Consider the following 143,794-nt stretch of genomic DNA (forward strand, 5'->3'; position numbering starts at 1 on the left):
GGCTAGCCAAAGTTGCTAATTCGACAGAAGAAATGGACATTCTAAAACCAAACAACGATTTATTCTGGACCTAGGACTCCTTGCACAACATTCTGATGGAAGATCAGCAAAAGTAAGAGAATATTTATGATGTTATTTCGTATTTTTGTGTAATATGTTGGCTCCAACACGGCGGAGAATAGGTGAGCGCTGTCTCACAATAATGCATGCTGTATGTTGTAGTAAAGTTATTTTAAAAAAATCTAACACAGCAGTTGCATTAAGAACCAGTGTATCTTTCATTTGCCATACAACAAGTATTTTTATGTAAAGTTTATGATGAGTTCTTTGGTTAGATTAGGTGACTGTCCAAAATATCTCCGGACATTTTGGTGAATTGCTGCTACGTATTCACAATGTATAACCACGATTTGCAGCTCTAAATATGCACATTTTCGAACAAAACATAAATGTATTGTATAACATGATGTTATAAGACTGTCATCTGGTGAAGTTGTACAAAGGTTAGTGATTAATTTTATCTCTATTGCTGGTTGTTGTGAAAGCTATGTTGGCGGTGAATAAATGGCTTTGTGTGTTTGGCTATTGTGGTAAGCTAATATAATTCTATATTGTGTTTTCGCTGTAAAACACTTAAAAAATCGGAAATATTGTCTGGATTCACAAGATGTTTATCTTTCATTTGCTGTACACCATGTATTTTTCATAAATGTTTTATGATGAGTATTTATGTATTTCACGTTGCTCTCTGTAATTATTCTGGCTGCTTTGGTGCTATTTGTGATGGTGGCTGCAATGTAAAACTACGATTTATACCTCAAATATGCACATTTTCGAACAAAACATAAATGTATTGTATAACATGATGTTATAAGACTGTCATCTGATGAAGTTGTTCAAGGTTAGTGATTAATTTTATCTCTATTTCTGGGTTTTGTGAAAACTACCTATGCGGTGGAAACATGGTGAAAACATGGCGTTGTGTGTTTGGCTATTGTGGTTAGCTAATATAAATACATATTGTGTTTTCGCTGTATAACATTTTAAAAATCGTAAATGATGGCTGGATTCACAAGATGTTTATCTTTCATTTGCTGTATTGGACTTGTGATTTCATGAAATTATATTATATGATATCCCTGTCCCGTTAGGCTAGGCTATGCTAGTCAGCTTTTTTTTATGAGGATGCTCCCGGATCTGGGATGGGTAGCCCTGAAAGGTTTTAAGCATACACAGACGGACCGAAATATACGATAAACAATCACTCACAAAAACCATGTGGGGAACAGAGGGTTAAATAATGAACAAGTGATTGTGGGATTGACAACAGGTGTGTTTAACAAAGACAAAACAAATGGAAAATGAAAAGTGGATCGGCAGTAGCTAGAAAGCCGGTGACGTTGACCGCCGAACGCCGCCTGAACAAGGAGAGGGACCGACTTCGGCGGAAGTCGTGACAGTACCCTCCCTTGACGCGTGGCTCCAGCAGCGAGCCGACACCGACCTCGGGGAAGACCCGGAGGACGAGGCGCAGGGCGATCCGGATGGAGACGGTGGAAATCCCGCAGCAACGAAGGGTCCAGAACATCCTCCACCGGCACCCAGCATCTCTCCTCCGGACCGTACCCCTCCCACTCCACGAGGTACTGAAGGCCCCTCGCCCGACGCCTCGAGTCCAGGATAGCTCGAATAGCATACGCCGGGGCCCCCTCCGCCCCGGCGTAGTATGGGCGGATGGGGCCCCGGCCTCAGCTTCCTGGAGTGGACCAGCCACCACTGGCCTGAGGAGAGATACATGGAACGAGGGGTTAATACGATAATCTGGGGGAAGCTATAACCTGTAACATACCTCGTTCAGTCTCCTCAGGACTTTAAATGGCCCCACAAACCGCGGACCCAGCTTCCGGCAGGGCATGCGGAGGGGCAGGTTTCGGGTTTCGGCCCGTTGTAGGTGCACATGGGCGGCGTCCCAGGTCTCCTCCGAGCGCTTGAACCATTCGTCCATCGCAGGAGCTTTGATCTGGCTCTAATGGCACGGTGCCAGAACCGGCTGATACCCCAGTACGCACGGGAAAGGAGAGAGGTTAGTGGAGGAGTGGCGGAGTGAGTTTTGGGCCATCTCTGCCCAGGGGATGAACGCCGCCCACTCTCGCGGCCGGTCCTGGCAATATGACCGCAGAAACCTACCCACATCCTGGTTGACTCTCTCCACCTGCCCGTTACTCTCGGGGTGAAAACCTGAGGTGAGGCTGACCGAGACCCCCAGACGTTCCATGAACGCTCTCCAGACCCTGGACGTGAACTGGGGACCTCAATCAGAGACTATGTCCTCAGGCACCCTGTAGTGCCGGAAGACATGAGTGAACAGGGCCTCCGCAGTCTGTAGGGAGACCGGGCAAAGGGAGGAGACGGCAGGACTTAGAAAACCGATCCACAACGACCAGGATCGTGGTGTTGCCCTGTGAGGGAGGAAGATCCGTCAGGAAGTCCACCGACAGGTGCGACCACGGCCGTTGTGGAACAGGTAGGGGTTGTAATTTCCCTCTGGGCAGGTGCCTGGGAGCCTTGCACTGGGTGCACACCGAATAGGAGGAAACATAAACCCTCACGTCCTTGGCCAAGGTGGGCCACCAGTACTTCCCACTAAGGCAACGCACCGTCCGCCCGATCCTAGGATGACCAGAGGAGGGTGACGTATGGGCCCAATAGATCAAACGGTCGCAGATCTAATTAAGGACTATTAACGGTCGGCTATGAAAAGCCAACTGACATTTACTCCTGAGGTGCTGACTTGCTGCACCCTCGACAACTACTGTGATTATTATTATTTGACCATGCTGGTCATTTATGAACATTTGAACATCTTGGCCATGTTCTGTTATAATCTCCACCCGGCACAGCCAGAAGAGGACTGGCCACCCCTTATAGCCTGTTTCCTCTCTAGGTTTCTTCCTAGGTTTTTCTAGGGAGTTTTTCCTAGCCACCGTGCTTCTACACCTGCATTGCTTGCTGTTTGGGGTTTTAGGCTGGGTTTCTGTACAGCACTTTGAGATATCAGCTGATGTACGAAGGGCTATATAAATACATTTGATTTGAATGGCATGGCAAGAAAATGGCCTTGCCGAAATCCTCCTTTTTTATCCGGTGTCCTGTGTGAATTTAAGTATGCTCCCTCTAATTCTCTCTATCTCTCTCTCTTTTTATCTCTCTCTTTCTCTCTTTCTCCCAGAGGACCTGAGGCTAGGACCATGCCTCAGGACTACCTGGCCTGATGACTCCTTGCTGTCCCCAGTCCACCTGGTCGTGCTGCTGCTCCAGTTTCAGCTGTTCTGCCAGCGGCTATGAAACCCTGACCTGTTAACCGGACGTGCTACCTTGTCCCGGACCTGCTGTTTTCGACTCTCTCTCTACCACACCTGCTCTCTCCAACTCTGAATGATCGGCTATGAAAAGCCAACTGACATTTACTCCTGAGGTGCTGACCTGTTGCACACTCTACAACAACTGTGATTATTATTATTTGACCCTGCTGGTCATCTATGAACATTTGAACATCTTGGCCATGTACTGTTATAATCTCCACCCAGCACAGCCAGAAGAGGACTGGCCAGCACTCAGAGCCTGGTTCCTCTCTAGGTTTCTTCCTAGGTTCCGGCCTTTCTAGGGAGTTTTTCTTAGCCACCGTGCTTCTACATCTGCATTGCTTGCTGTTTGGGGTTTTAGGCTGGGTTTCTATACAGCACTTTGTGACATCGGCTGATGTAAAAAAAGGGCTTGATTGATTGATTTATTATCATGTCACCAGAATAAAACCCTCGAAATGTATTGGAAATGAGCATCAAGCTCATCACTTTGCACTTTCACCACCCTGTGAAGTTCATAATTTATTTCATCCGTAGCCTAATAAACTGCATGATTGCCTGACGAGTCGTATTGGGAACATCACACATTCATGACGTCAGATTTACTTTGATATGATTATTATATCAGTATATGCTCACAAAAGTGTTTCCACCAACATTTCTTTAATAATTAATCTTACCAACACAAAAATATCCCACCATGTCTAATCTACTTTGTTTTGTCGACGTTTGAAAAGTTTACTGAAACATTTTCTGCTTCCATCAGGACATTACATGTACTTTACTTGCAAAAAAAGGTTGAATGGAAACCTGGTTAGTAAGACAGAAGCGTATACTAAACTAAATTAAAATAATTATTTTAACAAAAATGTGCAGAAAGTGTGGTTTCAAATTTTTTTTAAATCAAAATAGTGTGCTACCACCGGCATTCGACCCCATATCTTCACTTCCCTAAATGTTTCATACTTCCCTATCCTACCTGATAAACTACCAGTCAGATGAAAATACAGTACCTGTAAAAAATCCTAACTATATTTGTAAGTATGGCATCCAGTAGAGGTCGGTGTTTGAAAGGAGCTTGCAATCAAAGAAAGCACCAGAACCACGACAACATTTGTGGGATCTCGCATTTCTCAACACATGGTTTGAAAAATCCTGTGATCAAATGAAACTGACTTCATTGTGGTGATGGGCATTCCGTCTCTTTTCAGTGACTCGTTTGACTCAGCTCACCAAAAAGAGACGGCTCTTTTGGCTCCAAAACGGCTCTTTAAAAAAATTGGTTTTGTATTGCGATAGTTTGACTATGATTGATGTTAAAACAATTCTAATTAAATTATTGAATGAAATCATACTCTACCTTAACCACAATGTATTTAAAAATGCATTGGTTTGTTATGAAAAAGAATACTATTAAACATTGGCATTTAAAGTATAACTTTTTAATGTATATAATCAAAGTGCATATAAATCTAACCATTTAAAACGAATACATTCTGAACAACATAATAATAGAATATTGCACCATATCAAAGAAAAATAAATAACAATGTGCAAAACTGCAGCATCCCACAAATTGAAATAAATGTAAAAAACAAGGATCCTATTACACATTTGCATTTAAAGTATAACTTTTTAATGTATATAAACAAAGTGCATATAAATGTAACAATTCAAATCGAATACAATCTGAACAACATAATAATAGAATATTGCACCATAAAGAAAAATAAATAACAATGTGGAAAATTGCAGCATCCCACTTAAAACATTAAACTGGTCCCTCTTTTCTCTCCTTTATTGCCATGTTATAACCAGCAGCACACAGCAATGCTGACCATATTTTGCTTTTATGAGAGATTTGCATTCAGAAATGCAAGCTGCCTCACTTTCGAGGGGCTGATGCGGTTTCTTCTCTCAGTAATTATTTGTCCCGTTTTCAAGAAGACCCTCTCAAAGGGAACGGATGTGGCCACTATGCAGAGTCTCCCTGTCATGACTTTAGTAAGCCGTGGGTAGACAGAGGCCTTGTTCTTCCACCAACTCAGAGGATCTGCAGATCTTTGGGCTCCTCCAAATAGGATCGGACCTCCATTATGGCATCTGCTGAGGGATTCCTTCGTGCTGCATCCCCAGTTGCTCTCTCGTCAAACAGCATCCAAACAGCAGACGTTTGTGGCACTACTGCTGGTGCTTCTGCTCCATCTGTTCCCTCTTCTTCCTGTTGCCCTGGTGCCTGAGCCAGCTGACTGCTGGGGCTGTCCCTCCCTGCTGCTGAGGTTATTCTTTGAAGAGTCTCATCAATGGCTCTGGCATCACTGAAGGCTAACTTCTTAAACATGGGGTCAAGTGCAGCGGTTTCTGATAGCACGTGATTATATTCCATTCTGTGGAACATTCTGTCCATTGATGATCATATGGTGTCCATCAACTCTGTCACATGTCCTGTGGTTACATTTGCTTCTCTCTGGCGGCCTGCTGTGATTCGCTGCAGACACTTACACATTTTTGAGGCTGTCACAGAGCTGAAAAGCGAAAACAGTAACTTATTAGTTCAGGTTCATGTTTTGTCTACTGATACTACATTCTCATCTACTGCTCATATACATATTGTCACGGCTCCTCCTCTGCAGTGCAGGGGGCGGTTCCTCCTGCAGGCAGAGGAGGGTCGTTAAGTGATTGGAGCCACCTGGGCTCAGGGTATAAAACTGCTTACTAATCACCTCTCCCTGTCTCTCTCTCTCTCTCTCTGCTCATCCAGGTATGCTCATGATTTGTTTGTTCCTTTTTAGTTTTGCATAGTTTTCACTCAGTCATGTTCACACACACATATTCATGCACCCATGCACTTTACATACACCTTACATTATGATACATCCACACCTCATTCCTATTTCTTAGTTTAAGTTAATAGTTTGTTTAATAATAAAGAACACTTTTAAATTGGCCTATACCTGTTGTTCATGTCCCCTCATTTTTGTCACAGGCTATGAGCCGGCTTGTGACAATATATAATACTGGATTAAATAATGATGTAGTAATAACTGCTTACTGTACCTCTCTCCACTGATCTCCACAGTGACCTGCTCAAAGGGTTCCAGGACTCTGCACAACTCCTCCACCACCTCCCATTCCTCTTGGGTCAGAGTATCAACAGGTGCATTGACAGTGGCCAGGGTAGAGATGATGGCATCCTTTGACTCAAGAAACCGCTTCAACATATAAAATGTTGAATTCTACCTTGTAGTGCAGTCTTGTTTAGGCCTCAGCTCAGGCATTCCCATCTGGTGTTGACTTTAGTTTGGTGTAGACTTTAGTTTTTCAGCACCTACTGTGCTCCTGTGGAAGTATTCCACAGCTGCTTTCACTTTGTCCACAGTGGGTTTCATCGCCTTCAGAGCATCTCTTACAATCAGGTTGATTCTGTGGGTCCATTTAAAAATTCTCATGGCTTTGGTTATGTTAGCTGCATTGTCGCTAACACAACAGACCACTTTTCCATCTACTTGCCATTCTCTGGCCACTCTCAACAGTTCCTCTGCCAAGTTCTCTGAGGTGTGTCTGTCGCTGAACTCAAAGCAGTCCAGAAGACAGCTAGACATCGAAAAATCTTCAATGAAGTGACATGTAACCGACATGTAAGAAGTGGTTATCCTTGATGTCCAGCAGTCAGTGGTAAGGCAAACTGCAGTAACTTTTTGGACTCTTTCCCACACTGAAGCCTGTGTGCTCTCGTACAGTTGTGGAATAAGTGATTTTGAAAAGGGTTTTCCTGCTTGGAATCGTGTACATTGGATTTAGACTTTTTGCTATAATTTCTAAAACCTCTGTCCTCCACGATCGAAAATGGCTGGAAATCGGTGGCAATCATTTTAGCCAATGCAATATCAATTTGCCCTTGTTTTTCTACATAGACTTTGGCATAAACTGGTCCATAGAAGACTGCGTTGCTGTGGGTCGCGGAGTAGGCCTACTTGACTGAGCGGATACATCTCCACGTGTGGAGGTGCTGGCTCCACCACTATCACTAGCAGGCCAGCTAGTTTCTCGAAGCTCCACGACAGCTAGCTTCACAGTTGTGTGCACAGTTCGCATTAGCCGGTGTAGGTTGTGCGTAGAACCGGCTTTATATGAGATTTTGTTTTGGCAAATTCTACACTGTGCTCTAACATTGTCTACATTATTAAAATGCATCCAAATGCTACTGTGCTTCCGACTCATTTTCCAGCACTTTTCACAGCTGTCCTTCCTCTCTCTCCTTGGCTGCTAAGTGTGTGACTGTGAGTGAGTTGGCTCGGCCCTCCGCTGCTAAGTGTGTGACTGTGAGTGAGTTGGCTCGGCCCTCCCTCACGCATCTTTGGTTCATTGGTTGACACTGCGTGTCTGATTGACAGGAACAAAAGGTGAGGCTGTTAGTCTGAGCAGACAGTCAGGATGAATGTGTGCGCTTGAGTATTTAGGCCTATATTATTCAACTGGATAACTCCATCAGCAACAATCCAAGTTTCCTGTGGAGTGAGGCATGTTCCTAACTCTGTTACACTGTGCTGACATGCTTTTCTTTGCACTGCAGGCGGCATGGTAGTCACAAGGTCAACATGGAGTGGTAAGACAGCCATGCCATATTCTGCTTGAGGACTGAATGTTTCACCATGTTCTAACAAACAACCCCCTTTACAGATAAAAGTAACATGGATCAATGTGAATTCATCTGACATTCTGGAGGGAGATTCAGTGGGAGTTCTGTCTGGAGTTGCCATTGACTACACTGTTGTCTTTATAGAAGTAGAAAAAAGTTGCTGCAAACCCATGGTTACACATGTGAGTTCCTCATGTCCTCACAAGAGCTGCTGGGACAGAGCCCTGCAGGGACACGGACAACCTTGAGGTGTGACTATGAGGCTGCCTGTGTCCAAGGACAAACGTACAGTGGTGGTTTGAGGGGAGGTGTCCATTATGTCTACTATGGTTATATTCATCCTGGTTTATAGGGACCACTATTTTTGATCCAAGTTGCTTAAATTATGCCAATTATGCCTACAGGGCCCCCTCAAGGGTGCGTGCTTAGCCCCCTCCTGTACTCCCTGTTCACCCACGACTGAGTGGCCGCGCACGACTCCAACACCATCGAGTTTACTGACAACACAACGGTGGTAGGCCTGATCACCGACGATGATGAGACAGCTTATAGGGAGGAGGTCAGAGACCTGGCGGTGTGGTGCCAGGACAACAACTTCTCTCTCAAAGTCAGCAAGACAAAGGAGCTGATCATGCACTACAGGAAACGGAGGGATGAGTATACCCCCATTCACATTTACGGCGCTGTAGTAGAGCAGGTAGAGGATTTCAAGTTCCTCGTCCACATCACTAAGGATCTATCATGGCCCACTCACACCAACACAGTCGTGAATATGGCACAACAATACCTCTTTCCCAACAGGCTGAAAAGATTTGGCATGGGCCCTCAGATCCTCAAAAGGTTCTACAGCTGCACCATTAAGAGTATCTTGACTGGCTGCATCACTGTTTCGTATGGAATACCAAACGGTGATGTAGTTTCCCTCGGCTCACCTGCATCTACTGCTGCAAGTCCTTCAACCAGAAGGGCAGCCTGGACCGCCACATGCGGCTGCACATGGGCATCACACCTTCGGTTTGTCGCATCTGCGGCAAGAAGTACACCCGGAGATGTACTGCTTTAGTTCTCAGGCTGAAAAGTGCCTGCACCTACTGATAGTCACACAGCCTCAAGGCCGAGATAGTAGAGAGAGAAACCACAGTCTAGACATGTTTTTCTCCTCTTAGATACTTTGTATCTAATTCAATGCAATAATGTTAAGGTATGATCGACAGTAGGTTGTTCACACCACTAGTATAAAGAGCGTTGTCTCCTGTTTCGCCACACAGATCTTTAGTATAGACTACTGAGGTATTCTGTATGTGAATCTCTGTCTGCAATTACATTTTATTTCTAAAGAGTTGTATACCAAGGTTCCTGTGTCTGTGTCATCTATCTGGAAGACTGATTGTTAAAGGAAACTTACATCACCCCATGCAAAGGACCACCCAACATTTGGTGAGCTTGCCAGGAGAGTGACCACTGCGTCTGGATGATCTTGTTCCCACTGTGCAGCGCATCAAATTATAAGGTAAGCAGATGCCTGTTAAACCAAAAGTCTGAAATTAGAAAAAGCACTGTGGTTGATGACTCATTCCAGTATGTAAGTGGCACCTCACTCATGGGGTTGATAATTACAGGAACAGTCGATACCTAAATGTATGTACAAGCCCGTAATAGGATGTATATGTGATAAATGACATAGAATCCCAGATGTAATAGTTAGAAATTCCTGAGGGTCTAATGGAACCTTGTGTCAGGAACTTGGTTATAGATTAGGATGAACCAAGTCAGTACTGAGGTACTGGGTGACAAGTGATTCAAAGTGTTATATGCGCATGGTGTTCTTACCTGAGGGAAGGCACTGGTTTTATATATGGTGTTCTTACCTGAGGGAAGACACTGGTTTTATGTATAGTGTTCTTACCTGAGGGAAGACACTGGTTTTATGTATAGTGTTCTTACCTGAGGGAAGACACTGGATTTATGTATAGTGTTCTTACCTGAGGGAAGACATTGGTTTTATATATGGTGTTCTTACCTGAGGGAAGACACTGGATTTATGTATAGTGTTCTTACCTGAGGGAAGACACTGGTTTTATGCATGGTGTTCTTACCTGAGGGAAGACATTGGTTTTATGTATGGTGTTCTTACCTGAGGGAAGACATTGGTTTTATGTATGGTGTTCTTACCTGAGGGAAGACATTGGTTTTATGTATGGTGTTCTTACCTGAGGGAAGACATTGGTTTTATGTATGGTGTTCTTACCTGAGGGAGGACACTGGTTTTATGTATGGTGTTCTTACCTGAGGGAAGGCACTGGTTTTATGTATGGTGTTCTTACCTGAGGGAAGGCACTGGTTTTATGTATGGTGTTCTTACCTGAGGGAAGGCACTGGTTTTATGTATGGTGTTCTTACCTGAGGGAAGACATTGGTTTTATGTATGGTGTTCTTACCTGAGGGAAGACACTGGATTTATGTATGGTGTTCTTACCTGAGGAAGACACTGGTTTTATGTATGGTGTTCTTACCTGAGGGAAGACACTGGTTTTATGTATGGTGTTCTTACCTGAGGGAAGACACTGGTTTTATGTATGGTGTTCTTACCTGAGGGAAGACATTGGTTTCATGTAGGGTGACCTTACCTGAGGGAAGGTATTGGTTTTGTTTTGATATATGTATAATTGGTGGGGTTATAGATTTGGTGTGGAACAATTGTTGTATGAGTTGAGTGTATTTGATAACAGTGAATGGACATATGCTAGTCAATATCAAAAATGTCTATGTACTGAAATACATCAAGACTGGTATAGACAACAAGTCTTTAAGACTAGTACAAGAAGGGATACATTTGCGAATTGCATATTGGGAAAGACATGTTGTGAGTTTACTCTGCCATTACATCCACAAGAGAGGAGACAGGGAGACCCCCGTTGTCACGATCGTCCATGGGAGAGAGAAAAGACCAAGGCGCAGCGTGTAAAAAATGCATCTTCTCTTTATTAAGGAGATGACCAAACGAAGCAAAACAACAAATCGAAGACCGTGAAACCAAAAACCGACTAAATGCAAAACATGCAAACTTGACACAGACCTAGACACAGACTAAGACACCGACTAAGTCAATGACCCAACAAACACATGATGCCTATGGCCGCCTAAAATATGGCTCCCAATCAGAGACAAATGAAAGACATCTGTCTCTGATTGAGAAACCACTCAGGCAACCATAGACATACCTAGAAACCCTCACTAAACCATAGACATACTTAGACATACTCACTCAACACAAAACCACACACACAAAACCCAACAACCCCTTAACCATATAATCACCCAAACACAAACCTCCCCCATGTCACACCCTGACCTAACAAAAATAATAAAGGAAACAAAGATAACTAAGGCCAGGGTGTGACATAACCCCCCCCCCTTAAGGTGCGAACACCGGACGCACCAACATAAAGTCTAGGGGAGGATCCGGGGTAGGCCTTAATATGGCGGCGGCTCGGGTGCAGGACGTGGCCCCCACTCCACCATAGTCGATCTCCGCTTCGGTGTCTCTGGTAGATCCTGGCTGAATGGCGGATTCAGCCGATCGTGGCTGGCGGGCGACTCTGGCTGATCGTGGCTGGCGGGCGACTCTGGCTGATCGTGGCTGGCGGGCGACTCTGGCTGATCGTGGCTGGCGGGCGACTCTGGCTGATCGTGGCTGGCGGGCGACTCTGGCTGATCGTGGCTGGCGGGCGACTCTGGCTGATCGTGGCTGGCGGGCGACTCTGGCTGATCGTGGCTGGCGGGCGACTCTGGCTGATCGTGGCTGGCGGGCGACTCTGGCTGATCGTGGCTGGCGGGCGACTCTGGCTGATCGTGGCTGGCGGGCGACTCTGGCTGATCGTGGCTGGCAGAAGGCTCAGATGGCGCCGGGTAGACGGATGGCTCAGACGACTCGGGGCAGACTGGCAGCTCTGACGACTCGGGGCAGACTGGCAGCTCTGACGACTCGGGGCAGACTGGCAGCTCTGACGACTCGGGGCAGACTGGCAGCTCTGACGACTCGGGGCAGACTGGCAGCTCTGACGACTCGGGGCAGACTGGCAGCTCTGACGACTCGGGGCAGACTGGCAGCTCTGACGACTCGGGGCAGACTGGCAGCTCTGACGACTCGGGGCAGACTGGCAGCTCTGACGACTCGGGGCAGACTGGCAGCTCTGGCCGGCTGAGACGCACTATCAGCCTGGTGCGTGGTGCCGGAACTGGTGGTACCGGGCTAGGGACACGCACCTGAAGGCTAGTGCGGGGAGAAGGAACAGGGCATACTGGACCCTGGATACGCACATTAGGCCTAGTGCGTGGTGCCGGAACTGGTGGTACCGGGCTGGGGCCACACATCTCAGGGCTAGTGCGGGAAGCAGCAACAGGACACACTGGGCTCTCAAAGCGCACTATAGGCCTAGTGCGTGGTACCGGCACAGGTGGTACCGGGATGAGGACACGCACCTCAGGGCGAGTGCGGGGAGAAGCAACAATGCGAACAGGGCTCTGGAGACACCCTGGAATCCTGGGGCGTGGTGCCGGAACTGGTGGTACTGGGCTGGGGCGGGAAGGTGTTACAGGAGGTGTAGGACTAGGAATGCACACAGGAGGCCTGGTTCGTGGGACTGTCATTCCCAGACGGTTAGCACGCAACTCAGGACGAGCATGAAGAGCTGACTCAGGTAACATCACATCCCGCACACGCTCTGTCGGGTGGATGTCGTGCCTCACGCACCAACACAGCAGCTCCCTCTTTTCACTCTCCTCCAAACTCCTCAATAAATCCTTAACAGTCTCTGTATCCTTCCCATTGCTCACCTCCAGTATCTGCACAACGGGCTCTGGCTCCCTCCTTTCACGCTGCTTGGTCCTGAGTGGTTGGGTCATTCTGTCACGATCGTCCATGGGAGAGAGAAAAGACCAAGGCGCAGCGTGTAAAAAATGCATCTTCTCTTTATTAAGGAGATGACCAAACGAAGCAAAACAACAAATCGAAGACCGTGAAACCAAAAACCGACTAAATGCAAAACCTGCAAACTTGACACAGACCTAGACACAGACTAAGACACCGACTAAGTCAATGACCCCAACAAACACATGATGCCTATGGCCGCCTAAAATATGGCTCCCAATCAGAGACAAATGAAAGACATCTGTCTCTGATTGAGAAACCACTCAGGCAACCATAGACATACCTAGAAACCCTCACTAAACCATAGACATACCTAGACATACTCACTCAACACAAAACCACACACACAAAACCCAACAACCCCTTAACCATATAATCACCCAAACACAAACCTCCCCCATGTCACACCCTGACCTAACAAAAATAATAAAGGAAACAAAGATAACTAAGGCCAGGGTGTGACACCCGTACTGAAGTTAAAATACAATTGAAACCAATTGTGGTTATTTACCACACATACAGTGGGGCAAAAAAGTATTTAGTCAGCCACCAATTGTGCAAGTTCTCCCACTTAAAAAGATGAAAGAGGCCTGTAATTTTCATCATATGTACACTTCAACTATGACAGACAAAATGAGAAAAAAAAATCCAGAAAATCACATTGTAGGATTTTTAATGAATTTATTTGCAAATTATGGTGGAAAATAAGTATTTGGTCACCTACTAACAAGCAAGATTTCTGGCTCTCACAGACCTGTAACTTCTTCTTTAAGAGGCTCCTCTGTCCTCCACTCGTTACCTGTATTAATGGCACCTGTTTGAACGTGTTATCAGTATAAAAGACACCTGTCCACAACCTCAAACAGTCACACTCCAAACTCCACTATGGCCAAGACCAAAGAGCTGTCAAAGGACACCAGAAACAAAATTGTAGACCTGCACCAGGCTGGGAAGACTGAATCTGCAATAGGTAAGCAGCTTGGTTTGAAGAAATCAACTGTGGGAGCAATTATTAGGAAATGGAAGACATACAAGACCACTGATAATCTCCCTCGATCTGGGGCTCCACGCAAGATCTCACCCCGTGGGGTCAAAATGATCACAAGAACGGTGAGCAAAAATCCCAGAACCACACGGGGGGACCTAGTGAATGACCTGCAGAGAGCTAGGACCAAAGTAACAAAGCCTACCATCAGTAACACACTACGCCGCCAGGGACTCAAATCCTGCAGTGCCAGACGTGTCCCCCTGCTTAAGCCAGTACATGTCCAGGCCCGTCTGAAGTTTGCTAGAGAGCATTTGGATGATCCAGAAGAAGATTGGGAGAATGTCATATGGTCAGATGAAACCAAAATAGAACTTTTTGGTTAAAACTCAACTCGTCGTGTTTGGAGGACAAAGAATGCTGAGTTGCATCCAAAGAACACCATACCTACTGTGAAGCATGGAGGTGGAAACATCATGCTTTGTGGCTGTTTTTCTGCAAAGGGACCAGGACGACTGATCCGTGTAAAGGAAAGAATGAATGGGGCCATGTATCGTGAGATTTTGAGTGAAAACCTCCTTCCATCAGCAAGGGCATTTAAGATGAAACGTGGCTGGGTCTTTCAGCATGACAATGATCCCAAACACACCGCCCAGGCAACGAAGGAGTGGCTTGGTAAGAAGTATTTCAAGGTCCTGGAGTGGCCTAGCCAGTCACCAGATCTCAACCCCATAGAAAATATTTGGAGGGAGTTGAAAGTCCGTGTTCCCCTGCAACAGCCCCAAAACATCACTGCTCTAGAGGAGATCTGCTCTGGAGGAATGACCCAAAATACCAGCAACAGTGTGTGAAAACCTTGTGAAGACTTACAGAAAACGTTTGACCTCTGTCATTGCCAACAAAGGGTATATAACAAAGTATTGCGATAAACTTTTGTTATTGACCAAATACTTATTTTCCACCATAATTTGCAAATAAATTCATTAAAAATCCTACAATGTGATTTTCTGTTTTTTTTTCTCCTCATTTTGTCTGTCATAGTTGAAGTGTACCTATGATGAACATTACAGGCCTCTCATCTTTTTAAGTGGGAGAACTTGCACAATTGGTGGCTGACTAAATACTTTTTTTCTCCACTATGTGGGACCATTTACAGTAGCGTGGTTAGTGAATAAATGTAGTGAAACTAAAGAAGAAGAGGGGTTAGAGAAAATAGAACTGCGTTCGGTATATCATCCTATGTTAGGTTCTACTACCCGTATACGGGGATAGAACTGGGTTTTTATACAGTACCATACAGATAAGTCACTCAGTCCACATTACATAGAACCTGATTAAAACAAAATCACGGGGCACCAACCAAAGGCAGCGCGGAGACAGTGGATCCCACACCAATGAAGGGTGAGCCTGACCTCTCTGACACTGGCCTGACCTCTCTGACACTGGCCTGACCTCTCTGACACTGGCCTGACTGATGCTGACTTGGAGCTTTTCGTTGACGGTTCTGCATATTTAGAACAAACTACAGGGAAGAAACATGCAGGGTTTGGTATTGTGACAGTTGATAGAACCACTCACATACAACAACCATTACCAGATACTTTCTCAGGTCAACAGGCTGAATTTTTGGCACTAACCACTGCCTGTAAAATGGGAGAAGGGAAAAGGGTTACAATTTTCTCTGATTCTGCTTATGCAATAGGGGTTTGTCCCTCCTGGTGTGGTGTCTGGAGGAGTAGGGGTTTTCACAATGCTAGTGGAAGTCCTATTCGTAATAGAACAATGGGTTTAGATCTCTTGGAGGCTATGATGCTACCCTCTGCTTTGGCTATTGTGAAGGTTTCTGCTCACACTGGGGGGGAAAATGTTGTGAGTATGGGTAACGCCATGGCAGATGAGGCTGCTAAATTGGCTGCCTCCAAGTGTCATAGCCACTCCATGTTCTTCTCTGCTACTGTGGGGAAAGACAATGATGATTTGGCATCTAAACAGGCTTTGGATGTTGGCTCTCATTTGGTATGGCAACAGCGGGGTCATTTCCCTACGCCAAGAGGACTATTTGTCCATCTTGCCATGGATTTTATAGACCAATGCCATGATTACTGTATATGTGTGATGACCTTTATGCTTGCAATGCGCAATGATGGAAAAGTACTGGGTAAATGGAGATGTACTGCTTTAGTTCTCAGGCTGAGAACTGCCTGCACCTACTGATAGTCACACAGCCTCAAGGCCGAGATAGTAGAGTGAGAAACCACAGTCTAGACATGTTTTTCACATTTGACATACTTTGTATCTAATCCAATGCAACAATGTTAAGGTGTGATTGACGGTAGGTTGTCCACACCACCAATATAAAGAGAGTTGTCTCCTGTTTCGCCACACAGATCTTTACTATAGATACTACTGAGGTATTCTGTCTGCAATTGCATTTTATTACTCAAGAGTTTTATACCAAGGTTCCTGTGTTTGTGTCATCTATCTGGATGACTGATTGTTAAGGGAAACTTACATCACCCCATGCTAAGGACCTCTCAACAGTTCCATTTACTGCACAATACTTTAATGCCACTACTGCAGACAGCCAATGCCTCTCAGTCTGGGACAGGAAAGGAAAATGATTGTTGAGGCCATCAACAGCAGCAGTATTTCCAATCAGATTTGTACAAACCTTTAACTGTTGGGTTGTTTGTCAATTATAGTGGCATAAAAAGTTATACTATGGAAAATTATATCTAGTATACCAATTAAAAAGACAAACAAGCAAAGGACATGTTGGATTTTTTGTTTGATCTGTGGAGTAGTTTGAAAGTGTGTACTTAATGAAGTTAGTGGAGAGTTTCAGTCTTCTATGCTGACTGCTGAAGTCCAGAAAGCACATCAGACTGAACAGGCAATCCAGGGTGACATTAATTTAAAAGACATGGATAGGGAAGCAGATGGTGAGGGGAAAGAAAGAGCAGTGTTTTAAATGACATTTACACCCAAGAAACCAATTTTTCTGTCTGTAAGTTGCATGATTCTGAACTATAAACTAAATGCAATAAATTATTCCTTAGAGGATTATTTGTCTCTGTTCCCCCCCATTTTTATTATATCAGAAAGTCAAGTTATGAAAGTGATCTTTTCAACATCCTCAACTTTCAATCAATCAACTTACAAACTAACAAGCAAGAAGAGATAGTCTACTGCACAATTTTTTCTCATTTTAGCTACTACAAGTAAATAAAAACATCAGGAACTACAAGCACCATAAACATCTGTTTGACTTCAAAGTAATGCATTCTGGGAACAGATGTTATTTTATCTAGCGTCTTCTCTGTTCTCTGCGGGCTTGTCAATGAGAAGAGAACACCAATTCCCATCATGCAAATTCACTTTTTCCCTCGAAATTGTCCCGTCTGCCGTATCAAGAAATGGGAAAATGAGAGCTGCGAAAGGAGTAACCGGGCAGATAAAATTGAACATAAGTTAACGTGCACATAGACACATTAAATATGGAACAGTACCGCAGTTGTATTACGACGGTTCGTTATGACATAGAAGTTGTACGGTGTTCTGTCTTTCTTCGTTTTTGTTGTTAGCTACATGGACGTTGAACTAGCTGGCTAACGTTAGCCACCTCCCTGTCGCGAGCAACGCCGGGGTGTATATCTTCGTTTAGGCTTCGGCTCATCACCGTACTGCAGTATGTTACAGTGGCTAAAAAGAGGGCCAGGGCTCGGTTATAGCATTTGAGCGTTACCGCTGTGCAAAAACAGCGTCAGTTCTCACCATTGGTCAACAATGCACAACCCTTTGCAAGCTATAATTAATCCCATATTCTATGCAAGTTAGCCAGCCAGCTTAGTCAGTAGTTAATATGATGGTGCAGTACAGAAATTAATTGCAAGTAACGTTTCAGTGCCCGTGGTACAGTGCTGCCGTTGTATTCCCAAAAAGGTAAGAAAAGTTGTCCTCTTTTGCTAAGCAAAGTTTCTTGGTTAGGTTATCAAACAGTTAATCTCCAAGGTATCTGTCCACTAGTTTCCAACTTGGGGATCATACAAGGCAGCATGGAGCGAGGAGACACCATGGAGCGAGCTGGCAGCATCCAATTGGACATCCCTGACTTCAGCAACTCTGTGCTGTCCCACCTGAACCAGCTGCGTATGCAGGGGCGGCTGTGCGACATTGTGGTGAACGTGCAGGGCCAGAGCTTCCGCGCTCACAAGGTGGTGCTGGCTGCCAGTTCCCCTTACTTCCGAGACCACATGTCGCTGAGCCAGATGAGCACTGTATCCCTGTCAGTCATCCGCAACCCCTCTGTGTTCGAGCAGCTCCTCTCCTTCTGCTACACCGGGAGGCTGTGCATGCAGCTGGCAGACATCATCAGCTACCTGACAGCTGCCAGCTTCCTGCAGATGCAGCACATCATCGACCGCTGCACCCAGATCCTGGAGGGCATCCATCTGAAGATCAGCCTGGCGGATGTGGAGGAGGAGCTGGGGGTCGGAGTGAGGCACAGGGGGGCTGGGAGCTTGGAGGCCAGAAGAGGAGGGGGGGGGTTAGGAACATCAGGGGGCTCGCGCTCCCTTAGCCCGCGCCACAGCAGCCCCAGGGTTCTGGGCCTTCGAGGAAGCAGTGCTGGAGGGGCCTTGGATATCCGGGAGGTGGGAAGCCCAGCGGGGGAGTCCATGAGCCCCCAAATGGTGGAGCACAGCGGGCTGGGCCCAGAGGGGCTGGCTAGGGGGGTGGTAGTGGGCAGCAGGCTGGGGAAGGAGCCCATACTGCGCATCAATCGGGCTGGCCAGTGGTACGTGGAGGCCGAGTCAGAGAGAGGGAGTGGTGGTGAAGAGGGGGAGTCAGTGCGGGTGGTGGACGGGTTGAGGATAAAGACTGAGAGGATGGAGGAGTGGATGGGGGCCGATACCCAGGAGGAAGGGAGCGGGGCGGAGGAGGGAGCAGCCATGATGATCGACACGTCCGGGCGCAGCTCATTGGTGCAGGAGGGTTTTGTCACGGGGGCCAAAAGCTCTCAGCCCTCCAGCAGTTTCAGTGAGACAGAGAGGTGGGTACAAGTTCCAGGGAAGCAGGCCCTTCATGGTTTCATCTATGCCTTTATATAAAGGGAGAGTGTGCATGCAAGTTTTAAACTGAAGTCAAATTCAGTACAAAGTACCTCAGAAAAGCACTTTGGGTAACATTTAAAGTTGAGTGAAAATTCAATACAAAAGTAGCCTACTATGTGTATTACTAATCGAAGATGGAGTGCTAAGGTAAATGGCAAGGTGGAGCTACTCACCGAACTGAGGTTTATGGATCCAGTATCTCTATCCTGTTAGGTTTAGTCCTACTGGCAGTGTGGTCGTGATGGCCGAGAGACAGAGAGCCAAAAGTGAGTCACCCAGCAGAGCGGACAACCAGCGCCACACCAGCTCACAGGTATGTGTCACCCTCATCGACTGGTATTCTACCCTGGTGGTCAGAACTATGCATTCCCAAAGTCCACCATACATCGCTAGTCCTGTGGTTTGTTTGCCAGGGGGAGGAGCAGGCCGTGTTCGACATGGGTGGTTACGAGGAGTACCTGCGTGAGCAGGTGGGTGACCGCTGGTTCCGCTACAACCCTCGGCTCACCTGCATCTACTGCTGCAAGTCCTTCAACCAGAAGGGCAGCCTGGACCGCCACATGCGGCTACACATGGGCATCACACCTTTCGTTTGTCGCATCTGCGGCAAGAAGTACACCCGCAAGGACCAGCTGGAGTACCACATTCGCAAGCACACAGGAAACAAGCCCTTCCATTGCCACGTCTGCGGGAAGAGCTTCCCCTTCCAGGCCATCCTCAACCAGCACTTCCGCAAGAACCACCCGGGCTGCGACCCTCAGGAGGTGGCCCACAGTGCCTCCCCAGAGACCACCACCGTCTCCTCCCTGGGGGGCCAGAACGAGGAGGAGTCGCCCAGCCAGGAGGAGCCAGAGGGGGGTAGCAACGGAGGTGGGGCCTCTTTTGGAGAGGGTGCCCAGGCCTCGGTCTCCACCACTGGGCCTGATTGACCCAGTGGACCATGGAGGGAGATGGTTGGGCTATGGGAGAACAGGGTATTAGGTTTTTTTTGGGGGGGGGGGGGGCAATTAGGCTGTCATTTTGTGCTCTCCTGCCAAGCAAAGAAAAAAATATATATCTTGAAGTTGCTTCAAAGGAAAGGATGAAAAGGGAGTAGGTGATTTCAGAGGGTTTCAAGTCCATCCAGGGTGTTATTTTTATAAGCATTTTTCAAATCCCTTCAACTAAACAGAGTTCCAGAATGATGCAAAAGAGTAGTTTGATAGGGCACTTTGTATTATATAGTTATTTATAAGTGATATGTCCGCTTTAAACCACATCTACCTTCATAATACAAACTGAACAGATAAATCGAACACATGAAGAAATGCCACACTCTAATAACTACATACAACACTGAATGCCCGTAGTTTTTATTTGACTGTCTATTTTCCCATGTTACAGTTTTATACTTTTGTATTACCGGTTTACAGGTTCAGAATGCAGAAAAATAATAGGCTGAACTGGTCACAGTTTGGTCATATCGTATTAATATTGCCAAAACACTGTGCCAGTATAATAACTACATACATATATACTCTCTGTTTTTTTCCTTTTGCCTTGAGACAATCTTGAGCAGTTGGGGGTCAATGATAGATAATCAGACTCTTCATATATGCTCATTTTAAGTGCCAGAATGGCTTTAAAAAAATGCAATTGCACATGAATAGTAGATATGGCCCAGTGAACAAAAAAACGGTTAATTTGGTAGTAATAAGTGCAATGATGAAAATAACACAACCTTCTTGACAGATGTCAAGAAGACCGAAGGGTCAACATGGCTAAATGCTTTTGAAAGTGTAACATTATTTACTCAGTACAACAATTTTACAGGTGTATTGTGAAAGAGGACTCTTAATCCATCTGTATTTTACCGGTTAAAACCTCATATCTCTACATTCTTCAACTAGCTGCTGAATACATACTATATAGGAACGCAAAACACAGGAAACTCAATGGTCTTCAACCTCAGATAAGCTACAATAAAACTCAGTTACCTCTCACACATCACTACGCAATACAGGTCTGCTTCAAGCAGATTGGTCGATACACTCAGCAGAATTTACAGTGTGTAATTGTTTTCTCATTTTTCTATGTTGTGGTTAACGTTAACTACTTTTTTATAAGTGACAATTTTTTTTCGCATAGGTCTCATGTCTTCGGAACATTTTTTATCTAGCTCTGACAATGTATCTGGAGGATGTAGAGACGAGACAAGATTGTAATGGAGGACACTCGTATCCCTATCAGGGGAGTCCTAAGGAGGAGCAGGCTGGGAGACTAATAAGACCTTGCGGCTGTACTGTAGTACCACCCAAGAGAAAGCAGGAGGTCACTGACTGCCACGGATGGCCCATCACCAGAGGATAGACACGCAGCCTGCGTGCTTGCTACAGTAGAATGTGCTCCATTGGAAATCAGTAAGAGGCATCCTGGCAAACAATGGATTTCAGAGGACAAGCCAAGGAACTTATTTCCCCCCTCACATGGAGGCCAACATTACTATGCCAAGCACTTAAAGGAGGGGTTTGAAAGGATAGCATTTAAGAATTATGTAAAAGGTATATATCGCATATGCATATTTAAACCCATTTGTTGCTATATAAGAGTAAAGAGAACCTAAACAACTTGCTAAGATTTTGAACACAGATATAATGGTAGCATAGTGGTTTGGGTGTCCCCCCCCCCCCCCCCCCCGTTTTTTGTTTTACAGGGCTGTGAATCATTTGTGGTTGTGACAGGAGTTTTTATGAATGGGTGTATGCAAGTGAAAAACAGCTACTGTTTTTTTATTATCCGGATTGAGAATGCATTACACATCACCACAGTACACCTCAGTCTAGATTCGTCAGACAAAAACAGGTCAACATTTGTTACAACAAATATCAGGTATTTTTGTTTACTGTTTTTAAGTTTACTCTCTTTGTAAGTTACATTTAAGATTATGGAGTTTAAAAAAAAACATGCTTGGGCTAACTGCAGTGATATCTAACAGCAAGCTTTAATTAGCAAGTGTGCAAAGCTTAAATATACATGTTTTAATCAAATGAATAAAATATTTTATTGTGTAAATGGAAATGCCATTATGGCAGTAGCAATGCAGCTATTATCTTACGTCGAAACTAGGGATGCACAAATGTGGAAATGAAACTGGTTGCTTAGGGCCCCAGCCGTTAGTTTTTAGGAACTCAGTTGCTGTCTCAACTTACAGTTTTGAAATTTAGTTGAGCATCAGCAGTTTTTTCTCTTATGTCAGTCAATTATTGAGCAGGCACAAAGGGCACATGCCAAGGGGCCTCCCATTGATTTTGTCAGTCACTCTCACTCAGATATCATATTAACGTGGTGTAAGTCATGGCAAAATGTGTAGAATTGCAGGAAATTAGCTTTAAAACTGCAAGAATGTCTCTTCACCTTATGGCAAAATCTGTAGAATTGCAGGAAATATGGTGTAAAAAGGAAGAAAAAAAATCTCCACCCTGATGGCAAAATGAGTGGAATAGTGTTGAAATTAGTTATAAAATCGCAAAGTCTTCTCTCTGTACCATGGAAAAATGTGTAGAATTGTAGCAAACTTGCTTTAAAACTGCGATATTTTCTCTGCGCCCCATGGCACAAAAAAAATGTATTGCAGGGGGGGGGGCTCCCAAAACAAAATGTTTCTTAAGGCCCCCAAAAGGCTAGGGGGGAAATCTTGGTCAATAACCAATATATTTTTGTCCATGATGACTGATATAATTTCTGTATCAGCCATCATGGGAAAAATGGCATTACAGAAATTGTGTCAACAACTAGCTATTTATCAAAAGGCCTTTTTCATAATTTATAAAAGACAATTTTTTGTAAAGGTCCAATATATTTTCACCTAGAGAACATCAATCCCCGGGTGTGGGAGTTGTACAAGGTGAACAGTGCACCGTGTCATTTTATTTTAGCTCAGATTTAACACCATACAATATTGGTACAGAATATTGTTTTTTCAGCCATATTTGTCCTATACTGATATGAAGTCAGATATGTTTTAATTAGGAATGCATGATATAAGTATTTTAATACTCAATATTATGCTTGCAGCATGAAGATCCTTAACAATGAGATGGCTTCAGCGAATCATGCCTCTAAGCCAGTGGTCACCAACCTTGGTCCTGGAGAGCTACAAGGTGTGCCGACTTTGAATTAAAACATTCCAGTGCGTACATAGCATTCCAAAGTAGAACTGAAGCGGAATCATTTGAATTGACAGTCGATTTTCAGATGCATTAGATTTCAATCATCTTAGAGATTACATTACATTTACAAACCTTGATGCCGGAAAACCTGGAATCCAGATAGGAAAGTGTTCCTGCATTATGTGTAAAATAAAATTAAAAACGATTTGATTTAAACAATTACTATATAAAAAAAGAACAAAACTAAATTTTTGGTTTTACAAGATTTTTTCCCAGCAGGTACCAGGTTTGCTGGATTTCAATTTAGTTTGAATAGTACTCCCAGGCCTTTTTGGGGATTTGACCAAGATTGATTGTCATGCTGTTTTCTTTGTCTATTGCTTATAATTCAAATGGCTTTTGTTACTTTTTAATAAGCTTTAACTGCGCAGAGGACATGTGTATTTGCAGTGTAAATATGACTATTGAACCCTTGTATATGTATTGTTACTGCTGAATGTGGATCAATGACAGGAACAAGCCATCTCGTGTAGCCTCTCCAGTTTCAGCAAACAGATCTATGTCGTCTCCACTTATCTCGGTATGTCGTGTGAAGATTCTTACTAAGCTAGTGTCAATAATGCATATATAGTTGATTTAAGTACTGTTCTGGAAAGTTCTGTTTTGACCCATCTGTCCAACTGTGAAAAACATCTAGCTAAAAATGTTAAGATGTCAAAATCAGGAATCCAAACATTTGTTACTTGAATGAATTGTCAAGCTGAGGCCCTATTTAGCATCAATGCATGCCATCTTTGTCATAGGTTTTCAATGCCAAACTTGGGAAAGTTTCTTTATCAATAGATTTGCACCAAAACATGCCAAATAATGTTATTAGGTGACATTTAATATATTCTACATTTTGTGCTATTATGTCTTGGTTTTGCTGATTCATTGTCTTAGAGGTTTCTCTTTTTTTTCTTTACAATTGTCTTGTGTGAAATGTCTATACACAAATGGATACATGCAGTATATCCAATATGATTTTGACTGCAAAATGCTTACTCCAACTAATTATTAAGCTATGTAATTAAGTGGCAAAAATATTTAATACTTAACGCAAAATATTATTTGACGTAAAAAAATATATTCATAAACAAAGAATATCTCAAAGGAAATGGAATATATTAAATGACAATATTTAACATTTTCCCTGTCAAGAAATGTACAAAACCAGCTGTGGTCTTGCAAGATCTTGCAGGTTATATGTGAAGTTCCCTTTTTATTTTATGCATGGTCCTGTTCCTGAAAAAGAAACATTTCTTGATTATACTGTAAAGGGTAATGCTTTGGGTTGTTGGTATGAAGAGGGTTTTGTTTATCGCTTGGGGTCATTTGCAAGGCCAAAGGTTGATTTGTTAATTGCTTTTGATAATGTGAAAAAGGGTTACTTCACAATAACCACTATATCATTTTCATTATTAAAGTACATTCTCTTCAAAGGAAATAAAGCACTTTAAGTGTTACTGTGATTGGCTGGTTTTATTTTTAGTAAGGTCAGATTTAGCAGATTGCGTACATGTGACAGGATGAGTACATGTGTGAATGGATGTGTACCTGTATGTACACATCCACACATATACCTTTTGAGTGTTTGTTTAAAAGTGTCATTTTAAGGAGGGTCCTTTCACCAATCAACAGATACTTAATCAATTACTCATTTGACAGATTTACATGAAAAAGTACTCACTCTTAAATACATCACAAAGTGGTTCACTGTCCATTCGATTTGGTTTATTTTACATTGATACAGAGATCAGAAATTGGCAGTTACATGACATGAATGACGAATCCGAGGTTGGTGTGTGTGTGATCAGGGGTCACAGGGGTCAGCCACCCGGCCGGTGAACACCATGGTGTTGATGGTGGACTCTCGGATAAGCAGGAGGAAGGGCCGGTTGGCCATAAACACCTCCTGGTTTATGTTGATGGAGCGGCCAATGGCCACCACAGCTGTGGCAGCAACCACCTCACTGCCTTCCTCATTCACCTGCAACAGTTGTTTGTTTATTTGTTACGAATAGTTTTGAAAGTTTATGATCATTGATTTAATGAAGTTAAACAACTATATTTTATGCTTGTTAATTGTCCAATTAGGCCTAGTGCCCCACCTGATGCACATTTGATCTGTTAGCATATCGTTTTTTTTTCAGCTACATTAAGTGATGATCCTTATGGATTTCATATGATTCTTATGGATCCTGTACATACCTCTATGAATGCTTTATGGAATGCATCTGAAATGTACAGATTATTTGCCTCATCTTCCAGGATGCCCGAGAGGCTGGCGTCCCTGGGGCTGAAGAGGTCCTCGAGCCCCATGGCCTGAAGTTGCTCCTTCAGACTGAAGCTGTCTTCGATGCGGAAGCGTGGCAGGTGCACCGACACCGTGGTCTCCCTCATGTTATCCAGCCAGCCAGTCAGCTTCTTCAAGTCCAGGTTCTCCTCCACCTTACAACGACAGCAGATGTTCAGTGTGATTGGTGGTATGGAGGATGAGTTGAAATAATCTAATGTGTCATGAATAGCAAATTACTAAAACATGAATAACCTTGGGAGTACAATATAATTGTCAGTGAACAGTGTAAATGACGACAGGCACCCAGGACCCACCTCAGACAAGGGTGTGCCTTTCAGTGGTAGGATCAGCACCATTGTGATGCCCTCTCCGCGGTACGGCAGCTCCAGCAGCTGCACCTTATCTTCAGTGAACCTGCCGTAGCGAAACTTGGTCTCCTGGTACATCATGGACACTGGGCATGTCTTGGACTTACTCACGTAGAAGTTGGCCTTGAAGACATTGTCTTTGTCGAATTGGTTTTTCCACTGACCCTGTGAGACAGCAAAAAATTATGCGACAGTTGAATGAAAGGCAATGGGTTCCTGGGTGGTGGCCAAAATGAAACTTGTTTTGGCCTGTCCATCCATAGGCAGCGCAGAACACAAAATGTATGAGAAAAATATACTCAACACACCTTGAAATAGATGGCGTTGACCAGGACCAGCACAGTGTTGGAGTTCAGTGATCCCTCCGGCAAAGTGTTCTGAATTATTTTTTCCGTCTTGTTTGAGATCCAATCGTTGATGGTCACCCGTGACAGCTCTGGCTTCTCCTAAAAGACCCATGTTCACAGAATTGCACTTCTACCATGCCACATGCCTTGAACTACTTTGGTAACTCTGGAATTGAATTACTCAACACTGTGCAGTAACTTCAGATAAATAACATGTAGCAATACCTCAGTACATCTAATTCAGTTGTTCCCAACTCCGGTCCTTGACTACTCCCAACAGTACACATTTTTATTTTACCCCCGGACATGCACACCTGATTCAACTTGTCAACTAATCATCAGGCCCTCAATGAGTTGAATCAGATTTGTCTGGGGTAACAACAAAAATGTGTGCTGTTGGGGGTACTTGAGGACTGGAGTTGGGAACCACACTCTGGTCCATAATAGTAACAAGTGAATTAATTAACTCTTGTACACACAGTAATTGTTATTAAAGAGTGCATAATAACACATGCTATTTGTGATGTGTGGAAATGCCAAATTAAGCAGTAGGCTATGAAAAATGCAAGAGGGAATGACCTTGAAATTGAGTGGCATGAGTTTGGCGCCATACACCAGCTCACTGATATTCTGGTAATTCTCACTGAATGCCAGAGACTTTTCTCCGAAAAGACGGTTGGCTGAGATCAGCTCTGTCGTCTTGTCTTTCTTGCGGTACAGGCGACAGTTTAGCTTGGCGAAGAAGAAATGCACTTGGTCCGACGTCTTCTCTTTGATCGTGTCAAACTCAAACACCTGAATTGAGATTGAGACAAGAGGTCAGACATTGGGAGGCCTGAGCTGTTATTGGTTGTGGCTATAAATAAAATAAAAAATCACTGAAGAAGAGCAAGACAGACTGAGTGAACATATTAACTGACATAAAACCCACCATTCTAAGTTCCTCCTGCCTACTGTGTATGAGAAAAATGCTGAGCGGGTCATGCATGTAATTTTAAATGTATAGTAACAGTCTCAATCTTGATGGTTTTCTTCACGGAGTGTAGGAACACTTGCTCTTTCCATGACATAGACTGACCAGGTGAATTCAGGGGAAAGCTATGATCCCTTATTGAGGTCACTTGTTAAATCCACTTCAATCAGTGAAGGGAGGAGACAGGTTAAAGAAGGATTTTTTAAGCCTTGAGACATGGATTGTATATGTGTGCCGTTCAGAGGCTGAATGGGCAAGACAAAATATTTAAGTGCCTTTGAACGGGGTATGGCAGTAGGTGCCAGGCATACCGGTTTGAGTGTGACAAGAACTGCAACGCTGCTGGGTTTTTCACACAACAGTTTCCCGTTTGTATTATGAATGGTCGACCACTCAAAGCACATTCAGCCAAAATGGGGTACAACGAAATATTAGGAAGGTGTTCTTAATGTTTTGTACACTGTATTTTGGCCTTTTAATGCGGGTTACCAAGACCATTTAAAGAGCGACTGCCCCTAAAAACCAACTTCTCATTTTGAAAGCGTACTATGTGGCAATGATATGAGTCACACATTTATTCTAGTGTCCACAAAGTATAAAAAGGAGAATTTTGTCATAAAGTCGGTCTCGTCCAAAACAGAGTTGCGAGATGATAGGAAAAATCATTGTCATGGAATGAAGGGTACCTTAACAGTTTTCATTGGGTTGGGTTTATTTCAATCCTGCCCACAGCGGGAAGCACCCAAGTAATCATCCATTTGGAGTGCAGCTGCACACGAACCGATCGTAATGCCCATGGTAACTTTGTACACAATATTTTAAAAGGTCAATAGCTCCAAATTTCAATGACTTACAAACCTCAAATCAACTATATTTTGTAGAAATTCATATACAAATATTGAAAGCATTTAATGAGACAACTAAAATATGTGCAATATGAAAATATTGTCCCATTTACATTTTGTAATTTAATGATGGTCCCTAACTAGCCCCAGAGATAGGCTATCCGATGTCAAACCCATTCTTCCACGGTCGCACACCAGCCGGCTGAAGCTAATTGGCTAGCACTACTTAGCCTAGGCAACTTCAAGACACTAGACCTGGTTAGAATATTTAAAGTTATCTAAAAGGGTGAGTGACTAACTGTGTACTGTTTTGACAGAAGTGAATGTACAAAAGCTTGCCACGTGCGAACACACGAGACACCAACATTTTGCTTCAGACCCCTTACGTTCATAATCTGTTTGAGCGTGTTGTTGCAGGCGCCCAGTTTGGTCATGGCGAAGGCTGTGGATATGCTGATAGGGGACATGAAGATGTTGGCCTCGCTGGGTTTACCCTGGGATAGCTGCTTGAACAGGGACAGGGCGAAGCGACTGTTCGCCTTGGACAGCTCCCACACCCGGGGATTGGTGTTTTCAGGAACTTTCTCTGGCTTAGCATCCGCTGTCAAGGCTTCATCCTCGGGGCTGCGGTAAACACACTTGGGCTCCAGGGGCACGTCTTTGGGCTTGACATGGCAGAAGTCTTTGAACGCCTGGGAGGTTGACAGCAAGGCGAGGAGCAGCCCCAGAATCCACACAAACTCGGATAACCTCATCCTGAGGGGGAGAGAGGGGTCTGGGTCAGGTTATATGAGGCGTATTCAACCCCTTTGGTTATTGGTCACAGGCTAATTTATACTTGGGAAACCAGTTGTCTCTGGGCAAACGATGGCATGTAAGGAACAGTGAAGCACCGGGGGAAGGGTAAACTAGCGGACACTGCAGCTCACAAGGACTAGCGTTGGTATAGGCTACAGTATGGTACTGTATACACATCTATTGTTTTAAGCTACCTTGAAATACTGGTACAAACCAGAGGAGGCTCCTTCAGGGAGGAGAGGGATACATTTTTAGGATGTCCTACATTAAGCCAAACCATTGGCTTAACTATAACAAATTCAAAATAACTTTCAACCTACCTCCCTAACTTTTTAAGTCACCAGATGCCACTGCAGCACACATTATAACCAACATAACACCACTCAAAGTAACTTCCAAAGTTCAACTGTCTCTTTGCCTAGTGGGAGGCCGTTGTAATGTAGGGAAACACAAAAAATAACAACGCACACACTGGGGCTATTCATCATTTTAAAGAGTTTCCACTCAGTTTGCTCTCCGAATATGTGATATTTTAATAAAGCTTAGGGTATGTTATCACCTTATTAGAAGCACTTTTGTCTTTAAAGTGGATAATCGTTTTATTCAGCACCTGAAAAAAAAAATGGATGCAAGTAAAACCTCTCCTTTAATGGAATTCATAACTCAAGAGTGGCTATCTAAGTATGTACAGTGGGGTCCAAAATGATTGACACCCTTGAAAAGTATAAGCAATAAAATAATAAAAATACTTAGCTATATTGTATGCTAACATTTTTGAAATTGTATTATTTTATACTAATACTGTACATGCTAACCTCTCGTTATTGGTAATCTGTAACTTTCTCACTGATTATTCACGATTCATTCAGGGGTATCCCTAATCATGGTAGCATCCACATTTTTATAAACATATTCTATTCTTATTTACAATTAAAGTGACTGCAAAATGAAAATACAGTATTTACCATTAATTTCTTTTGGGCACAAAATAATCAGGAACACAACCAAAACTAACTGCAAATGCATTCAACAAGTTTGTAGAGTCACAAGCTTGATGTAGTCATTGCGTGCTAGGAATATGGGACCAAATACAAAACCGTTGACTACTTAATATGAACCTTTAGGGGTGTCAATAATTTTGACCCCTAGCTTTTAGAGAAAGAAAAGTATTACTTGTGACAAATTTTCCCCTTGCGCAATTGTATTAGTATAAAATAATTTGCCAATTATTTTAGGATAGAACATAGCTCAATATTTTAATTATTTATGTAATATAGTCATTATTGCTAATCTTTATCAAGGGTGTCAATAACTTTGGATCCCACTGTATATGAAAGGGATTAAAATAGCAACCAGGAACCACACAATGCTAAAAAAAATCATGTTTTAAGTTTGAAGACTTACAATAGAACACCATTTCTGTTGAGAAGCTTTGAATTTACCGTTTGTTTATTCAGCTAGCCATTGACAAATACCTGTTGCTAAATACGTGCCATCTTTGAACATAGCATCACCTCTTTCAACCAAACTCAACCCTACGTAACAATATTATGAATTGACAATGCCTTACCTGAGGTATATTTTCCTTGTAAATGACTGTGTGTGTGGAACCTAAGTATCGGCTGCGAGTTGAGCTTATGAGTCCCTCATAGGGGTCAGGGTCAGTGTCCTGTAGCGCAAGTGGGGGGCTGGAGAAAGGAAGATTTACTCAGCTCAAACTTTGAAGTATTGATCGATTCAGTTGAGTTGGTCCCACATGTTGATTGATCCAATGTTCTAAACACATCTTTAATAGTATTTGTTTATATGAAATAATACAAAAATGCAACATGCCAATACACAGAGAATGTTCACAGTGAAGAATAAATAAGTACAGCCTTATTTGTACAATTATACAGAATATTTGTACAGAAATACCTCATACATGGTGCAATATTGATATTGAGAAGGATATTTTATTCATTTTTTCAACTTTTTTAACCAGATAGGCCAGTTGAGAACAAGTTCTCATTTACAACTGCGACCTGGCCAAGATAAAGCAAAGCGACAAAAAACACAGAGTTACACATGGATTAAACAAAAGTAGTCAATAACACAATATAAAAATCTATATACAGTGTGTGCAAATGGAGTAAGGAGGTAAGGCAATAAATAGGCCAATAGTAGTGAAGTAATTACAATTTAGCAAATTAACACTGGGGTGATAGATGTGCAGATGATGATGTGCAAGTAGAAATACTGGTGTGCAAAAAATGTTAATAAAACAATATGGGGATGAGGTAGGTAGTTGGGTGGGCTATTTACAGATGGGCTGTGTACAGCTGCAGCGATCGGTAAGCTGCTCAGTTAGCTGATGCTTAAAGTTAGATGTACTAAGAGAAAGATGTTGCTCTACATCACATTAACAGCTGTGTGCGTTAATGTTACAGATTGTAGCTTCCATCAATGTAATTGTCTGCATCATTTCCAATCTCCCATTAAAAACATTGTACATATACAGTACCAGTCAAAAGTTTGGACACCTACTCATTCAAGGGTTTTTATTTGTTTTACTATTTTCTACATTGTAGAATAATAGTGAACACATCAAAACTATGAAATAACACATATGGAATCAGGTAGTAACCAAAAAGTGTTAAACAAATACATTTTATTTGTATATAGATTCTTCAAAGTAGCCACCCTTTGCCTTGATGACAGCTTTGCACACTCTTGGCATTCTCTCAAACAGCTTCACCTGGAATGCTTTTCCAACAGTCTTTGAAGGATTTTCCACATATGCTGAGAACTTGTTGGCTGCTTTTCCTTCACTCTGCGGTCTGACTCATCCCAAACCATCTCAATTGGGTTGAGGTCGGGGGATTGTGGAGGCCAGGTCATCTGATGCAGCACTCCATCACTCTCCTTCTTGGTAAAATAGCCCTTACACAGCCTGGAGGTGTGTTGGGTCATTGTCCTGTTGAAAAACAAATGATAGTCCCACTAAGCCCAAACCAGATGGGATGGTGTATCGCTGCAGAATGCTGTTGTAGCCATGCTGGTTAAGTGTGTCTTGAATTCTAAATAAATCACTAACAGTGTCACCAGCATAGCACCCCCACACCATAACACCTCCTGCTTACACACTGGTAGTGAATGCTTTGACAAAAGCATCAAAACCTTAACTTTTGTAACCATGCCTTAAACAAAGGCACCAAAAGTACAAACACATTTTCTGCTTTGCACTTTGTTTGCAATTAAGCAAAACACTTGCAAAACACTGTTTCTTACATTAGACACTTGTTCAAGAATAAAATCTCTTACAATCATTGGGAAAACATGAAAAACATACCTGAAATTGGCAACACCCACACACAAAAACACATACTGTAATTGAACACCAATTAGTCTGAGCCTTAGCACTACAAATATACTGCAGGTAAGCTCACCTCTTTGGTGAGAACTTTGCAAACATGGAGGCAGTGAGAGTAAGAGTGGGAGGTAGAGAGAGGAGTAGGATGATGACGAGGACAAGAACAAAGAAGGGGACCAGGCAATAGACGGAGACATATTTCCGACGACATTAGGGCCGCTTTGGTGGACCATGTCATAAATCATGGCCTGACGATGAGGGAGGCAGAGAGTCCAGCCCAACCTGAGTCGCTACACGGTAACATCCATAATACGGACATTTAGACTGGAGAACAGGTATGTCTTCAACTTTCTACACTAGACTGTACATATGTAATTGTTGCACATCATTCTGCATCACAGTACAATACAATGTAGTCCTACAATATTAGGTCTATGCTCCTCAGTGAACAAAACAAATAAGTATAGTGCTGTGAAGTACATGTAATACAGTTTTGATGTTACTGTGTACAGTATGTAAAAAAGAACCTAACCAATGACGACATTCTTGTATTTTCTACAGAACTGCCAGACGACCTCCTGAGGGTGGAAGGCAACGTCTGTTCACCCATCAACCCGAACTGGCCATTGTCAATCTAGTGTTGGCAAACACCATCCGCCTACATCAACTACGAGGGTAAATCATTACCGATCCCACAACATTCCATAATATCAACCGTGTCAGTATGTCGACACTGTCGCATCTTGGGTCAACACCAACTTACGATGAAGCAGCTGTACAGGGTTCCATTAGAGAGGAACAGTTTCATTTTGACATACAAGTGAGATGTTTATCTCCAAGTGTTGCGTCTTATTTAACTTGTGTGTAGAGTTAACACAATGAGACAAATTCCGCAACAAGTGTGTAAGCAATCGCAAAAAAACGAATGCAGGGCCAACAGACAAGTTCCTTACTTCTTCCCCCTTCCACTTTCCTCCTCCATTTTTGCGGTAATGCTGCCCATTAGTTGTGTGTGTTTGTAGAAATACAAATGACAGCTAAAAAAGCATCAGTTTCACAATATTATTTAATTACAGTCCCTGCCAGTAAAGAATCACTGTTGCACATAAGTTACATTTACTTTAAACTTCCAGTTAGTTTTCCCCCTAGTACCCCCCCCCCCCAAAAGCAATTGTATTATACAAAAATGCAATCCAATTTTCACACAGTGAATTCTTTAACAAAAGAAAAATGGTATAACAGCTACATCCACATTGGAAAAATATTCTAAACATTCCTTAAGGGAGTATAATATAAAAACAAACATTTTCTTCATCATGTTGAAGTTAAACATGTACCTTAATTTAATTAAGCAAATTCTTACAAGAAAACTTGGGTAGTAGTAATCAAAAGCAATTACATTTCCCAAAGCAATTACATGTCCCAATTACAGTTCCCAAACCAATGAGTGTGTTCAGCGTGAACAAGAGAAAGAGAAAACGAAAGGAAGCGGTCTCTCCCATTGGGACATGGCCGCTCACATGGAAATCAACTCCCAATAATACCCATTGCCTGTCAGTGTGTGAGGTGTTTCAATGTGGGTTAATGTTACATTTCATATTCACTTAAAAGTTAAGTGATCCTGTGCTACTTGTTTGCAGCGGTGGCAACAATTAAGCAGAGGTGGGCCACCGCTTTGTAATGAATATAGGGGGAACACTGATAGGATTGCTAATAAGGACAACTACGTCCAAAGAAGTAATTAATTCCGCAGTATTTAGTAAAAACTCAATGAATAACTGAAGACATTTCCTGGACAAGAAAGTAACATTCTTGGAAAATAATTAAGTTACTCGTGTTGTCTTGGTGTATGGCTATCCTACTATCAAATGTTACTGTGTTTACCCAATACGAGTCAATCATCACACACACACACTTCATTTAAATTAGGAAGCATAAAATAAGACTACAGGGATCTTCTCTCCACAACTTCAAAAAACGGACAACCTTCTAGAAGGGTTGGAAAAATAAAAGCCCCTTGGAAATGGCAGATGTCTTTCCTCTAATCAAACACAGACCAGACGATGCTACGACAGCCCAAACTATTTTCTTGGTTTGTATGAAAGACACAAAATGGCTATGTAAACAAACAGGTGAGTTTCCCGGTATCAATGGATCTTTAATATTAACTTGCGTTGCAGTTTTACAAGTGTAGATTCTGGCACTGAACTCCTTTGTCTCAAAGGATAAGCGGTTCCTCGGCTCTGCATTGGCAAATCTGATTGACTCATCTTTGCACAGCTGATTTGTAGAGACCATTTAATATAAATGCTGACTCTTGAAGGAGTTTAATTAACAGCTGCAAGTTGATGGATGTACTGTATAGACAAGCCTGTAGGTATGCATCTTAAACGTTGAAGTAGTCAACCTGCTGGAAAGCTCGTCACATTTCTTAAGCCTCAATCAATGCGCTCAACAATAGAACGACTGAGAACAGACAGTATTCAAAATATAGCAGTAAAGGTATGGAGTGAAGAGAATTCTCATGCAGACACATTAAAAGGATACATTTTCCCACCAATTTTTTCTAAAGAAGTGAATACTTCAAAATGAAAACGTACATTTATAAGGACATATTTGAACATACATGTTTAAGTTTTAATATTATATTAATTTGCACTGGTGCAAAATGTTCACCTTTTTTCAAACACTTAAATATGAAAAAATCATTGACCAACAGACAGGGCTTTGAACCGCAGTAGTTAACTTAAGAGGTAATTCACTTTCCCAGTGCGGGCAATGGCAGTTCCTTCTGGTTAATACCTCTGATCGAAAGCAGTTCTTAGAAACCACAGCATGTTAAATGGACAAACTCCACCACTTTTCAACCTCATTTTCATTATCTCCAGCACAATACCATTGTCAACATGTGTGTAAACGGTGCATTTCTACGTTTTGTTGAACATTTTTAAAAAGTTACATTCTACCTGATGACATCAAAAGCTACATTTTAAAAACAGTGATTTTCAAACACTATGCGATTCGCGGTGACCATGAAAATACCCTCCCTTGGGCTATAAACACATTGCCGGTTTTGAAAATCAATGTTTTAAAAAAAACTTTTAATCCTACTCTGTGATGTCCCAGAGAAGCATTTTTTTAGGACCTTTGTCATTTTAACCACAGGTCATAGAAACGTGCTGTTTTCACATATGTAGACACTGGTTTGGTGATGATCAATGAGGTTGAAAAGTGGCGGAATTGCCCTTTAAGAAGTAGCCTAACCCATGAAGCATGGCAATATAACAAACCATTTCAAAGTGTTACATTCTTTTGAACCTTCCCCAAATTCTGTCTCTACAATGCTTTACAGCAAGGCTTTTGTATCCAATCTTTACAATTGTTCAAAGGTCAATAGCGCTTTCCCAAGCAATAGTAACACCAAAAACAACAATAGTATAATAATGTTACATAGCGATTATACATTTTTTTTAAAGAGAGGTCCCACCAAAATTGGTGTTTTTAAGATGTCTCGAGAGACCAGTTTATATCGGTCTACAAAATAGTAACAAACACATCAAATAAAAGAGGTGAATAACTGAATAAATGTACAAAGAACGTACATTATTAGTCCAATTCCTCAATACGGAGTCAAGTCATGGTAAAGCTGTACGTTGACCCACGTTCAGAGTGATCCCACAAGTTGGTAAATTAGCATCCCCTAGCGCAGGGGTGTCAAACTCATTCCACGGAGGGCCTAGTGTCTGCAGGTTTTTGGTTTTTCCTTTCAATAAAGCCCTAGACAACCAGGTGTGGGGAGTTCCTAACTAATTAGTGATGTTAATTCATCAATCAAGTACAAGGGAGGAGCGAAAACCCGCAGACACTCGGCCCTCCGTGGAATGAGTTTGACACCTGTGCCCTAGCGTCTAACACACCGACAACTCTCAACCAGGTCCTCAGAGGACTTTGACGTTCTCTGTAAAAAGGTGTCTGCACACCTTCAAGACAAAAGTGTGCATTATTAATCCACTTTCAGAGAGCAATGACTCAGCCGTTTATGAGGAGACATGTTGTCTTGATGATGACGCTGATGGAGGAACATACAGCATGTCCAAATACATCAAGCCGTCTGATACAGCCGTAAGTCCAAATGCAATTGGAAGGATTGTTGGAGTTGATTTTTACTGAATGGTTTGACAGATATTTGTAAGCACTGCTCTTCAGAGAACAGAAGTGACGCTCCTGGCATTTATTCAGGCTTAGTAGTACCAGTGTATTCTTGGTACGTCTCAGGGCTGTCAAAGCCACAGAGGTCAAACAGGTCAGTATGATTTAGACCTAATTAAGCACATACATGATCAGTGTTTTTCCCCCTATGATTTTTTTGCGCAGTTGTGTCAAAGTTTGTTTGGAGGAGGGGGGGGTGGTATGGGACGGTCTACGACCAACTGTTGAGGCCGTCCTCTTGGTCACAGAGATAAAAATGGTATGTTTTAACGCAAATTTCCTGCAATTCTACACATTTTGCCATGGGCGGGTGGAGAAAAGCATACTATTTTCAAAGCTAGTTTCCTGCAATTTTACACATTTTACCATGGCTTATGCCGTGTTAAACATAGGGGAAACACTGCATGATACACATATAATAATCTTGTGATTACGCCAAATGGTTGTCACTGACCACAATTTCCCCAGACATTTAAATATTTGTGTCTGTGTTTGTACACAGCATAGTTGACTGCAGTTCTGTTCAGCCCCCAAACTACAGGTGCACATTTTGCACAATGATACATACTTTCTATTTTCCTATGAACGTCTATAACTACTACAACAACCACCATAATTTAGCCACCACGATGGCTCTACACTACGACGCAATTAATTTCCCACTATGACAATAGTTTGAAGTCACATTCGTGCCAAAAACCCGATGACACAGAGGCGACTAAAGCGAGATACCGTAGTTATCGATAACAAACATGCATGATGCCATGCCAAACTATCATAATGATTCGCCAAGGGATTGTGTCATCATCTCCTTGAAAATCTGTTTGAATTAATACGATGAGGTATGAAGGGACCATTGGTTGTGGTTAGCATGAAGAGTAACACAAACTGCATTCGAGTCGTCTACATTATGGTCTGATTAACAGTCATTTTCCATGATATTGCTCGCTAGAATGCCAACAAACAAATCTAATGCTCTGAAATGAGTACAGAAAACGGTTAAACGAGTGAATGCTCAAAAAGACAGCAACCTTCGAGGTCCAATGAATATTTCAATGTCATGTGCACAGAACTTCTATAGGAGGAAAATGGACTTAAGTCAATGTCATTGTCTGGCTTTGCAAAAAGCCAATGCAGTATAGGTTATGCACATACAGTGTAAGCTGTTTCTCAAATAAAAAATCTCAAAAAGTGAGATGTAACTAAAAACATGTATAACATACTTAAATATTTCCATGAAGACAAAGACTTGATTAAAACAAGTGTGACTATTACAGTCGTTGGATATCTTGTGAATTCAAATGGAATATCCCAGCCATCATTTCACAATGAAACTTAAATACATTCTGTGAATTCATTTTACCTAGAAGGCAAGCAAACTTGATCTTCTTAATTTCATTGTCTGCGTTTATCTGATAGTAACATTATCCGTATGACTTTTATTTTATTGTTAGTTATGTTTCGTTTTTTTTAGGGATACATTAGCGGTTCAGTGCCAAGTAGTTAACTAAAGATGTTGAATTACTTGAAATAAATGCAATAACTGGTTAGTACTATTTTATATATTTCTACTGCCGAAATAGGATTTTAAGAGAAGTGTAACCGACAACACAATAAGGTGACGCTAATGTCAAACGTGACTGCACTATTCCAAATACTTAAATATTTAGACATATCAATTCAGATTGCAACATCAATGCAAGGGGTGCAACATAATGCACATTATCCAACTGTAAAACTGCTGCACTTTTAATTTGTTCATATTTTGGAAAAAACACTTTGCAAAAACACTTTGGCAGCGTCAAAATGTCACTTTGTCTCCTCCCACCCTGCTGAGGTGGTTCTGCGGTTGTTTATCCAGTGATACTAACTGCTTAGCTAACTCTAGCTCTGCCATAGCCCAGTTCAGTGGCCTGTCCCCACCTACGCACTAACCCCATCCAGAAATGATTAACCCCTCCAGGAAAACAACAGAAACCCTTTTACTAGAGCAACTTCTTGGAAGTTAAAATAAAAACGACACAAATGTTCGCTGCGGTTGGTGAAAAAGGTGATCAGAGTGGAGATGAGGAGGAACTGAAGTAGGAATTCCACCTTTCCTGTCATTCACCCTGTTATGGGTATGTGAGATAGCATACCGTGTCACAATGATGGAAGTGAACCTCCACCCAATTTTCTTTTTTGAACTAGGAAGTCTACAGTAGATTGTTTTTATTCATCAGAGTGGCTGTTTTAACCCCGCTCTGTACACGATCACCTCTATTATGGCCTTAGGGAGCAGCCATGGCTATCAACGACTACACATTCTTAAAACAGAATGCGGGTTGTAAGTTTTACCTTTCAATGTTATATCCATCCTCAGGATGAAAATACATATGAATAAATACATATCCTCAGTACAAACAATCCTTAAAGCTATGAAAGTGCAAAATATACGCTTTGTAGATCAATGTCTCAAATTCTAGCCATGGTTAATGTCTGGCTTCGTTCCTCTGTTTCTTTTTACTCCATCTTCCCATCTCTGGCCACCCAATCAACAGCAGACGAATGCTTGACACGTGACTCCCTCCCACCCAATCCCTCGCTGCATTTAAATTACCCCCCAAAAAGAAAAGAAAAACCGCTTGAATGCCAAGCCTAAATGTAAACTGAGTATACCAAACTTTAGGAACACCTTCCTGATATTGAGTTGCACCCGGTTAATCACTCAGAACACCTTCAAATCGCCCGGGGACGGACTCTACAAGGTGTCGAAAGCGTTCCACAGGGATGCTGGCCCATGTTGACTCCAATGCTTCCCACGGTGTGTCAAGTTGGCTGGATGTCCTTTGGGTGTTGGACCATTCTTGATACACACGTGAAAATGTTGAGCGTGAAAAACCCAGCAGCTGTGCAGTTTTTTGACACTAACCGGTGCGCCTGGCACCTACTACCATACCCTGTTCAAAGGCACATATTTTGTCTTGCCCATTCACCCTCTGAATGCCACACATACACAATCCATGTCTCAATTGTCTCAAGGCTTAAAAATCCTTCTTTAACCCGCCTCCTCCCCTTCAGCTAAACTGATTGAAGTGGATTTAAGAAATGACATCAATAAGGGATCATGGCTTGTCATGATCATGTCATGGAAAGAGCAGGTGTTCTTAAATGTTTGTGTACTCAGTGCATATCCTTTTCCCTTTTCACATCAGCCCCATCCCAAAGCATGGGTGGCAGAGGCTGTAGTAAATCTCCTTTTCCAGAGTCTGAAGGTGGTTGTGGTGGTGGTGAGGGGGGATACCAAAAGAGGTCCAGGCCACTGAACTAACAACTGGACGCAGGGACGCCTTTGCCTCGTCTAGTTTGTTACAGTTTCAACTAAATCTCAATACTTCCCAGTTGAAAAGTGATAACTCTATGCCTTCAAGAGGCCAAAGTCATCTTCAATTTGTAGTGTCTTGGCTTTATAAAACTTATTCACAGCCAGTTGTCAACAAGTATTGTTTCTATGAAATGGAGAGCTTTTGACCAGATGTAAAAGTGCTCTTTCAACAGAGCACCAAGTATGAAATCCTCAAGTGGCAAGAGTGAAACTTAACGAAACGCTCTACAAAACACGGTCTGCGAATAACATTGCCACTCAGCTACAAGAACTTACCATTAATTCCAAATAGAAAGTCTGCATTTTAGAACTTGTATGTACGCTAAGCACGAAGATTGTTGTAGGGATGCTACTAAAAATGTAGCACATTGTGAAGCTAACGACTGAGATGTTATGTCAATGCGATTATGGGGGCCTTGTCTATTTGAAACCAAGGAGCTGGCCTCGTCTTTATATTCTTCTTCTGATCAGTATTGGGTTCACCTCGGAGTTCATGGAGCATAAATCTCAAAACCCTTGGTTTCCAAGGCAGTGAGAGATTGTATATGACAAAACAACATTCATCCACAGAATAACAAAATGAAAAAATGAAAAGAAAAAAAATCTAATTCACGGCAGATACTGCTTAGTTGTAGACAAACTAAAGTTGCGAGTGTGCAATTTGTGTTGTATCAAATGAAGCGCCGTTGTCTATGCAGGCACTACGTCCACATTTGCATATCAGTGGCTTTTTCAGTTACTTAAGATATTAATAGCCCTTATATCCCAAATCCCTGTAAGAAACCTACAACGGTCTCTCACCATTGTAAGCGAGGAGAGAGACTGCGCCTCTCTCCACATGTTTCGTGATGGGAGTTCAAATGCTCTTAGTGGCTTCAACCAGATCTTGCAAATGTGGATTTAGGTAGAGCATACCAGACAGTTTGGAGGACCTGGTTGTGTGTTCCACTCAAAATGGTGGAAAGGTTTAAGCGTTCAGAGGATGAGGGGTTCCCCAAGGCTCTGTGTGGTTAATTGACTGGTTGTTTGTAGCAGTGGTTGTAGTACCAGACTCCAGTTGTGTGGCTAGGAACACGGGTGGACCGCGATGTTCTCCTGTCGGTCAGTTCCCCCGGTGGTGGGGAGGTCTGAAGATAGGCTGAGGGACGAGGTCTTGCTGGTCAGGCAGGACAAAACGCTGCTGGCCACACTGCCATCCAGCAGCACACAACTGGAACCGTTACAGCCCTCACTGCAGAGAATAAAAGGTCAGAGAGAAACAGAAACAGAAAACATTATGAACCAAACATTTTGTATTATTGTACAATACCAGTCAAAGGTTTGGACACACCTACTCATTCAAAAGGTTTTTATTTTTTACTATTTTCTACATTGTAGAATAATAGCGAAGACATCAAAACTATGAAATAACACATATGGAATCATGTAGTAACCAAAATATTTGTTAAACAAATCAAAATATATTTTATATTTGAGATTCTTCAAAGTAGCCACCCTTTGCCTTGATGACAGCCTTGCACACTCTTGGCATTCTCTCAACCAGTTTCATGAATGGAATGAAGAAAAACCCTTGAATGAGAAAGCTAAAACTTTTGACTGGTTGTGTCTGTGCAGCAAAGCTCCCCAACCTGACAGAGCTTGAGAGGATCTGCAGAGAAGAATGGGAGAAACTCCCCAAATACAGGTGCCAAACTTGTCATACCCAAAATAAAAAAAATTAAAACAGTTTTTGCCTTGTCATTATGGGGTATTGTGTGTAGATTGATGAGGGGGGAAAAAATATTTAATCAATTTGAGAATAAGGCTGTAACCTAACAAAATGAGCGGGGGGGGAAAAAAAATCAAGGGGTCTGAATACTTTCTGAATGCACTATGCTTCCATTCGTTTTTGGTAACAGGGACCTTCAGACGAGTCTTGTGGGAGTCCTAGAGCAAAACAACCGACATGTACTGTACGTGTTTGTGAGAGACTCACTTTTCCAGAGGGGTCATATATTCGTGTGTAGCCCAAATTGTTCCGACGCTACAGACAGAAGTTGGCAGACCGGCAGAGAACACCATCGTGTTTGTGAGAGTCTCACCTTTCCACAGATTGGTCATAATAGTTTAGGCCAAACCGTTCAAATGCTACAGACGTTTTTGTGAGAAGACGGACTTTTGGGATGTCTCATGGTCTGACAGACACCGCTCTAGCTCTGCCACCTTTCACTGCAGATGCGGAAGTGCGACATTGGCGGATGCGATGGATTGAGACACATCCCATGCAAAAAACTGGTTCTAGCTTAAACTGACAGATTTTGATGGGGATTTTTTATTATTATTATGCTAATTAGATTTCAGTGGGGCCCCGGAAATCAACTCCAGGGGGTTACGGGAGATTTATGGGGCAAACTAAACGGGTCCTTACGGCACAGCAGTTGAAATAAACTACTACTAGTCTCCCAATGTGCGGTTTACCTGAGAACCAACGAGTGCTCCTCTCTCTGCATTTTGTTCTCAGTGGGCTTCAGCTTGTATGCCCCGCTCCCATCATGAGACACATGGTTCTCCTGCAAGGGGACAATGGCACCACTGTCAGTTCACCACAATAGTGACCGGGAGACTGAAAGCTTGTACGTTTTGGAGCCTACATCAATATTGTCTTGGTAGAAAAGCTTTGAGGCTGCACCTGTTCGGCTCGCTTGTGTTTCACTCTTTGTCTTATAAGTGGGATAGCAGTAGGTGACATTAGCCCAGGGCTCCTACTGCCCTGCTCCTGTTCGCAAAGCCTTTTTAGAGATCAAAGCCCTCTCCTGCTTCAGTCTGTCTTCTATCTATATTTGGCCATCTCTGTGCCCCCTTCTCTCTCTCACCAGGGCTATCTGGCGAGTCCTCTTGCCGATCTCCCTCTCCACATGGTGGAGCTCCAGGCTCAGCTGTTGGCTGGAGACGCTCCCCGACGACCACTCCCCCGGGCTGGGCTGGGCCGCCTGGGCAGTCTGCTTGTTGATCTGCCGATTGACCTGCTGGAGTTCCATCGTCAGCTGCTCCCTCTCCTGGACTGGCCTTTCACTGAGGTGGGCCTGAGGGGGCTGGGTGTACGGGGCAACACCCCATCCTGCACCGTTCCCATAGGGGTAGTCCGCTGTGGTGGACAACAAGAGCAGGTCAGACACTGACGAAATGGAGTGAACAGAGCAAAAAGCCTAAAGGGTGTGTATGTGTTCTCCCTGTACCTGTTGCAGCAGTGTGTTTGGGGCTGTTGGTCCCCTGCGAGGGGGTCACGGCCTGCCCTGGCCCGGCCATCTGGTAACCCGTCTTGGGGGTGCGGGAGATAACCCCGAAGCGCGACACGGTGGGCAGGGAGCCGAAGGGGATGATAGGGTCGTCGTCTCTGGCCTCGGCCGACCTGCGCTGGCCCTCTGCACCTTTCCCCTCAGTGTTCTACAAAACCCAGAGAGTTATTATGGTAACATTATAAGATGTTGCATAAAGAAAGTACAGACCCACTCCACTGAAACTGGAAAAACTGTAGTTGAAAGTCTTTTGTGAGCTTAACCGTGTTCTGAATCAGTGTACAGTGTACAACGTACAGCACTATTTCTATAAGTGACCTTTGATCAGTCAACAAGGACAACCAATAGAATAGTAAAACGCAAGATAACCATCTGTCCAACAACAAAAATGAAACATGACATTTTGGCCCTATTACAAGAGATGAGCTTTTGGAAAATGTTTTGAGCTTGGTCGAGCTTAAGATATTCAGATCTTTAAAAAGTGGTCAAGCTTTACACCAAAACAAACAGAATGAGATTAGATATTGATTGATGACTCACCATCCTCTCCATGCTGTCTTTAGACTTCCCCTCCTTGCTGCCAATGTAGGAGCCAATGGTGTCACATGACCAAGGAGAGTACTGGCTAGCGTAGTCTGGCTCACGGTACTTTGCAAACACTTGGGAGTTCTCCATGTACTGCTGTTGCTGACACACACAAACACACATTATTATTAGCTACCTCTTCCTTTAAGTGACTAACTGCGGCGGTAGTACGTGGGGCGAGATGCCACTGCGTACTACCATAGAAACACTAGACGAGTGTAGCCTCTTACCTCCTGTGTGTAGTTGGACTCGTAGGTGTGTGGCAGCGTGGGCGAGGGGGCAAAGGGTGGGGGAGTGACCTGCTTCCTGTCCTCCAACTGGGCCATGATCTCCTGGCGTCGGCGGTGCAGGTAGTCCAGAGTGGGAGTGGGCTGGGGCCGACTGTAATCCTCCTGTACAACAGTACATGTGGACACCTATACTGTAGTGCACTTTTTGCAGCGTTGGAAATACATTTTTTGCAGCGGATTTATCCTGGACTCTTCTGATACATTCTTGACACTCCCGATATGTAAAATATTTAAATATGTGTTTTTATTACGCACGCAAGACTGTATGCTAAATGGCATATCTTGTGATAATCGACTGAGTCATGTCATTACTCAATCTGGATAACGCTGATGACTAAACTCCTAAAAAGTAATTGCATAGGTCTTTAGAGTTATGGATATTGTGATTTATAAAGAGCCTAGTACTGCAGACGTGTGCTTACCCGTGTGGCGTAGGGCCTCATGTGGCTGGGGTGGGGGCCAGTGGGCTGGTAACCTTCGGGAGGGTATCTTTCTCTGGAGGCCTCGTCCGCAGGCATGGAGGAGGGTTCCTCCCGGTGGGGATAGGTTTGTGGTGGTGGCGGCGGGTAGGAGGGGTGTCGACGGCCGTCGTAATGAGGGGGAGGTGGGTACCCATGGGGGTTGGCGTTGGAGAAGTGGGGACCCGAGGGCTGGGGGGGAGGGGGACACTCGTGCTCCTGTGGGTAGGTGCCGGGGTAGGGGGACTCCGGGTAGGTGGGCGTGGCCGGGTCGTTAGGGGGAGGGAGGTTCCGAACGTAGCGGGGCTGGGGAAGGTACTGGGAGGTCTGGTAGGGGTAGGAGGGGTTACCTGAGAGGACACAGAAGAGCGTGGCAACAGGATTGGTATTAGAAAAGCACAATAGAACCACACTGGGAGATTTACAAGTCTAATTGATCCAAGAGAGAAACACTTCCTTTCATTAGCAGACGCGTCATAAGCTTGAGATACATAGGAAATCACAGGAAAAAGAGTGGTCTGTTCTGCCTTACCTGGGGGGTACTGGGTGGACTCGTACTGCATGGCTGATGGTGGTGCCCTGGGCTCAGGGGGATAGAAATGTTCACCCTGCTGTGAGGGATACATGGGGGGCCCCCTGGGCACTGGCTTGTGCATGGCCAGGTGGTCCACTGCCATCCTGGGGTAGGCCATGGACCGATTGGGCACGGGATCCAGTCTGGAAAAGACAGAATTTCAGTGTGTGTGTGAGTACGTGTAACAGACGCTGTGTGTGTCCATTTACTCACAAGTCAGGGGGAGAGCCAGGGGCACTGTGGCTTCCCTGGGACTGGGGCTTCCGCATAATGGGCTCATAAGAGGGGTCGGCACCGCGGGAGATGAGCTGGGGCAGGGCGGAGCCTGTGACTGATGCCACCATGCCATTGGTCAGGCCCTTGTGGGCCAGCCCCTCCATCATCCCCACCTCCTCGGGCAATAGGCCCACCTCGTTGAGCTGCGTCAAGGATAGGCTGAGGGGCCGTCGGGCAGCCAGACGCTTGTTCATCTTACGATACCTTCAGAAAGAAGGAGAAATATGTGGTTAGTGAAAGAGGTTGACACCTGTGTCTGGCCTAATGATTGTTATCACACTATCAGAGCGGATCTGTGCAATGAACAGTCAACGTCCCATTGACATCAATACACAATTCAAAGTTGAAAATCTACCCAACGATCCCCATTGGGAGTAGCTCACGGTGGAATACTCACTTCTCTAGCTCGTCCTGAGAGTGGGCAAAGGTGCAGCTGGCTCCTCGAGGACAGCCCCCCTTCTGCTTCATGTCCCGACACATGTACGTCTTGTATTTACTGTGCTGGGGAGGCTGGGGAGGAGCCACCACAAGGGCATGTTAATAATGGAAAATACAAAAGGTGTTATTACTGTTAAGATCACAAACCAGCAGACAGTCATTGACTGCTATTATTAGCTTTAACAAGTATCAATCAATATTCAAACATTGGTCATATGCATTAGGCACCAAACAGAAGAAGAACACTGACAAACAGGAAGGGACTACCTGGACTTGTCTAATAAGAAAAACACTCCTTACGTTTTATGTTGCAAAACATTTCCCGTTGTGTGCCCTAATGAACACGACCCTGGTATTATCAATCATTTCAGCCCTATTCTACTGATATGCTTTGGGGGATTGAGCATCTAGATTCAGACCTGTTGCGTGTCGCTCCCCTTCTTGCTGTGGTTCTGGATGAAGTCCACCAGGCCGTGCACCACCGTTTTCACCGCCACCAAGCCCGTGTCCAGCAGCTCCCACGTGGGGGGTGGGGAGTCTAAGATGGAGGACAAGACGGGGTATTTTTTGGGGTCAAATGCATTATACTTGGAAGAGCACTGGGGACGCGGTCTAATAGGCCCTGTGAAAGTGATAACTTGCTTGCACAGCACAGTGTCGCTTACATTTGAAAAAAACACATACAATTTGGATTCCTTTTACTGATACATAACTTTTAAAGTGAGCGTGTTGAGGGCTTTTCACACTGCCGAGCCAAGCCAAACAAAACTGTACTGAGCGGACAGTGTGTACAGAAATTATCCGGGCCAGCACAGTTTGGTACGGGTCGGAACGATAGTTTGAAAAGGGTATTGATGTACTGTGAATGGACCAACCTGGGCTGGGGTCGATGTTGGCAAGCAGCTCCAGGTGTGGTCGCAGACGGTTCAGGTTGGCCGGGTCGCCTGTCCTCTGCAGGGCGATGGTCAGCTCCTGAACGCTCTGAGCAAACGACGCTGGTGTCTGCAACTGACACACACACAAAATCTCTGTTCAAATACACAGCAACACCACTAGGGCTCACATTTAAGTTACATCAAAATACACACACACACTTCCTACGTACCTTGTCGATGATGGACTGCATGTGGGACTTGTGTGACTGGTCCCCGTAGAGCAGAGAGGACCACTGGTCAGGGGCGATGCGGAGGCCGCCCTCCATGGCGATCTGGACAATCTGGGAGTCATGTTCGCGCCGCAGTGCCTCGTATGTCCGGAACTCCTCCTTCAGCTGCATCAGGGACGAGTCCTCGTCTCGCTTGGTCACCTGAAGACACAGGGTGACAGACAGGACATCAGGGTTGTGTTCATTAGGCACCAATATGAAGAAAATGCACCGTTTTTTTTTTTACGGTTTCAGTTGTGTTCCCTAATGCAGTAGGCCCTGTAGAGGAGCTGCACCACGTGGCCTATGCTGGTCTTAGAACCATGTTTAGGTGTATGTTTGTAGGTAGTCAGCCCTACCTTAAAGCAGGAGGCCCTGTAGAGGAGCTGCACCACGTGGCCTATGCTGGTCTTAGAAGCCTGGGGGAAGCGTGGCTCTAACCTTTGGACCACAAACAGCACCAAGACCTTCCTGGACAGAGCGGAGCCGTCCTCTAGAGCCAGCAGGACCAGCTTCAGAGCCTCCTCCTGCATCGCTACAACAACACATGCATAATATTTTCACATGCTTCCGATAGCATTCATTTTCTCAGTCGTTCAGGGCAGATGTAATTGAAACACTGTCATTTGGGCCGTGTGTGTGTATGTGAATGAGTGGCTTGCTCGCTATTTTGCCCGCCTGTGCCTGCGCTTCTGTCTGTTTGTTACCTGGGCCGAGAAACTGGCAGCCCCTTGCCCTGACTGCAGCCCACAGGTTGGAGGAGAGCTGCTGGGGGTTCTGGTGCTGCAGAATGAGCTCAGTGACTGTGCGCTCCCCCAGGGACCTGGCCGCCCGCGTGGCCCTCACCCGGCCCTCCTCCTCCACCAACTGACAGTGCACCAGGGTCACCAGCTTCCTCTGCATGGGCCGACTCAGAGAGCTTTGTGCACCGCTGGTGCTCAACCCTACACCCGGAGAGAGAAGAAGAGGAGTGTGAGAGAGCGAGAGAGAGAGCCTGAGGTTGTATCCATAGCAACTTACAACCAGTGCAACAGTAAGGGAGGAATTGTGAAACAGTTAAATACACGAGGATCAAAGCAAATGGATAAGGATAAAAGGAAAGTGTGAGGAGGGGGAGAGAGAAGAAGCACCATTCAATAGACTTGGGCAATACACTGTTTATACCGTATGCCAAGCTATTCCGAAATACAGTGCTGTGAAAAATAATTCTCTAGTTTTGCGTATTTTTTTATACTGAATGCTATCAGATCTTCAACCAAAACCTAATATTAGATAAAGGGAACAGATAACAACAATTACATACTTATTTTATTTATTTCATAAACAAAAGTAATGCAACACCCAATTCCCCTGTGTGAAAAAGTAACTGCCCCCTTACACTCAAAAACTGGCTGTGCCACCTTTAGCTGCAATGACCCTTCCTGTAGTTGTTAAACGCTTCCTGTAGTTGTTAATCAGGCTCTGACGTCTCTTCCATGCAGAACTGCTTTAACTCAGCGACATTTGTGGGCTTTCAAGCATGAACTGCTCGTTTCAAGTCCTGCCACAACATCTCAATTGGGATTAGGTCTGGACTTTGACTAGGCGGTTCTGCATGCAAGAGTGGGCCTTCATTTCTCCACAGCGCTGTGAGAGACTGATCAACAACTACCGGAAATATTTGGTTGCAGTCATTGTAGATACATGTGGGACAACCAGTTAGAGTGTAACGGGGAAATTACTTTTTCCACATAGGGGGATTGGGTGTTGCATAACTTTATTAATTAAATAAGTATACATTATTTTGTTATTTGTAAACTCAGGTTCCCTTCATCCAAGGTCAGGTTTTGGTTGAAGATCTGATAGTATCACAAATAGAGAATCAGAAAGGAGGCAAATACTTCTTCACGGCACTAAACACTAGTGCACTAGAATAGAATGTGGATTGTCATGAGTGGATACAAAGGGAGAGTGGGTGAATCTGATGCTATTAAATATGATATGTTGAGAAATGAATGCAGGGTGAATAGAAGCTTTCCCCATAATTAATGAGCCATGGTTGTGACGGTGAGCAGGATGAGGCGGTGTCTGACTGACCTCTGCTGTTGCTCAGTGGTTTCAGGTACAGAGCCAGCTCCTCCACACAATCACTGGCTTCCTCATAGTGGGCTATGTCCTCTGGCCCCGTCAGCAAGGTGGTAGGCTGCCGTTTGGGCACCTGGGGAGAGAAAACAGACACACCATGGTCACAACACACACGTTCAAATATAGTTTCCATGTCCATTGTGTGTGTGTGTGTGTGTGTGTGTATGTGAGAGAGAGAGACTGCATATAAACGGACTGAATTTAAGGGACAAAAAAAATTATATGCTATAGTAATGTTTTGATTAATAAAATGGTAAAGCGTACAACCATTTCAATGCGTGTATCCTAGTAGGCAGTAGGAACAAATCCTCTGATAAACCACTTGGTAGATGCAAGGTGGAGCATGTCTTGTCACAGGGCAAACCACACCAGTAATGGTGGTGCAGGGTTCAGACGTGATGAAAAAAAAATCTAAATGGAGGATAGATGGTGTGATGGGGCCAAACATTCCTTCAGACCATTAAACAATCCAGAAGAGAAGCACTATCCTGCACACTTGCCTTCACAAACATCTGACACATGATCGAAAGAACAGTCTCTTGCAACTTGACACACAAGTGCAAATTACCACTGTCAAAAGAGTGGAGAGATGGAGGAATAGGGAGAGTTTCAACTAGAGGTCGGCCGATTAACGGTGGACACGCCTGGTCAAGCATCTATGCAGTATAAAACAGCGCAATGTAACAGCAATATTTAGACTTAGGGTTGCCACCCGTTCGATAAAATATGGAACGGTTCCGTATTTGACTGAAAGAAAAAACATTTTGTTTTCGAAATGATAGTTTCCGAATTTGACCCTATTAATGACCAAAGGCTCGTATTTCTGTGTTTATTATATTATAATTAAGTCTATGATTTGATATAGTAGTCTGAGCGGTGGTAGACGGCAGCACGCTCATAAGCATTCATTCAAACTTTACTGTGTTTGACAGCACCTCTTAGCAATGCTTGAGTCACAGTGCTGTTTATGACTTCAAGCCTATCAACTCCTGAGATTAGGCTGGCAATACTAAAGTGCCTATTAGGACATCTAATAGTCAAAGGTATATGAAATACAAATGGTATAGAGAGAAATAGTCGACGCGTCATAATTCCTACAACCTAAAACTTCTTAACTGGGAATATTGAAGAACTGGGAACATTGAACCACAAGCTTTCATATGTTCTCAAGTTCTGAGCAAGGAACTTAAACATTAGCTTCTTTACATGGCATATATTGCACTTTTACTTTCTTCTCCAAAACTGTGTTTTTGCATTATTTAAACCAAATTGAGCGTGTTTCATTATTTATTTGAGACTAAATAAATAATATCTATGTATTATATTAAGTTCAAATAAAAGTGTTAATTAAGTATTGTTGTAATTGTCATTATTACAAATATATATTCATAATCATCATAATCGGTCGACCTCTAGTGTCAACCTGGTCTCAGAGTATTTTGTATTATTCTGTACGTAAATCCGATACATTCCATTTAGTATGATATATTACGTTTCGTATGGTATGTATTCATTTGTGTATGCCATCACCAATTTGAAATATGTTAAATTACAAATCGTATTATGTTACAAATTTGCAAAACGTATGATATGTTACGAATTCTAGCTAGTCGAATAACATTAGCTTGCTTGTTAACGTTAGCTTGGGTAGGGGTTAGGGTTAAGTTTAGGAATTTGGTTAAATGATTAAGGTTAGGGTTCGGTGAAGGGTTAGCTAAAAGGGTTAAGGTTAGGGAAAGGGTTAAGGTTAGGGGAAGGGTTAAGGTTAGGGGAAGGGTTAACTAAAAGGGTTAAGGTTAGGGGAAGGGTTAGCTAAAAGGGTTAAGGTCAGAGTTAGGATTAGCTAAAAGAGTTAAGGTTAACTAAAATGGTTAGGGGAAGGGTTAGCTAACATGTTAAGTAGTTGCAAAGTACCTAAAAAGTAGTAAGTAGTTGAAAAGTTGATAACTAGGTAATGGATCTCTCGCCAGAGAGTGAAGTTTCCGTGAGTGCGCTCCTCCTTGACCCTAGTGCCGGTGGAGAGATGGGTTCATGCCAGAGTATGTCAGCGGTTGGAAATCCTGCTCATCACTCATGGAGTGCACCGCTCCACATCCTTTCCAACCGCTCCGTTAAGAACCGCTCCATGCTCACAGGAAAATAAATGATGCTCCGAATTAGCTCCATTCATTAAAATCACAATTTAACCAACACCCATCTATTTCTGTGACTATCTGGACCTTTTGGTTAAGTATTGAACTTAAAAAGCGTGTGTAAGCAAGGAGGCCTACAAACCTGACTCAGTTACACCAGCTCTGTCAGGAGGAATGAGCCAAAATTCACCCAACGTATTGTGGGAAGCTTGGGGAAGGCTACACGAAACGTTTGACGCAAGTTAAACAATTTAAAGGCAATGCTACCAAATACTAATTGAGTGTATGTAAACTTCTGACCCACTGGGAATGTGATGAAAGAAATAAAAGCTCATTTTATCAACTATTATTCTGACATTTCACATTCTTAAAATAAAGTGGTGATCCTAACTGACCTAAGATAGGGAATTTTTACTAGGATTAAATGTCAGCAATTGTGAAGAACTGTGTTTAAATGTATTTGGCTAAGGTGTATGTAAACTTCCGACTTCAACTGTATGTGAGGAATTATTTTGATTCAGAATGGCCCTCCCAAAAAACAACATCCAGAGCTTACTCTCGAATAGCAAATAGAGGTTACGTGCCTGGTAGGCTACACCGGTTGTAAAGCGGATTAAATGTGCTTAAATTTAAGAACTGAGCAATCAATAGCTGCACGAGACCTCTTTTAAACTGTGGCCAGTCGAACTGTTTCCTCATGCGACTGGGCTTATAAGAACACGTTTCACTAGGCTCTGTAGGCGTTGGGCTCTCCAACTCTGTTCCAGGAGCTCTACGCCTATGCTTAGAGTTATTTGGCCACTTTAGTTGTGATACGAACCTTATCAAAACATCTAGGCGTATGGGCTCGGCTACATGATGCATTCAACTATTTAAACAGCGTGCGCTGTTTCTTACCACACACTGGGCATCATTGATAATATTCTCACCCATCAGACTATTCTCAATTTAATCTTGTCAATAAATATAGTGTGTGAAATTAGTTTTGATTTAGAATGGGCTATTATCATGCACCTGTCAGAACAGGGGCAGGGGGGAAAAAAGACATGTAATCCGTATGCACTTGAATAGGGAATGGATTACTCTTTTCCCGCAGGTAGTTTTCATGCCAGCCAGGTAGGCTACTCTAGTTGTAAGCAATGTGCTTAGTATTAGGAAAGTTTGAAAATAAATATAGTAGGCGTAGCCAATAGAAAGCTGATGGAATCTTCTTTTTAATAGAGGCCATCAACTCTGTTTTATCACACAATTGCATCACATAGCCTATAGAAATGTTGTGCAACATGGGCTTATAGGAACACTTATTTCATTCCATGCATCAACCAGCTATGCGGAGTTGGCTCTCGTTTTACAACAGGTGATCCCTATCCCGCTCAAACTCAACGCCAGGGCTCTCATGAGGTGTTTGATTTGATTGCATTTGCATTGCTGTCAGAGTGACAAGAGGGACAATAGAGTGCTGAGTACCAGGCCATTAGTGACCGTCCGTTAGCAAGTTTGGTAGGCTACTAATGATGGTCATGACTCGGGACTTGCCATTGTGGCACACCCTTTCTCTTTCTCCTTCCCCTCAATCCATCAGACCTCTGATGTTTGGCAGCTGTAAGAGGAGTCGTGCCGAGGGAGCAAATGAGTATCAGTGTTTGCTGAGTCATTGGGTTTGCCAAGGAAGAGGAACTCTGACACACACACACACACACACGTACGTCATCCCCCCTCCCAACATGACATGCAGGTCTCCACCAAGCACTCCCAGCTGCAGGAAAGTTCTAGATCATAATTTCAGCAAACCCTTAACCAGCCCCAGTTGCTGGCTGCGCCTGTAGCTGCTCTCATTTTGAAATCCAAAAGCCCCCCTTCTATTTATAGATATCTGTTCATGTGTACACATTGTGTAGGCCTACTTCTAGTGAATTCATTCATATCGCATGAGTACAAAGAGCAGGATCTGGACTGAGCACTGTGAAGAGTAGCAAAGGCAAGGAGTTAGCAGTAAGGCAGTGTTTTCTGTGTTACATAACATCTGTCACATACTACCTCTGCCAAAGCTATTTGGGCCATAATAACATGGTAGTATACCTTCTCACATGGAGATAGTATGCTGAGTGCCTTCAACACAGGGCAAACCAGCACTTCACTTAAACACCCTTTGGGAACTATTACTAACCGATGAGGAAGTGAGGACAACTAGCATGCTGGTTGATTTATGAAACATGGTGGCACACCCTTTTACCAGAGTTTTTTTTTTTTTTTTTTGCTACATCTCTTTTTGAAAAGTAATTGGACTCCAAACAAACAGCCTTCGAACTGGAGCTCAAAGGTTTGCTTTCAGTTTCATCCACACACACTCCCATTCTAAAAAGGCAACATTTGCATTAAAAGGGGAAGGTGGTAAAACTTTTTCCAGTTTACTGCTGAGGGTGGAAGACTGCCTGTGTATTTGTTTTAGTTGAAGGGTAATACTTTTTAGCGTGTGTGTCTGGGTCAGTGTGTGTGTGTGCGCACGACATGTACAAGTGTCATTTAGTTCTCTTTCAGTCGACATCTCACTATTGGATACGACCCTTGTGTCCTATTTGCAGAAACCTTATTCAAATCACTCCTAATAGGCCAATCAGAACTTTGTAGGCGTGAACCCCGCATATCTATATAGCATCCGCAATGCTCACGCAACCCGACTTCAACTGTATATTAGTAAGCTATGTGTAAAGACAAGATTAAATTAAGAATATATTATCAAGTGCTTGTCAAATTGTGAATGAGAGACTGATGAACTGTGTGCAGCATGCGCAAGAAACAGAGCAGAGTGCATGCCTTTCATGGAACTTTTTTCAAATCATCATTAGACGCATCATGCAGAGCCTTAGAATGTATTAGAAATAGAAACATAGAGCCTAAGGTTTGTATCACAACTAAAGTTGCATGAATAACTCTAAACTAAGCATATATGAGGACCTGTTTCAAATGATCACTTTGTTAACTGCTCAACACAGAATAGCCGCATGTGAGCACTACTTTGGAAATCGTTTGGGGAAAATATACTTTATTTTATTCAGCTATGTTCAATTGTATTCTTCTTACTATAAAAAAAAGATAAAATAATGCCACTGGAATTATAAGCAAATATTGTCTGTTAAATGAACTAGTGCAGGCCAAAGCCATATGGCATAGCCAGATCAGGGCCTAACATAAGATAAACACGTTTAGCATTTAACGGTCAATTACCATGAGACCGGCAGTTTTTTTGCATGACAATTACCAGATGATCAAATGTCATGATAGCTACAGCCATAAGTACCACAAGTGAAACCTAGAGGAACCTTTGACCACAACATCGGTGGGCTGATATCTAAAAATCAGATTGGCTGCCTCACATTGTGCCGAGTCCCAGCCACGCGCTACGTAATCCTGCTTCAGGATCCATGTCAGCCTTCCACCTTTCATGTGTGCACTCTCTCCTTGCCCTTCCTTCTCGGTTGTGGTCTCTCTGGCCATCTCTCCTTCTCAGAGATTAATCTTTGTGACATTGTGACTAACAGTAGTTCTTCCTGTATCCCTTCGAATGCGTCACAGTAGCTAAATAAAACAACCGCTGGGGACAGTAAACATCTCATGACAGTTATTGTCCCTCGTGTGCAACATTGGTTGAGTTATGAAAACACAGCCACATGTTTGTTTTGCCTAACCAGCAGCAAGCTAGTATCATGTTTCTGATAAAATCTCACAAATATGAAACAGTGGTATTGTAATGAGCAGTGGGGATTCACTGACCGTTTTTGCGTGACAGCTATTGATACATCAAACAGATATCATCTTGCAGAAACTGATAGCATGTGATAGATACTTCCTTTTTGTGGCCCTGAAAGGCAAACTGATAAATGGTTTTGACAATGTTTGGCTTCAATTTGTACAGGAAAAAAAACTGACACAGTGCATTCAGAAAGTATTCAAACCCCTTGACTTTTTCCACATTTTGTTACATTATAGCCTTATTCTGAAATTGATCTTTTTTTTAATCCTCAAATCTACACACAATAGCCCATAATGGAAAAAGCCAAAACAGGTTTTTAGAAACTTTGGTCAAAACCCCCCAGAAATAACTCATTTACATAACGGTTCAAATCCTTTGCTACGGGACTCGAAATTGAGCTCAGGCGCATCCTGGTACCATCGATCATTCTTGAGCTGTTTCTACAAGTTGATTGGAGTCCACCTGTGGTAAATACAATTGACTGGACATGATTTGGAAAGGCACACACGTCTATACAAAAGGGCCCACAGTTGACAGTGCATGGCAGAGCAAAAACCAAGCCATGAGGTCGAAGGAATTGTCCGTAGAGCTCAGAGACAGGATTGTGACGAGGCACAGATCTGGGGAAGGGTAACAAAACATTTCTACAGCATTGAAGGTCCCCAAGAAAACAGTGGCCTCCATCTTTCTTAAATGGAAGAAGTTTGGAACCCCCAAGACTCTTCCTAGAGATGGCGGCCCGGCCAAACTGAGCAATCGGGGGAGAAGGGCCTTGGTCAAGGAGGTTACCAACAACCAGATGGTCACTGACAGAGCTCCAGAGTTCCTCTGTGGGGATGTGAGGACCTTCCAGAAGGACAACCATCTCTGCAGCACTCCATCAATCAGGCCTTAATGGTAGAATGGGCAGACGGAAGCTACTCCTCAGTAAAAGGCACATGACAGCCCGCTAGGAGTTTGCCAAAAGGCACCTAAAGGACTCTCAGACCATGAGAAACAATATTCTCTGGTCTGATGAAACCAAGATTGAACTCTTTGGCCTGAATGCCAAGCGTCACATCTGGAGGAAACCTGGCACCATCCCTACGGGGAAGCATGGTGGTGGCAGCATCATGCTGTGGGGATGTTTTTCAGCGGCAGGGACTGGGAGACTAATCAGGATCGATGGAAAGATGAAAGGAGCAAAGTACAGAGAGATCCTTGATGAAAATCTGCTCCAGAGTGCTCAGGACCTGACTGGGGCGAAGGTTCAACTTCCAACAGGACAACAACCCTAAGCACACAGCCAAGACAACGCAGAAGTGGCTCCGGGACAAGTCTCTAAGTGTCCTTGAGTGGCCCAGCCAGAGCCCGGACTTGAACCCAATCTAATATCTCTGGAGACCTGAAAATAGCTGTGCAGCGATGCTCCCCATCCAACCTGACAGAGCTTTAGAGGATCTGTAGAGAAGAATGGGAGAAACTCCCCAAATACAGGTGTGCCAACCTTGTAGCGTCATACTCAAGAAGACTCAAGTCTGTAACCGCTGTCAAAGCTGCTTCAAAGTACTGAGTAAAGGGTCTGAATACTTAAGTAAATATTATATCAGTTCAGTTTTTGCAAAAAAATCTGAAAACCTGTTTTTGCTTTGTCATTATGGGGTATTGTGTGTAGATTGATGAGGGAAAAAAACAATTTCATCAATTTTAGAAGAAGGCTGTAATGTAACAAAATGTGGAAAAGGTCAAGAGGTCTGAATACTTTCCGAATGCACTGTAGCTCTCCCACAAGACTCAAAATATGAACCATCTAAGACTTAGGTACAACAGCCAGAATAAGATAAAGACAAGTGAAAGTTATTTTGTCTCTAAATGTAATGGGAAAATTGCATTGACTGGCAGAATAAATCTGGCCCAATCCAGAATCGGGTAAATTGCTACTACACAACACCACTATACCTGACGCAAGACAAATGAAAGACACCAAATTCCCAAACCAGATATTTTGTTTGTCAGTCATCACCAGTCCATGTATGAGCATAAACAATTGAGTACCGTTCCCACGCTACATTAACATAACCTACATTCACCTCACCAAGTGATACACAAACTGTCATTAGGAGAATAGGGGAGAGAATAAGGGGAGCAATTGTCCAATGCAAATGTGGGATACTGTCCCAACAGTAACAATATTCATAATCTTATGAATGTGACATTGAGTGAGTACCTAGCCTACCATCTCATCTGAGTAGTACCTACCTAGCCTCTCACCCAAGTAGCACCTACCTAGCCTGTCTCACCTGATTAGTACCCGAGTAGTACCTACCTAGCATCTCATCTAAGTAGCACATACCTAGCCTAGACTATGTCTCACCTGTCCTCCCACCAGCTGCAGTAGGGCAGTGTTGACAGGCAGCAGCTCGATGTCGGAAGCGATGGCCGTCTGGTCGAAGGGGCAGGCCTTGCGGTGCAGCTTGTTCAGGCACATCTTGCAGACGGTGTGTCCACAGCCCAGGCTGATGGGCTTGCGGACGCTCTCCTCGAACAGCTGGGTGCAGATGGGACACAGCAGGAATTCTGTCCATTGCGGCGCTTGTACAGGCATTGTAACCCACAGAGGTCACTAGGGGAAGCACGATGGCTTCGACAAACGCCTTCCCTTTCAAATAAAAAGGTAGATCCTCCGGTGTGTTGGTGCGTTGCCACGTAGGGTGCGTTTTCTTTTCGAAAACAAAGTGATGCAAAAGATCTGACAAATTCCACTGGAATCAAAAACTCTTCTAAACATCAATTTTCTTCTAAATGTTCAGACATCATGAACATTCAGTACGTGGTATGACCTGAAAAGACAAGAGAGAGAACAGTCAACTGCATACACCAAACCCAAAGAGCAAACAGATTAATCCTGTGGGAAGAAAAGACATCCAAATTTGCTTAACTACCTAACTATGCTATGACCAGCTAAAAGCAGCAATGGTGCAGCAGATTCACCTGTCTGCCCTTTCAGTAAAGGACAAAACCAGCAGGACGTCAATGAGACTCCCCTGTTGTCTTCACTGAGGTCTGGGAGCGTTGGGGTATCCCCCAGCAGCTAGTCATGTTCACTAAATGCCAGCAGGCTGATGAGTTACTTACAGTGGCTATTTTAAGACCGTTCCTCTGTCCAATAAAAAGCGCTCATCTGAAAACAGGAAGTTTGGGGCTTCAATGGGGAGAGACTGCTTCTTGTTGCTGTATATGAACAGGTTACCGTAAGTGAATAGCCACATTTCAGCTGCAAAAGTGAAACCCTAGGCTAGATGTTATACCATTATTGATGCGTAACGAGTGGAAAGAAACATAATTTCGACTGTCTCATCGCATACCAAAGGGAGTTTCACATGATTAATATTAGGTAAACCTTATGCAACGTGAGCATGACTATCCGGAAACAACCAAAGGGTTCACTCCAATAAAACATTGTCTTTATGTAATCACGTGCCGAACTATGAGTCACTTCACAAGCATGTCTGAGCCTGTAGACAAAAAAACACTTCTGCTGCTATGTTGCTGTGACCCCATTAGTGCGTATCAACTCCTCTTTTCCACTAGAAATGATTTGAATATCAAGATAGACGCCAATACAAAAGTCTGCTGTGTAAACCTCTCTTATACAAGCAGTGCTCTCAAACGCACCGAAACAAGACAACCCAACCAAAATAAAAGACTCACCACAAGAAGGTATGGATGATATGACGAAAATGCATCTGTTGCAACATGAGTGGACAGACAGAGAGGCTAAATCACTTAGTTTGTTGCGGATTTCCAGAGTATAAGATAGTCTACTCCATGATGCTGGTACTGGTTAGCTAGTCTGCAGAGATAGAGACACTATGCGCCTAGTGTTGCCACTTTCTCACCTGACATGTGACTACAATGAGGAAGAGGTTCTCAGTTGATTTATGCTCCCGGAAGCAAAAACAAACCAAACAAAATAGTCATTAGAATTTGCCTAAAGCCTGCACTTATCCTTGTATCTGATTCAAGATGGACGTGTGCAACATTCAAATGATCTCTTTTGTTCAAATACGTGCCCGTGCCACCGCCGGCCCGTCACTAAGGCATAATTTGGTCTTGTGGCCAGTGTCAAAAAAGTCACAACCGATGTCTTCGACCTGAACAAGGAATCCACAGGATGAAAATAGCCAGAGGGGTGTACTCAGTGGGTGAGTTACCAATCAGAGTAGGGCTGTGGTGAAGGTAGCAACATACGCCACATGAAATAGGAGCAGGAAACACCCTCATGGTGATGCTGAGGTGAGTGGCCCAGGATGTGAGAGTGTGTTAAGCCTGGGAATTGGCTGTAACAGGTGACAACGGAACAACAGGGGCTTTTCCTCAGTCAGTGTTTGACAGACAGCGGGAGAGTACCCTTTTATAAATTCAACTACATACTAATCTACACCGAGAAGAGAAATATTCCTATGTGTTTCTGGGAAGGCTGATAGACATTGAGGTCACTGCCTGGGACTGCTCTGGTTCCACTCAAAATGCACTAGCAGAAGGCCATCTGTCATTTCCTGTAATACTTCTGGACAAAACAAAATGGTGTAATAGGTAGGCTATGTCTGCATGTGATCTAACAACACAAGACCTAATAGATAAGTGAATGCAGTGCAGCCTTGTCCATAAACTACAACTACTTGAAATAGAGCAATTGAAGGAAAGGGGATACCTAGTCAGTTGCACAACTGAATCCGTTCAACCGAAATGTGTGTGTGTGGGGGGGCTGCCTTAAATCGACATCATCGGCGCACAGGGAGCAGTTGTTGTTGGTGGTTAACTGCCTTGCTCAAGTGCAGAACGGCAGATTTGTCCACCTTTCCGGCTCAGGGATTCGAAACAGCAAACTTTCGGTTACTGGCCTAACACTCTTTAACCGCTAGGCTACCTGCCACCCTTTGAGGTCAACTTCCACACAAATCTTCCGTTGAAATCAACAGTTAGGTTTCCATCTTATATGCAACAGATTATCATGCAAATATTATAAAGTCCACTTTATTTTTTAATATGCACATTTTCCACTAGAGGTTTGTTTCCTCCAAGCTGACTTGCTGCGGATACAAGGTTGTGTGATGACGTAAAGTTAGTATACATTAAAAAAAAATATTTAAAAAAAAATGCGATGCGTTTCTATAGCATTTTTCACTATATCGATGGTTTTGTCACACAAACTGTTACAATAAATGGCAAACTTGTCCAATCTGGTTTTCACGTAGGCAACAGTTCGCTGATAAAGTGGACACTGGATAGGTTAGGTTATACGATGAGTTGGATAAGAGCAAGATCATGTGTATTTGTTAATTGGCAGCTAAGCACTGATCATCATGTTACTAGCATACAAATTAACACCCTTGATATTTATTGGAAAGGAGCATCAAGCTCATCACCGTGCACTTTCACCACCCTGTGAAGTTCATTATTATCTGTAGCATCTGTAGCCTAATAAACTGGGCATGCTTTTTCAAGTCGTAGTGGAAGGACCACACAACATAGCACTGCGTGACTGCAAATTTACCTCAACATGGTTATTCTATCAACAATTGTGCAGAAAATCACTTCCACCACAATTTGTCACATAATTCAGTTTACGGACACAAAAAGATCCCACCATGTCGAACGAACAAATAGGCTGTCAACATTTATACAATTGTATCGACACTTCCTGATTCCATCTCCGTGGGCGTAATTTGTTGCTGGTATGACTTTACTCACATAAAAACTGGACATTGGAAACGTGGTACCTGTAAGATCAGGCACAATAGTTTGAATTACGTGGACCTCAAATCAGAGATTTGAGGTCTACGTTTTCGTCTTTCACCCTCATCGCAGACTGATGCAACACATCTTGCAGTGACTTCTAGCCTAGACAAAATACAGCCTCTGTCTTAGCTATGACTCCTTCACCAAAGTGAGGTTACAATTACATGACTAAATTTACACCCAACTCCCCCTGACCGTCTGGCTGTTATAGCCTGGCCTACATACTATGTGGTTACATTTCACACAGTATTTAGGCCAGACCCTTTTACTCACATCTAACTTACACAATTGTGCATGTTCAAAATGCCATGTAAATCATGATGTGAAACTGACAGTTTAATGTTGACTAGCTATCCTAATTGCTGGTCCCTTTATAACGTTCCCTTTATAGCCAATTTCAACTAGAAAGGCTACCGGTGTAGAACTCTGTGATTTGCTATCCGGCTGACTGTATTCTATCAGTCCCAAACAAAGTCAAGTAAGGCCTAGGCCTAAATCATAGTGGAAACTGTGGCCACTGCAGACATACAGTCATGATGAGGATGCAGATGCAAACACTCACAGCTAGCAAGCCATTTTTTTGCCATGACTCATAATAGCTAACACTAAGGAACTGCATATACAGTCTTACACAACCACTACTCACAGGCCTATTAATTACCCTACACTAAATGAATTCAATCAAGACCAGTATCTGTGATGCATTTTACAATTTTATCACCAAAGCCACAATTTTCCTGAATATGTAAAACACACTAGAAGTAACAAATAGTTGCATTTTTGTTTTGTTTCACTGTTCACTCTGGTTATGCGGTTGGGATATTTGAATACAACAACCTGGGAACTCAGTTTGAATAGCATGGGCACTTACTCTGTTTTCCACTTTCACAGCAGTAAGATCAAATGTTGTTAAGTTGTTAGGCTGAAAAGGTATTAGTTAAAAGCATTTAAACATAGCAAGCAAATATATCACTACGGTGCAATGGAAACAATGCAAGAGTAGCTAGCTAGTTACTGAGTTACTTCAAAGTAGGCTAGTTAACGTTACTAGCTAGCTAAAAAGGTACCCATCGCAACATTTGGCGAAAGCCCATATAACCTATATATTTGACTAGTAATAACGCTGTGTCTATCTAGCCCGTTCGATTTAGTTAGCTTTAGCAGAAATACTAGCTACAGAGAACTTGCTACCGGTAGGTAGTAATGCAAATTAAGTGGACACATGTAAACGTTAGCTAGGATAGCTAACTAACGTAGCTAAGTTACGAGCAAGCTAACGTTAACGTATTGACACAGCCAACCAGTTAGGTAGCTAGCTAGTAATCACAAATACAAATCAAATTTGTATTTTATATAATCCATGCACCTAAGGTCCTCAATAAACCATGAAAAATATCTAGCTCGACAGCTAGATTGGACGGTTAGCCCGGTTAATTAGCTAACATTAGCTTAGCTGCTAGCATAGCTAGACGTAAATTTGCCGCAAAAATAAAACATGTCGAACATAAACCTTAGCTAGCCAACGTTAGCTGTTTATAGCTAATGTAGTCCCAGCGGCAGAATATACTTACAATTTCCAATAAAATGCCATCAATCTTCAGCTGTTTCTATGATAATATTGTTGTATTTCCTCGGTGTAGCTGGAGCCTGGCAGTAACGAGCAAGCTAGTTACTATCTTTTAGGTAGGGTGTGTGTCAGACAGCACACAGAACAGTTAGGAAAGGTGCAAGACCTGAGAAAAAAATAGTAACACATAGGCAGGTTACTATAACACAATTTCTAAATGGAAAAGGTTGCAAATTTGCTTTACTCTAATTTACATAATAAAAACATTTGCACATGCATATCACTTTTGTTGTACAGAATATTTTGCAGGAAGTTGCACTGATTGGTTATTGAACGAGCCATGTATAGTCCATCCGAGCCTCCACAAAGCATATCACTTGTTGAACAGAATATTTTGCTGGAAGGTGCACTGATTGGTTATTGAAAGAGCCATGTACAGTCCATCCCAGCCTCAACAAAGCATAGTCATATGTTGGCATATGACTGTTAGACTGCACTGTTACATGCTCAAAGTTATTAAAATGTATCAAATACAATGATTTTACTGTTTAACCAATTGGAGAGAACTTGCTTTGTGCATAGGCCTACCCTGTTTATGTTGACCATCTGCAGCACACACAACAGCTACTGTTATTTTATTGTTGCTCCTTAATTACTTGTTATTTTCAATTTTTCTTTATTTTATTTTAGTAAATACTTTCTTAACACTTTTTTTCTTAAAACTGCATTGTTGGTTAAGGGCTTGTAAGTAAGCGTTTCACTGTAAGGTCTATCTATGCCTGTTGTTTTCGGCACATGTGACAAATACTATTTTATCTGATTTGACAACTGGGAGGAATGTCATTCAAGACATCAAACAACTGCCCCTGGACTATTGCAGATTTGACCATAGAGATAGATAGAGGACTCATCTTTATATCTGTGCCATATAGCATCTGTGACAGCATGGGCAGCACCATTGAGGCTACAACCCATAGGACCCAAACTAGTGGACTACATTGAATACTTTAAAATCCGGGTTAGGGAGGGTTTGGCAAGGGTAGGCTGTCATTGTAAATAAGAATTTGTTCTTAATTAACTGACTTGCCTAGTTAAAATATTTTTTTCAATATACACAGTACATTCGGAACGTATTCAGACCCCTTGACTTTTTCCGCATTGTTACTTTAACCTTATTTTTCAATGGATGAAAAAAAAAATCCCTCAATCTACACACAATACCCCGTAATGACAAAGCAAAAACAGTTTTTTCATTTATTTTTGCAACAAAAAAAAAGAACAAAAAAACACATTTACATGAGTATTTAGACGATTTTCTCAGTACTTTTTTGAAGCACCTTTTTGCGAGTCATTACAGCCTCGAGTCTTTCTTGGGTATGACGCTATAGTGTTGGCACACCCATATTTTGGGAGTTTCTCACATTCTTCTCTGCAGATCCTGTCAAGCTCTGTCAGGTTGGATGGGGAGCATCGCTGCACAGCTATTTTCTCCAGAGACGTTAGATCGGGTTCAAGTCCGGGCTCTGGCTGGGCCACTCAAGGGACATTCAGAGACTTGTCCCGAAGCCACTTCTGTGTGGTCTTGGCTGTGTGCTTAGGGTCGTTGTCCTGTTTGGAGGTGAACTCTCCCAGCCCCTGCCGCTGAAAAACATTGATTTGACCATGCCTCACTGTAGGGAGGTTTCGTCCAGACGTGACGCTTGGCATTCAGGCCAAAGAGTTCAATCTTGGTTTCATCAGACCAGAGAATCTTGTTACTCATGGTATGAGAGTCCTTTAGGTGCCTTTTGGCAAACTCCAAGCAGGCTGTCATGTGCCTTTTACTGAGGGGTGGCTTCCGTCTGGCCAGTCTACCATAAAGGCCTGATTGGTGGAATGCTGCAGAGATGGTTGACCTTCGGGAAGGTTCTCCCATCTCCACAGAGGAACTCTGGAGCTCTGTCAGAGGGACTATCGGGTTCTTGGTCACCTCCCTGACCAAGGCCCTTCTCCCACGATTGCTCAGTTTGGAATGCCACCAGTTCTAGGAAGAGTTTTGGTGGTTTCATACTTCTTCCATTTAAGAAGGGAGGCCACTGTGTTCTTGGGTACCTTCAATGCTGCAGAAATGTTTTGTTAGCCTTCCCCAGATCTGTGCCTCGACACAATCCTGTGGGACCTTATATAGACATGTGTGTGCCTTTCCAAATCATGTCCAATCAATCGAATTTACCACAGGTGGACTCCAATGAAGTTGTAGAAACATCTCAAGGATGATCAATGGAACCATGCACCTGAGCTCAATTTCGATTCTCATAGCAAAGGGTCTGAATACTTCTGTAAATAAGGTATTTCTGTTTTTTTTTGTTGCTTTTTCATTATGGGGTATTGTGTGTAGTTTGATGAGGAAAATGTGTATTTAATCAATTTTAGAATAAGGCTGTAATGTAACAAAATGTGGAAAAAGTCAAGGGGTCTGAAACATTCCGAATGCACTGTGTATATATATATATATACAGTACCAGTCAAAAGATTGGACACACCTACTCATTCAAGGGTTTTTTCTTTATTTTTACTATTTTCTATATTATAGAATAATAGTGAAGACATCAAAACTAGGAAATAACACATATGGAACAATGTAGTTACCAAAAAAGTGTTAAAAAATCGAAATATAATTTCTATTTGAGATTCTTCAAAGTAGCCACCCTTTGCCTTGATGACAGCTTTGCACACTCTTGGCATTCTCTCAACCAGCTTCATGAGGTAGTCACCTGGAATACATTTCAATTAACAGGTGTGCCTTGTTAAAAGTTCATTTGTGGAATTTCTTTCCTTCTTAATGCGTTTGGGCCAATCTGTTGTGTTGTGACATGGTAGGGGTGGTATACAGAAGTAAGCCCTATTTGGTAAAAGACCAAGTCCATATTATGTCAAGAACAGCTCAGAGAAATGACAGTCCATCATTACTTTAAGACATGAAGGTCAGTCAATCCAGAATATTTCAAGAACTTTGAACGTTTCTTCAAGTGCAGTCGCAAAAACCATCAAGCACCAAGGATCGCCACAGGAAAGGAAGACCCATGAGAGTTACCAGCCTCAGAAATTGCAGCCCAAAGAAATGCTTCACAGAGTTCAAGTAACAGACACATCTCAACATCAACTGTTCAGAGGAGACTGCGTGGAGTAAAATTCTGAGTATGTGTAAATGTACTTGGTGAATAAAGGTGATTCTGATATCCTCAACAACACTTCCCTTTCAATTTTACTGAAAGAGGTGTGATTGGCAATAGGGTTTGACAGTAGGTCCAGTTCTATGTTGAATGAATAACTAGATTTACAAAATGATGAGAAAAATAAATGTGAATAGTGATTAGGGAAATTGTCTGCTAAGTTTTGGCAGCTTGAATTAAATACAGCTACCAAGCTTGTAGCAAGACTTGTAAAAAAAAAAAAAAAAAAAAAAATGACTTGTAGCTTCTCGGGGCTCCGCATCCACCGGGTGCGTGAGGTCACATATTTGTGAATAACTGGTCTGTGGAGCTACTGAAATAACAAGAGCAGATAAGAGAGAATAACTTTACAACTGTTAACTCAAAATAAGAGCTTGTCAAGCTGTTTATAATGATGGATAGATACTGCCTATTGTTGTAAAAAATCTAATCAAATGGCTACCCAGACTATTTGCATTGCCCCCCCCCCCACCCCCCACACACACACACACACTTCTACGCTGCTGCTATCCTCTGTTATTATCTATGCATAGTCACTTTACAGTTTTTCTCAATCGCTTTGTCTCAATTCTCGATTGAGAATACTTTTTTTCGAAACAAATAACTTCAATCTCTGAAAATGTTGTTTTTTGTTCACACCAGATTTTAATTTCACATGTGCGTGTTTTGGCACGTGTCCAAAAGAGTAAGTACAATTGTCTACAATTTGCACAATGACTACATGCACATGACTTGCTGATTAAAACTGATGAGTTGATTCTCAGTGAAATGATCATACTCTTCACAACTTCTAAACATTCTTTTCATTGTGTGAGCCGTCACATGCAAAAGGATCCATTCAATGATCAAAATCAGTCAGACATACATGTATATGCCATACATATCTATGACATGGAATGGTTGTGATGTCTGCTAAATTGGCAAATTACCTGCCAGGTGACATAGTAATGAAATAGGAATCACAATCTTACCAATCAACCAATCAAGTTTGGAAGCATATGTACGGAGCTTGCCCACAGCACAATCACTACCATTTTTGAACATGGAGGAACATCACAACCTTGAACAGCAGCTGCATGCTGGTGGAAGAGAAAGAAGAAGATGTGTAAGAATGCGTGGGGGTGGTGTTAGGGGAAGACATAATAGAGGAAGAGGCAGAAGGCAAAGAATAAGAGTCCCTGATGAAATCAGAGCCACAAGTGTGGACCATGTCATAAACCATGGTCTTACAATGGAAGAGGGATGGTCGGAGAGTACAGCCTAATGTAAACATGTCCACAGCGTCATCAATTGTGCAAACATTCCGTAGGGAAAAGAGGTAAATATGTACTCGTCCTTTAATTTTGTTACAGCATTTCATTCACAACAATGCATCAACTATTGTAAAGGTAAATCCAAGTCTGAAAATCACAATGTACCGTAAGATATGTATGCAGAATATACAGTAATACAGTAATAAAACACAATTTGAATAGAATATACTATCTGCAACATGAACTATTGGTGAATTCTACATGTCATATATAGGACTGCACAACGACCTCATGCTGGGGGCAGAGCAGCAGTATTCAGCCATCAGCAAGAACAAGACATTTGCAACATGGTCATAGCCAACATTTCCATCAGGCTAAGAGTGATCCAAAGTGCAATCATAAATGACAACAATATTTTCACTTCTGTCAGCATTTCCACTGTAGACAGAGTTTAAAAAAAAATCAAATGACTATGAAACAACTCCACAAGGTGCCATTTGAAAGGAATAGTGACAGAGTAAAGGAGCTGCTTTACCAGTATGTCCAGGTAAACCACTGGTGTGTTTACTGTACTTCAATGATGCCTGTATATACTTCTTGAAGTTGTAGATACCCATAAGAACACAAAACATTTCTACTTTACTAAACTGTCTGATTCTAGAATAGGCTATGTAAAACTAACTTCATATTTTGTTTTCTGTGTTGCTATATAGAGAATAATAGAGCTGGAAGGACATGAAATGGTCCACATTCCTTTTTTTGTGTGGAAGAGACTGGGTTCAATCTGGCCAAATTGCACGAGACGTGGCCGCAATCTCATTGGACACCGAGCCACAATTGACACACCAGGCCAACGTGGAGGCAATATTACAATGTGTGCTGCCATTTATGAGAATGGTGTGAGAACACATATTCCACACATTGGGTCCTATAACACCCAACTTCTCCTGGCCTTCCTAAATACACTTTACAGAGACGTAACACCAGAACACGAAAGAGGTTTAGTTAGACCAGATTTGTCAAATTATGTAACTGTGTGGGATAATGTAAGCTTCCACCGAACCAACATTGTTAGGGAATGGTTTGCTGCACTTGAAAGGATAACAATGGACTTCCTTCCACCATCCTCCCCATTCCTGAATCGGAAAGAATTGTTTTTTTCATCATGGAGGTGGAAAGTATATGGCATGGTCCACAAGATCAGATGTCTCTGTTAGATGCCATGAATGCTGCTTGTGAGGACATCACAGGCGATCATTGCAGGGGATGGTTGTGCCATGCAAGGAGATTTTCCCCCCGGTGCATCGCAAGGGAAAACATCAGATGTGATGTTAATTAAAATCTCTAGCCAGACCAACAAGAGCGACAGGATGTCCAGCAAGAAGATGGGAACTTGTAGTGTTACGTACTGTGAGGAGATACAATTTATAGTTGTTTTACAGAAGTACCGCAGGTTTTTTCATTGTTGTTAAATTTTTTGCATGGATGTCATTTTGCGGTAATTTTTCTGTTCACTGTATATGACTTTATGTTACGTTCCCCAGTTTCTGTGTTCTGTTTTGTATTTGAGTGTGTATTTCAGGAGATGGCTTCCTGAAGTACTCCCCAACCAGCTGATTGGTCAACCCCAGGCTAATTGGTGATTGGAGCTGACCCCGCCCCCTCGTCAAGAAGCAGCTGACTCTAATCACCATTGCCACCTGAAGATAAAAGCCAGTGTTCTGCCCAAGAGAGGGAGAGTAGAGAGAGAAGAGAGAGAAGAGAGAGAAGAGAGAGAAGAGAGAGAAGAGAGAGAAGAGAGAGAAGAGAGAGAAGAGAGAGAAGAGAGAGAAGAGAGAGAAGAGAGAGAGAGAGAAGAGAGAGAGAAGAGAGAGAGAAGAGAGAGAGAAGAGAGAGAAGAGTGATTTGGAGAAGAGAGGAGAGAGATGAGATAAGGAGTAGAGATTTGGAGATTTGGAGATTGAGAGAGAGAAAAATTAGATTGTGATATAGTGTTGGTTGTGTATCAGAAAGTGTGGTATGTACTGTTGTTGTTGGTAGCAGTTTTTCTATGTCCTGTGTTTGTGAGTGTTTGTGAAATAGTAAAATAATTACTCTGTTTCGTTTGTTCCCAGGGGGGGAAGGAGAAGGCACTTTGGGAGTGCTTATGCAAGAGGCCCGAGGGCATACATATACCCGTAGTATATTTACTGTTTTGGCACACTAGGTAAGACCTGGGCGGATCACCCCCTGTATTTTGGTTAGGGCACCAGGCGGTGTTAAGTTAGGTAAGTTAAGTGGGTAGGCAGGTTAGATAGGAGAGGGGGAACTTTGATATTTACTTTCTTTGCTTTGGTTCCGTCCAGCCCCTTTTCCCCATATTACCGTGTAAGAAAATAAATTCTAGTAAACGGTAAATTCTGCTTTTGTGTCATCCTTACTCGCACCTACAGTCCATACCTCTTGCACTTCAGAGAGTTGAGTTGTAGCAGGGAGTTGCGTTCCCTCTTCTCAGAGGCGTGCGTAACACTTTACATGTAAGAAATATGTAAAAATGGACAGGCAAATGTGAATTTTCTGTTTACATGTAACACATTGCTACAAAAATGAATGTACTGTATACATACAAATGTGCATATCCCTTTTCTGTGTACTACAGTATTGTACAGTATTGACTTTTCCCAGTAAACTTTTACTTACTGTTGAGATCGGTAGCTACAAAGCTCAGTGTGATACACAATAGCATTCAGCTAGACACAACTGACATTCTTGTACAGTGCAGTAAGTGTCAACAAAAAAATAGAACAAAACTGAAATTTGTATATAACAAACATTTCCAGGGTTGACTGCCATGGTGAAAAAACATCTCAACATTTTCACCAGTACGGCTCACACGATGACAAAAAAACATTTCATTTTGGTGGCATTGACCAATTTACTGACAGAATAACTTGGTTTTGAAGTATGAATTAAATGTTTTGGGTGAGTTACTACATTTTGCAGACATGCAATAGAGTTGTGATGTCCCATAAAACAGTTGTGACAATTGCCCTTACAGTTTAGTTAAGACTGTTTCAAAAAGTGAGCCAAAGCGATTGAGAAACTGTAACACTACCTACATGTACATATTACTTCAATTACCCTGACACCGGTACACCCGGTACTTTCATCTCATACTTTTTTAGGGTATTTTCTTAAAACTGCATTGTTGGTTCAGGGCTTGTAAGTAAGCATTTCACTGTAAGGTCAACACCTGTTGTATTCGTCGCATGTGACATAACATTTGATTTGATTTGTCATGCATGCATTCCTTGAAAGCATTAACACCAACCAGTGGCTAAACGGGATCTTTCTGATTAGGGTCTGCGGAGCTACTGAAATAACAAGAGCAGATAAGAGAGAAACTTTACAACTGTTAACTCAATAAGAGGTTGTCAAGCTGTTTATACTTCAACATGTCATGCATGAATTCCTTGAAAGCGTTAAAACCAACCGGCAGCTAAACGGGATCTTTTGACAAATTCAGGAATCCAATTCCCATTTAGGTCTCGTTAACTCCTTGATGGCTGCTTTTTTTCTTTACTCCCTGAGATATAGAGGAACAATACATTTCAATGTTGTAAACAGAATGACACTGTGTGATAATCTGGTAGGCCTAACACTAGACATCGCCATCTGGGTCTCCAATTCCTCAGCAAGTTCTCTTGCTTCTTGACGGCCGTCCAGCTCAGATGATGCTCTATTCTCTGAAGCCATTGTCTCCACTTCATGAAAGGTAAAACAAATAAATACACAAAATCTAAACATAATATGCAGCACGTTGCATAAGCATACATTGAGGGAAATAACATAAAAAAACATATGTATCAATCCCCAATAAGTGGATTTTGTGTACAATCTTTATAGAAAATAATGTTTTCACTTACATGGCGGCAGTAGGTATGTGGCCAGTTGAAACATACAGACAGACAGAGAGAGACACAGACAGGCAGACAGACAGACATAAAGATAGATAGATAGATAGATAGATAGATAGATAGATAGATAGATAGATAGACGTGTAGATAGATAGATAGATAGATAGATAGATAGATAGATAGATAGATAGATAGATTTGGCTGGTAAAATATGGGGGGTGATCAATGACAGATCGAAAATGCAATGCTTAAATGTTAAAAAGGAATGTTAAAATGATATTTGCATTTTTCTTTTCACATCAGTTAAAATTCTATTAGAAAATGGATAATTGAAAATTACCAATGGTAAACAGAAATTCAAAGTAAAAATTATAAATGGTAAACCAAAAAAGCCAAATGGTAAACAGAAAATCTGTAAATGCAATGTTCAAAATCAAATTGAAAGTCATGTTTTTTGTTTTCCAACTACCCAATCAAGAATTTTCTTTTTTCAATTTCCATTTCCATTTTCTAAGTGTATGCAAATTGCTTCTTGGATGTGTGAACCATGAGAGCAACCCCACACCCCAGTAGTAGGACATTCTAGCAGACTCTCTGTACATTGATTTTAGACTAGTGTAACTAGTGCTTCGGTGACCACGTGCATGTGATGAGTAACATTATCTAGTGTTGAGTAACTTTGTCTGAAAAGAGAAAAATGTAATTGCCTAGGTTGCTTAGCAGGCTAAAATGTTATTCTGGTGTGCAGGACACCAGGTACGAACCCCATGTGTAAAAATACTCTAAAATCAAGGCATAGAGAGTGTGATATGACTATGATGTAACACTGCATGTTGGTGTTGTTTTTCTTCAGGTTCACGCCTACAGGAAACCATTTGCATATACTGCGAAAATAGAAAATGATAAATTGGGCAGTTGGAAAATTAAAGTAGTCACTTTCCATATCACTTTACACATTGCATTGACCCTTTTCTGTCAACCATTTGCCATTTTCTGTTTACCATTTATCATTTTCATTTAGAATTTCCATTTACCGTTTCCAATTTTCAATTAGCCATTTTGGATTTTAATTTGAACAATTCAATTTCATTGTGGCAGGAATCATGGATTTATTTTATCAAAGTTTTATCTGTTTTTTGTAGAACCATCTGCAACTGAACACAGACGTTTATACACTATATGACCAATAGAATGCGGACAGCTACTCGTCGAACATCTCATTCCAAAATCATGGGCATTAATATGGACATGGTACCCCCTTTGCTGCTAAAACAGCCTCCACTATTCTGGGAAGGCTTTGCACTAGATGTTGGAACATTGCTGCAGGGACTTGCTTCCATTCAGCCCCAATATCATTACTGAGGTCAGGCACTGATGTTGGGCGATTGGGCTTTGCTCTCAGTCGGCATTCAAATTCATCCCAAAGGTGTTAGAGTGGGTTGAGGTCAGGGCTCTGTGCAGGCCAGTCAAGTTCTTCCATTCCGATCTCGACAAACCATTTCTGTATGGACTCTGTTTTGTGCTGGAGGCATTGTCATGCTGAAACAGGGAAGTGCCTTCCCCAAACTGTTACCACAAAGTTGGAAGCACAGAATCATATAGAATGTCATTGAATGCTGTAGAGTTAAGATTTCCCCTCGCTGGAACTAAGGGGCCTAGCCCAAACCATGAAAAAGAGCCCCAGATCATTAGTCCTCCTCCACCAAACTTTACAGTTGGCACTAGGCATTGGGGCAGGTAGCTTTCACCTGGCATCTGCCAAACTCAGATTTATCCTTTGGAGTGCCAGATGATGAAGCGTAATTCATCACTCCAGAGAACGCGTTTCCACTGCTCCAGGGTCCAATGGTGTCGAGCTTTACACCACTCCAGCTGACGCTTGGCATTGCGCATGGTGATCTTAAGCTTGTGTGTGGCTGCTTTGCCATGGAAACCCATTTCATGAAGCTCCCAATGAACAGTTCTTGTGCTGACGTTTGGAACTTGGTAGTCAGTGTTGCAACCGAGAACAGACGATTTTTACATGCCTCAGCACTCGGCGGTCCCGTTCTATGAGCTGCCTAAATAGTGACACCTACTGGTATATGAGGGGTTGTGCATTACAGTGAGAACACTTCTACCATCCAAATGCCTACTTTGATGTAACCTGCTTACCATTGAAAAGAAGCGATGTTATTTTCAGCCGACCTATCATAACAACACGTTTAGACATTGATCAGCTTCGATACTCATTTGCGTAGACTACCTAAATAACATTGAATAGTTGAAAGTAAGTCTTACACAAGCTGTATGTGAAAGTAAATTCCTAGTGAGGTTGGTTTGATGAAGGCTATATAAACATCTGATTTGCCCGACAAAGGACACCATCATTTCAACATGTAGCTCGGTATACTATCGTTCATCCATGGTTGACTGGATCGTTGGAAGTTTAGAAATAGTTACCATTAGCCCTATAAATAGGATGCTAAATCCATGATATTAATAATACACTTTTATGTTTAGATATTGTCTTGTATATGAAGGATGGTTAGTTGATTTCAAATGTAATTTACAAGTTATTAATATGTTGGATTCACATCTGCATCTCAACCAAAAATCGAAGTTGAAGAATAGGACTAACTCAAATCAAACTTTATTTAAAGTGCATTTAAAGTTTGATTTGATATAGTCCTATTCTTTAACTTAGATTTTTGTTTGAGATGCAGCTGTGAATCCAGGTTGATGGCATGACATTGAAACAATGACATTGATTCAAACGTACCATCTTACTATCAACATTGAAGTCAAATAAAACGTCTTATTAAATATGAAATTCAACATAATATCAACCACCCAATATACACTGCTCAAAAAAATAAAGGGAACACTTAAACAACACAATGTAACTCCAAGTCAATCACACTTCTGTGAAATCAAACTGTCCACTTAGGAAGCAACACTGATTGACAATAAATTTCACATGCTGTTGTGCAAATGGGATAGACAAAAGGTGGAAATTATAGGCAATTAGCAAGACACCCCCCAAAACAGGAGTGATTCTGCAGGTGGTGACCACAGACCACTTCTCAGTTCCTATGCTTCCTGGCTGATGTTTTGGTCACTTTTGAATGCTGGCGGTGCTCTTACTCTAGTGGTAGCATGAGACGGAGTCTACAACCCACACAAGTGGCTCAGGTAGTGCAGTTCATCCAGGATGGCACATCAATGCGAACTGTGGCAAAAAGGTTTGCTGTGTCTGTCAGCGTAGTGTCCAGAGCATGCAGGCGCTACCAGGAGACAGGCCAGTACATCAGGAGACGTGGAAGAGGCCGTAGGAGGGCAACAACCCAGCAGCAGGACCGCTACCTCCGCCTTTGTGCAAGGAGGTGGCCTGCCAGAGCCCTGCAAAATGACCTCCAGCAGGCCACAAATGTGCATGTGTCAGCATATGGTCTCAGAAGGGGTCTGAGGATCTCATCTCGGTACCTAATGGCAGTCAGGCTACCTCTGGCGAGCACATGGAGGGCTGTGCGGCCCCACAAAGAAATGCCACCCCACACCATGACTGACCCATCGCCAAACCGGTCATGCTGGATGATGTTGCAGGCAGCAGAACGTTCTCCAGACTCTGTCACGTCTGACTCTGTCACGTCTGTCACATGTGCTCATGTGCTCAGTGTGAACCTGCTTTCATCTGTGAAGAGCACAGGGCGCCAGTGGCGAATTTGCCAATCTTGGTGTTCTCTGGCAAATGCCAAATGTCCTGCACGGTGTTGGGCTGTAAGCACAACCCCCACCTGTGGACGTCGGGCCCTCATACCACCCTCATGGAGTCTGTTTCTGACCGTTTGAGCAGACACATGCACATTTGTGGCCTGCTGGAGGTCATTTTGCAGGGCGCTGGCAGTGCACCTCCTTGCACAAAGGCGGAGGTAGCGGTCCTGCTGCTGGGTTGTTGCCCTCCTACGGCCTCCTCCACGTCTCCTGATGTACTGGCCTGTCTCCTGGTAGCGCCTCCATGCTCTGGACACTACGCTGACAGACACAGCAAACCTTTTTGCCAGAGTTCGCATTGATGTGCCATCCTGGATGAACTGCACTACCTGAGCCACTTGTGTGGGTTGTAGACTCCGTCTCATGCTACCACTAGTGAGAGCACCGCCAGCATTCAAAAGTGACCAAAACATAAGCCAGGAAGCATAGGAACTGAGAAGTGGTCTGTGGTCACCACCTGCAGAATCACTCCTGTTTTGGGGGGTGTCTTGCTAATTGCCTATAATTTCCACCTTTTGTCTATTCCATTTGCACAACAGCATGTGAAATTTATTGTCAATCAGTGTTGCTTCCTAAGTGGACAGTTTGATTTCACAGAAGTGTGATTGACTTGGAGTTACATTGTGTTGTTTAAGTGTTCCCTTTATATTTTTGAGCAGTGTATATATATATGTACAGTGGCTTCGAAAAGTATTCAGACCCCTTGACTTTTTCCATATTTTGTTACGTTACAGCCACACAATTCCCCATAATGACAAAGCGAAAACAGGATTTTAGAAATGTTTGCAAATTTATTACAAATAAAAAACAAGAATACCTTATTTACATAAGTATTCAGACCCTTTGCTATGAGACTCGAAATTGAGTTCAGGTGCATCCTGTTTCCATTGATAATCCTTGAGATGTTTCTACAACTTGATTGGAGTCCACCTGTGGTAAATTCAATTGATTGGACATGATTTGGAAAGGCACACACCTTTCTATATAAGGTCCCACAGTTGACGGTGCATGTCATAGCAAAAACCAAGCCACAGAGATTCTCTGTTCTGATGAAACCAAGACTGAACTCTTTGGCCTGAATGTAAAGTGTCTTGTCTGGAGGAAACCTGGCACCATTCCTACGGTGAAGCACGGTGAATGGCAACATCATGCTGTGTGGATGTACCCCACAATTCTATGTGGAATTTTCAACATATACATAGTTCTGATGATTGTGTTGAAATTAGATTGATGTAACAACCTGTTAGCAGTGATGGAAAAAGTACCCAATTGTCATACTTGAGTAAAAGTATAGATACCTTAATAGAAAGTTACTCAAGTAAAGTCACCCAGTAAAATACTACTTGAATAAAAGTCTAAAAGTATTTGATTCAAAATGTACTTAAGTATCAAAAGTAAATGTAATTTCTAAAATATACTTAAGTATCAAAAGTATGAATCATTTAAAATTCCTTCTATTAAGCAAAGCAGGCGGCACCATTTTCTTGTTTTTAAAATGTATCAAAAGCCAGGGGCGCAATCCAACATTCAGACATCATTTACAAAAGATGCATTTGTGTTCAGTGAGTCCGCCAGATCAGAGGCAGGAGGGATGACCATGTGTTGTCTCGATAAGTGTGTGATTTTGACCCTTTTCCTGTCCTGCAGGAATGTAATGAATACTTTTGGGTGTCAAGTAAAATGTATGAAGTAAAAGTTGTCAAAAATTTAAATAGTAAAGTAAAGTACAGATACCAAAAAAATATATTTAAGTAGTACTTTAAAGTATTTTTTTTTCTTTTTCTTTTACACCACTGCATGTTAGTCAGGTTAAATCAATGTAATTAAGTTTAAGTTTTACCCTAACTTCAAAGTTTACAAAGCTGGTTGAAATGAGATGAAAACAGTACCGGTTGATGATTTCTTTCAAATCCAATGTATTTTCTGTATTTCCACAATATGTTGACAAATTACGTTTTTTTAAAGTGTTCCGGAGTTGAGAATATTAGAGGCATATCCAGAGACCAAAAAGCTGAACAGATAACCTCTAAGATTTTCAGGAGGGGGAATTGCATTGAATCAAATGATTCATTTACAATTATTTAACACCAGTAAGCGAGGGGTGCCCTAGTGATGTTGATTATGTCATGATATCAATTATGCCTCAACATCAGATGTGGGGTATCACCTTTGGGGTCTGAATTCAGTGGTACAATATTCAAACAAAACTGCAAGAGGAGAATTCTTTGATTAGAACTTAATGTCAACATATAATTCTAATTCTTATCATATCGATGTCACAAAGGTGAAATGATTTAGAATGTTTACCGTTACCATGCAAACCTGTTTGTTAGTTCCAATTCTACATTTTTTAATGTAAAATTCTCATTATCCTTTTTGAAAATGAAGAAGGCAATTAAAAAATGGTTTCGAGGTTGGTGTTTTTTTTGCTTTTTGTGCTGCTGTAGCACCAACGAGACCAAAACCAGGACAAGAAATGGAAGAAAACAACAGAAAAACAAAGAGACTGAATTTATTGAATTGACTGACCTTGGGAAAAACACTTCAGTCAATGGATCATGCAAACGATCTGGCACAACAAAGAATGAAGCACCTGAGACATTGAAAAATGACACTCCAACATCAACAAGCAGCAAGATCTCAAATAATACCTTGAACAAAGAGTCACCTGGTCACCTTTCTGTTGAGGACTGTAAGGCCCAGCCTTTTTACCCAACCAACCATTCTCCGCAAAAGGAGAGTCCACTTATTCTCCAGTCTAGTCCATTGCTAGATTGCACAGCTGATCATTGGCCATACTTCCCTCCAAACCTCCTGCCCCCACCACCCCTGGAGCAAAAAACAACCATGACCGAGATCTTTGGAGATCTCGCTCTGCTCCAGCCTGGTCAGTCCATGGGAGATGCCTGCAACACTTCAGACATTAGGTAAATATCATTACAGCTAATACTGCATTAAGGCACTTGTATGATCTTTTAATTTAATGACCCAACATAATTCAATAGTTCTGATTTCCCTTGATGACTAGAAACAAGGTCCCATACTGTACAATGACAAGAGTTAGCTACAGCACATACAGTTTGGGACCAGACCAGGAACAAGGTGTTGTCATGCTGTGTGTATCCTATAGAGCGGAAGAACCTCGTCTGGAGGTTATGAAGAACCTGACAGGCCTGTGGGGCAGCAGTGTGCAACGCCAGCCTCATCCGACTTCACCAGCCAATCACCTCAGCCCCGCCCTGAGCCAGTATCTGGACTCCACCACCACACCGATGATCTTTGACCTCCAGAAACTGGGCCTGACCTCTGAGTTCATGGAGGTGCCTGAGGAGATGCTGTTTATGGAGGTGTGGGACCTCGGTGAGGGCGCAGGGGACCAGCGCTATAAGGCCAAGTGGGAAATTACCGGGACCCACGGCATTGTGCTAGATGAGGGCACCTGGCTGCAGAACGATGACAACTGGTGAAACCACACATGACAAGACTATCCTGTTGGGTGAACAATTATCTTCCCCTCACGATTCATAAGTGTATGTATACATTAAAATACTATTCTTGCATTCCTTTTCTTCTTTAATCCCTCCAACATGCATTACTAAATGGAAGAGAAAAACGTAGATCTGGTAAGCAGACGTGAAGGAGAAAGAAATCTGTGACAGGTGCAGGTATAGGATGACTATATCAGAGCTAAACTCTTACTCTGTGCCAACATGCTGTTAGCATGCGATTAACCACATTTTCCATTGAGCCCAGGATAGTGCATTCCCCCCACAACATTATCTTTAACCATGAGCCCAGCTCTAACACAGATTAGCAACATTACACAATTGAAATCACTAGTATTTGTCTGTTAACTCTAGATATGACTGTTGTGTGACATGGGATATATTTTGAAGAGCGGTCTGTCAGAGGGGTGTGAAATTACTTCAGTGATAAGGCTGGGTTGGGACTATAGAGGGCTAACTAAATAGAACACTAAAATGGAAATTCACAAAAGAAAACCATCTGTAGAAAAAGTACAAACTTATATGAATCAGGTACATATTTATTGAGTCAATTTTAAATAGAAAGTTCAAGTTGAGACAATTGAAATAATGCTTGAGGCATTTCATGTACAAACACACAAGAAAAACAATATAGCATGAAGGAAACTTAGATATTTACAACATAAAAAAAAGGAAAAGTAAAATTTGGCATGAATGTTGTTTGTTTCACCATGTAGCCAGACAAAAAAATCCCAACATTGACAATAAATATGTACACATCAATTACCAGGAGATTGAGTATAGTGGTTATCAATAAACAGCCAAAACGTAAATTTAATAGCTTTTACAATGGTTCAAACAATTGGCATCCATTGCATGTTGAAAATCAAAAGCACTTTAAATTAAAATAGATAAAATGACCTGGCTGCCACCATTGAAGAGCTAAATCATGACACTACACCCAAGTGGTAGTAGAAGAAAGACAAGAATTTTGCTCATAAGACAAAGAGCACTGTGGTGATTTGCTAACAGTCTCTGTACATCAGTGTTCAAACAAATGTATACATTACAATGAGCACCATGAGGATTAAAATAGAGGCATTAAAAAAAATATATGTGTAAACAAAAATGTATGGAAGCGTTTAAAAACCTCTTACTAAGGAAACAAGCAAACTGACAAATCCCAACGGATTTCGACAATACATTTCATTTGTCATTTTGAGTTCCCTTTACATTAGTTGCCGTGGTCCTTTAGAAGAGTTTCGGCAGCTGTCGAAGTCTACTTAGGTCCAAGAAATTTCCCATCGACCCTTCTGGTTGAGGACACTCCCTCTGCATTTCTCCTAAAGATGGCCGCCAATTGGCGCCATTCTCCTTTTCCAAACTGTGTTTGGCGCCGCGGGCCAAAAGCTGCATTTTAGGACGCAAGTCTCTGAGTAGCTGGCTTTGAGAGTCTGCATGCAGCGCCTGGGAGTTGACAGGGTCGGAGTGGGGCAACTCGTTGGTGATGTTTTTCAGAACCCTCACTCTTTGCCCTTCTTGTTCCTGTTGAACATGGAACTGTACAGTGTATCCTATCTCCGATAGCTCCTCCTCACTCCCGCTCCCCTCCTCTATCAGCCCGTACCTCTTCATGTACTTGCGGGTAGCAAAGGACATGTTGTTCGGAGACAGAATACTGCTCAGTCCCATGGCGCTCTTCTCCATTGGGGGCTTCTCTGAGAGCAGTGTGCAGGGGCTGAGCCTGGGTAGGGCCTTGGGGGGCTGTTGCCCTCCCCCTACAGAGAGCCTGGAGAGTTGCTGGTCGCTCAGGTATCGGAGGGCAATGGCGTTGGCCTCCAGGCTGAGATCCACGCTGTCGCCCCACATGCTGGTCCCCGTCGACTCTGGGAGGGTCAGTCTGCTGATGACCGCCTCTGGGTTGATGCCGGCCAGGGTACTGGGGAGAAGGAAACGGGAGCTGCATTTAAAATCAAAGTTACAGGAACACCTTCTGCATAAGGTAATGATGTCGAACTTACATGATAATGAGACAGAAAGTATGAGAATCAGGCACTGTAGTAGCCCCTATTGTAATGATAGAATGGCTGTAACCATAAATCAAGGATGGAAAAAGTACCCAATTGTCATACTTGAGTGAAAGCAAAAGATACCTTAATGGAAAATGACAAGTAAAAGTCACCCAGTAAAATACTACTTGAGTAAAAGTTGAAGTATTTAGTTGTAAATATACTTAAGTATCAAAAGTAAAATATTATTTCAAATTCCTTTTATTAGGCAAACCAGATGGCACCATTTTCTGTTTTTTTTAAATGATAATTTACAAACGAAGCATGTGTTTAGTGAGCCGCCAGATTAGCGGCAGGGATAACCAGGGATTTTCTCTTGATAATTGGACCATTTTCCTGTCCTGCCAAGCATTCAAAACGTAACAAGTACTTTTGGGTGTCAGGGAAAATGTATGGCGTAAAAATAAATTATTTTCTTTAGGAATGCAAACTGGACAGTTTTATCTCAATCTTCATTCAAAGACTCAATCATGGACACACTTACAGTTGTGGCTGCTTTGTGTGATGTATTGTCTCCACCGTCTTTCCCTCTGTGCTGTTGTCTGTGCCCAATAATGTTTGTACCATGTTGTGCTGCTGCCATGTGTAGCTACCATGCTGTGTTGTCATATTCTGCTGCCTTGCCATCTTAGGTCTCTCTTTAGGTAGTGTTGTGGAGTCTCTTGTCGTGTTCTATATTTTTTAAATTTTTTAATCCCAGCCCCCGTTAGAGGCCTTTTGGTAGGTCGTCATTGTAAATAAGAATGTTCTGAACTGGCCTAGTTAAATAAAATAAATAGTGAAGTAAAAGTTGCCAAAAAATATAAAATAGTGAAGTACATATACACCAAAAAACTACTTAAGTCATACTTTAAAGTATTTTTACACCACTGATAATAACAGGTCCATTTTCGGTGACTGAAACTTCCTTCCCAGTCCTACTGCTAGGTGATACTATTGTTATACCATAAGACTGCTACATCTATGACCTATGTGCAAAGATAGTCAAGTAAACCTGAAACGTCAAGGCAAACACACCTGGCACTCTCTACAGAGCTGCGCCTGGTCTTGCCCCCAGGGTCAGCAGAGTCCAGGTCCACGTTGACCCCTAGCTGCTGCAGCTGGCGCAGCGTGGCGTGGAGCACCTGGTCCCTTCCTTTTGGCTGCTCCTCTCCTTTGGGCTCCGGCCTCCGGGAGTTGACGGGAACAGGGCTAGGGGACGACTGCTGGGACTGACAGTGGGAAACTTGTCTAGGGGACAAGCTGTGGCTCTCCCGCCGTGGGTACGAGGTCCTTTGGTCTTCTTCCTCATCGACCTCCTCGTTCACTGATCCCTGGAGGCGGCTGTTCACTTGGCCCTGTGGAAGGATGAAGAATGTCAGATCTTGATTGGTAAAAGCGCTTTTCATACGTTTAGTTCCAAGCGACAGATAGTCAAAAAGGGATCTCACAGGACGGAGGCTGGCCACATAACATGTTGGATTAAGCGGTTCACTGCAATACTAGATTCTGTTGAAACATTCCCCCAAAATAAAGCATACCAGAATGAAAGACGGTGCAAATACAAACACATAGACTAATCACTTGGGGCCGTGTGCATAAGTGTTTTTCTGTTGACATACATGGAGAAAGTGCCTATAAAAGATGCCTCTTACCAGTAGATCCTGATAAAACCGCTGATCATCCTCCATCGCCCTGGGCTCCTCACTCTTGGTGCCGTCTCTCTGTGGAGACTGGGACTGGTAGTACATGCTGGCACTCTCCCCCAACACTGGACTCTGGAAAGAACAGTCTCCAAATGCTGACTGAGTCCTGCAGGAAATGCACAAAAAAAACACACGCGGTTCATACTACGGTAAAAATAAATTCACTGAAATGGCCACGAGGTGGCACCAGTGTTCAGATGGTGAGCCGTCACAGTTGGTGAGATCACGCGTCTGATGCCAGTTGTGAGTGCTCACCCTATCGTGGATATTTTCACATCACCCATGTTCTCATGGCTGGGTTTCAGATTGAAACTTTCTCTATTCCTTTCAATCATTAAAGCCTCATTCTTGTGAAATGAAGGGAGTAAAATGGTGTCAACTCCCCTTTCAGAGTTCTTGGTGGTGAACTACGACCATTACTTTCTTGCATCCTTCCAGTCAATTCAAATCGAGGGCTGGGCCAATGTTTTATTATTCTTTTTTTATTTTTTTAAGCGCTCAGTTTGAAATGCAGCCAACCGTTTGCTTACCTCTGGTGCGTTGAATGGTTGGCTGGTGAGCCTGGCACCCGTCCCTCCCTGACCCCGCTCTCTTCTTCCGAGCCACCTATGTGCCTGCTGTGGTTAAGGTTGGCACTGCCAGAGCTCCGACTACAGGAGGCCCTGCTGCCATCAGGAGCGCCAGGCCCTCTGTGCCACTCTGGCTGTGGGCGCTCCTCGTCATCGCGAGCGGGGGCATCGACTGGGACGCCCCAGAACAGACTGGCACCTGCAGAGGGAAGAGATGAAGTTAGTTGACTAAGGGTGCGTTCGTAAATTCACTCTGGCTATCTAGTCCAATTTCAGAGCACTCTCGTCTGAGTGTGCCAGAGGGCAGAATAATGAATTTACGAACGCGCAACACCTGCTGAAAATTGGGGTCAGTAATATAAACGTAAAAAAATTGGCGTAATTCAATTGTTGCCAGCAGCACAGTTAGTCACGAACTCTCTAGATAACCAGCTCTGCTAGGGCAAGACAAATGGTCAGAGGGAGTTTCTCTCATTTGTGGCTGGTAGTAGCTTGCCAACTTTAGCCAGTTAGCTTGGGTGCTTGACTGCCGTTGTGAGGAACACTCGGATCAACCCTACTCCTCGGCCAGAGTGTCTAGTGGGCGCTCTGAACAAAACACTGAATTTTCGAACGGACAATCTGACAACGCTCTGAATTTACGAACGCCCAGAACGCACACCAGAGTGAGTTTACTATACCATATAGGGTGTGTTCATAAACAACAAAAAACTCCAAGACAGTTACACAACAAAAGAGTAATCATAGGTGTATTGATACTGGTTAGTCCGAATTCACTTTGTCAATTCAGGAGACTTGGAGAGAAAAGAAAAGGCCATGTTCTCAGTAGATCTCAAATGAACCATAAGTGAGAAATACGATTTTCAGTGTTTCTGGAGACTAGAGCGTCACACTGTCTCGCAAAAACGAGTGACAGGCGTAGTATTGGATCAAAATGCAGTGGCTAGACAAACTATGACTATCCCCCATGTATAAGCAGTGATGAATGACTCCAGTACCTGTGCCTACAGCGATGCTAACACTTCTCTTGGTCTGTTGACCAGGGGAGGTCTGTGTCTGGATGACTGCCTGCTCAGTGGATGGAGATGAGCTCCCTCTTTTCCCTTGGGCCTCAAGTAGCTTCTGGATCTGAAATCAACAGGATAAGAAAGGTTGAGAACCCCTGTTCTAAAGCTTTAAGATTGTGTCCTTTGATACATTGTCTGATATCCACAATGACACCGTAGAGAACCTGACCTGGGCCTGCAGTAACTTGAGCTGCCGGTCTTGGTCCACCAGGATTCTATAGGCGTCAGAGGCTAGGAGGTTCACAGGCCCGTCCAGGGGAGAGAGAGAGGGGGTTGCCTGGGCCTGGCAACACTGGTTCTGACAGGCGGGGGCTAGCGGCTCCAAGCGGCCCCTGGGAGAGCAGGGCCCCTGAGAGGGGAAGTGGTGTGTGGTGGGGGGGCCCCCGGTGAGGCACGCTGGGCTGTAGTGAAGGTTTGTTTGGTGAGAGGTGGGGGGGTTACTATCAGAGTTAGAGCAGAAGTGCCCACCCGGGGTCCCTGAGGCCCCCTGCCAGTGGTTGGGGTGGTACAAAGGGGTATGGTCATGTTGTTGGAAGGAGCAGCACCCGCAAGGCTGGTTCAAGTTGGGGTTGGGGGTGCTGTGGAAGTGCTTGGGATGGACTGGGGGCTGTTGGTGAGTGGGCATGAGGGCTGGGGTTGGGGGGGGACCAGGGCTGTGCCTGGAGATGGGTTGTGGAGAGTTTCCAACGGGGGAGGCCCCTCTGTGAGAGGGGCGACCTGGGGTTTGGTGGAACTGCCTAGCCTGATGGACTGATCCGTTAGGAGAGGAGCCAGTCTTTGAAGAGGAGGAGGATGAAGTAGAGGCAGATGCCGTCTTCCCGAACTGCGGAGGGGCTGATTTCCTGCTGGAGGAGGGGGGCCAGAGCGATGGTGGCTGCTGCCCGGGAGTGAGGGAAGCTCTTCTGCCGCCTTTGCCCTGGGAGGCCATGGCAGGGGTCAGGGGCCTTCTAATGGCAGGGGGGCACCCGAGGATGGTGGGACCCTGGCCTGGGGGTCTGGCAGCCCAGGGGTGGAGCTGGTGGGATGGAGAGGCACTTCCTCTGTGCTGCAGAGCTGGGAGGGGAGGATGAGGGAGACCCATGGTTTTTCCATCCAGGAAACTGCCGTCCATCACTAGAGAGAGCTCCGGCACAGAGGGGTGGACCTGCTTGGTCTGAAACAAAAAGGAATCAAATTTACAACAAACCCTAAAGTATAAATAGACTATGTGCTTCAAATGACAAATAGAAATTCGTAAATCCTCTGGTTACAGCATAGATACAGCATTCCAAAGAGAGGGAAAGAAAGAAGGAAAAAAAGGAAGGAGACAGAGAGCACTGACCTGCTGGGTGAGAGGGTGTGGGTTTGGGGAGGGCCTGGGGGAGAGGTCCTCATCCTCCACTCCAGAGTCATGGTCGCTGATTGATAGCCTGTCCTGCGGAGAGGCTGCCACTGACGCAGGGCTGAGGGAGAGAAGAGGACAGACACCGTCAAACACTGGTGAGCCCATTGTCTAATGATGTCTAATCTACCAGACAGCAATTCCTGTGAAGTCATAAAATCCTGTTAGAGGATCGTTCTCATGAGTTTAGTTAGTATTTAATAACAAATGACTAATGATTGTTACCCAACACACAGACAAAAAGCCACAACACAGACAGACAGCATTGTGTCCCAATCCACTGCTCCAGTCGAAGTAATATTGTTACAGCAGATGCTTGAGAGAAGAGCTTGTATACCTTGTTAAGGAGACACGGGACACCAGTTCCCTGAAGAACTCAGCCTCACGGTTCTGGGTCTCAGCACTGAGCTCAAACTTCAGAGTACGGCCCTCGGACACCTCTACATTCTGCACAGACAAGGAACAAAAGAACATCAAGTCTCATTTTAACGTGGATTATCCACCATGTATAAATTATGTAACCGCCATCCTTAACACCTGCCAGCATAACTCGCAAGCCAGCTGCACCAACGTGTCAGAGGAAACATCGTTCAACTGGCGACAGTCTGCAGGCACCCGGTCCGCCACAAGGAGACGCTAGGGCGCGATGAGCCAAATAAAGCCCCCCTGGCCAAACCCTCCCCTAACACGTACGATGGTGGGCCAATTGTGCACCGTCCTATGGGAGTTCCGGCCACGGCCGGTTGTGGCACAGCCCGGGAATGAACCTGGGTCTGTAGTAACGCTTCTAGCATTGTGACGCAGTGCCTTAGACCGCTGCGCCAATCAGGAAGCCCATAAATTACTATTGTTGTAATAGTGGGTGAAGGCCACAAGAGGGCTTTTCATACTACTAAGCTGAGCCAAAACAAGCTGAACTGCACCGACCTCCTTATGCATCGACAATAGTTGTTGGAACCATGTTGTAGGGAAATGTCCGAGCATGGTTCAGGTTGGAACGATAGAGTGAGTCAGGCATAAGTGTGCCTACCTTGTAGAGAGTGAGTGACTCGGTGCTGGTGAGCAGTTGAAAGGTCATGTCCTGCTGCTGCCCACTGCAAGGCTGAACCTGGTAGAACTCTGGCTCCCTGTGGGTCAGTGAGTACAGCACCACAAGGAATGCACCGCCCTCAGACATCACCCTGGAACTCAACAATAAATCAGGGGTGTGTTCATTAAAACATTTTGAAGAGAGAAGGTAGCCCAACTGAACCAATAAGAAAACTGATTGATGTATTCCATTGAAGTGCAATGGTGTGAAAATGTAACATTGCAGATAGAAATCTCATGAATAGAGCTGTCTGACAAATCCCTATTCTACACATGTACAGTGCATTCGGGAAGTATTCAGACCTTGACTTTTTCCACATTTTGTTACGTTAAAGCCCTATTCTAAAATGGATTACATTGATGAGGGGGGGACAATATTCACACACAATACCCCATATCGACAAAGCAAAAGCAAGTTTAGACATTTTTGCAAATATATTGAAACACAGATATATCACATTTACATAAGTATTCAGACCCTTTACATAGTACTTTACTGAAGCCCCTTTGGCAGAGATTACAGCCTTGAGTATGACACTATAAGCTTGGCACCCTTGTATTTGGGAAGTTTCTCCCATTCTTCTTTGCAGATCCTCTCAAGCTGTTCGGTTGGATGGGGAGCATTGCTGCACAGCTGTTTTCAGGTCTCTCCAGAGATGTTTGATCGGGTTCAAGTCCGAGCTCTGGCTGGCCCATTAACGGACATTCAGAGACTTGTCCCAAAGCCACTCCTGCGTAGTCTTGGCTGTGTACTTAGGGTCGTTGTCCTATTGGAAAGTTTACCTTCACCCCAGTCAGGACCCGAGCGCTCTGGAGCAGGTTTTCATCAAGGATCTTTCTGTACTTTGCTCCGTTCATCTTTCCCCTCAATCCTGACTAGTCACCCAGTCGCTGAAAAACATCTTCACAGCATGATGCCGCCGCCACCACCATGCTTCACCATAGAGATGGTGTCAGGTTTCCTCCAGCTGTGACGCTTGGCAATCAGGCCAAAGAGATCAATCTTGGTTTCATCAGACCAGAGAATCTGGTTTCTCTCAGAGTAATTTAGGTGCCTTTTGGCAAACTCCAAGCGGGCTGTCATGTGCCTTTCACTGAGTGGCTTCCGTCTGGACACTACCATAAAGGCCTGATTGGTAGAGTGCTGCAGAGATGGGTGTCCTTCTGGAAGGTTCTCCCATCTCAACAGAGGAACTCTGGAGCTCTTTCAGAGTGACCATACGGTTCTTGTTCAACTCCCTGACCAAAGCCCTTCTCTCCCAATTGCTCAATTTTGCCGGGCAGCCAGCTCTAGGAAGAGTCTTGTGCCTCGACATAATCCTGTCTCGGAGCTCTACGGACAATTCCTTCGATAAGGTATCCATTAGTTATTTGTAATAAATTTGCAAAAAACTCTAAAAACCTGTTTTCGCCCTGTCATTATGGGGTATTGTGTGTAGATTGATGAGTAAAGAAAAATATATAATCCATTTTAGAATAAGGCTGTAATGTAACAAAATGTGGAAAATGTCAAGGGGTCTGAATACCTTCATGAATAAGAACCGATGAACTAAAAATAAATATTTCATGATTTGGAAAAAAACATCTTAAGCATCGAAACCATAACAACTCAAACATTTGAAATAAGTTAAGGCTTATTCATGAATGTTATAACAAAGTGCCTAGCCTGCAGGCCCACATCAGTTGTGCTTCAACAAACTTCTGTGTTCGTTGCTGTATGTATGGGATAACAACCATAAAACAGTTGGCTACAGCACAGAGTATGGAGCCAGGCTACCTTCAGGTAAGTGAGAAATGACAGTCAAAGTGCTATTTGCAATATGTGAACAGATGGGCATCACACTCACTTGTCATGGAGGGAGGAGCTGAACAGGTACCTCAGACACCACGCCCACACCTGGGGGTTGTAGATGTGGGTGACCCCACTCAACCATCTGCCACAGACAACACCACAAGCACGTCAACCAAACTGTACACTACTGCTAATGAGGTGGCACACACACACACGCCCCACAACAGCTTGACTACTATAAGGAAGGATAAATCCTTTTGTGGATCAGATTATCTCCAATGAATGGAGTCTCCCCCCCGCCCGCACATCCAAAATAATAACATATGTTGGCCGAAAAATATAATGTCAATGGAGGGCATTCTCACACTCCGACCAGTGGAAGAGTGTAGGCCTTCGGGTCAGACTCCAGTAGTAGCAGCAGTTTCCGGGTTTGATCCATGGTCAGAAAGCTGAAATTTTTTTCGACCAGAGGCATTAATTAATTATTAACACAGCGATAAAATAAATGATTGGCATGACTTGTTTATAATGTTATTCCATGTTATGGCCTTAATCCTTACCCTTGTTTGCGGCTGGCGCTGCTGTGTAGGGGCTGGGTGAGGCTGGCCGGGCTGCTCAGGTTCCTGGCCAAGGCGGTGGGGATGATGGGCACGGGCCGGACAGGCACAGCGTCTAGCGTGTTGCCGGGGGCTGCGGCGGCCCAGCGCAGGCAGAAGCCCAGGCTGTCACCTTGCTGGAAGCAGCTGAGGTGGGCTCGTAGGGCCAGCAGCTTAGACAGGTCCAGGGACTCCCGGCTGCTGCAGCAGTGCTGGAGCATCTGAACAGGTAGGGTGGGGGGGGGGGGGATGGCGACATGGTTTAGGGCTGTTTAAGTTGGGCACATTCCATGGTCGTAGTTCCAGGGCACTGGACTAATGGTTTCCTAACTTTTTCAGTTCTATTGGTGGCACCAGCCCATGATTTGGTCGCGTAAAAATATATATATATATTTGGCAGCACCATGGAATAGGAAAATGAGTAGTGATCTTATAAAGTCATACACAATGCTTTATTAAAAGTGTAATAGATTACTGAGATGTTAGAAGTCATAACTTATTTATTGAATACCATGTCCAAACAGGAACACACAATTCAAGATATTGATATGCAACCTAATCCAGTGATTGTCAACCAAATTCATGTCAATTACGCTAATATTGTTGTAATTTACTGTCAAAATAGGGCTACAGAATATTATTTTTTGTTCATTAGAGGTGAATTTGCCTTCATCTTTATGTGCACTAATATTATATACAGGCCTAATTAAATTGGTGCCAATTCACCAGCTGCGGAAGTGGGACGTCAAAACACATTAACTAGATCGCTAATTTTAAAGTGGGTCGTTCGAGCCCTGAATACTAATTGGCTGATATGAGCCATATATCACGGGTATGAGGCAAAACTACTTGTTCTAATTACTAGGGCTGACCCCATTTAGTCAACTGCTCGATTGTTTGGTTGATAGGCTGTTTTTCGACAAAGACTTCTTTAGCCGAGCATATAGCTAAAAAAAAATAATCATGGCGTACAAGACACCGGTCTGATTCGCGCATGGGGATGGCACAGTCCATCACTAAAACATGTGCTACTGAAATTGTACATGGTTATACTACATAACACTAATTTAAATTATATTATTTTATAACAGATGCACTTTCTCCCGCGTTGGATAGTGGTCGCTGTCCACATTTGAAAAATCAGCGCATTGTTGAATTGCCGCTGTTTCCTAGACCATGTTTCTATGTGCATAATAGCAAAGTTACCCAGCATATTGGTGTTGAGAACAATGTGGCAGAAGTGGAGTTAGGAGATGAGAAAACAGCCCCTGCCTTAATTGTCTAAGAATAGCAAGGAGAGGAAACCAACTTAAATACACTGAACAAAAATATAAAAAACGCAACATGTAAAGTGGTGGTCCCATGTTTCATGAGCTAAAATAAAAGATCCCAGAAATTGTCCATCTATTCCTCGTAGGGTAAGTTGAATACCCCTGCACTGGAGTATCTTTTCATTAGAATGGATCATCTGTGGAATAATGCACTTTACGGTTTAACCAAAGCATGGCTTTATCTGCCCCCCAAAAATGGTTGTTTTGATTGAGGTGACCAGGTAGAAAGTGCAGCTTGCACCAATTTGACCAATTAAAAGTTTAACTCACACAGGCAAATCAAGCTAAACGTGACTAAATGGTCACAGTCTGGAGCCCTGGGTTCAGTAATTAACAACACCTGTTGCTGACAGGTTGCAATAACTGCCAACTTAGGAGCAGAGGGAGTATGCTCCTTCTGTTATCCTGGCAACAGAAAAGGTGGGCCATCTCGTTAGGCAGTTAAGAGGGTGGGTTGAACTTAACGTACAGTTGGGACCAATGTAAATTCCAGTTAGAAAAAACAGCATTAGGTAAGAAAATACGTAAAGTATTTTCGGCAGTGGTTAGAGCGTTGGGCCAGTAACCGAAAGGTTGCTAGATCGAATCCCCGAGCTGACAAGGTAAAAATCTGTTGTTCTGCCCCTGAACAAGGCAGATAACTCACTGTTCCTAGGCTGTCATTGTAAATAAGAATTTGTTTTTAACTGACTTGCCTAGTTAAATAAATGTTAAAAAAACAAGTGTATGGTTATTGCTCGTATTCTGGTAAGCATGACCTTCATTTCATATCATCCTCATAAAACCTTCAACTTCATTATATTATTCATACAATACAGTGTTGTATGAGTGATGAGGACATTTACTTTCAGTGCAGACATGAGCATATTCATGTTACCTTAAAAGAGATGTGGAAGCCTTCTGCCGAGTGAACCATGGTGTCTGTAGCAGAGACCCCCTGGGTTTCCAGCACACAGGGCACCAGGACGTCCCCGGGCATCAGGGCAGTGGGCACCTTTCCAGAGGAGCCAGGCTGCCCACGGCCCGGGTCGAACCGGTCCAGTGTCAAAGTCACACCTTCTTCATCTTGGAGAAAGAGTGGAGAGAGAACGGAGGTACAAGGGGCAGTTTAAATATAAAAGTCAAACTTAAGAGTACTTACGTAGTAAGCATATCCAATCAATCATTATCATGAGTATAAAATAATTATTTTCCATCTAAAAACATGTTTGCTCTTTAACTACAATTGTTTTTCAATATTTGTCATGAAAAAATGAATACTTCTCACCAGAATCCACAGCAATAGTCCCCAGCAAGTAACAGCTGAACTCAGGCTTGTTACTCTGTCGAGCATGGCGGTGGGCCAAGCGAAGAGTTTTCTCCACAAGAAGTAGCCGGGGATTTCTGTTCAATAGAAAACAGGTTTTCAAGCAGTGAAGGCAGAACATGACCAAATAACAATCACAGGTTGTGTTTCAATATTCTCCCTTGTTTCCTTTCAAATGAACTGATTGGAGAGAATTAAGCAGATGAAAGCAAGCCCGACATATTGCTTACACCGGCCAAGATTTCTCAAATCAGTACAGACGATTGGCTGGAGATGAGAAAGCCACTGTACTACTGTGCTGCATTTTAAGTAGTCACTGTCAAAAAGAACCCAGTAGACTACCTGTAATAGGAGAGGTGGAGGCTAACCACATCCCCATTAGGTGTGGGGTCCCATAGGGCCACTTTGGATTTGGGGAAGGTGAGGGCAGCAAGCGCATTCTCTGGTGACCTGTGGCATGGTTAACAATGTCAAATAAACTTCCAAGTGGGAATTGTTATTGTATTGGAATTATTAGGAAATAAATGAGAAATGTATCAGGTTTGATATATGCAAAGGAAACATGTACATACCTTGTTGCCATCTTCAGATTATCTGGTTTGTAAACATTGTCCAAGACGTGAGAAGGCAAGCCTTTCAAATTCACCTGAACACTCTTCTGTGGACAGGAAAGGCGTTCTGTCAACAAGAACTGGCTATGACTTTGAGGCCAACACTTTGACATCGTTATGTCAAGGCCAAACACCGGATAAAATCTAAATGTGTGTGCATGACACCATGCACCTTTTCAAGCAATTAACTGACACCAAAAGACTAGCGTTACTAGCTGGCAACGTAACATTAGCTAGCTACTGCAGCTAGCTAGTTAAAGGACTTTAGCCACCTGGCAAGTTTAGAAAATGGCATAGCTAGCTAACGTTACTGTAACTACCTAGCTAACGTTAGCTCAAACACCCCGTTACCTATGTCAGTCCAATTTGTGACCATAGCACATACAGTAATATTCTTCATCAAACGTAGCCAGTTAACTAACTAGCTATCTTATGGGTTCGCGTGCCACCGAGTCGTGATGGCTGGCTGAAATGTTCGGAGAACTGTCTTCAAACCGCTGTCCTCAACTAAGACTTCCTCGGCAACAACATCAAAGCAGTCATGTCCGCGGTATATCCACACTTTCTCGGTCTTGTTTCGTTAATAGTTTTACTTCACCTGGCAGCAACCTAGCGTCGCATCGAATTAATCACTTTCCGCATTGCTAGCTAAACGTTCCTTGCGATAAGTCAAATGTAATTGATTATGGCGCTGTTTCCAGGTTCCAATGGCGGGGCATAAAAGCCAGCCAATAGAATGCTCCGTTTCATGGCTGCCATGGCTCCTATCAGAGGAGCTCACAATATCACCCGCTCAGCCCATCCAGTCCTTTTATCGTAATGGCGATGCAGTACACGAGCCTTGTTGAGGTTGCAAAGAATATGAAATAGCGATAATGCTATGCTACACTATACATCAAGTTTTGCAACGATGAGCTACGTTTTGATACTGATAGCCATTTGAATTAAACAAAAACAAAAACACAAGGGGGCGCAATTTTACCAGATTATACAGTAATAAATACAGGTATTTTCCTATGCCACAGACATCCCATCTTTATTGACCGAAGCACAGCATGCAAACAAAATTACTATGCCACATCAAAACAACCACAAACATCAGTATCATTTTCAAACCTAATCTTTCACATGATACTTTTAATTTGTAGATATTACAAGTCACAGAAGGGCTTTTCCAACATGACCACCATTCACAGATGCACAGTGATGCTCCATCCCGCTTGAAGGCTTGTCATGATGATATTCAGAAAAGAGTAATGTAATATTGACTTTGCACTAGAGCTTGGTCTGACAGAATTTAGGTTGTTACATAACTGGTCGTAAGTAAAATCCTGCTCCCCTGTACACCCAAACATCAGCTGAGATCAGCAAGGGGTTGGACATGACATCACCACACATTTGACTCAGTAGAACTCATTTTGACCCTGATAGAAATAATCTCTAGTCCGTCCATGCCTCATTCACTCATGCTGGCTGAGACCAATGGGTTCCAGGTTGAAGTGATTGCAACAGCGTATAGCCAATGGCTGGCCGTCATGGATTCATTTTGCCCCAATCCATTTCAGTTCAGAGGAGATTAACAATCCAAACCAATTGTTGATATGCAGAGAGAGACTGTGTGACAGAGAGCGGGGGACAGAAAGGAGTACTGTGAGGAATGTCACATATGAAGATGATTGAGGTACCCCATTCTGTTTAGTGAGATATTGGGGAATTTAGACAGTCATGGAGCCTGAGGATTTGAACCTGCATCTCATCAGGGAAATCAGCGCACTGAAGAAATGCATAAAGAGGTAACTTCTCACTTTTTCCACATTATTAACTGGGATGTACAGTATGTATTGCCTCATCCTTTTTTAGAACTATGTTATGTTTCACTTTGACATTTTACTCTAGCATTTGGCCTAAATTGCTCAGTGAGTATAAAGAGTATAGTTGATGATTGTTGGGATCCAGAACACCTGTTGTCATCAATGTGTAATGAAAAAGTAAGGATTTGAGAGGTCAGGTTTGGAACAATGTGAGGGGATCCTAGATCTGTGCTCAGGGTCAATGACTTCTTCAGTCTTGATGAAAAGCTCAGATATCAGAGGCATCCTCGACTGTCTACTCCCATAGTCATTTTAAGGCTGTCAGATGCATACAGTTATGTCTGGCTAGCAAGGCTTTTAATATAATCTCTGCAAGGCACTGCAATTCTGCTTTTCCTTGAAACCCCCACAATCTGAAAAGCAGTGTTTCAACATTAAAGCTTCAGACACTGTCGACTACTTTTTCTCTGGCTAAACTGAACTATTGCTCCAACCCACTGGCAGAAATGAGCTCATAGTCTTGCGTTACTCAGAGAACCCTGTCAACTGAGGAAATACAGGCATAAACTGTTGCTTTAAAAAAATACTTAGATAGTCGCCATTACACTACCAGTCCGGTACTCAGACTGACAGTGTGTAAACAAACACCAGACACATATGTTGGCTTTATCCCAAGGTGGAGATTCGTCTTTGGGCCATACTTACAGTACTTATGAGGCATAGACATAGTCCTGGGCCAATTCATGGTGGTCCTAGATGTGTATGTTACAAATGGGAGTTACAGCACAATGAAGGTCTTGTTCAAAAAGGAGGAAGGGGTGGATTGAGCAAATCACATTTCAGGTCTGAAAATAGGGTAACTTTTGGGGGGGGAAGGAGAGACATTTTTCATAAGGTTGTGAGTTTGTGATACATTCCTCAGTTTCCGAGCTTGACTTTCTCAGGTCTGGGTACTTGGATCTAGCTTGGCTGACGCGACCCACTTGACCACTCAGCGAGGGCAGAGCTGTGACTCACTGATCTGGATAGGAGGTTGTTTGTTAATGCAATATTCAATTAGAAATTGAGCAGACTCATTGATTGGTTCTCTCAAATGTTTTTTCCCCCTGGGGGGGTTGACACTTCTTGTTGTTTTGATTTGAAAATCCAACAGTTGTAATGGATGTGTGTGGATGTGTGTGGATGTGCCTGTGAGTGTTTGAGCAGTGGAGGCTGCTGAGGGGAGGACAGCTCATAATAATGGCTGAAATGGAGTGTAATGGCTGGAAGGGAGTGAATGGAATGGTATCAACCAACGCATCGTAAAGACAACATCAAAACAGTCTCTCCAGACTCTGAAGTCAGGAGGACTTCCAGTTAGACTAACTTGGATCTAGCAGTGTATGAAGTTAAATATCTTCCCCAATGTTTCCGATTATTATGGCCCTGTTTTAAAACAGGCCTGGGAGACCTTGGGGATTCAAAAATTCCCCCTGAAGGAAAAATAAACATGAGAACGGAATTATTATCTAGTGAACCTTTTTGCACATTAAAAGAGATCTTTAAATGTCAAAGTATTCCTTTGTTATTTTTATCTGACAATCAGTAACATATGAGGTGGAGGGCAGAGAGTGACGAATCAACCGAGTCCAAATCGAGAATCAACAAAGAAAATTCCTGAGCCAGCTGGAATATGAGCCTGGAGACTAGTGCATTTCCTCTGCTCTCTGCATTTAAGATTCCTTTGCTACCTTTCTTTTTCTTTTTCTCTCTCTCTCTCTCTCTCTCTCTCTCTCTTGCTCTCTCTCTCTCTCTTGCTTGCTCTCTCTCTCTCTCTCTCTTGCTCTCTCTCTCTCTCTCTCTCTCTCTCTCTCTCTCTCTCTCTCTCTCTCTCTCTCTCTCTCTCTCTCTCTCTCTCTCTCAAATTCAAGGGTAAAGTTACTAGACTCCACCCACAGCGGGCGGAGTTTCAGACCCTCCACCAATAGAGCTACCCTTGTGTTGCATTTAAGAATTTCTGTGTCCAATCCTCTAACAGCTGCTCAAGACTGTCTCCTGAAGCAACCCTGAGGTTTCCACACATGTGGATCACCTTTTACAGTCAGTTGCTGCCCACTGCCTGCTGTAGATGTTTTACCAGAGGAAGGAGGGGAGAGGAACTGGATACTTGGCAGTAGGGACTGTTGAGGGGAGGAGAAGGTTGGTGAAACTCCCAGATTTGTGTACTTAAAGGGAGAGTGAGTGCTCAGTGGAGACGAGACCCACACTTGAACTGCCCCAACACAGCTGGAGAAGGACAGAAAGGGAGGGAGGGAGGGAAGGGGAAGGTTGTTTCAAAATAGAAGGCGTCGCTGAAATAACAGTGAGAAGATTTTGGGCTGAGCTTTCACAGATTTTAGGATGGCATTTGGGAGAGGAGGCCAGAGCAGGCAGAGCTACCTCAGTCTCTTAACACCAATGGAGGGAGAGAGGTAAGAACTTTTTCCTCTTCACACTCTCAGGGACTATTCTCTCTCTTACCTAAACAAAGGAAGAAACCAGCTATAATTATTTCAATGACAATTGGAACTTAGGCATTCAATGTATTTTATTGATCATTGCATCTGGAGTGTCATCTATTGTCCGAATTCAAATACAGGCAGGAGAGGCCAAAATCTATTACATCCTTTGTGGCCACCATATTTGCATGTGAATTCGAAACCTAGTAGCATTTCAGTAGAGGTGAGGTCGGCAGAGGAAATTCCGATACATTTCCGTATTCTAAAACAGCTCCTTATAGAACAAACCCAGTCTCGCAGAAGCAATTGGTTTCCTTCTCCCCTTAGTCTCACATGTTGACCTTGTTGCATTGCGGTTCAGTGACTGCAGGCATTTCAACACAAGCTCAGTGGTTGTGAAGTGCAATGTTGGTGTGGAAGTGTAGCCTATAACCTCTACCATGCTTCTCTGCGTCCCTTAGTCACTCCCTGGAATTTGGAGACAGCAGCTGCATTCCTGGCTGAATCTGTGATGATTAAAACCCTACGGCGTAGTATCCATTTCACGAAGTCTCTCTGAGTGCTGATCTAGGATCAAGTCCCCCCCCCCCCCCCATCCGTGTAATATTATTAAATATGATCAAAAGGGGAAAACTGATTCTAGATCAGCACTCGTACTCTGAGGCAATTTGTGAATATGGGCTCTGGTCTTTCTTGAGAGGCAGTAGAGAGTTGAAGGGGTTTAAGACCAGTCTGACAAGACACCTTTAACAAGTTACTATTTTTAAATACTTTCAACACAATCCCAATCAAAGCTGTGTGTGACTTTTTATGTCAGGTTCCAGTTAATCAAGTGCATGAGGGCATTTCCATGTAAAAAGCCCCATGAGCATTTACATGTGAAGTTCGTGGGGCACAACAAATTTGGTGTCAAATATTGTCTATCTTTTTTTTAAATTTCACTTCTTCTGGATCGGTGTCCTGTCCACGGGACAGTTGAGCTAACGTAGGCTAATGCGATTAGCATGAGGTTGTATGTAACAAGAATGTTTCCCAGGACATAGACATATCTGATATTGGCAGAAAGCTTAAATTCTTGTTATTCTAACTGCACTGTCAAATGTACAGTAGTGATTACAGTGAAAGAATACCATGCTATTGTTTGAGGAGAGTGCACCATTTTGAACATGACTTATTAATAAACAAATTAGGCACATTTGGGCAGTCTTGATACAACATTTTGAACAGAAATGCAACGGTTCATTGGATCAGTCTAAAACGTTGCACATACACTCCTGCCATCTGGTGGATAAAATCTAAATTGCACCTGGGCTGGAAAATTATGGCCTTTCTCTTGCATTTCAAAGATGATGGTACAAAAAAATACAAACGAACGGTTGTTTTTTCTTTGTATTATCTTTTACCAGATCTATTGTGTTATATTCTCCTACATTCCTTTCACATTTCCACAAACTTCAAAGGGTTTCCATTCAAATGGTACCAAGAATATGCATATCCTTGCTTCAGGGCCTGAGCTACAGGCAGATAGATTGGGGTATGTCATTTTAGGCGAAAATTGAAAAAAAGGGGTGGATCCTTAAGAGGTTTTAAGGCATACTGTATATATATTTCCCAACCATTTTCCATCCCAAAAAATTGGAATAAACAGAGGCCTTGATTTCTGGTTCAAACAGATGGAAAGGGGGTCTTAATCATCTAGCATAAAAAGTCTTAAAAGGTATTATAAATACAGAAAAACACAAAAATGTTGAAGCAAAGACCCCTGCCAACTAATATCAACACTTATATTTAGTTTTGCAGAAATTATTGGCCTTCTGTATAGTTTTAAAGGGGCAATCAGCAGTTGCTACGTCTTTTTGTGTACCCATTGATTCTTGTAGAATATAACTTATAAATGCCTCATGAGTTCAACATTCGTACCCCATCAGAACCCCAAATATAAGCTTGTTTTACTCCAATACATGTGAACAAACACTATACCCTCTAAACATGGTTAAAACTATAATTTTGATATCATGGATGGTCAGTCCTTGCATTAATGGCTCTGTCTTTGAATTTGAGAGTGGTTACATTTCTCCAGTCCCATCCCTCAGCTTTGTTCAGAAACAGAGGCTGGTACAACGCTTTGTTATTGTTTCTACTGCTGATTGCCGCTTTAAGAAATATTACTACAGATATATACAGAAATTCAAAAAATCCTATGTGTAGCACCTTTAAGATATATACGTGTATCACCTTTTACAGTCAATTGCAGCTTTAATAAATATTGCCTAGTGTCTTGTCATTCTGTTACCAAAAACCGACATATCTTTAAAGGCGCTACACCTAGAATTTCTCCCCTATGTGGAAGCTAGATGAATTGCAACAGCACTAGGCTGCATTCAAAACAAATTTCCCGTTCCCCTGCATCCTATTTCCTCGTAACATGACTACTCGCGCTTGAGCCTTTTACTTTCGGTTTAGGTTCACCAGCTTCAAACCACTTGAAAAAACTATATTTTTTTGTTTTGTTATTGAAAATATATTTCACATCGATTTAGATGGTGCAATGATATCCTACACTTTTCAGTGCTTGTTTTCTCACATAAACTGAAATTGAGCGAACAGTGTAGAATTTTAGCAGCCATGAAATGACAGAGCAATTTCTACATTGGCTGCTTGACCCAATTTCCAGTAGATAACATAGCCACAAAGTCAAAACAGCTTTCCCATTTTGAACACAGATGCCGCTCTGGCGGGGGAAATCAAGAGGTTAATATCACGGCCAAACACAACACTGGCGGGTAAGTAATATTGTGAAACACTATCATTCCAATATTACTGGAGATATATTATGGACATTTTCTCAAATTACAATACAAAAATTCAATGTGTAGCACCTTTAAAACATATTTTTGAATTTCTCTCCATCATAAGGAGGGAGGATAATCAAAGTTCACAGAAGTAACAAGTAAAGGTAGACCAACCAAGTTGTTATATTGTTATTAATAACAATTTGGTTTATGATTTATTAAGTGATTAAAACGTGTCATTCTGTTCAATCGGTAACAGAATGACTGCAACTCAATTTGCTACAATGGGAATTTGTAGTATTCACAAACCACAGTTGGGTCTCCCGCTACTGTCCTCCCTTCCACTGGCATAATGTTACGTTCAACTCATAACTGTTTTTTTTTCTTTTTGTCATCTGGTGGTTAAAGCAAGAGTGTTTAAACAGTCTGGACAACCCCTCCCTCTCTCTCCCTGTCTCTCTTCTCTCGCGCTCCAGTTAATTTCACCTCTCCCGGTTCTTACTGACACCTACCCATGAGCCCCCTCTCTTTCCATTTCCTGTAACCAGCCCTCTCACCCACTGAGCACCAACCGACACCGGATGTCCATGGATGTTTGGTCAGTCCAAATCTGAACCAATCATAGATGTCTGTTTCACAAGTTTGGACAGCACCGTACAGTAGAGCATGGTACATTAGATTTTAAGTACAGTAGAGCACACTAGAGTACGGTATAAGTTATTGTATTGTACTGTACTGAACTCTACTCCATTGTACTGTACTAAACTATACTCTACTGTGCTGTACTGTACAGAGTTGTATGGTTTGTATAACTTTGCAATCAATGGTTTTTGTTTGGCATACTTTTGTGAAAAATCAGAGTCAGCATCGATCTGTTTCCGTGGAATTACCTATAACACATTTTTTCCTGGTGTTGTTGTACTGTGCTATATGGTATCCTACAGTATAGCCTTGTGGCTTTGTGTAGGGTCCTTCTGTCAAGCTTCCCTAATTCTTCCCTTTCCCTTGATGACTCTCGCTCTCTCTCTCTCTACACTATATTAAATTAAATGGGTAAATAATAGTGAGTGTGGTTAAGTATGGGGATGTTTGTGGGTACTTAACACCACCCACAAGCCTCAACTGTTAACTTGGCAGGGAGCCTTCCTTATTAAGCACACACTAATTTAAATCAAATTAGTTTCTCTACATAGCCCCTCACGGGGGAAACCTTTTACATCTGTGTAAACCTCCTTCACCTGGTTTCTCAGTCATAGGGGTAATACAGTGAACTCCAAAAGTTGTTTTGGCTCCGTTCTCCAGTACTTTGGATTTGAAATGATAGAAAAGTATTGGGACAAATACACTTATGTGTATTAAAGTAGTTTTAAAGCCTGTGACTGAAAACTTGTTGGATGCATTTGCTGTTTGCTTTGGTTGTTTCAGATTATTTTGTGCCCAATAGTAATTAATGGTAAATAATCTATTGTGTCGTTTTGGAGTCACTTTTCTTGTAAATAAGAATAGAATATGTTTCTAAACGGTTCTACATTAATGTGGATGCTAACATGATTACGGATAGTCCTGAAAGAAACAGGAATAATGATGAGTGAGAAAGTTACAGATGCACAAACAAACAGAAAATGCAAGTTTGTAGTCAAAAGCTTGATGTAATCATTGTGTGCTAGGAATATAAACTTTTGACAACTTTAATCCACATACTGTATAAGTGAATTTCTCCCAGTACTTATGGTTCCCTAAAATGGGGGGAACTATGTACAAAAAGTGCTGTAATCTCTAAATTGTTGGATGAAAATACCCTCAAATTAAAGCTGACAGTCTGCACGTTAACCTCGTAGTAATTCAATCAAATCAATCAAATGTATTTATAAAGCCCTTCTTACATCAGCTGATGTCAAAAAGTGCTGTACAGAAACCCAGCCTGAAAACCCAAACAGCAAGCAATGCAGGTGTAGAAGCATGGTGGCTAGGACAAACTCTCTAGGAAGGAACCTAGAGAGGAACCAGGCTATGAGGGGTGGCCAGTCCTCTTCTGGCTGTGCCGGGTGGAGATTATAACAGAACATGGCCAAGATGTTCAAATGTTTATAGATGACCAGCAGGGTCAAATAATAATAATCACAGTGATTGTAGAGGGTGCAACAGGTCAGCACCTCAGGAGTAAATGTCAGTTGGCTTTTCATAGCCCGATCACTAAGAGTATCTCTACCACTCCTGCTGTCTCTAGAGAGTTGAAAACAGCAGGTCTGGGACAGGTAGCACGTCCGGTGAACAGGTCAGGGTTCCATAGCTGCAGGCAGAACAGTTGAAACTGGAGAAGCAGCATGACCTGGTGGACTGGGGATAGCAAGGAGTCATCAGGCCAGGCAGTCCTGAGGCATGGTCCTAGGGCTCAGGTCCTCCGAAAGAAAGAGAGAAAAAGAGAGAGAGAATTAGCGATAGCATATGTAAATTCACACAGGACACCGGATAAGACAGGATAAATACTCCAGATATAACAGACTGACCCTAGCCCCCCGACACATAAACTATTACAGCATAAATACTGGAGGCTGAGACAGGAGGAGTAATTGTATCATTTCACAACCAAAGTGCTGGAGTACAGGGCAAAAACAACAAAAAATGTGTCACTGTCCCAATACTTTTGGAGCTCACTGTATATACTGTCAGGTAACAGGACTGTGTTTTTCTCTAAGCTGTCAGTGAGCTGTCAGTGTTTCTCAGAGCTGTCAGTGTTTGCACGCTACCTGTACAGTACTGATAGGGTTTGTTTGGTGAACCTGGATTGAATTTCATGAAGTCACCTTGCTAACATTAATAAACACTCCTGTGGACTGAATGCCTATATACTGTACACTGAGTGCACAAAACATTATGAACACCTGCTCTTTCCATGACATAGACCACGTGTCCAACTCATACCAAGAAGGGCCGAGTGTCTGCGGATTTTCGTTCCTACCTTGTTCTTGATTGATTCATTAAGGACACTAATTAGCAAGGAACTCCCCTGACCTCCTTGTCTGAGGCTGAATTGAAAGGAAAAAACAACAACCAGCAGACACTAGACCCATCCACGGAATGTGTTTGACACCCCTGACAGACTGACCAGGTGAACCCACGTGAACGCTGTGATCCTTTATTGATGTCACTTGTTAAATCAGTGAAGATGAAGGGGAGGAAACAGGTCAAAGAAGGATTTTTAAGCCCTGAGACAATGGAGATCTGGATTGTGTATGTGTTTGATTCAGAGGGTAAATGGGCAAGACACGGGGTATGGTAGCAGCTGCCAGGCACACTGGTTTGTGTCAACAACTGCAACGCTGCTGTGTTTTTCACGCTCAACAGTTTCCCGTGTGTATCAAGAATGATCCACCACTCAATAACTCAATATTTGGAAGGTGTTCTTAATGTTTTGTACACTCAGTGTATGGTTACAGAGAAAGGTAGCTGAATATGGGTATGGTGAGTAGCAAGTCATTTATGGGCCCAGAAAATTTGACATGCCTCTCAGTCCCTTTTCTCATTGGATAAACTAACCCGAGTTGTTATTAAAAGCTAACACAGCAACGGACACTGTATTTATCAGAACCCATGAGGATATCAGAACATAAGGATGAAATGTTCTGTACAAGTGGCCCCAGCCATTGAGGCCCTCATACTGTTGAGAAATCCTGCCTAGTGTTTTATCAAATATTACTGCAGAAAATTTTTACAAAATGTAGTGGTTGCAACACCGTTGACCTCTACCCAATAATAATAGGATTGAGATGTTTGTTGATGTGTATCTAATTCTGTTTGGCTTTGAGTTAGAGTTAGAGGTCTCCTGTGGATTTGAGGCTGCATAGTAAGTGAGAAAAACAAGCTGTGAATGCCATTAGAGAACACTCCTTGAGTTAAGAGAACATTTGTCAATCTCTTTTGGAAAGGGGTACTGTAAAACGTGTTTTCTATAGCTTAGAGTGCTACATAATTTATCTCAATACGACACATTACTCTATTTGATTTCTCCTTTCCCAAAACATTTCCACAGTTTCTGGGATGGCAGTCACAATTCACACTGTTCATGTAGTCTACGTGGTAGTTATCCATTGCTCTGGTCTGTTTGTGACATCCTTTATTGGTTGCTGGAGGACCTCTTTAAAGATGCTAGCTAGCCTTTGTGCCGCCATTGTTTTACCCCTTTGCGACAAAGTGGTGTCCTCAACATGAATATCAGAGAGGGTTGCCAAAGTAATTAGCTGCCAGGCAATGTTGTACGTCTGCCCACCTTGTTACTTAACAGAAAGGCCCGGTCTTTCTTAACCTCTAACAAACCTTGAACAAAGCCACAAAGGACTTCTCTTTTTCCTGTAAATCTCCTTTTTAATGAGGGACAAGTAGGTTTCTCTTAGGTTGTATGCCTTTTTGGATTCTAACTTGATTTAACATTTATTTGTCATGTGAAAGTACATATGATTTTGAAAGGCATTTAGAGAAACTACCATTTCATGCGTCCTTAAAATGACAATTGTTTATAAAAAATGTATTTGCTCGCTTAAGCAACCGCAATATTCTTAGTCCCTCTTAAGTGCGCAAAAAAGGAAAATAACACCAAAATCCCTTCTATCTCTTCTCTTGTCTCCTTCACAGATCTGGCGCTCCCCTGACTGTGTGATGTAGCCATAGCAGACTCCTTTCTCCCCATGCCCTGCGTGCCACAGAGGGCCAAGCCCTAGACCCTGCAACCTGGCATGGAAGACCAACCCTCCTCCAGCCCCAGCCCGGAGCCTGCCACCTCAACTCCTACCCCCACCTCGCCCCCCCCTTTCCCCCTTAGCCAGCTCCTGTTCCAGCAGCAACCCGGGCCCCCGGGCTCAGCTGTGTCGGCCCTGCAGTCCAAGGTCAAGGCCCTGTCTGAACGCAACAAGGCTACAGGGAGGGAGGCTTTCAAGGCAGGCATGGATAAGAAGGCCTTTCCTGTGTCTTCTTCCCGATTTGGTCCTGTCCTGGTGAGCTGGGGCTCAAGTAGTAGCGACGACGATGCAGAATCCCAGGGTTCCACGCTCCACCCAGTGGTGCCAGACAGCCTGATGGAGGGGGTGGGGACGGGTGGGTTGGACTTCAGCCTGCTTGCGCTCCCACATGGGCTGGGTGAGGGCTCCAGCCTGGAGAACCTGTCTGATGGTAGCGCCAACTCTAGTCCCCTTGCGGATAATGTTAGCGCCGCTAATGCTAAACCCTGTGTCCCTCTCAAGGGGTTCTGGAAGGCCACCAGGCCCGAAACGCTACTGCTGAACGGAGACGCTCCTCAGGCCCCAGACAGGCCTTTGGCCGGGTTCCCTGGGGGCCAGCAGAGGAAAGCCAGGGCCCACGGCGGGGTGGGAAGGGAGCTGCTACGCCGTGACAGCCTGGAGGGTCTGAGGCGGTGTATGGGCGAACTGGGGCCCCAAGGGCCAATAGGGGGCCTGTGGAGGGCTGACAGCCTGGAGAGTCTGTGCAGCAGTGGGAGTGCCATATCTCTAGCAGAGAGAGTGGAGATGAATCGGGGCGTCCTCAAGCAGATGCTGAATAAGAGCCAGGGACCAGAGCCAGGGAGCCTCAGGCCTCTGCTCTCTGGAGCCTCGGTCCTCTGCTCTCTGGAGAGGGAGCAGAGTGCCGAGGAGGTGACCCAGTGCAATGGGAGAGGTACAGTAAAGAACTAAAAGTGTGAGAAAAACTTGTCAATAATCAACTGACTCGCTTTCTTGATGTCTATACTATTCTCTCTGGTATGCAATCTGGTTTCCACTCAGGTTATGGATGTGTCACTGCAACCTTAAAGGTCCTAAATGATGTCACCATTGCCCTTGATTCTAAGCAATGTTGTTCTGCTATTTTTATTGACTTGCCCAAAGCTTTAGATACGGTAGACCATTCCATTCTCGTGGGCCGGCTAAGGAGTATTGATGTCTCTGAGGGGTCTTTGGCCTGGTTTGCTAACTACCTCTCTCAAAGAGTTTTTAAAGTGTATAAAGTCCGAACATCTGCTGTCTCAGCCACTGCCTGTCACCAAGTGAGTATCCCCAAGGCTCAATCCTAGGCCCCTACGCTCTTATCACTTTACATCAACAACATAGCTCAGGCAGTAGGAAGCCCCCCTCCCCCCCCCCCCCACAGGAGGCCTTTTTGCCTTTTTGGTAGGCTTCATTGTAAGTAAGAATTTGTTCTTAAACTGACTTGCCTACGCCACCCACTAGACCTAAAACCATGGATTATTTTAGCGATATGTGTGAGCGGTGGTGCAGCTCGGGGTTAGGGTGATAACCGTAGTAAAATCACAGCGTGTAGACCCCTTAATCCTCAATGATGTGAAGGGGTTTACCCGAGAAGGATCTGCTCTATTAGAGTAGAGTACATTTCCCCAACACTCAGTTCATATTCAACACAGCTCATGGTCAAAGTGTGTGACGAGTTGAAAAAGCGTCAACAAGTGTGATAAAGTGATAAAGTAAAAAGTGATAAACAAAGTGATAAAGTAAAAAGAAAATGACAATGGAAAGTAGAGAGAAACCCTTGAGAGGAGAAGGAGGGCGGGGAGGTAACAGGCCATTTCTGACTGTTGACCAGATGTTTATTGAATGTAATGCCTGTCTAATTGCGACTGTCTCACAAACAGAAGTTGTCTTCCGCCTGTGGGTTGCTCTGTCCCTCACTCTCATGGCCTCAAATATCCACAGTGCTAAATGAATCATGCTTTGTATATACAAAGGGAAAAGTAAACAAATAGTTAAACTTAATACGGATCTTTTATATTTTTTGCTCATTATTTTTTATTGTAGTTTCCAGAGAAATAAGGAAATCAACGCCATTTCAATACTGGAGGGAAATTATACTTAAGTCTGCCTGGTTACAGTGTCTATTTATGTCCCTATAGGTTTCATTGCACTGAATGACAGTGACTGGGATTCAGGAATCTCCCTCCAAGACAGCGAGCACAGCCAAAGGTACAGTAGAACCTCCTGGAGAGCTACTGGGTATGCAGCCTTTTGCTCCAGCCCTGCTTTAAAACACCTGATCATTGTGTTAGAGTAAAGCTGGAACAAAACCCGTGCACCCAGTGGCTATACACTATAGCTTAAATATGAACGTATCACAAACAAATGTCATTTGGGTACCCAAACCCCCAACCTAAATACTTTCGCTCTAATACATCTAGAAGATACAGCAGATGCTTTCACGACACGAGCAAACACCAATGACCCTACTGCTTTGCTCTTGTATCTCTCCGTGTTAGAGCCCCAAGCTGCAATTAGTGACAGGGACACAGTGTTTATAACAGCTGTTACTAAAAGCTCCACCCTCATCACCAAAGAGGATTATGATCATATCTCTCTTCTCTGTACCCAGTCACAGACTCAACACAAGAGAAAGGCTTTCCGGTGAAGCACCTAGTATTTGAAACGCACTCATTTGTTTCCCCATTGAGTGCCTGTTAAGCAGGTGTCGTGTTGAAATTGAATGGGCAGCTGTGTGGTTAAAGCTCTGAGCACTGTGGGTAATTGTGTTTTTGGTGTTGGGAAAATGTTCACATGTCTGTAACCCCGCTAACAGATAGGTCTACAGGCAAAGGGACTGCTTCACAGTCCCTCGTTCCCACATTCACAAATACACACACATAAACACAAGCAAAGGCAAACAAGATAAAAGCTTATGAAAAGATACTCTCTCTCACACACACACACACACACACAAAAGCTCATTGATTCACACACACCCCTTGTCAGCCTAATTAGTAGTGACTGCCTGCTCGGCCTAATCCCCTTCTCTATGAGTGTCTCTCCCGCACAGGCGCTGACGTGTGCCTCTCTACCATCTCTCCTCCTCCCCCTCGCCCCCCTGCCAATATGTGTGTGTGTGTGTGTGCGGCCCGACAGGGCCTTTGTGTCCAGCGAGGACCTGCCGCTGAGTCCGCGCCATGAGCAGGCCAAGCGGCTCCTGGAGAGAGCCCGCATGAAGGCCCGGTCCTTCCCCCTCAAGGCTGACCACACCATCCTACCCGTCCAGAGGGACAACCCGTAAGTCTGCTGCTCCGCAAGTGGGTGTGTTTATGTGTGTGGGTTTGAGGGTCGTCTGTGTGTGTGTGTCTGTTTACCAGCAGAGCTTAGCTGTAGCAGACACCTGTAGCATCATAGCCAACCAAACGAGACCAAAGAAGAAAGCGTTTTTAGTTATTTTCTCTCTCCTTTTCTTCCCTTCTGTTTGGTGGGGCCCAGCATGGCCTGTGAATCTCTGTAGGCTTTTGTGCCGGAGCAACCGGACGGCTGTCTTGTGTTTGGCCGGTTAAAGTGTGCTGCGCCTCACTCTCATCTGTTTACTGGCAGTGTTCAGCGTAGCAAGCTGCGACAGGTGGTAGTGATGTGACATATATTGGATTTACTGCTTTAAATGTAGCATTGCTCACGCATGTTCTATTTACAGTGCCCTCTATTCATTTTTAAATGCCGATATGTCACATATGGGTCACACTTTAGTTACACAGATGCTACATTATGTAGTACTATGTATGTAATATTTACATTTATCTAACTAGTAACTACACAATAACTATACAATATGTAGTTGCAGTTTCCATGTACAGCCGGGTAAATAGTTCTAGCAAAAGTAGCTATAGAGCATGTGTATGTCATTAGCCAACTTAACGTAAAGCATTGGCCTATATCTCAAATAGTAGTTTTCGGAAAACTATAGTAGTAATTATGGTGGCGATACAGTTATAATAGTAGTAGCAATGGTTGTGGTAAACGTCAATATGTAAATACACACTTTTCTATTGCTCTAATTTCAAGGCTTTTTAATTAAGTGTATAATAATAATAATAATGGTTTAGGGCAGGCACGGGCGGATTCAGCTGTGAGCTGATTTTTGTTGTTGTTTTTAAGCAGATGGTCGGGGAGCTGGAACATACAGTACCAGTCAAAAGTTTGGACACCTTTTTCTTTATTTTGACTATTTTCTACATTTTAGAATAATACATGATTCCATATGTGTTATTTCATAGTTTTGATGTCCTCACTATTATTCTACAATGTAGAAAATAGTAAAAATAAAGAAATCCCTTGAATGAGTAGGTGTGTCCAAACTATTGCTTGGTACTGTATATATAAATAATTTGTACACTGCAAATTGACTGCAAGAAGCCCAAACGTATATATATATATATATATATATATATATATATATATATATATATATATATATATATATATATATTAGTATTTGACAAACACAGAATCATTTCAAGCCTTGAGTACATCTATTTATGCGTGGGAACAGATTGGTAACAGATTTCCTAAATGAAAATCACTTTCAGCTGATTTGTTGGGGATTTTACAGTCTTATGTCCAACAACGCAAATTATATAAAAGCAATTCTAAAAGGAAAATGAGGGGGGGCACATAAATTTAACCACGAGCAGAATTTGGCCCACGGGCCACCTATTGGGGAATTGGTTTTGGGCATTGGGTTATCTTGGTTGCTATGTCAGGTTCTCTCTCTCTCCTCTCTCATCTCTCTCTCTCATACACACAAGTCTATTTCCACAATATGCATTACGCAATCCAGCTGGAATTATACACTTCCCCAATCTCAATCCTAATATCATGGTCCGGGAGCAGTGATTACTGATTACCTCAGCACATTCACTCTGAGCAAGGCAGGATGTTCCCTCATACAGCTGTCAATCAACAGACAGCATCAACATTCGCTCCAGATTATAATGATTGGATGGAACTTTTTGGATACCGACCAACCACTAGGTGATATGACAGAAATGATGTAATAATGCCCCCCCCCCCCCCAATTACAATCAACTATTATCTCAAAATGCGATTTGAATTGATGTGATTGCGGTGACATAAGTTGTCTTGTTTATTCTTTGGATAAGAACAATTAATTTGGTGTTTTCTGTGTTGGGTCTGATTTAATTTGAAAATATCTCTGGTTTGGAGGGAGCTTCCTGGTTGTGATTTGATGCTTGATAAGACTGATTCCCTCTAATGCTTCGCTACACATCTTCCAGCTGTTACCCTCAGCCCCCCCACCCCCCCACACACACACCAACCACACAATCCCAGGGGTAGAAACCCAGTGTGTGAGGAGTACATACAAGGAAAGCACAGTACAATACTCCCCTCAGCTCCCCAGAGAAATCTTAGCCAGCCATGCAGTATCGTGTTCCCCACCATCCAACAGTGTGGGCTCACAACTGTCAATCACTTTATTTCCATGGACATTTTTCCAAATGCATTTCTCATTTACATTTATAGATGAAGTTGTATATGAACAATAGCGTAAATTAATTACACTCTCTCTTGGATATGACTCAAGATAGCTGTCCATTATTGTGGTAACAGAGGCTATGTGATTGGATACAGACAGAGAGGACGGCCATACTGGGGATGACCTTTCCCTTAGCGAGAGTTGGGAATGTAGCGGCTGGGACAGACAGGGGCCAGAACATAGATAAGAATCCCACAGGCATCCAACCAATCCTCTGTGTTAGGAGGAAAAATGCTGAATGCTTCTTTATGGGGTTTCAGTCTTTTTTTCGGGTTAGGGTTTGTGTGTGTGTTACCTTACCACAGTGATGCCAGTGTGTGTTTGTGTGTCCTTTTGGATGTGTGTGTGTGTGTGTGTGTGTGTGTGCATCCATCCACAGGGAGCAGCTGTCGACGGCTGGAGCTTCCTTGCACCGGGCTCCGCTGGCGGGGAAGGACGGCCAGTCGGTGTCGTCAACGACGGTTCCTGCAGTTACCTCGTTCTCGGGAAACCTCAGTGACTCCTCCAGCAGCGACTCGGCCTGTGGCCCCCGCCGACGTCCCGGCCAATCACCGACGCGGGTCCGCTTCGAGGACGAATCGGAGAAAGACGCGGAGGTGCGTTACTTGGAGAGGCTCCGTCAGAGAAGGAGGGCGGGTGAGAGGGCCCAGGGTCTTCTTATATCCAAGCCCAATCTCTCTTCCTATGTCAACGGGCGGAGGGAAACTGATCCAGGAACTGGAACAGTGATCGAGCGAGGGCACAAGAAGGCCCACAGGGCACAGGAAGGCCACTTAACCTTTGGCAGCCATTTCAAATCCGTGGTGGCACAAGAGGAGGCGCTTAACAGGCAGTGCAACTCATGCGGAACGTTCCTTGAAGGAGGGGTCCTGAACCCAAACCTCCATCGGAACCTTACATCCCTGAACCTCCCTCAGAACCCTTCACCCCCAATAGGGCAGAACAACCCGGTGAACAGAGAGGGGGAGGAGAAGGTGCTGATGCCTTGCTGGGTGGCTCCCAGCGAGCCCAGCCGGACAGTTCGTACCGAGCTGATCAAGGAGACATACATTGGGAAGGTAACCCCTGGCGATGTGGCAGATAGCGAAGGGACGGGCCACGGCTCGGTGGGAGAGACGGATAGCAGCAGTGGTGGTGGTGGAGGTGGTGGGAGTGTTCGAGTGTCAACAATGAAGGTGAAGAGGAGGAGTAGGAGAGGTGAGCTTTTGGGCACCAATGGGCAAGGAGCACCCAACACGATGCCACCAACGCCACCAGCACCCAGGCCCAATCACAGCTTGGCGCCGATGAGCTCAACCAATGGTATTGTGGCGGTGCCACCCAACCCGTACCCCATTGAGCAACCAGAGTCAAAGGTGGTGGGTTTTCCCACTCACTCCCCTGCGCCCCCAGATGAACCCATAAACAGTCCCCCGTGCCTCAAGGGCGCCCCCTTTCCCCCTTCCCCAACGCCCATCAAATCAGCTCTGAAATCAGGACCCAAGAGTCGGCCCAATAGCCAGCGAGTGGTCAAACTCATGCCTTCACCACAGTACCACCTTTTGCCCCAGAACTCCTTGGAGGACCATGGGAGAGGGGCCGCGCCTAGCACCCAGAACAAGCACTCTGTCGGAGGGAACTTCGTGGAGTATGGTTCCTCTTTGGGGCTGACTTCCAGCACCGACACAATGATGCCCTGTATCAGGCCTGCCTCCCTGCTGAAGACCTCTCCATCGCCAGCTAGGACAGCAGCAGAGAAGATGGGGGACCCTGCGGCACCAGGTCAGCTTCAAATACACACACACACAGACACACAGAACACTAATTCTACCCTTAACCCTAAATCCCCTAGAAATAACATTTATCCTTGTGGAGACTAACAAAATGTCCCCAGTTGGTCAACATTTTTGGTTTACTAGAAGTCCCCACAAGTATAGTTAAACACGTCCATTGCAATGTACAAGCACAGACACACACACACACTATAGAGTAGAGAGCCCTACACTCCCACACACACACCCTAACTTCTGTACTGTGGGATCAGGGCCCCAGGTTTCCACTCTAGAAACACACTTTCCACTGTGCTCAGAAGAACCAAAGTGCGGCCCGGAAAGACAAGGCGGCCCCATAGAGAAGTTAAATATAAAAACAATCCTCATTAGACACTTTATTCATCACCTTTGAATTATTACATGTTTTATTTGATTTCCCATCACTCACGTCCCAAGATATTACAATGTTATGTTCATCCTCTGACGTTACGAGTCCAGCTGGCCAGGGGAAGTGCCGGTTGGTATATTTACCTGTCCACATGCATGGCACGCTCTGGCAGAGTTCGGCGGAGCGTGTTCGCGCGATACTGCTGTCTGTCCAGTGTGCACTGAGTGCTAGTGTGCAGGCGTAGTAAAACTGGATATAGAAAGATGGCAGCAACCACGAAACAGCGTACGCCACCTCGCGAAGATTATGTTGAAAACAATGGGCGTCCATCTTGAACGCTGTCTCTAGTTAAATTATAAATAATAATATCTATTGCATTTAGCATATGCTTTTGTCTAAAGCGATTTACAGTCATGTGTGAATACATTTTACGTATGGGTGGTCCCGGGAATCGAACCAACAACTCTGGCGGGGAAAGCGCCAACTGAGTCATACAGGCATAGTTCATATCTTTTTTTTACCGTAATTTAACTAGGCAAGTCAGTTAAAGAACAAATTCTTATTTACGTTGACGGCCTACCCCGGACGACGCTGGGCCAATTGTCCGCCGCCCTATGGGACTCCAAATCACAGCAGGTTGTGATGCAGCCTGGAATCGAACTAGGGTCTGTAGTGACGGCTCTAGCACTGAGATGCAGTGCCTTAGACCACTGTGCCACTCGGGAGCCCTAATATACTGTACCTATACTATATACTGCACCTCAGTGTGTGGGACAGCGGATCGGTGAGAATGACATCATGTGTTGCTAATATTCACAGCTCATCTGAATGGCGGACGTCAAAGGTGACGGCATGATCTACATATCAATGGGCGGTGATGGTAAATGCCTTGTTGAGAGCAAAGGAGGTGAATTCCAATGCAGTCGATTTATTCACTACCATCAGACAACCTTTAAGAATAGTTGTTAAAGGGATAAAAATGGGATAAAAAAATTGTATCCACGAGTTCATCTGACTCTGGGGAGATATATAAAGGGCCTCACTGCCAAAATCTCAAAGTATTCCTTTAAAAATAAAGATTAGACCTGAACTGTACCTGAATACTGACACAGACTCTGATCACAGTCACCATTGACTAAAATAGTCTAAACAGTATAAGGTACGGGCATCTCAGAGGAAAATTACTTAATTTTTTTTAAGAAAAAAAAGAAAAAAAAGTTTTCAGTCGTACTCTAGTTCCCTAGTGGCCATTGGTAAATGCACAGCCTCATGGGTAATTAAGTCCATGCTGCTTGTGTCAGTGATGTGTCAGCTTGCATCCACCCATACGTGCGTGTGTGCGTGTGTGTGTGTGTGTGTGTGTGTGTGTGTGTGTGTGTGTGTGTGTGTGTGTGTGTGTGTGTGTGTGTGTGTGTGTGTGTGTGTGTGTGTGTGTGTGTGTGTGCGTGTGTGCCCGGGTCCCAGCAGGGATTTTGCAGTCAGCACATAAACACATCCCCCAGCCCTGTAATCCCACCGAGGCCTGTTCGCCCCGTTTCCACCGGCTGGATGATTGGATATGTGAAGCACCTGATTGTTCCCACTGTGGCCTCTGTCTCTCTCACTCTCCATGTCTCTGTCTATTTCTCTGTTTTTGTCTCTCTGTCTTTCTCTGTATCTCTCTGACGCTTTCTCCCCTCCTGTCTCTAATTCTCTCTCTGTCTCTATGCATTATGAGAAATACTCAACATTACCCCCCCAAAAAATATATGTAGCTAGAAATTCATGTTTCACAAACAACATTCTACAAAAAATGTATCATATCACATGCAAATGTCTCAGTGCTAAGAAGGCTCTAACTCAGGAGTGTCAAACTCATTTTGACCCTCAGGCCGCATTCTGTCTTCCTTGAGGTCTGGAGGGCTGCACTTAATTCATTATATTTTCTGGACGTTAATTATATAGTGCTCTATCCATCGCTTTTGGAATTTCCGATGATCCCTGACTGTCAGCTTTCGTTTCGCTGACTGTAAGCAAATGACAGAGTGTAAAAACTAGAAATGTACACTGACTATGCCAAGCATTAGGAACACCTTCCTAATATTGAAGTCTCTTCACTCTCTCCTCTAGAAGTGGAGCAGCATCATCCAGGGATGGGAGAGCTCTGTCTTGAAGGAACCAGCATCATTACCCCGCCCCCGTACCGCTCTGGGGGTGATGTACAGGTCAGGGGACCAATGAGAGCAGAGCATCAAAGGGAGGACAGCCCTAGTCCAACTCAGTGAGTATTGGTACCTCTCTCCACCACACTCTTATGCTTATTTCTAAACTGACCCGAAGCCTGTATGATTAGGTTCTTCATGTAGATCGTAAAGGATTACCTTGCCCTCTGGTAGGCTTGGTGGAATTCTTTGAGCATTATTTCTCCCATCTTTAGTTCTTTCAGATCAAGGTTAAATCGAGAGTTCGGAGCTGGGCTAGAACTCATAGCTGAGTCACTAATATCACTGTTTGTATATGGCTGAATTTGGCATGAAAGCACTTCAGGCCTGCTCATCACAGTACCTTGATTAGTTGAATTACTGTAGAAGTGTTAGGCTGGAACAAAGCACACTCTTAAGAGTTGCCCACACCTCCCCTAGGTGGAGGTTTGACCCAAAATGAACATCTGTTCCTCTCCCTAATACCTTTCTGAGAGAGATGTTAAAGAAAACTAGTTTTAGATTCCCAGATTATGTTCCATTTTACCATTTTACCAAGCTATCATCTAATTTGGAACTCTGCCTGCCTGCCTGCCAGCCTGCCTGCCGGCCAGTCTTAGCCCATAGCCATTATTAGTCTTCCACAGACTGTTTTTATAGAAACTAGGTCAAACAAGGTGGTTTAGAGTGGTGGTGCAGACATAGATAGAGCACTTCCTCAGTTGAAGCCTTTTTAACTCAACACTGACCTCTTCTGACCAAATAGTAGTAAGTGAATGGATACACATTGCTCATATATGGCTCCTGTGTCAGAGGCGTTAAGAGTTAGTTCTTTCCATTTTCCTGAATGATTTGATTCGGACATAATTTCTAAAAGGTTTTTCCAATCAAATTAAATTAAGTATTTATAATGGAAAAGTATAATGGAAATGAACCAAGCTTTGACCTAACCAGAGTGCTTTCATGATGTCCAGGCTGCACCTTTCTTTTGTTTATGGACTGACTGCGGGTGTGAATTTTCTGGAACCTTCTTGCCAATAGCTAAAGGGCTGAAGGTTCTGCGTATGTCTGAGATTCTCTACTTTACGCACAGTCTCTGCTCTACTCGTTCGGCTGCCCAGAGAACAGGCTACATACAGTATTTAGGTGATGAATGGAGAATGGTGCTTATTCAATGTCTGCAAGATCACATAATGATAGTATGCTACATAACAGAACCGAATATAATAGCATAGTATAAGGTTAATGTAAGGCAAACACCACCTCATTTCTTATGGGATTTTAGGATGATTGGGCGAATGGTCAACTTTTTCAACAAAACACTGGTATGCTACAGTTTGTTAACACCCTCTGCTCTAAAATTCACTCACTGTACATAATTCAAAACAACACTACATAACTAAGAAGATCTACAGTGGGTATAGAAAGTCACCACCCCCTTTCAAAATGTTCACCTTTTGTTTCCTTACAGCCTGAAATGAAAACACATGGAATTAGACCATTCCCGGCTTTATTTACACAGAGTAACCCACAATATCCAAGTGAGATTATTATTATTTTTTAAAGCTCTGAAAATGAATTACAAGTAAAACAGTAAAATACCATATTTGGATAAGTGAACACCCCACCTTAGAATTGCAAACTTTATAACCAACCACCTTCCAGATCACAAATCAAGCTGATTGGCTTCCATCTGTGATCAATTGTAGTGACTTTGATTAGTTCAGAATAAAAACAGTTGTTCATTAAGAACTCCACTATTTAGTAGTGAAATTCAAAGCAAATAATCCACTATGGAAAGTTGTGGAAAGGCACAAAGTCAGGGGATGAATATAAAAAGATTTCAAAGGCTTTGTCTATGCCTCGGAGCACAGTTAAGACCATTATTAAGAAGTGGTTAAGTCGTATGGCACCACCCAGACCCTGCATAGATCAGGCCGTCCCTCCAAACTGGATGATTGGGAAAGGAGGAGACTGATCAGAGAGGCTTCCGAGAAGCCAATGACGGCAAAGACTGGTCAATGTGTGTGACCACAATATCACAAGCGGTCCACAAATCTGGCCTCTATGGGAGGGTGGCAAGGAATAAAAACACTTTACATCTTCCCACCCAAAGAACACCATGCCTACAGTAAAGAACACCATTTCTACAGTAAAGCACGGCGGTGGCAGCATCCTGTTGTGGGGGTGTTTCTTTTCAGCAGGGACTGGAGCACTTGTCAGGACAGAAGGGAAAATGGACAGTGCAAAATACCGACTGATTCTTGAGGAGAACCTGCAGCCCTCTGTCAGGAAGTTGAAAACGGGAAGATGGTTCACGTTTCAACATGACAACGGCCCAAAGCAAACCGCCAAAGCAACTGTACAGTGGCTGAAAGACAAGAAGGTTAATGTCTTTGAGTGGCCTAGTCGGCGCCCCGACCTAAATCTCATCGAGGATCTGTGGAATGACTTGAAGAGTGCAGTCCATGAGCGGTCACCAAGCAATTTGACTGAGCTTGAACAATTCTGCAAGGAAGAATGGGCAAATATTGCACAGTCTAGGTGTGAAAAGTTAGTAGAGACGGATTCAAAGAGACTCATGGCTGTAATTCAAGCAAAAGGTGGTTCCACCGAGTATTAACTCAGGGTGTTCACTTATCCAAATAGGGTATTTTACTGTTTTAATTGTAATTAATTTTCAGATTTTTTTTTTCTTCTCACTTTGATATTGTGGGTTACTCTGTGTAAATAAATAAAGCTGTGGAAAAAGTCTGATTTTATGTGTTTTCATTTCAGGCTGTAAAGCAACTAAAGGTGAACGTTTTGAAAGGGGGTGGTGACTTTCTATACCCACTGTAAATGCATATTCCTATGAAACTGATTGAGATCAAACGGTTAACATGCAGATGCTGCATGGATGTTTCACCAGTAAAACTTGAAGAACTGACTAAGAACTGAATTTCCTTTCACGATTGACAGTGAGGGTGTCCGTAAAATGTGTCCGTAGAGGGAAAGAAACATGTGCAGAATGTGATATGGATCTTTAGCTCTGGGGAAGAGGGTTCCAGGGGAAGGGACGCGGCCGGAACAGGGTGGTTACATTCAGATCCACAGCCTCTGCCTTTTTGTTTTTTTGTGGCGTTGCTCATGTATCTTTCTTTCTTTTCACAGGAGGATAAGCGCAGAGACAGAGCAGCGGGAGGGCAGGTCCAAGCTCTCTCTGCGTCGTTTCTTCTCCGCCATCGGCCTAAACGGAGTGGGGAAGCTGGGTAAAGGGCGCTCCAGTAGCATGGAGCAGCTTAGCTTCCAGCCCCGTGGCCTCCCCGCGGCCTCTCCTGGCCCCACCCCCAGTCCCAGCCTCGGCACCCCCAAGTGCCCAGACCCCAGCCAGCTGAGGAAAGCACCTTCGCTCCAATCCCTACGCATGGTGAGAGAATACCTTCCTTTGTCATGTCAAACGTATCTTTTGAATTATAGGGAATTCTATGGATTTGAACCGTGCTTGTAGTCTGAGAGAGCGCCACTTTGTCTGTCAAACTCTGCTTAATCTATAAGAATACTGAGAGTTTAGTTGATTGGAACATGATGAATAGAAAAGTGTGTAATATAAATATACACGATTTCACACATAACTATGCTATAAAGAGTATATTTGGTAACATTATGCTTTATGAAGAAATCTAAACGCACCAATATTGTGGAAGCTGACAGGGTTACTGTCATGTTCATTTCTCACCACCAGGGGTCCCCCTTTATGCAGCTGAGGAAATCGTCATCAGTCCAGAATTTACAGTCGTCAAAGAAGAAAGATCGCTCCAGTGCATACACACCTGGAGACCAACCCAGCAGCCCTGCTCTCAGGTACAACAGAAACAGACATGCGCACACACAACATTAGAGCTATAGCATCAGCAACATACACATTGGCAAATGTTACAGTAATGTAAGGTCATCTAACATCCAACTATCTGTCACGGTTTAAAGCTTGCACACTGATCTAATATTATGAATGAAGTCAACGTCAAACCTTCCTGATAGGAGATTACAATGCTGGCATGTGCTCAAGTCTCCGTTGATATCATATCTCTGGTATGCATGGACGGCTGCCGTGTGTGTTGTGTAACCGAATAGTTTCCATTTACTGTGTCTGAGGGGGTGTACGGAGTGGAGAGATAAAAATAGAGTGAAAGTGGTGGTGCTGCCCCAAAAAAAGACATGGAACCCAGTAGACTATCGCAACGTCACATCATGATGGACTTGGAAAGGTGGCTGGGAGCAGTGGTGAAATTGAACACGGACTGTTCGGGTGATGTTGTTGACACTGCCTGTGCGTGCGTGTGTGTATGTCTACATGAGTGCACCGGCAGCTGATCCAGGAGAGACCAGAAACGAGGACATTCTAGCCTCAGCCTTGCGCTTAGATAGCCTTCCTCGAGAGGCAGTCAGAAACCTGATAGGCTAGGGACATGACAGCCGTGCTATATATGGACCGAGCTACGTGGCTCTCTGGGAAGTGGGCAGGGGAGGGGCTTCTGCCATAAAGACCTTAATGTAGGGAGCAGACCACCCCCCCCCTCTGCATGCAATGACTGCATTATGTACATTATAAAACGGGAAATGGCACAAGGCAGCACACTTTCCTTTGTCTCTCCATTGACCTTCATTGCTTATTACTGAAATAAAATGGCATGTTTGCCGTAGGATGACATAATGTGGAAATGCGTCAGTATACATTGATTGAAACCCTAATGGCCATACTGAGCGTGATTACTCTATACAACAAGATTACATGCGTACATCCAGTGGTATTGCAGAGGTGGTCTTAGGTCAAAGACATCGTAATGAAGATCTAAGGGTCGACCTATTATTCAGGAAACCACCTGGGAGCGTAGATTGCAATGTCCGTTCTCCAAACTCTGCATGGCGACATCTGAGCCTGTGTCAAAGACTGCAATGTTTGGATTTTGTGGTCAGGAATGAATATTTATTCCATGCTACAAATGGTGCCCCATATGTGTCACCGCAACGCTGCTGTCCTGTCTTTCCAGTAGGGGATTTCAGAGGGCTCTGAGTGTGGAGGATGTGGGCTGCCCTAGCGGGGTGCGCTCTGTGGGGAGGGTGGCCCAAGCCTTCCCTGATGGGACCCTCCTGCTGGAGCTTAGCAGACCCCCCAACGGACCATTCGGCTTCCTCATCTCCCGGGGCAAAGGACGACCAGACTCGGGTACATAAGGACAGGAGAGCTTGGCTCTGCCTGGCCTGGCCTCAGATCTGTTTGTGCTGTTACCAACTCCTATGGTCATTGTCTCGCCATTGGTCTGGACCAGGCTAGGCCATGAACAGAAACAGTTTGGTACCAGGCTAGGATTTGCCCTGTTGTTTTGGTTGTCTTTTCTAATGTAGTCTTCTGTAATCATGTGCTGTTTATTAGAATGTCCCCCTTCTGTGTGCTGGAGGTGTGTTTTTCATCATCTTCTTACTTCTCTCCTGTCCTGCAGTTGAATGTGTGTCCAGTGTTGTATTCCTTTCCTGTTTGTGTGTTAGTAATGTTAGTAATGTATGTGCCCTGTGTGTGTGTGTTAGGCCATGTTTTCCTCCCCTGTGTCCTAAGGTTGTGTTTTATATTAGTTTGTGTGTGTGTGTGCTCCCCTATGATCCTACCGGTGTAAATGTGTGTAACCAGTAAGGCGTATGTGTTGGTAGTGATACTCCTCTCCTGTGGTATCACTACTATTGCCTGTCCGTGTGTTATAAATAAGGTGTGAAAATGTGTGTGTGGCCTTACCAGCAACACGCACCTGTACTTTATCCTGTCTGTCTTGTAGGTGTGTACGTGGAGGAGATGGGCGACAGCAGCACAGAGAAGCTGTACGCGGGGCTTTTGGGAGTGGGAGACGAGCTGCTGGAGGTGAACGGTGAGAAGGTGGCTGGTCTCAGTCTGGACCTGGTGACATGCCTAATGACCCAGGACAACATAGCCTCTATCCGCGTGCTGCGACACAGGAGACTCCCCCCTCCTCGTTAGGCAACCTGAGGACCGCCGGTTACAGTGGAGACACCATGGCAACCGGCAATGCCATGGAAACCGGCAATGTCATGGCAACCACAGACGCCATGGCAACCATTGACGCCACAGCAACCACAAACCCCATTGGAACCTGGGGTGTTGGGGGTATGACAGAGGGACAGTGTGTGTGATCGGCTTTATGACTGTGGCTATTTCTATGCCTGCTTGCTTTGACAGTAGCAATAATGTCCTCTCTAAATAGAGCATTATTCTTCTGAAGACACATCAAGATGTTTGACACGATTGGCTCTCCTATATGGGTCACATGGAGTTGCTATAAGAGCAGTAGCTGTCTCATGTTTCCTCATGTCCTGTTATGTTTCCTCATGTTGTGTTGTGTTTTTTCCTCGAGTTCTTTGGCGTCAGGTGCTCCTTACCTTACCTCTTTTTAAAACACAGCAGTACAAAACATTTTCTTTTATCATTACAGGTAATGCACAAAGGTTTCAGCAGCTCACACATCAATAATACAGTCTAGTAGGAGATCCTCTGTTAAATACCTCATAACAATCTCCTACAGTATTATTCCATGCATCTTTATGCAATTAAATCATGTTTTTATTGTGGTTATTGATTTAGTCAGAAACCAGATCTGGATTTGTGTGGATTAGCAACAGAGATGACATGAAGCATCTCAAAAGTGATACCATTTAAACAAACCTAGCAGTTTGCAGTCTCTTCGAGTCCAAGATGCTAATTTTGCCTAGCCAGCCTTGTGGAGTGAATGGAACTATGGGACATAATCCTCACTGAAAAAGAAGACTGAGTTTTCAGTCTTGGACTAGTAACAAACGTACGTCTTGGATATGAACTGAAGCACTATGGAGATGAAGTACTCTGGATAGCACAGAGTAGATGAAGTCTTACAAGAAATGAAGGAGTCGATGTCTTGAGTTCGGAAGTCTAGTCAAGAATAAGTCACATTTCTCTATAGTCTCTTCCAATGGTGTGTCCTGTTTACTGCAATAGCTACAAGGAACTAGCCCGGGTGCCAGTCTAGCTGTAACCAGCTTGTCTTTGACCATGTTTGTGTTGTTGAATGCAGAAAAAGTCAGGCACCCAGGCTAAAAAGGTACGACTTACTCCAAAGAATGGGATGAGAATAAGGTGTCACAACTATCTACATTTTGTCAATTGTCACAGTAATAACGAACTTGAAAATGACCGCGTTTCAAAACCCAACACGCATGGCCTCAAACTTACATTTTGTTTGTCTTCCTCGGTCCTAATGGATCAACAACACTATCCATGCTGTCTTGATTGTACCGAAGGATCATCCACTTTCCTCTCTGCTTGTGTGCGTTTGCCAAACAAAGTAGAATCAATATTTGTTTACATTTTACAATATAAATGCGCAGTACCCAAATAGGATTAAGTTCCCCTATCAATCAGAAGGTCACGGTTGTGACTGAAAAGCATCCACTTTTATCAGTAGCCGGGTCCCAGATCTGTTAATGCCATCTTGCCAACTCATACGGTCATTGTCACGCCTGATCTGGGACCAGGCTATCTTATCATCGGTCCTTTATTAGGTCATTCCTGGTTGGTTTTCAGTCACACTGATGTTGTCAGTCAGAGTTATGAATTTAGGATTTGTCCGGCAATGGACAAAGTCCTTTCCAATGCTGCTGATTAGTTTTTTTGTTAATGTCATTACAAGACTGCATTTTACACAAAGCAATAACTGCCAAAGTGTTTGGTTGATTGTCTAAAGAAAGACATTGTAAAACCATAAGGTCAAACCATTGGGTTGTAAACGATGAGAAAGTAGATCCGAGAAGTTGATGATGAGAATTCCGACAGGCCCATTTGGAAAATGTGTAGTAAATTATTTGGACCTTTCAACAGTAAACACGTGGTACTAGAGGTCATTACATGCGTGTGACCGTGACGATAGGAAAGTATCGACATTTGAGGAGTCATTCCACATCCTTCATCAGTATTAAAGTGTGCACAGAACAGAGACTTTTCACTGTCATTCAATATATGTATTTTCTTATTTATTTATATCTATGGTTCAAATAAAAGAATGTGAACTACCCGCGTTCTTTCATGCCTTGAATCGGAACATACAATCACTTCTCATTTAATATTGCCCTATTCAAATTACACACAATCTGATATATCAGCATGGTCTGACACGAAGTGTCCTCCTCAATGCCTACACCATCCAAACCCGGACGACGCTGGCCCAATTGTGCGCCGCCGTATGGGCCTCCCAATCACGGCCGGTTGTGCTACAGCCTGGATTTGAACCAAAGTGTCTGTAGTGACACCTCTTGCGCTGAGATGCAGTGCCTTAGACCGCTGCGCCACTCGGGAGCATCTTCACAGGGTCTACAAATCTCATGACCGTATAGATTTCTCAATGGAGTCATCTTTCACCGCTTGAGTCAGTGGCCTCTTTGCCTTTTAGAAAGAGAGATGAAAGAGGGATGAATGGAGGAAGAGGAGACAGGTGTGTAAAGTAGCCAGGGCTTCATGTGGTTTGAAGAAAGGTGTTAGAGTGGTCAATACCTTGCCCCCAAAATCCCTCTGATAACATGGAGTTAGTATATCACCACCACCACTCACACCCTGTCAGACCTGAAACCATCAAGTAGATAGAATATATATATATACACTATATGACCTAAAGTATGTGGACAACTGCTCGTCAAACATCTCATTCCAAAATAATTTGCTTCTCTAACAGCCTCCAATATTCTGGGAAGGCTTTCCACTAGATGTTGGAACATTGCTGCAGGGACTTGATTCCATTCAGCCACGAGCATTCGTGAGGTAAAGCACTGATTTTGGATGATTAGGCGTGGCTCGCAGTCAGTGTTCGAATTCATCCCAAAGGTGTTCGATGGGGTTGAGGTCAGAGCTCTATGCAGGCCAGTCAAGTTCTTCCACGCCGATCTCGACCAACCATTTCTGTATGGACCTCGTTTTGTGCACACGGGCATTGTCATGCTAAAACAGGAAAGGGTCATCCCTAAACTGTTGCCACAAAGTTGGAAGCACAGAATTGTCTAGAATGTTGTATGCTATTGCGTTAAGATATCCCTTCACTGGAACTAAGGGGCCTAGTCCAAAACATGAAAAACAGCCCCAGATCATTATTCCTCCTCCACCAAACTGTACAGTTGGCACTATGCATTTGGGCAGGTAGCGTTCTTCTGGCATCCGTTGGACTGCCAGATGGTGAAGTGTGATTCATTACTCCAGAGATTGCAGGGCAGAAATTTGATTAACTAACTTGTTGGAAAGGTGGTATCCTATGACGATGCCACGTTGAAAGTCGCTGAGCTCTTCAGTAAAGCCACTCCACTGCCAATGTTTGTCTATGGAGATTGCATGGCTGTGTGCTCTAAATTATACACCTGTCAGCAACGAGTGTGGCTGAAATAGCCGAAAACATTAATTTGAAAGGGTGTCCACATACTTTTGTATATACAGTGTAAATAGAATGCTGACTTATTGTGACTCATTGGATTTGTCCATTTAGAATTCAGCAAAGGAAACAACTCGACCGACTCTCTCTTGTATGTCAATATTCACAATGTCAGAGCCCCCAGCCTGCCTTGCAAAGCCACTGACACCAGCTGTCTAGAGGGGCTGGGTGAAGCCCCTCCTCCTTCTCCTCTCTATGGGAGCAGTGCTCAGCTGGCCCCTATCTCCATCTTTTGGGGAACAAGACAGAGGAGCAGGGAACCTGCACCATGCACCTGCGCTCCACCAACTACACCAACCCCATCCAGTCTTTTGGACACCCCCTACCTGTGTGCTCCTACCAGAAGTGGGACCAAGTAATTATTATTCGAGTCACAAGCAAGTCTCAAGTCACAAGTTCCAAGTTCCAAGTCTCAAGTAACAAGGTTCGAATCTCAAGTTACAAGGTCCAAGTCGACTCCAAAGTAGAACGGGTCTAGTCTTGAGTCAAGTCCAAGTCGTGCATTCTTAGAGCAAGTCAAGTCAATAAAAAAAATAACCTATACATACAATGACTTGTTCAACTACAAATCGAGACCTTGGGACTAGAAGCTTCTATCTGACATTTTAGTAAAAATGAGTTAGTCTCATGTATCTTTAGATGGTTCTTCATATGTCTGTAAAGTTCTATTTTTGAAAAAGTAAATTTTAAGTTAAAAAATTGAACAACTAGAAAGTTATATCTACATAAACCCATTTGAACTTGGCACTATAAGGTTCTATCTGTAATCCAATCACAAGCCTGAACAAATACAGACGGACCAATCAGAACACGTCTTTGCCATCTCTATGGTCTAGGCTAGTCTATCCAGCAATAATAGCAGGCAAGCAACAACAAAAAACACTGTCAGAAATCTTAAAGTAAATGATGTCAAATCGTTGTTTAGTGATGACATGACCATAATGACCATAATCAATTTCTTAATGTATTTGATCATGTGTTCTGACTCTATTTTGGGAAAATAGTGTTATTCTATCATGTATGTATTCAAATAGCTACAGTCTTCTTAAAAACTGAACATGTCTAATTGAGAAGAGCCAAATAAAACCCTATAACTGAACCTAGATTGACATTTCAGAGCCATACGGCTCTATCTGCAATTGCACCCCCTTAAAAAACGAATTTACAAATGTCTCAAGATTGGAAACACAGGTACCTTTAAGCTGAGGAACTTAACAATTCACTACAAAACAGTTCTGAGATCTGGGATGTGAAAACTGATGTTCAATATCTCAGAACTATGCTTAGTGCAGATAGAGCCTCATAGTCTCAAGGTCCCAAAATCTGAAATGTGTCTATTTATTGAGACTACCAGACAGACCCTTTCATTATTTTGTCTACAACACATGTTGATTATGTAATAATTTTACTTTGACAACAAATTCCAAATGCAAGCTTCATAACTCCATTATCAACTTCCAAAAGACCAGTAGGCCTATGCTAGAAATTGTTGCGTGATGCCCCATTGCTGGTGAGCATGCAAAATAAACAGTTCATATTCTTGATCACCAAACTATTTTTGGAGCTGCATACAGTGCATTCGGGAAGTATTCAGACCCTTTGACATTCAGACATTCTGTTACGCTAGTCTTATTTTAAAATTACATTTTTTTTCTCTTAATCAATCTACCCCCCCCCCGAATCTGGACACGTGCGCACGCCTTTGCGCGCCAATGAGTCCTTGTTCACCTGTCAAAACGCGCAAATTTTGGGTTCTGAAGCACAGATTACAATAATTTGGTGCAATACAGTAGGCCTATGTCAGTAACCTGATCGAATAAACAAAGGTATAAATATATGGCAGGCTATATCTAGCCAATTAAAATATGTATATGACTTTTTTTTTGCTAATTGAGAAGAGTTATTAGTTTTTTTTAATGTATTTTATTCCATTCAGTTTGACACTCACGACCCACCCAAAACTTTTTCACTGCGCTACTGTAAGTAAACCTGTTTTGATTGACAGTTTGCTGGTCCAATCAAAGGCCGAGGGTGCGTTTTACTAGCCAATCTGTTGTCCAGTGGCAAAACGTTACAACATCTGGCCAGATAATTTGAAGTCATCAGTCTCAAGTCTAAATCGAGTCCCGAGTCTTGAGGCTCCAAGGCAAGTCTCAAGTTGTTTTATTTTCTATCAAGTCATCAAATTTGTGACTCTTGTCTACACCTCTGGCTCCTACTGTACACACACAAACACATCACATGTTCACATAGCCAGGCACATCAGCAATTTCCCTCTTCTTTTTATATGGAGATTTGCACATCATATTAGTGACTTCTAAACATCCCCTCACAGCAGTCTCCATCCCTTCCTGGATCCTATGAAGCTCCTTGCCCTTAGTGGTACATGGGGGTGTAAACATCACAATGGCAAGAGGAAAAACATATGGCGTCAGCGTTATATTATACTTGTCTGGCTTCATGAAAACCATTGTCTTTCCAAAAGATACTGAGTGTTGTATTCAGGGTTGAGGGCTGTTTGTGTAGGGTACCCAGGTGTAGATGACTAATCATTTCCTCTCCAGACAAAGGAAAAACAAGGAGGGGAAACATGAGAGGAAAGGGCCATCTGTCATTTGACCTGAGTTCAACCACTGCTCAGTGGTGTTCAACGAGAAGCTCTCTGCTGGCTGTCTGAATCAATAGACAACGTCTCAAACTTAAACTGCCACTGCTGGCCGACAGCTGGCCCCACTGACATTAACCCCAGCTCCCATTTTCCTCTTACAACCATAACTTACCCCCTATTCAACCAAGATATCCCAGGAAAATATGGAGCCACTTGGATTAGAAGGGTTGTGATCGGGACACCATTGTATATCTAGAAATCAGGATTTGATTCATCAGGAAGAATCACATTCCTGAGTAGGAACAAGGTCAGATAATTTATTATCCCTCTAAATGGTTAAAATCAGGTAAGGTTATTCTGATTCTAGATCTGTGACTAGTACCAATTTCCATCTTGAGCCAGGCCTATATACCCTTAAAAAAAAGAGTAAAATCAAGCAAATTGAGCACATCATTTTATTGGAATGAGCTGAAACAGAGTGAATCTTTGCAGCATCCTGCTTGTCAGTTTTATTTTCAGGACTCTTCAGCTACAGACACTCAGCCATGATGACACGGAGGTCGAGGGGAACAGTTCAAGGGTAAAAAGTATTTTCATACACTCCAGGAGCATGAACACACAGTTGTTTCACGCAAACAAAAACACACCATGACTTACAATGCCATGGACTGTACACAATCTCCACAAACATCTCGTCCACCTGTCACCCATCACTGTCACCAGTGACTTGGTTGCGCAATAAGTACAGTATTTAATGCTAAAGGTACTTTGTATCGTAATACAGCATTGCAAAAGGATTCGCAAAGTTTACACACACTTTGCTTTTGTGATGGTACATAATTGTCTAGGTCACCGTCATGCTTCAAATTGTCCATAATCTGAAATAAATGCAAATATTGTAAACTCCAAGTCAAACTCTTCCTACCAGACATAACACTTCTGATAAGTGAAAACATAAGTAAACTGAGAAACAAATTGTTAAAATGTTTTCTACCTCAAATGACACTGTAAATACAGTATTTCATTTCTAGTACAGTGAACGTGTAGTGTTAACTCATAAAAGACAAACCATACACATACAATATATTTTGCTAACTTTATAAGACCTTTGAAAGGAGTGTTTTCAGAACTTTTGAGAGTCACAGGTTGTGTTTACACAGGCAGTCCAATTAAGATTTTTTTGCTCTACCAATTGGTCTTTGACCACTCACATTAGATCCTTTCCCAAAAATCATCTGATCAGTCAAAAACAATTAGTGAAAAACAATCAGAATTGGGCTGCCTATGTAGACTGCCATAGAGAAAACCTTGATCACTAGTGTGCATTATATTTCATACAGTAGTACAATCACTGTGCATCACAATACCCTTATTCCTCTTATGTATGGTTTTACTGTCTTGATTTCCCATAAAGACTTCAGGGTCTGTGGATTGATATGTCATTCAACCTAAAATACAGTGAATTAATGTATTACGTTCACATTAAGTCCTCAAACGAGTGGAGACCTATTGAATCAATCTCTGTAACCAGGTTTCTACGATAATTAACATAACACCAGTCTGTTTGGCCATTTTTCCACTCCTGTCATGCTAAACATATATCTTTGGCATATGACACAGAGTACAAGGAGTGGAACTTTAGCTAAACAGACTGGTAACCAGGCTAACACAACAGTATCATTCTCCTTGAACTGTATAGGAACACACTGAAAACAGAAGAAAAAAAACATGCCTGCATATTCAGTCAACCCTTGACTTGACTCATCCTGGAACTCTGGTTACCGTTTTGAAATGTAATTTCCAGGTAGGGGTAGGAACTGGGAAGCGAGACCAAAATGAACCGTTCTAGACCCAACATAACATACATACAGTATCAGCCTAAGGCACTGGCTATGCAGAGCACAGCAACTACCAGGGCCATATTCTTTAGGCAACAAACAGAACAAACAGGAATCTGACTTAAACAGCGACTACCTTGAACATCTCCAATAAGAAACACTATTTTTTGCAAAATGTTTTGCTACGGTGTGCCCTAATGAATACAGCCCAGGTGTGACTCAGTCAGCCCCTTCCCCTTATTAATCCTTATTACAACATCATGTTCCTAACACTGATAAACCTTAACACCAATTCCTGGCAGGGGAAAGCAGGTCCAGGCTTCTCAATTAGCATTTCATTTGAACACTTAACACTTTGGTATAAGGGCCTTGTAAAAACTGCATAACACGTTCAAAAACAAATGCATGATGCTTAGTAGCTTAGATAAACAACTTAAGGTCTGTTGACATACTAGCTTGCCAATTGAATTGTACCTACAAGTATTTATGAAGTGCCTGGGGGCGTATCATATACTGATTATAAGCATGTTATGAAGTCTTTAGAAGGGCCCTCATGGTGAAGTGTTGTCGTTTTGACAACACTGACTGAAAGACACCAGACATATGAAGACATGCACGCAAAGGACATCTTGATGAAAACACTTTGCGCACAAAATTATAGTGCTCACATTGAGACACTAAAATCAAGCTTGAGCCCGGTTCGAGATACAAAAGTATATGGTTTTGCTCCTTTCCATTCAGTATTGCAGGAAGTGACTTGATTTCACAGGCGGGTGTTAAACACCTGTTGATAGTGTATAAGCAAATACCAAAAATACATTAAGTACAAAATGAAAAAACATAAACTAATTAATAACAATAACATTAAGTTCATCCATTTTAGTGTGGTTAGTGATACATCTACCCGCTTAGCAATATATATAATTTTCCTTGTTACGTCAGTGTTTTGTTTTAACTATGACCAACTATGATTATATATAAACGGTTTAATATACTTGTATAAACCTGTTACACAGTCAGTGCACGACAAAACAAAATATATTTTAAAAAACTATGACCATGGTAGCCGTAGGGGTTTTCAGTGAGAAACGACAGACAAGGCCCTCTAAATGATTAGTCTTCTTCATACATAATTTTCGGAATATTAACACTAAAATGCCACAAGGAGTTTGAACTACCCTGGTTTACCTCAAACAGGTTTCTGTAAAACATTTTCAGGATTAGTATTCACATCCTACCTAAAATTGCGCATGCACAGAAACTAAATCTTTCACGCCAAGGGAGGTTTAAGTTGAATGCAGGTATCTGAAACGACGATTGAGAACGTTGCTTGAGAGGAAACTGCAGCAGCCACAGAAGCATCACTGTATATACAGCGTAGTAAGTAAGAAGGGGGTCGGGGTTAGATAGCCATCTCCCTATGTCAGTGGAAACCCTGGATGTTTCCCCAACCCCATGTAAAGTCCATCCCTATGGTCAAACGGAGACAGGGGTGAGGGGGTCAGTGGGAGTGTGTCGTGGCGGACGGTCTGGTCATCACAGGATGAAGAAGAGAATGATGACCACAAACAGAATGGCCAGTAGAATACCAATAGCACACCACTGTCGCCTGTCTGCAAGAGAAAGAGAGAAAAACAGAGCGAGCGGAAAAGAATGCGGGTGAACTGTATCAAACAATGAGAGAAGCAATTGACATTTTTCTTGCTATCAGACATGTTCAGGCATGAGAGGTCCAACTACTAGGAATTCATGTTCTATGGAGAATACCATGTCTTTCGACCTGAAATATTCAACTTCAAAGTTGCAACTTGAACGTTGCAAAGAAAACTAGCAAAAAGCACCAGGAAAAAATAATACAATAAAGTACAAATATAAAACCCTAAGCGCAGGTAGCGCTAGTGGGGAGGCAGGTAGCCCAGTGGTTAGAGCGTTGGGCCAGTAACCGAAAGGTTGCTAGATCGAATCCCTGAGCTGACAAAGGAAAAATCTGTCGTTCTGCCCCTGAACAAGGCAGTTAACCCACTCTTCCTAGGCTGTCATTGTAAATAAGAATTTGTTCTTAACTGACTTGCCTGGTTAAATAAAAAAAATGTATTACATTGTCTAGGGCAGTGTTTCCCAACTCCATGCCCTCGAGTACCCCCAACAGTATATATTTTTGTTGTGGCCCGGAGAAGCACGCCTAATTCAACTTGTCAACTAATCATCAAGCCCTTGACAAGTTGAATCAGGTGTTTTTGTCCGGGGCCACAACATAAATGTGTGCTGTTGGGGGTACTTGAGGACCGGAGTTATGAAACACTGGTTGGTCTAGGGGCCAGGGAAAAGTACCGACTGGATATCCTGACATAACAAAATGACCCGATTTCATTTGACTCCTTGTCTCCTGAGTTCTTCCTGTTGGAAGCTTCCTGAGAGGGTTTCCTTATAAGTAGGTGCCACCATTTTTTATACGTGGGTGGGTGGGGGGGGTCCTTTCCTTCCTCTTCAGCTGCTGATCCTGGCTGACTCCAAGTTGTCTTGCACAGACATTTCCTTAAACAGGAAGTTAATGACTGGGCCTTCTCTCTCAAGTCAAGCATATATCCTCTTTAATGACCACCCATACATAAGTGGCCTGATATTAGGGAACATCAAAAGACATCCACAACAATACTACACCGCCACTTAAGTAACCTCTGTAACTCACATCTCCAAAAGTTGCAGACTTTGATAACTTGCAGTAGTGGAGATAGTTCCTGAATTTTGAAGTGTATTTTTAACCAAGGTAGAATGGTAGTGAATAAAGAGACTATGCTGCATTACTTACCAGTGGTCATGTTGGAGACCTTGGCCAGCTTCTTCATGACGTTGTCCAGTCTGGAGTGGGTACTTTCCATCTCATGGGAGAAGTCATCCAGCATACTACAAGAGAGAAGACATGCTGCTTTGTAGATACCAGGAAAGATATAAACCCGTATTGACAAAGTGTCTCAGAGTAGGAATGCTGATCTAGGATCAGGTACCCCTGTCCATAATCTTATTCATTATCATCCACAAGTCTAAACTGATCCTAAATCAGCACTCCTAGTCAGACGCTTGATACATATGGCATCTGATGATCTGTGCAGACCTGAAACTCTAACACTCATGTCATTGATTAATGTTGCTGTGGTTGTGTATCAGTGGATGTTTACGTACACTGTCTGTTCGTCCAACTCCATGCCAATCCTTTCAGACATGTTCTTCAGCACCCCGATGGTCCCAGACACCAGCTCTAGCTGGTCATCCTGCTGCTCTGCCATGAGCTGACACACACACGCACGTCAACGTCGCTGAATTATGTCACATTATTCATTTCACACAAAGTATGTTGCAACTGATACAACTGTAAAAATATAAATAAAATTATTCCTTTTCAAAATAATGTAAAATACAGCACCTAGTAAGTACAGCAATCAACATAGGTGTGTACATAAGCATGATTTTTTTTTATTAGCTATACCTGCTGCTGGGTTTGCTGCTCCTCAATGAACTGCGAGTTGGCCGTCCGTAGCTCTTGGTCCAGGCGGGTGTATTTGTCGGGTCCCGGTTGCCAGATTGGGCCTTGAGACCCACTGTCCCCTAACAGAGCCTGAGGGAGAAGTGGAGCAGCAATGATTACATAGGAGATCTGCTGAAGTATGTGGACATGGTCACTCAACTGAAATGGTGAGGAGTATCCTACCAATACAAATTGCACTTACTCTCTGACAAACGCTAACGGAGGCTGTTTGCAGTGTCAACGATCAGATAAAGCAGTACGCAACCTGCTGATCTAAAACGTGCTACACGTTTGAGAAGTGCATTCCGTCATACTGCATCATTACATGCACAGTGACAAACAGTAAAAAAATTGCTTCAGTAAGATCTTAGCCCAACAGTTACATAGAGTTACACACCTGTCTGTTTTTCTTGTCGGACATGGCTAGGGCTGTCGGACTGGACATGTGGTCTTTCATTTCCTGAAATAGAACACAGCATTGAGATAAAACACAGTATGTTCAATAACAGGATGTAATAATAAAGGCATGCACCAGCCATCATATCCAGATTGGCTGATAATGGCTATAAAGAAAATACAACATCTATAATTATTAGGGGTCCTAGCACTGAAGGTTCAGGAACCATATTCTTTTTGATAGGGTTACTGCTGCTTCCAACTATATGTGTGCGATGGCTACTGCAAGTTAAACTAGAATCCTTCCCGGGCCTGTGTGCCTTAGGCCTGACTCACCTTAACAGTTTGTCTGGTGCTTGTGATGAAGCCTTTCCGTTTGGTCAGCTCCACTGCATCCAGATTGAACTTCTTAGGGTTCGATTCAACAATACTTGCATTTACTGTTAAGGAATAGTCTATTCAACAAAGACATGATAAATAATCAAATCATTTTACTCTCTATGAAGATTAAACTACTACACTTGCAGCATGCTGTACTCTTTAAAGTACTGTATTCTATTCACAGATGAAGCACGGTTCACAATGTTTTGATAAACCAGTATATAAGCAAGTTAAACTAAGAGTCATTTTATGTTGAAAGGATATTGATGGTCTCATCGAGATCTTCCAGGTCCCAGTCGATGGACCGCAGACTGTTTCTCAACTCATTGGTGGTCCAATCCACCTCCTCCTTGGAAGCACCACTGGGATCCAGCAGCAGCTCGCTCCATCTATGGTACAGCCCTTGAGCAGTGTTCACCGCCTTCTGGACCTCACTGGAGATTTGTTGAATAGAAAAAGACTATAATAAAAAGTACATCTACAGTATCGAGCTACCTAAAGCACATAGAAATGCAATACTAAGAGGTAGCCCAATATTGGACTAAAGGAGCCTAACGTTATACCTTATAGTCCAAGGACCTGACATGGTCTGTTTAGAAGCAAATTTGCTTGGGCAGACAAAATAGCCAAATACACTAATCTTTATTTTTTATTTTATTTAACCTTTATTTAACTAGGCAAGTCAGTTAAGAACAAATTCGTATTTACAATAACGGCCTATTCAAAATTGCGGTAAGGTTCTAGAAATATAAAGGCCTTTACTTTCATATTACAACTGCAAAATATACAGTTACTATACACTGTTTTAACACAGTTGCAGCCGACAGTATTTTTCAGTGACAACGTTAGTGGCGTCCATCTTCCGTTTACACACAGGTGTTAGGAGACGCAGATAGCTAATTAGCATAGGTAGTAATATGTCTTCCGTCTGTTTTCCGTAAACACGCGGAGATATGGCCATGTGGGAACAATAACCCTAGGAAGGTGTGTATCAATTTAACCGTTTTATTTTATTATCACCGATATGAAAGATAAGGTCCATATGCTTCCAAACCCGTAGCGCTCTCGATCTGTTTTAATGTTAAGACCAAGCGTCATGGCTCTTAACAAATTACAATACCTACATAACTAAACGTTTTCGTCCAATGACTTAAGTTAGCTAATTTGGCTACTGTATGTGTGATGTATTGGAACTAAGATTCATGATCAAGGCGGGATAGCTAAGCAGTAGCTGGCAAGACATTAAAGTTGACATAACGTTAGTCACAAAGGCATATTAATATAACCACACATGCACTATTACATCAACCCATATATATATATTTTTTAAGTAAATTAGAATATTTGCCATAGCTGTCGATCTTATATTAATCATCCAACAGTGTAACGTTAACTAGCTAACGTTAACGTTACCTCAGTGAGGCGGGCAAGTTAAACGTTAGTTAAACGTGACAATAAACAACAAGCGCCACAAAAATGCAAATTGCTATCCATGCCTCTCACCATTGTGACAGCTGGGCTGTGAAATACGAACGTAATTTGCTAACTGACTAAACAGATAGCTAAGCTTGCTAACTACAACAATTCCCCTTTGTTCCAAGCTAACGTTAGCCATCCTTGCTAAAGCCAGACTTGATGGCAAACTTGATACTAGTAACAAGCTAACGTTATCTGATGAAGCCTTGGCTACTTACCCTTTGACGACGAAGAACGGATCTTCCATAGACATATTGCTAAATAATTTACTGCACTACTAATGTTTAAAACTCCTATACACCTTCGAGAGACATGCCTGACTTGTTGACTGTCCAAAACGAGGAGCCCTGCGTTCTGTTTACATAGACGTTAAAGCCATGTTTACATGCGGGCAATCCGACTGCAAATGAGGGAGTTCTATTAACCTGAGCCGTGGTGCACCGGTCTATGGCCCGTGACTTGAACGGGCAAAAGCGGCGAGGGAGGAGCGCCATTCTCAAATCGAACAGTCCTACCTATGGTTTGAGTGGTAAGGCTAAAGCAAAGCAACCAACCGCAGACGAAAGTGGAGGAGTGAAGTCGGGGGAGTTGCATCAGCTACAGCCGAAAGTCAGACACTGATGTGGTTTTCCAACATCAAGACTCAGTGCAACATGGCAGTGTTGCCATAGTTTGTAATGTCAAAATATTTTGTTTACCCAAACCCCATATCACACACCCACAAACTGTAAATATACAGTGTGTGTACATTGTACTATCAATTGGCGAGAGAGACTCATATTACATTAATTTGTACATTTGAGTTGTGGCAATATTGCTTAATTTTTCCACAATGCAGGCGATGGTTGCAGCTGGTGAGGAGCAACTGCAGAAAATTGCAGTTGAAATTGCATGACCCTTAATCACATGGTTGTTGTAAAATTAATGTAGGGGCAAATCGGACAACTTTTATCCCCATAATGCAATACACTTTTGAAAGGCGATTTGACGAAAGTGATGAAATCGAACGCGCCCCTAATCTGCTCCACTTGGTCATGTTGTCAACAGTGCAGTATAGTGCATCATACAGAAACATACATTGCTTTTCCATAAAATACGTTTTCGAATTTTCTTTTGGAAGGCAGATAAAGCGTTTTTATCAAACGCAATCACTTTTACATGTGAAAACACTGAATCGTGCTACTTCTATTTTGTTTTTATTTAATAGTGTTTTATTTTATTTGTATGTTTTTCCATTGCCAAATACTTCATTAATTGATTCGTCTCCCTCGCATCAGTCACGTGTCATTTTTAAAATTGTTTTATGTCAAAAAAATATCTATATATATTTTTTGCGTCACTCAGGTCTCTCCTTTAAATTATTCCCACTCATTACTCCACAGTTTAAAGGTAGACTCAGTATTATGACTTAGATCCAGAAAGTCAACAACATGGGTAAATGTCCTCAACAACTAAAGGTGTTCACATGCTTACCATCCTGGAACAGTTTGTGCATATATTATGAGAGCATTTTGTGAAGTTTTTGTTAGTTTTGATCTTAGGCAATGTATTTTTTTTGTCTGTTAGTGCATACAAAACATTTTCTAGAGGCAAGCCGAAGTCGGTAGTTGAAGTCTATGCCCCTTTATCGGGGGATTGGTCAACAGTAGGGATCCTTCAATGAAGTGTTTGTTGTCATTCAAGGAGAGATGAATAGTTTTCATCCACATTTTTTCACTTGAGAAATACTGCACCAAACATTTTAGTTAAATGTACAATTGCGTGACTAAGTTCTCCTTAGCAAAAACGTCAAAATGAATGACCAATTTTTTTTGTTGTTCTAATTTTCAAGTGAAGGTCTTTTAAGAAAGTATACAAGCACACTCTTTCGGTTCAGCAAGGCGCCAGCCAAACCGAAGCATGCTGATGCCTTAAGAGCGTTGAAGCATAAGGCTCAACTTCTCCACTGTTTTGGTGTCCTGGCTACCACGCTATAACAGTGTGAAGCGAACCCATGCATATATGCAGATACTGTGTGTGACTGTGTGAGAGTGTTGCATCTTGCTCATCTCAATGGGCACGTTCGACATTGCAGCAGGCTTTATAGGCGAGTCGAGACTGACTGATCTAGAAATCACCTTGCATCATAAATCACTTATCAATATTATTTGTAGATCAGCCAGTCAGTCAAAATGTACCCATACAATACGGTGCTGCTCGTAGGAATGTCATTTAACTGAGTCTACCTTTAATCTAGCCTGGCTGTGTTACTTTTGTTGTGAGCTGACTTCACAGTGTGTTATGAAGGTCAGTTTGCAAGGGATTGGCACCTGAACTATGTACATATGTAATGTTAATGTTAGCTAGAAGTATTTATCTTTAAAGCCTAGCTATCAAATCACTCATTACACTGGACATTGTAGATGAGAAATCACCTTCAGCAGGTAGCAAGCTATCAACCAGACGGTCACTAAGTTCGTATCCCAGGTAATGGGATAATCTGGTGGGGCACTGACAACTGAAAGGTTCTATCTCCAGACATTGTGCACTTGAGCAAGACACTTAACCCCTATAACTGCTCCAGCTACAACTGATGTGCAATTAAAGAGGCTTAGTTTGTTTATCTCAAATTTTGGCTTGGGTTTTGCCTGAATGGTTCACAATCTGTAGTTTTAGGCTAACCATACAGTATAGGCTTTTTCTCATGGTCGTGGGGAGGTGTGCCTCATTTTTGCTTTGAGGCCAAGTTCACTCAAAAACATGGATTTCCTGTGTTTTATATGTATTTCCACACTGAGGTTGGAATTATATTGTGAAAATTATGATAATGTCCTTTTAGTGTAAGCGCTGTTAAAAGACCACCTGAAATTTCAGCCTGTTTTGGTGGGATGGACTTTTGGCCTTCCATGGTGACGTCACCATGTGTTAAATTAGTTAATAGACCAACGAGAAAGAGTATTCCAAACCTCTCTGCCAATAACAGCTAGTCTTCAGTTTCCCCCTCCACACTCAGACTATTCAAGGCAAAATTCTTGCTTGAGAAATTGCCCTTTGCTAAGAATATATTTTAGACATTTTTTTACTATTTTAATTGAAAACAACCCCAATAAGGTTACCCAGAAATGATTTGATATAGAGAGAAAACGGATGCATTGGACCTTTAAGTAATTGCTGGCCAATATTTTGTTCATTTAGGAGACCCTTTTTGTCTCAAGAGCCCCACCAGCAAAGGTTGTGTATGAACAACACATAAATAGAATGTGTGACAGGTTTTGACTGACCAAAGACACAGGCTGGGCTATAGTCGACATCTTGGAAATGGGTGAATCTAAATTATTTCCTCAATTCCTCCTGTCCTCTCTTCTCATCTCCTTCTCAAAATGCATTGGCGCCTGAGGTTCCCCTCGGAACTTTTACAAGAAAACAAACTGAGAAGGCGGTGACAACAGATGTTGCGAGGAATAAAATCGAGATTCACCCTACATTTACTAACAACATTTGTTTTCTGATTGAAAGCCATCAGTGTAGCAGAGTAAGTAGACAAATATTAAAAATCAAATTAATTTTTGTTTGTCACACGTGTTTAGCAGATATTAAAGCGGGTGTAGCGGAATGCTTGTGTTTCTAGCTCTAACAGTGCAGTAATATCTAACAGTAATATCTAACAATTTCACAACAATACACAAATCTAAAGTAAAGGAATGGAATTAAGAATATATAAATATTTGGGCGAGCAATGTCAGAGCGGCATAGACTAAGATACAGTAGAATAGGTTATACAGGTTGAATCGGGAAAAATGGCCACTACAACCCGGTAGGTGATCCCTGAACACACCATGGGGACTGCAGGTGATGGTTGGCCACTGACAGTTTTTGGACCTTTATACCCTACAACTGCTCCAGCCACAGCTGTGGTTACGGATGGAATTCATCATGCTAAGGAGGGACGTGTTTGAGAGCAACAATTTTGCTCATTCGGTGTGTTTGAGATAAACTTTTGCGGTTGTCAACTCCAGACTGACTGATCTACTTAAAATCAAATTGCATTTGTCACATGCCCTGAATACAACAGGTGTAGGCATTACCATGAAATGCTTACTTACAAGCCCTTAACCAACAATGCAGTTATAAGAAAAATAGGAGTAAAATATTTTAATAATACTCAAGTAAGAAATATAAGAGCAACAATAACATTTTAATAATGAGGCTAAATACAGGGGGTACCGGTACCAAGTCAATGTGCGGGGGTACAGGTTAGTCGAGATTATTGAGGTAATATGTACATGTAGGTAGGGGTAAAGTGACTGCATAGATAATAGAAAATAAACAGCGAGTAGCAGTGTAAAAATCTATGCAAATAGTCCAGGTAGCCATTTGATTAGCTGTTCAGCAGTCTTATGGCAATGGGGGTAGAAGCTATTCAGAAACCTTTTGGACCTAGACTTGGCACTCCGGTACTGCTTGCCGTGCGTTAGCAGAGAGAACAGTCTATGACTAGTGTGGCTGGAGTCTTTGGCAATTTCTAGAGCCTTCCTCTGACACTGCCTGGTATAGATGTCCTGGATGACAGGAAGCTCTGTAGCGCCTTGCCACGCAATGATGCAACCAGTCAGGATGCTCTTGATGGTGCAGCTGAAGAACTTTTTGAGGGTCTGAGGACCCATGACAAATCTTTCCAGTCTCCTGAGGGGAAATAGTTTGTTGGTGATGTGGACACCAAGGAACTTGAATTTCTAAACCTGCTCCCCCACATGCAAGGCCCTCCATTTCCTGTAGTCCACGATCATCTCCTTTGTCTTGATCACATTGAGGGAGAGTTGTTGTCCTGGATAACTAGCTTGTGGCGGCCAAGCGTTCATAGCGACGTCGCTTTTTGATCCTTCGATGTCGGCTCTTCCTATCATTGTGAAGCAGAATTCACCAAGCGTTGGATTGTTCACCCACTAATAGGGAACGTGAGCTGGGTTTAGACCGTCGTGAGACAGGTTAGTTTTACCCTACCACACGGCCCCTCCCTATAGGCTGTCTCGTCATTGTCGGTGATCAGGCCTACCATTGTTGTGTCATCAGCAAACTTAATGATGGTGTTGGAGTCGTGCCTGGCCGTGCAGTCATGAATGAACAGGGAGTACAGGAGGGGACTGAGCATGCACCCCTGAGGGGCCCCTGTGTTGAGGATCAGCGTGGCGGATGTGCTGTTACCTACCCTTACCACCTGGGGGTGGCCCGTCAGGAAGTCCAGGATCCAGTTGCAGAGGGAGGTGTTTAGTCCTAGGGTCCTTAGCTTATTGATGAGCTTTGAGGGCACTATGGTATTGAATGCTGAGCTGTAGTCAATGAATAGCATTCTCACATAGGTGTTTATTTTGTCCAGGTGGGAAAGGGCAGTGTGGAGTGCAATAGAGATTGCATCATCTGTGGATCTGTTGGGGAGGTATGCAAATTGGAGTGGGTCTAGGGCTTTTGGGATAATGGTGTTGATGTGAGCCATGACCAGCCTTTCAAAGCACTTCATGAAAACAGACGTGAGTGTTACGGGTCAGTAGTCATTTAGGCAGGTTACCTTAGTGTTCTTGGGCACAGGGACTATGGTGGTCTGCTTAAAACATGTTGTTATTACAGACTCGGACAGGGAGAGGTTGAAAATGTCAGTGAAGACACTTGCCAGTTGGTCAGCGCATGCTCGCAGTATATGTCCTGGTAATCCATCTGGCCCTGCGGCTTTGTGAATGTTAACCTGTTTGTAGGTCTTACTCACATCTGCTGCGGAGAGAGTGATCACACAGTCTTCCGGAACAGCTGGTACTCTCATGCACGTTTCAGTGTTATTTGACTCGAAGCGAGCATTGAAGTATTTTAGCTCGTCTGGTAGGCTCGTGTCATTGGGCAGCTCTCGTCTGTGCTTCCCTTTGTAGTCTGTAATGGTTTGCAAGCCCTGCCACATCCGACGAGTGTCAGAGCCGGTGTAGTACAATTCGATCTTAGTCCTGTATTGATGCTTTGCCTTTTTGATGGTTCGTCGGAGGGCATAGCGGGATTTATAAGCTTATAAGCTTCCGGGTTAGAGTCCCGCTCCTTGAAAGCGGCAGCTCTAGCCTTTAGCTCAGTGTGGATGTTGTCTGTAATCCATGGCTTCTGGTTGGGGTATGTGCGCATCATCGATGCACTTATTGCTAAAGCCAATGACTGATGTGGTGTAATCCTCAATGCCATCGGAGGAATCAAGGAACATATTCCAGTCTGTGCTAGCGAAACAGTCCTGTAGCTTAGCATCTGCTTCATCTGACCACTTTTTTATTGATCGAGTCACTGGTGCTTCCTGCTTTAATTTTTGCTTGAAAGCAGGATTCAGGATAACATAATTATGGCCAGATTTGCCAAATGGAGGGCGAGGGAGAGCTTTGTGGGTGTGGAGTAAAGGTGGTCCAGAGTTTTTTTCCCCTCTGGTTGTACATTTAACATGCTGATAGAAATATGGTAGGTCTGATTTAAGTTTCCCTGCATTAAAGTCCTCGGCTACTAGGAGTGCCGCCTCCTTGTGGTATGTAGACATTTACGAAAAATACAGATAAACTCTCTAGATAGATAGTGTGGTCGACAGCTTATCATGAGATACTCTACCTCAGGCGAGAAATACCTTGAGAATTCCTTAGATATCGTGCACCAGCTGTTATTTATAAAAATACATAGTCTGCCGCCCCTTGTCTTACCAGACGCCGCTGTTCTCTTTTGCCGATACAGCGTATAACCAGCCAGCTGTATGTTGAAAATGTTGTTGTTCAGCCACGACTCCATGAAGCATAAGATATTACGTTGGTAGTTTAATCTTCTGTGTAGGTCATCGATTTTATTTTCCAAAGATTGCACGTCTGCTAGCAGAATGGAAGGAAGTGGGGGTTTATTTGATCGCCTACGAATTCTCAGAAGACAGCCTGCCCTCTGGCCCTTTTTCTCTGCCTTCTCTTCACGCAAATGGCAGGGATCTGGGGCTGTTCCCGGGGAAGCAGTATATCATTCACGTCGGGCTCGTTGGACTCGTTGAAGGAAAAAAAAGGATTCTACAAGTCCGTGGTGAGTAATCGCAGTCCTAATGTCCAGAAGTAATTTTCGGTCATAAGATACGGTAGTAGCAACATTATGTACAAAATAAGTAAAAAAAAATAAAAAAATACAAACAACGCAAAGAAACGAACAAAATAACACAATTGGTTAGGAATACATAAAACGTCAGCCTTGTTCTCCGGCACCATCTTCACGCAGTCTTCTTTGAACAGTTGATGTTGAGATGTATCTGTTACTTGAACTCTCTGAGGTGCAACCTGAGGTGCAGTTAATTGCCATTTTCCGAGGCTGGTAACTCTAATGAACTTATCCTTTACAGCAGAGGTAACTCTGGGTCTTCTTTTCCTGTGGCGGTCCTCATGAGAGCCAGGTTCATCATAGCGCTGATGGTTTTTGCGATTGCACTTGAAGAAACTTATACATTTCTGGACATTTTCCATATTGACTGAGCTTCATGTCTTAAAGTAATGATGGACTGTCATTTCTCTTTGCTTATTTGAGCTGTTCTTGCCATAAATAGACTTGGTCTTTTACCAAATAGGGCTATCTTCTTTATACCACCCCTACCTTGTCACAACACAACTGATTGGCTCAAACGCTTTAAGAAGGAAAGAAATTCCACAAATTAACTTTTAACAAGGCAAACCTGTTAATTTAAATGCATTCCAGGTGACTACCTCATGAAGCTGGTTGAGAGAATGCCATGAGTGTGCAAAGCTTCCATCAAGGCTACATTTGAAGAATCTCAAATGCAACATATATTTTGATATGTTGAACACTTTTTTGGTTGCTACATGATTCCATATGTGTTATTTCATAGTTTTGATGTCTTCACTATTATTCTACAATGTAGAAAATAGTAAAAATAAAGAAAAAGGAGTGTCCAAACGTTTGATTGGAACTGTACGATGCACTTATTGATGAAGCCGGTGACTGATGTGGTATACTCCTCAATGCCATCGGATGAGTCCCGGAACATATTCCAGTCTGTGCTAGCAAAACAAGCCTGTAGCTTAGCATCTGCATTATCTGACCACTTCCATATTGAGCGTGCCACTGGTACTTCCTGATTTAGTGTTTAGTTGTAAGCAGGAATAAGGAGGATATAATTATGGTCAGATTTGCCAAATGGAGGGTGGGGGAGAGCTTTGTATGTCTCTGTGTGTGGGGTAAAGGTGGTCTATAGTTTTTCTTCCTCTTGTTGCACATGTAACATGCTGGTAGAAATGAGGTAAAACAGTTTCCCTGCATTAAAGTCCACGGCCAATAGGAGCACCGGCTCTGGATGAGCATTTTCTTGTTTGCTTATGGCTTTATACAGCTCGTTGAGTGAGAGTTTCGTCTTAGTGCCAGCATCAGTTTGTGGTGGTAAATAGACAGCTACGAAAAATATAGATGAAAACTCTCATGATAAATAGTGTGGTCTACAGCTTATCATGAGATACTCTACCTCAGGCTAGAAAAATATTGAGACTTCCTACATTTTTGATTTTGCAAACCAGCTGTTATTGACAAATAGACACAGACCACCACCCCTTGTCTTACCGGAGGCAGCTGTTCTGTCTTGCCAATGCTCGGAAAAACCAGCCAACTATATATTATCCATGTCGTCGTTCAGCCACGACTCTGTGAAACATAAGATGTTACAGTTTTTAATGTCCCGTTGGTAGGATAGTCTTGAATGGAACTCATCCAGTTTATTCTCCAATGATTGCACATTGGCCAATAGGACGGATGGTAGAGGCGGTTTATTCTCACCTTGCCAACGAATTCTCACAGGGAACCCGGACCTGTGTCCCCTGTATCTGGGTCTTCTCTTTGCGCGAATGATGGCAATTTGTGCCTTGTCGGGTATCTGGAATAAATCCTTTGCGACTAACTCGTTAAAGAAAATGTTTTCGTCCAGTTCGAGGTGAGTAATCGCTGTTCTGATATCCAGAAGCTCTTTTCGGTCATAAGAGGCGGTGGAGGAAACATTATGTACAAAATAAGTCACAAATAATGTGGAAAAACACACAAAATAACACTATTGGTTAGGAGCCTGTAAAATGGCAGCCATCTCCTCCAGTGCCATTATTGACCTTGCATCCTAATCACTACTCATTATAATTTATGGATCAATCAATTTGCCCACTGCAGTAGCCCATCTACATGGTCTTAACAGGGTCCTTTATGTTCAATATTTGTGATAAATTGAAAAGCATTAATGCAAATAAACAATCCTCAATCAATTAGATAGTTATTTAACCTGCGAGCGTTTGATGGTCAGCCAGGTCACATCCCTTTTTTAGCGCATGCATGGATTGGATTTTAGTGTAATCCAAGGACTACCTTCAGGTTAGGAATTGGATTGTTCTTCTACAATATTATAAATATATTTTTGGATTGAATTGAACCCGATGAGCATAATACCATATGCCTATAATAGGGTATTTAAATATGTGATATATGGACCCAAAAATTGTTTATCTTCTCACCAACAATTGGGGTAAGTGTTACAGGCATGTTTTTTTTAACACAAAAATCATGCAAATTATAACCCACACATGTCCAGACAATGACTTGACAAATCAGACACATTTTATACTGAGCTACAGGCTCAAGAGACACAAATTTTCCTTTAAGATTAGAGTACATTTCAACAAACCCTCCCCACACATAACTAATGCATACCTAATGCTGCATTCATAGCCAAGTGGGAAGAAGGTAGTTACCAGTTCTGAAGTCGAAAATAGCAGTTGGATGCATTCATGTGCTTTATCTTGTTGAGAAATGCTGATTGGCTAATGGCTGCGTCAACCTAACTAAAAGTACACATATCATGCTTGTAAAGAAATGAGTCTTCAAAAAATATGTATATATTTATTGTTATAAATATTGTTTTGATGTTGCCGAAAAAGCTGTTATCGACGTAATTTCCAGAGGTCAGTATGTGGGAGAAATTGGAGCTCAGAGATGATAGACGGGTTTCCCACCAGTTGTAGGGTCGTTCAAGTGGATTATTCTCAGTCGCATGTGGTAATAGCACCTTCCCACTTGGTTATGAATGCAGCGTAACAGTCTCCTGAAACAAAACACCACTACCCCTCCCCCTCCTAACTGTTCCATTCACTAGAATTTGCCTTTGTCAGGACACGGCACAAAAGCATCATGTGACCTGGCTGAAAACAGTCAAAGCATTACATCAGCTCAGGAAGTCAGCAATCAAAAGAAAATATACCGTACTCTAAAAGGGGACACAGCATGGCAGCAGAAAAGAGCTGTATTTATGTATTAGTGTTGTTGTTCTAGCGAAAAGACTAGACTAACATTTTGGTTCGGGAGATAACAGTAGGGGGAAATCTAAACACATTTCTGATATTACAAGTATGATTATCAGAAACATTTTGGACTAATGTAAAATAGCCTAAATGAATGGATAAAATAGATTTTTTTTTAATCTAAAATGATCAAATAAGCTCATTCATAATGTGAAATCACATTAGTAACCTACAATATAATAAGCTATAGCCTATGTCTTGGGTATTATATTTTATGTGCACTTTTATATATATTTTTTAGAAGGCTAATTCCGACAGTTTAAAATTGCGTTTATTCCTTTAAAACACTCTCTCAGGTTTGTATTTAAATCTGATTTATCTTTTTAGCGCACGCCCATTGGTCCATATGGATTTGGCGGGGCTGTATTCGTAGTGATTGTAAAGACGACACGTATTTTCATTGGCTGGCCTGGTTGTTACGTTAGGCTATAAAGCTGTGTTAAAAATAGATACAGCCCCATTCCTCTTAATGCTCAGCTGTTGATTGAAGGGAAAGGTGTAAGAATTTCATGAAAGCCTTTAATTTCTTCACCCATGCACCAATTTGATTCTGCTCAGGAGAACGATGAAACACATCTTGCATTCATCAAATGCCAGTTTCTAAAAAAATATATATATATAGATTTACGTCACTGTTGAATTCAGTGCGATTTGTAAGCGAATCGCGTGCAGTCGTTAGCTGGACAAACAAACTCGAATAGCCTACATTTACACCCGGGATTTTAGGATTACCTTTCTAACCAGTTGTTTCGACGTGGACTGAAGCACA

The 143,794-nt window shown here is 43.0% G+C and overlaps 7 protein-coding genes across 12 annotated transcripts in view; 3 read left to right on the plus strand and 4 right to left on the minus strand.

The window, feature by feature from the left end:
- The first annotated feature begins 16,691 nt into the window (after nucleotides 1-16,691).
- Nucleotides 16,692-24,686, plus strand: LOC129810990 (zinc finger and BTB domain-containing protein 37-like). The gene is made up of 4 exons (XM_055862048.1): nucleotides 16,692-17,858; nucleotides 17,943-18,966; nucleotides 19,241-19,340; nucleotides 19,441-24,686. The coding sequence occupies exons 2-4, from the start codon at nucleotides 17,972-17,974 to the stop codon at nucleotides 19,954-19,956; spliced, it is 1,611 nt and encodes a 536-aa protein (XP_055718023.1). The 5' UTR covers nucleotides 16,692-17,858; nucleotides 17,943-17,971; the 3' UTR covers nucleotides 19,957-24,686.
- Nucleotides 24,687-24,933: 247 nt separating this feature from the next.
- LOC129810991 (antithrombin-III-like) lies at nucleotides 24,934-30,522 on the minus strand. Of its 2 annotated transcripts, XM_055862050.1 has the most exons (8): nucleotides 30,415-30,512; nucleotides 29,404-29,454; nucleotides 28,433-28,802; nucleotides 26,808-27,023; nucleotides 26,190-26,327; nucleotides 25,828-26,046; nucleotides 25,426-25,665; nucleotides 24,934-25,204 (listed from the first exon to the last, which is right to left on the minus strand). In XM_055862050.1, the coding sequence occupies exons 3-8, from the start codon at nucleotides 28,799-28,801 to the stop codon at nucleotides 25,028-25,030; spliced, it is 1,359 nt and encodes a 452-aa protein (XP_055718025.1). In that variant the 5' UTR covers nucleotide 28,802; nucleotides 29,404-29,454; nucleotides 30,415-30,512; the 3' UTR covers nucleotides 24,934-25,027. The 2 variants fall into 2 exon arrangements, with proteins under 2 accessions (XP_055718025.1, XP_055718024.1); XM_055862049.1 differs by lacking the exon at nucleotides 29,404-29,454 and having other exon boundaries at nucleotides 30,415-30,522.
- Nucleotides 30,523-39,414: 8,892 nt separating this feature from the next.
- On the minus strand, nucleotides 39,415-62,527 carry LOC129810989 (roquin-1-like). Of its 3 annotated transcripts, none has more exons than XM_055862045.1 (18): nucleotides 62,169-62,526; nucleotides 57,170-57,635; nucleotides 48,886-49,006; nucleotides 47,517-47,753; nucleotides 47,169-47,344; nucleotides 46,771-46,971; nucleotides 46,541-46,673; nucleotides 46,085-46,203; nucleotides 45,625-45,737; nucleotides 45,165-45,431; nucleotides 44,910-45,094; nucleotides 44,342-44,727; nucleotides 43,860-44,021; nucleotides 43,585-43,725; nucleotides 42,985-43,192; nucleotides 42,622-42,893; nucleotides 42,227-42,318; nucleotides 39,415-41,000 (listed from the first exon to the last, which is right to left on the minus strand). In XM_055862045.1, the coding sequence occupies exons 2-18, from the start codon at nucleotides 57,398-57,400 to the stop codon at nucleotides 40,835-40,837; spliced, it is 3,210 nt and encodes a 1,069-aa protein (XP_055718020.1). In that variant the 5' UTR covers nucleotides 57,401-57,635; nucleotides 62,169-62,526; the 3' UTR covers nucleotides 39,415-40,834. The 3 variants fall into 3 exon arrangements, with proteins under 3 accessions (XP_055718020.1, XP_055718019.1, XP_055718022.1); XM_055862044.1 differs by having other exon boundaries at nucleotides 43,585-43,731; XM_055862047.1 differs by lacking the exon at nucleotides 42,227-42,318 and having other exon boundaries at nucleotides 40,913-41,000; nucleotides 43,585-43,731; nucleotides 62,169-62,527.
- A 15,775-nt stretch (nucleotides 62,528-78,302) lies between these two features.
- On the minus strand, nucleotides 78,303-92,184 carry LOC129810992 (SCL-interrupting locus protein homolog). 3 transcript variants are annotated; one of them, XM_055862053.1, is made up of 17 exons: nucleotides 91,611-92,184; nucleotides 91,221-91,306; nucleotides 90,991-91,098; nucleotides 90,610-90,725; nucleotides 90,220-90,407; nucleotides 87,976-88,232; nucleotides 87,781-87,864; nucleotides 87,471-87,557; nucleotides 85,565-85,721; nucleotides 84,872-84,981; nucleotides 84,475-84,595; nucleotides 83,323-84,306; nucleotides 83,085-83,214; nucleotides 82,048-82,285; nucleotides 81,467-81,623; nucleotides 80,850-81,169; nucleotides 78,303-79,702 (listed from the first exon to the last, which is right to left on the minus strand). In XM_055862053.1, the coding sequence occupies exons 2-17, from the start codon at nucleotides 91,229-91,231 to the stop codon at nucleotides 79,015-79,017; spliced, it is 3,756 nt and encodes a 1,251-aa protein (XP_055718028.1). In that variant the 5' UTR covers nucleotides 91,232-91,306; nucleotides 91,611-92,184; the 3' UTR covers nucleotides 78,303-79,014. The 3 variants fall into 3 exon arrangements, with proteins under 3 accessions (XP_055718028.1, XP_055718027.1, XP_055718026.1); XM_055862052.1 differs by having other exon boundaries at nucleotides 85,565-85,715; nucleotides 91,221-92,184; XM_055862051.1 differs by having other exon boundaries at nucleotides 91,221-92,184.
- A 2,913-nt stretch (nucleotides 92,185-95,097) lies between these two features.
- LOC129810993 (uncharacterized protein KIAA1614-like) lies at nucleotides 95,098-121,044 on the plus strand. Its single transcript, XM_055862054.1, has 10 exons — nucleotides 95,098-95,520; nucleotides 102,969-104,003; nucleotides 105,232-105,301; nucleotides 106,232-106,372; nucleotides 109,015-110,396; nucleotides 112,884-113,034; nucleotides 116,108-116,363; nucleotides 116,679-116,797; nucleotides 117,985-118,160; nucleotides 118,762-121,044. Exons 2-10 carry the CDS (start codon nucleotides 103,070-103,072, stop codon nucleotides 118,959-118,961), a joined length of 3,429 nt encoding a protein of 1,142 aa, XP_055718029.1. The 5' UTR covers nucleotides 95,098-95,520; nucleotides 102,969-103,069; the 3' UTR covers nucleotides 118,962-121,044.
- A 4,447-nt stretch (nucleotides 121,045-125,491) lies between these two features.
- Nucleotides 125,492-133,101, minus strand: LOC129810994 (syntaxin-6-like). The gene is made up of 8 exons (XM_055862056.1): nucleotides 132,883-133,101; nucleotides 131,453-131,622; nucleotides 131,144-131,238; nucleotides 130,809-130,871; nucleotides 130,373-130,501; nucleotides 130,069-130,175; nucleotides 129,698-129,792; nucleotides 125,492-128,501 (listed from the first exon to the last, which is right to left on the minus strand). Exons 1-8 carry the CDS (start codon nucleotides 132,915-132,917, stop codon nucleotides 128,425-128,427), a joined length of 771 nt encoding a protein of 256 aa, XP_055718031.1. The 5' UTR covers nucleotides 132,918-133,101; the 3' UTR covers nucleotides 125,492-128,424.
- A 10,363-nt stretch (nucleotides 133,102-143,464) lies between these two features.
- The window catches only part of LOC129810995 (immediate early response gene 5 protein-like), a 1,851-nt gene continuing 1,521 nt past the window's right edge, over nucleotides 143,465-143,794 (plus strand). The window contains exon 1 of the mRNA XM_055862057.1: nucleotides 143,465-143,794. This exon is cut by the window's right edge and continues 1,521 nt beyond it. The gene's annotated coding sequence lies outside the window, so the exon portion shown is untranslated.

This window comes from Salvelinus fontinalis, chromosome 14, assembly GCF_029448725.1.
Source record: "Salvelinus fontinalis isolate EN_2023a chromosome 14, ASM2944872v1, whole genome shotgun sequence".
NCBI lineage: Eukaryota > Metazoa > Chordata > Actinopteri > Salmoniformes > Salmonidae > Salvelinus > Salvelinus fontinalis.

Bases quoted from the DNA above. Each gene is read 5' to 3' on its own strand.
- LOC129810990 (XM_055862048.1), top strand. From the start codon at position 17,972: ATGGAGCGAGGAGACACCATGGAGCGAGCTGGCAGCATCCAATTGGAC. The intron at 18,967-19,240 runs GTGGGTACAAGT...CTATCCTGTTAG, and splicing joins AGTTTCAGTGAGACAGAGAG to GTTTAGTCCTACTGGCAGTG. The intron at 19,341-19,440 runs GTATGTGTCACC...TTTGTTTGCCAG, and splicing joins AGCGCCACACCAGCTCACAG to GGGGAGGAGCAGGCCGTGTT.
- LOC129810991 (XM_055862049.1), bottom strand. From the start codon at position 28,801: ATGAGGTTATCCGAGTTTGTGTGGATTCTGGGGCTGCTCCTCGCCTTG. The intron at 27,024-28,432 runs GTAAGGGGTCTG...ATCTCAATTCAG, and splicing joins CGCTCAAACAGATTATGAAC to GTGTTTGAGTTTGACACGAT. The intron at 25,205-25,425 runs GTATGTACAGGA...CAACTGTTGCAG, and splicing joins TCCATAAAGCATTCATAGAG to GTGAATGAGGAAGGCAGTGA.
- LOC129810989 (XM_055862044.1), bottom strand. From the start codon at position 57,400: ATGCCTGTACAAGCGCCGCAATGGACAGAATTCCTGCTGTGTCCCATC. The intron at 43,193-43,584 runs GTGAGTCATCAA...TGGGTTTTGTAG, and splicing joins AAGACAGCATGGAGAGGATG to AACACTGAGGGGAAAGGTGC. The intron at 42,319-42,621 runs GTGAGAGAGAGA...GTCCCCTTGCAG, and splicing joins GGACTCGCCAGATAGCCCTG to GAGAACCATGTGTCTCATGA.
- LOC129810992 (XM_055862051.1), bottom strand. From the start codon at position 91,372: ATGTCAAAGTGTTGGCCTCAAAGTCATAGCCAGTTCTTGTTGACAGAA. The intron at 82,286-83,084 runs GTACTGGAGTCA...TTCCCTCTGCAG, and splicing joins TAGCATCGCTGTAGGCACAG to GTGCCAGTCTGTTCTGGGGC. The intron at 81,170-81,466 runs GTAAGAGGCATC...ATCCTTCCACAG, and splicing joins GGTTTTATCAGGATCTACTG to GGCCAAGTGAACAGCCGCCT.
- LOC129810993 (XM_055862054.1), top strand. From the start codon at position 103,070: ATGGAAGACCAACCCTCCTCCAGCCCCAGCCCGGAGCCTGCCACCTCA. The intron at 106,373-109,014 runs GTAAGTCTGCTG...ATCCATCCACAG, and splicing joins CCCGTCCAGAGGGACAACCC to GGAGCAGCTGTCGACGGCTG. The intron at 116,364-116,678 runs GTGAGAGAATAC...TCTCACCACCAG, and splicing joins CGCTCCAATCCCTACGCATG to GGGTCCCCCTTTATGCAGCT.
- LOC129810994 (XM_055862056.1), bottom strand. From the start codon at position 132,917: ATGTCTATGGAAGATCCGTTCTTCGTCGTCAAAGG. The intron at 131,623-132,882 runs GTAAGTAGCCAA...ACAAATCTCCAG, and splicing joins CCGTTCTTCGTCGTCAAAGG to TGAGGTCCAGAAGGCGGTGA. The intron at 131,239-131,452 runs ATATCCTTTCAA...CAGTAAATGCAA, and splicing joins AGATCTCGATGAGACCATCA to GTATTGTTGAATCGAACCCT.